Source organism: Equus caballus, chromosome 25, assembly GCF_041296265.1.
Source record: "Equus caballus isolate H_3958 breed thoroughbred chromosome 25, TB-T2T, whole genome shotgun sequence".
Taxonomy (NCBI): Eukaryota; Metazoa; Chordata; class Mammalia; order Perissodactyla; family Equidae; genus Equus; species Equus caballus.
In genome coordinates, this window is record NC_091708.1 from 185926 (window position 1) to 325724 (window position 139799).

Below are 139799 nucleotides of genomic sequence, written 5' to 3' on the forward strand. Positions count from 1 at the left end.
CAGGCCCCACAGCGTGGGGCTTCCACCTCTTTGGGCCGCTAAGAAACAACTTGCTCTGCACTTGTGTTTTACAGCCTACAGGGAACGAGTCTTACAAAGGCCTGTGAAACGCAGTTTCTTCTCAGCCCTGATCTGGCTGAAGTAGAACTTCTGCTCTGCCGGGTCCTACATGGCGCTAGAGCTGCAAGGCGCAGAGTTCTGCCTTGATTCCACAAGGGTAGACAAGCCCCTCAGGAAAAACATCCAGCTCTTTCGGCAGCTAAGAAACAACTCGCTCTGCATAGGGCTCTTACAGCCTACCGGGAACATGTCTTACAAAGGACTGTGAAACGCAGTTTCTTCCCAGCCCTGATCTGGCTGAAGTAGAACTTCTGCTCTGGGTGTGCCACATTGACCTAGAGCTCAAAGGCACAACGTGCAGGCTTCTTAAAAAAGGGCGAGGTGGGACCCAGAGCATCTTGCTTCCAGCTCTTTGGGAAGCTAAGAAACAACTCGCTCTGCACAGCGCTCTTACAGCCTACCGGGAACATCTCTTACGAGGCCTGTGAAACGCAGTTTCTTTGCAGGCCTGATCTGGCTGAAGTGGAACTTCTGCTCTGGGTGTGCTACATTGCCCTAGAGCTGAAAGGCACAACGTGCAGGCTTCTTTCCAAAGGGCGAGTTGGGCCCCACAGCATCTTGCTTCCAGCTCTTTGGGAAGCTAAGAAACAACTCGCTCTGCACAGTGCTCTTACAGCCTACCGGGAACATCTCTTCCAAAGGCCTGTGAAACGCAGTTTCTTTGCAGGCCTGATCTTACTGAAGTAGAATTTCTGCTCTGGGTGTGCTACATTGGCATAGAGCTGCCATGCCCAAAGTGCTGGCTTCCTTGCAAAGGGGTAGAGAGGCCCCAAAGCATCTTGCTTCCAGCTCTTTGGGTGGCTAAGAAACTACTGGCTCTGCCCAGTGTTCTTACAACCTACCTGGAACATCTGTTACCAAGGCCTGTGAAATGCAGTTTCTTGGCAGGCCTGATCTGGCTGAAGCAGACCTTCTGCTCTGGGTGTGCTACATTGGCATAGAGCTGCCAGGCTCAAAGGGTTGCCTTGTTTCCAAAGGGGGAGAGAGGCCCCATACATCTTGCTTCCAGCTCTTTGGGAAGCTAAGAAACAACTGGCACTGAAAAATGCTACCACAGCCTACCGGGAACATCACTTCCAAAGGCCTGTGAAACGCAGTTTCTTGGCAGGCCTGATCTTACTGAAGTAGAATTTCTGCTCTGGGTGTGCTACATTTGCCTACAGCAGCCAGACCAGAAGGGCTGCCTTGTTTGCAAAGGGGCAGAGAGGCCCCAAAGCATCTTGCTTCCAGCTCTTTGGGAAGCTAAGAAACAACTCGCTCTACACACGTCTCTTAGAGCCTACCGGGAACATCTCTTACAAAGGCCTCTGAAACGCAGTTTCTTTGCAGGCCTTATCTCGCTGAGGTAGAACTGCTGCTGTGCTGTGTCCTACATCGGCCTAGATTTGCAAGGCTCAAAGTCCTGCCTTGACTCCTCAAGGGCAGACAGGCCCCACAGCGTGGGGCTTCCAGCTCTTTGGGCAGCTAAGAAACAACTTGCTCTGCACTGGTGTTTTACAACCTACAGGGAACGAGTCTTACAAAGGCCTGTGAAACGCAGTTTCTTCCCAGCCCTGATCTGGCTGAAGTAGAACTTCTGCTCTGCCGGGTCCTACATGGCGCTAGAGCTGCAAGGCACAAAGTCCTGCCTTGTTTCCACAAGGGTAGACAAGTCCCTCAGGTCCAGCTTCCAGCTCTTTCGGCAGTTAAGAAACAACTCGCTCTGCATAGGGCTCTTACAGCCTACCGGGAACATGTCTTGCAAAGGACTGTGAAACGCAGTTTCTTCCCAGCCCTGATATGGCTGAAGTAGTACTTCTGCTCTGCCGTGTCCTACATGGGCCTAGAGCTGCAAGGCACAAAGTCCAGCCTTGTTTCCCCAAGGGGAGACAGGCCCCACAGCGTGGGGCTTCCAGCTCTTTGGGCAGCTAAGAAACAACTTGCTCTGCACTGGTGTTTTACAGCCTACAGGGAAAGAGTCTTACAAAGGCCTGTGAAACGCAGTTTCTTCCCAGGCCTGATCTTGCTGAAGTAGAACTTCTGCTCTGCCGTGTCCTACATGGGCCTAGAGCTGCAAGGCACAAATTCCTGCCTTGTGTCCTCAAGGGCAGACAGGCCCCACAGCATGGGGCTTCCAGCTCTTTGGGCAGCTGAGAAACAACTTGCTCTGCACTGCTGTTTTACAGCCTACAGGGATCGAGTCTTACAAAGGCCTGCGAAATGCAGTTTCTTCCCAGGACTTATCTTGCTGAAGTAGAACTTCTGCTCTGCCGTGTCCTACATGGGCCTAGAGCTGCAAGGCACAAAGTCCTGCCTTGCTTCCCCAAGGGGAGACTAGACCCTCAGCATCCAGCTACCAGCTCTTTGCGCAGCTAGGCAACAACTCGCTCTGAATTGGTGTTTTACAGCCTACCGGGAAGATATCTTACAAAGGCCTGTGAAACGCAGTTTCTTGGTAGGCCTGATCTGACTGAAGCAGAACTTCTGCAATGGGTGTGCTGCATTGGCATAGAGCTGCCATGCCCAAAGTGCTGGCTTCCTTGCAAAGGGGTAGAGAGGCCCCAAAGCATCTTGCTTCCAGCTCTTTGGGGGGCTAAGAAACTACTGGCTCTGCCCAGTGTTCTTACAACCTACCTGGAACATCTGTTACCAAGGCCTGTGAAATGCAGTTTCTTGGCAGGCCTGATCTGGCTGAAGCAGACCTTCTGCTCTGGGTGTGCTACATTGCCCTAGAGCTGAAAGGCACAACGTGCAGGCTTCTTTCCAAAGGGCGAGTTGGGCCCCACAGCCTCTTGCTTCCAGCTCTTTGGGAAGCTAAGAAACAACTCGCTCTGCACAGTGCTCTTACAGCCTACCGGGAACATCTCTTCCAAAGGCCTGTGAAACGCAGTTTCTTTGCAGGCCTGATCTGGCTGAAGTAGCATTTCTGCTCTGGGTGTGCTACTTTGCCCTAGAGCTGAAAGGCACAACGTGCAGGCTTCTTTCCAAAGGGCGAGTTGGGCCCCACAGCATCTTGCTTCCAGCTCTTTGGGAAGCTAAGAAACAACTCGCTCTGCACAGTGCTCTTACAGCCTAGTGGGAACATCTCTTCCAAAGGCCTGTGAAACGCAGTTTCTTTGCAGGCCTGATCTGGTTGAAGTAGGACTTCTGCTCTGGGTGTGCTACTTTGCCCTAGAGCTGAAAGGCACAACGTGCAGGCTTCTTTCCAGAGGGCGAGTTGGGCCCCACAGCATCTTGCTTCCAGCTCTTTGGGAAGCTAAGAAACAACTCGCTCTGCACAGTGCTCTTACAGCCTACCGGGAACATCTCTTCCAAAGGCCTGTGAAACGCAGTTTCTTTGCAGGCCTGATCTGGCTGAAGTAGGACTTCTGCTCTGGGTGTGCTACTTTGCCCTAGAGCTGAAAGGCACAACGTGCAGGCTTCTTTCCAAAGGGCTAGTTGGGCCCCACAGCATCTTGCTTCCAGCTCGTTGGGAAGCTAAGAAACAACTCGCTCTGCACAGTGCTCTTACAGCCTACCGGGAGCATCTCTTCCAAAGGCCTGTGAAACGCAGTTTCTTTGCAGGCCTGATCTGGCTGAAGTAGGACTTCTGCTCTGGGTGTGCTACTTTGCCCTAGAGCTGAAAGGCACAACGTGCAGGCTTCTTTCCAAAGGGCGAGTTGGGCCCCACAGCATCCTGCTTCCAGCTCTTTGGAAAGCTAAGAAACAACTCGCTCTGCACAGTGCTCTTACAGCCAACCGGGAGCATCTCTTGCAAAGGCCTGAGAAATGCAGTTTCTTTGCAGGCCTTATCTCGCTGAGGTAGAACTGCTGCTATGCCATATCCTACTTCGGCCTAGAGTTGCAAGTCTCAAAGTCCTGCCTTGATTCCTCAAGGGCAGACAGGCCCCACAGCGTGGGGCTTCCACCTCTTTGGGCCGCTAAGAAACAACTTGCTCTGCACTTGTGTTTTACAGCCTACAGGGAACGAGTCTTACAAAGGCCTGTGAAACGCAGTTTCTTCCCAGCCCTGATCTGGCTGAAGTAGAACTTCTGCTCTGCCGGGTCCTACATGGCGCTAGAGCTGCAAGGCGCAAAGTTCTGCCTTGATTCCACAAGGGTAGACAAGCCCCTCAGGTAAAACATCCAGCTCTTTCGGCAGCTAAGAAACAACTCGCTCTGCATAGGGCTCTTACAGCCTACCGGGAACATGTCTTACAAAGGACTGTGAAACGCAGTTTCTTCCCAGCCCTGATCTGGCTGAAGTAGAACTTCTGCTCTGGGTGTGCCACATTGACCTAGAGCTCAAAGGCACAACGTGCAGGCTTCTTAAAAAAGGGCGAGGTGGGACCCAGAGCATCTTGCTTCCAGCTCTTTGGGAAGCTAAGAAACAACTCGCTCTGCACAGCGCTCTTACAGCCTACCGGGAACATCTCTTACGAGGCCTGTGAAACGCAGTTTCTTTGCAGGCCTGATCTGGCTGAAGTGGAACTTCTGCTCTGGGTGTGCCACATTGCCCTAGAGCTGAAAGGCACAACGTGCAGGCTTCTTTCCAAAAGGAGAGTTGGGCCGCAGAGCATCTTGCTTCCAGCTCTTTGGAAAGCTAAGAAACAACTCGCTCTGCACAGTGCTCTTACAGCCTACCGGGAACATCTCTTACAAAGGCCTGTGAAATGCAGTTTCTTTGCAAGCCTGATCTGGCTGAAGTAGGACTTCTGCTCTGGGTGTGCTACATTGCCCTAGAGCTGAAAGGCACAACGTGCAGGCTTCTTTCCAAAGGGCGAGTTGGGCCCCACAGCATCTTGCTTCCAGCTCTTTGGGAACCTAAGAAACAACTCGCTCTGCACAGTGCTCTTACAGCCTACCGGGAACATCTCTTGCAAAGGCCTGTGAAACGCAGTTTCTTTGCAGGCCTGATCTTACTGAAGTAGAATTTCTGCTCTGGGTGTGCTACATTGGCATAGAGCTGCCATGCCCAAAGTGCTGGCTTCCTTGCAAAGGGGTAGAGAGGCCCCAAAGCATCTTGCTTCCAGCTCTTTGGGTGGCTAAGAAACTACTGGCTCTGCCCAGTGTTCTTACAACCTACCTGGAACATCTGTTACCAAGGCCTGTGAAATGCAGTTTCTTGGCAGGCCTGATCTGGCTGAAGCAGACCTTCTGCTCTGGGTGTGCTACATTGGCATAGAGCTGCCAGGCTCAAAGGGTTGCCTTGTTTCCAAAGGGGGAGAGAGGCCCCATACATCTTGCTTCCAGCTCTTTGGGAAGCTAAGAAACAACTGGCACTGAAAAATGCTACCACAGCCTACCGGGAACATCACTTCCAAAGGCCTGTGAAACGCAGTTTCTTGGCAGGCCTGATCTTACTGAAGTAGAATTTCTGCTCTGGGTGTGCTACATTTGCCTACAGCAGCCAGACCAGAAGGGCTGCCTTGTTTGCAAAGGGGCAGAGAGGCCCCAAAGCATCTTGCTTCCAGCTCTTTGGGAAGCTAAGAAACAACTGGCTCTGCCCAGTGCTCTTACAGCCTATGTGGAACATCTGTTCCCAAGGCCTGTGAACGCAGTTTCTTGGCAGGCCCGATCTGGCTGAAGTAGAACTTCTGCTCTGGGTGTGCTACATTGCCCTAGAGCTGAAAGGCACAACGTGCCGTCTCCTTTCCAAAGGGCGAGTTGGGCCCCAAAGCATCTTGCTTCCAGCTCTTTGGAAGCTGAGAAACAACTCGCTCTACACACGTCTCTTAGAGCCTACCGGGAACATCTCTTACAAAGGCCTCTGAAACGCAGTTTCTTTGCAGGCCTTATCTCGCTGAGGTAGAACTGCTGCTGTGCTGTGTCCTACATCGGCCTAGAGTTGCAAGGCTCAAAGTCCTGCCTTGACTCCTCAAGGGCAGACAGGCCCCACAGCGTGGGGCTTCCAGCTCTTTGGGCAGCTAAGAAACAACTTGCTCTGCACTGGTGTTTTACAACCTACAGGGAACGAGTCTTACAAAGGCCTGTGAAACGCAGTTTCTTCCCAGCCCTGATCTGGCTGAAGTAGAACTTCTGCTCTGCCGGGTCCTACATGGCGCTAGAGCTGCAAGGCACAAAGTCCTGCCTTGTTTCCACAAGGGTAGACAAGTCCCTCAGGTCCAGCTTCCAGCTCTTTCGGCAGTTAAGAAACAACTCGCTCTGCATAGGGCTCTTACAGCCTACCGGGAACATGTCTTGCAAAGGACTGTGAAACGCAGTTTCTTCCCAGCCCTGATATGGCTGAAGTAGTACTTCTGCGCTGCCGTGTCCTACATGGGCCTAGAGCTGCAAGGCACAAAGTCCAGCCTTGTTTCCCCAAGGGGAGACAGGCCCCACAGCGTGGGGCTTCCAGCTCTTTGGGCAGCTAAGAAACAACTTGCTCTGCACTGGTGTTTTACAGCCTACAGGGAAGGAGTCTTACAAAGGCCTGTGAAACGCAGTTTCTTCCCAGGCCTGATCTTGCTGATGTAGAACTTCTGCTCTGCCATGTCCTACATGGGCCTAGAGCTGCAAGGCACCAATTCCTGCCTTGTGTCCTCAAGGGCAGACAGGCCCCACAGCATGGGGCTTCCAGCTCTTTGGGCAGCTGAGAAACAGCTTGCTCTGCACTGATGTTTTACAGCCTACAGGGATCGAGTCTTACAAAGGCCTGCGAAATGCAGTTTCTTCCCAGGACTTATCTTGCTGAAGTAGAACTTCTGCTCTGCCGTGTCCTACATGGGCCTAGAGCTGCAAGGCGCAAATTCCTGCCTTGTGTCCTCAAGGGCAGACAGGCCCCACAGCATGGGGCTTCCAGCTCTTTGGGCAGCTGAGAAACAACTTGCTCGGCCCTGGTGTTTTACAGCCTACAGGGATCGAGTCTTACAAAGGCCTGCGAAATGCAGTTTCTTCCCAGGACTTATCTTGCTGAAGTAGAACTTCTGCTCTGCCGTGTCCTACATGGGCCTAGAGCTGCAAGGCACAAAGTCCTGCCTTGCTTCCCCAAGGGGAGACTAGACCCTCAGCATCCAGCTACCAGCTCTTTGCGCAGCTAGGCAACAACTCGCTCTGCATTGGTGTTTTACAGCCTACCGGGAAGATATCTTACAAAGGCCTGTGAAACGCAGTTTCTTGGTAGGCCTGATCTGAATGAAGCAGAACTTCTGCACTGGGTGTGCTGCATTGGCATAGAGCTGCCATGCCCAAAGTGCTGGCTTCCTTGCAAAGGGGTAGAGAGGCCCCAAAGCATCTTGCTTCCAGCTCTTTGGGAACCTAAGAAACAACTCGCTCTGCACAGTGCTCTTACAGCCTACCGGGAACATCTCTTCCAAAGGCCTGTGAAACGCAGTTTCTTTGCAGGCCTGATCTGGCTGAAGCAGGACTTCTGCTCTGGGTGTGCTACTTTGCCCTAGAGCTGAAAGGCACAACGTGCAGGCTTCTTTCCAAAGGGCGAGTTGGGCCCCACTGCATCTTGCTTCCAGCTCTTTGGGAAGCTAAGAAACCACTCGCTCTGCACAGTGCGCTTACAGCCTACCGGGAACATCTCTTCCAAAGGCCTGTGAAACGCAGTTTCTTTGCAGGCCTGATCTGGCTAAAGTAGGACTTCTGCTCTGGGTGAGCTACTTTGCCCTAGAGCTGAAAGGCACAACGTGCAGGCTTCTTTCCAAAGGGCGAGTTGGGCCCCACAGCATCCTGCTTCCAGCTCTTTGGGAAGCTAAGAAACAACTCGCTCTGCACAGTGCTCTTACAGCCTACCGGGAACATCTCTTCCAAAAGCCTGTGAAACGCAGTTTCTTTGCAGGCCTGATCTGGCTGAAGTAGGTCTTCTGGTCTGGGTGTGCTACTTTGCCCTAGAGCTGAAAGGCACAACGTGCAGGCTTCTTTCCAAAGGGCGAGTTGGGCCCCACAGCATCCTGCTTCCAGCTCTTTGGAAAGCTAAGAAACAACTCGCTCTGCACAGTGCTCTTACAGCCAACCGGGAGCATCTCTTGCAAAGGCCTGAGAAATGCAGTTTCTTTGCAGGCCTTATCTCGCTGAGGTAGAACTGCTGCTATGCCATATCCTACTTCGGCCTAGAGTTGCAAGTCTCAAAGTCCTGCCTTGATTCCTCAAGGGCAGACAGGCCCCACAGCGTGGGGCTTCCACCTCTTTGGGCCGCTAAGAAACAACTTGCTCTGCACTTGTGTTTAACAGCCTACAGGGAACGAGTCTTACAAAGGCCTGTGAAACGCAGTTTCTTCCCAGCCCTGATCTGGCTGAAGTAGAACTTCTGCTCTGCCGGGTCCTACATGGCGCTAGAGCTGCAAGGCGCAAAGTTCTGCCTTGATTCCACAAGGGTAGACAAGCCCCTCAGGTAAAACATCCAGCTCTTTCGGCAGCTAAGAAACAACTCGCTCTGCATAGGGCTCTTACAGCCTACCGGGAACATGTCTTACAAAGGACTGTGAAACGCAGTTTCTTCCCAGCCCTGATGTGGCTGAAGTAGAACTTCTGCTCTGCCGTGTCCTACATGGGCCTAGATCTGCAAGGCACAAATTCCTGCCTTGTGTCCTCAAGGGCAGACAGGCCCCACAGCATGGGGCTTCCAGCTCTTTGGGCAGCTGAGAAACAACTTGCTCTGCACTGCTGTTTTACAGCCTACAGGGATCGAGTCTTACAAAGGCCTGCGAAATGCAGTTTCTTCCCAGGACTTATCTTGCTGAAGTAGAACTTCTGCTCTGCCGTGTCCTACATGGGCCTAGAGCTGCAAGGCACAAAGTCCTGCCTTGCTTCCCCAAGGGGAGACTAGACCCTCAGCATCCAGCTACCAGCTCTTTGCGCAGCTAGGCAACAACTCGCTCTGAATTGGTGTTTTACAGCCTACCGGGAAGATATCTTACAAAGGCCTGTGAAACGCAGTTTCTTGGTAGGCCTGATCTGACTGAAGCAGAACTTCTGCACTGGGTGTGCTGCATTGGCATAGAGCTGCCATGCCCAAAGTGCTGGCTTCCTTGCAAAGGGGTAGAGAGGCCCCAAAGCATCTTGCTTCCAGCTCTTTGGGTAGCTAAGAAACTACTGGCTCTGCCCAGTGTTCTTACAACCTACCTGGAACATCTGTTACCAAGGCCTGTGAAATGCAGTTTCTTGGCAGGCCTGATCTGGCTGAAGCAGACCTTCTGGTCTGGGTGTGCTACATTGCCCTAGAGCTGAAAGGCACAACGTGCAGGCTTCTTTCCAAAGGGCGAGTTGGGCCCCACAGCATCTTGCTTCCAGCTCTTTGGGAAGCTAAGAAACAACTCGCTCTGCACAGTGCTCTTACAGCCTACCGGGAACATCTCTTCCAAAGGCCTGTGAAACGCAGTTTCTTTGCAGGCCTGATCTGGTTGAAGTAAGACTTCTGCTCTGGGTGTGCTACTTTGCCCTAGACCTGAAAGGCACAACGTGCAGGCTTCTTTCCAAAGGGAGAGTTGGGCCGCAGAGCATCTTGCTTCCAGATCTTTGGGAAGCTAAGAAACAACTCGCTCTGCACAGCGCTCTTACAGCCTACCGGACACATCTCTTACGAGGCCTGTGAAACGCAGTTTCTTTGCAGGCCTGATCTGGCTGAAGTGGAACTTCTGCTCTGGGTGTGCCACATTGCCCTATAGCTGAAAGGCACAACGTGCAGGCTTCTTTCCAAAGGGAGAGTTGGGCCGCAGAGCATCTTGCTTCCAGATCTTTGGGAAGCTAAGAAACAACTCGCTCTGCACAGTGCTCTTACAGGCTACCGGGAACATCTCTTACAAAGGCCTGTGAAATGCAGTTTCTTTGCAAGCCTGATCTGGCTGAAGTAGGACTTTTGCTCTGGGTGTGCTACATTGCCCTAGAGCTGAAAGGCACAACGTGCAGGCTTCTTTCCAAAGGGCGAGTTGGGCCCCACAGCATCTTGCTTCCAGCTCTTTGGGAACCTAAGAAACTCTCGCTCTACACACGTCTCTTAGAGCCTCCCGGGAACATCTCTTACAAAGGCCTCTGAAACGCAGTTTCTTTGCAGGCCTTATCTCGCTGAGGTAGAACTGCTGCTGTGCTGTGTCCTACATCGGCCTAGAGTTGCAAGGCTCAAAGTCCTGCCTTGACTCCTCAAGGGCAGACAGGCCCCACAGCGTGGGGCTTCCAGCTCTTTGGGCAGCTAAGAAACAACTTGCTCTGCACTGGTGTTTTACAACCTACAGGGAACGAGTCTTACAAAGGCCTGTGAAACGCAGTTTCTTCCCAGCCCTGATCTGGCTGAAGTAGAACTTCTGCTCTGCCGGGTCCTACATGGCGCTAGAGCTGCAAGGCACAAAGTCCTGCCTTGTTTCCACAAGGGTAGACAAGTCCCTCAGGTCCAGCTTCCAGCTCTTTCGGCAGTTAAGAAACAACTCGCTCTGCATAGGGCTCTTACAGCCTACCGGGAACATGTCTTGCAAAGGACTGTGAAACGCAGTTTCTTCCCAGCCCTGATATGGCTGAAGTAGTACTTCTGCTCTGCCGTGTCCTACATGGGCCTAGAGCTGCAAGGCACAAAGTCCAGCCTTGTTTCCCCAAGGGGAGACAGGCCCCACAGCGTGGGGCTTCCAGCTCTTTGGGCAGCTAAGAAACAACTTGCTCTGCACTGGTGTTTTACAGCCTACAGGGAAAGAGTCTTACAAAGGCCTGTGAAACGCAGTTTCTTCCCAGGCCTGATCTTGCCGAAGTAGAACTTCTGCTCTGCCGTGTCCTACATGGGCCTAGAGCTGCAAGGCACAAATTCCTGCCTTGTGTCCACAAGGGCAGACAGGCCCCACAGCATGGGGCTTCCAGCTCTTTGGGCAGCTGAGAAACAACTTGCTCTGCACTGGTGTTTTACAGCCTACAGGGATCGAGTCTTACAAAGGCCTGCGAAATGCAGTTTCTTGGTAGGCCTGATCTGACTGAAGCAGAACTTCTGCACTGGGTGTGCTGCATTGGCATAGAGCTGCCATGCCCAAAGTGCTGGCTTCCTTGCAAAGGGGTAGAGAGGCCCCAAAGCATCTTGCTTCCAGCTCTTTGGGTAGCTAAGAAACTACTGGCTCTGCCCAGTGTTCTTACAACCTACCTGGAACATCTGTTACCAAGGCCTGTGAAATGCAGTTTCTTGGCAGGCCTGATCTGGCTGAAGCAGACCTTCTGCTCTGGGTGTGCCACATTGACCTAGAGCTCAAAGGCACAACGTGCAGGCTTCTTAAAAAGGGGCGAGGTGGGACCCAGAGCATCTTGCTTCCAGCTCTTTGGGAAGCTAAGAAACAACTCGCTCTGCACAGCGCTCTTACAGCCTACCGGGAACATCTCTTACGAGGCCTGTGAAACGCAGTTTCTTTGCAGGCCTGATCTGGCTGAAGTGGAACTTCTGCTCTGGGTGTGCCACATTGCCCTAGAGCTGAAAGGCACAACGTGCAGGCTTCTTTCCAAAGGGAGAGTTGGGCCGCAGAGCATCTTGCTTCCAGCTCTTTGGGAAGCTAAGAAAATACTCGCTCTGCACAGTGCTCTTACAGCCTACCGGGAACATCTCTTACAAAGGCCTGTGAAATGCAGTTTCTTTGCAAGCCTGATCTGGCTGAAGTAGGACTTCTGCTCTGGGTGTGCTACATTGCCCTAGAGCTGAAAGGCACAACGTGCAGGCTTCTTTCCAAAGGGCGAGTTGGGCCCCACAGCATCTTGCTTCCAGCTCTTTGGGAACCTAAGAAACAACTCGCTCTGCACAGTGCTCTTACAGCCTACTGGGAACATCTCTTGCAAAGGCCTGTGAAACGCAGTTTCTTTGCAGGCCTGATCTTACTGAAGTAGAATTTCTGCTCTGGGTGTGCTACATTGGCATAGAGCTGCCATGCCCAAAGTGCTGGCTTCCTTGCAAAGGGGTAGAGAGGCCCCAAAGCATCTTGCTTCCAGCTCTTTGGGTGGCTAAGAAACTACTGGCTCTGCCCAGTGTTCTTACAACCTACCTGGAACATCTGTTACCAAGGCCTGTGAAATGCAGTTTCTTGGCAGGCCTGATCTGGCTGAAGCAGACCTTCTGCTCTGGGTGTGCTACATTGGCATAGAGCTGCCAGGCTCAAAGGGTTGCCTTGTTTCCAAAGGGGGAGAGAGGCCCCATACATCTTGCTTCCAGCTCTTTGGGAAGCTAAGAAACAACTGGCACTGAAAAATGCTACCACAGCCTACCGGGAACATCACTTCCAAAGGCCTGTGAAACGCAGTTTCTTGGCAGGCCTGATCTTACTGAAGTAGAATTTCTGCTCTGGGTGTGCTACATTTGCCTACAGCAGCCAGACCAGAAGGGCTGCCTTGTTTGCAAAGGGGCAGAGAGGCCCCAAAGCATCTTGCTTCCAGCTCTTTGGGAAGCTAAGAAACAACTCGCTCTACACACGTCTCTTAGAGCCTACCGGGAACATCTCTTACAAAGGCCTCTGAAACGCAGTTTCTTTGCAGGCCTTATCTCGCTGAGGTAGAACTGCTGCTGTGCTGTGTCCTACATCGGCCTAGATTTGCAAGGCTCAAAGTCCTGCCTTGACTCCTCAAGGGCAGACAGGCCCCACAGCGTGGGGCTTCCAGCTCTTTGGGCAGCTAAGAAACAACTTGCTCTGCACTGGTGTTTTACAACCTACAGGGAACGAGTCTTACAAAGGCCTGTGAAACGCAGTTTCTTCCCAGCCCTGATCTGGCTGAAGTAGAACTTCTGCTCTGCCGGGTCCTACATGGCGCTAGAGCTGCAAGGCACAAAGTCCTGCCTTGTTTCCACAAGGGTAGACAAGTCCCTCAGGTCCAGCTTCCAGCTCTTTCGGCAGTTAAGAAACAACTCGCTCTGCATAGGGCTCTTACAGCCTACCGGGAACATGTCTTGCAAAGGACTGTGAAACGCAGTTTCTTCCCAGCCCTGATATGGCTGAAGTAGTACTTCTGCTCTGCCGTGTCCTACATGGGCCTAGAGCTGCAAGGCACAAAGTCCAGCCTTGTTTCCCCAAGGGGAGACAGGCCCCACAGCGTGGGGCTTCCAGCTCTTTGGGCAGCTAAGAAACAACTTGCTCTGCACTGGTGTTTTACAGCCTACAGGGAAAGAGTCTTACAAAGGCCTGTGAAACGCAGTTTCTTCCCAGGCCTGATCTTGCTGAAGTAGAACTTCTGCTCTGCCGTGTCCTACATGGGCCTAGAGCTGCAAGGCACAAATTCCTGCCTTGTGTCCTCAAGGGCAGACAGGCCCCACAGCATGGGGCTTCCAGCTCTTTGGGCAGCTGAGAAACAACTTGCTCTGCACTGCTGTTTTACAGCCTACAGGGATCGAGTCTTACAAAGGCCTGCGAAATGCAGTTTCTTCCCAGGACTTATCTTGCTGAAGTAGAACTTCTGCTCTGCCGTGTCCTACATGGGCCTAGAGCTGCAAGGCACAAAGTCCTGCCTTGCTTCCCCAAGGGGAGACTAGACCCTCAGCATCCAGCTACCAGCTCTTTGCGCAGCTAGGCAACAACTCGCTCTGAATTGGTGTTTTACAGCCTACCGGGAAGATATCTTACAAAGGCCTGTGAAACGCAGTTTCTTGGTAGGCCTGATCTGACTGAAGCAGAACTTCTGCACTGGGTGTGCTGCATTGGCATAGAGCTGCCATGCCCAAAGTGCTGGCTTCCTTGCAAAGGGGTAGAGAGGCCCCAAAGCATCTTGCTTCCAGCTCTTTGGGGGGCTAAGAAACTACTGGCTCTGCCCAGTGTTCTTACAACCTACCTGGAACATCTGTTACCAAGGCCTGTGAAATGCAGTTTCTTGGCAGGCCTGATCTGGCTGAAGCAGACCTTCTGCTCTGGGTGTGCTACATTGCCCTAGAGCTGAAAGGCACAACGTGCAGGCTTCTTTCCAAAGGGCGAGTTGGGCCCCACAGCCTCTTGCTTCCAGCTCTTTGGGAAGCTAAGAAACAACTCGCTCTGCACAGTGCTCTTACAGCCTACCGGGAACATCTCTTACAAAGGCCTGTGAAACGCAGTTTCTTTGCAGGCCTGATCTGGCTGAAGTAGCATTTCTGCACTGGGTGTGCTACTTTGCCCTAGAGCTGAAAGGCACAACGTGCAGGCTTCTTTCCAAAGGGCGAGTTGGGCCCCACAGCATCTTGCTTCCAGCTCTTTGGGAAGCTAAGAAACAACTCGCTCTGCACAGTGCTCTTACAGCCTAGTGGGAACATCTCTTCCAAAGGAATGTGAAACGCAGTTTCTTTGCAGGCCTGATCTGGTTGAAGTAGGACTTCTGCTCTGGGTGTGCTACTTTGCCCTAGAGCTGAAAGGCACAACGTGCAGGCTTCTTTCCAGAGGGCGAGTTGGGCCCCACAGCATCTTGCTTCCAGCTCTTTGGGAAGCTAAGAAACAACTCGCTCTGCACAGTGCTCTTACAGCCTACCGGGAACATCTCTTCCAAAGGCCTGTGAAACGCAGTTTCTTTGCAGGCCTGATCTGGCTGAAGTAGGACTTCTGCTCTGGGTGTGCTACTTTGCCCTAGAGCTGAAAGGCACAACGTGCAGGCTTCTTTCCAAAGGGCGAGTTGGGCCCCACAGCATCTTGCTTCCAGCTCGTTGGGAAGCTAAGAAACAACTCGCTCTGCACAGTGCTCTTACAGCCTACCGGGAACATCTCTTCCAAAGGCCTGTGAAACGCAGTTTCTTTGCAGGCCTGATCTGGCTGAAGTAGGACTTCTGCTCTGGGTGTGCTACTTTGCCCTAGAGCTGAAAGGCACAACGTGCAGGCTTCTTTCCAAAGGGCGAGTTGGGCCCCACAGCATCCTGCTTCCAGCTCTTTGGAAAGCTAAGAAACAACTCGCTCTGCACAGTGCTCTTACAGCCAACCGGGAGCATCTCTTGCAAAGGCCTGAGAAATGCAGTTTCTTTGCAGGCCTTATCTCGCTGAGGTAGAACTGCTGCTATGCCATATCCTACTTCGGCCTAGAGTTGCAAGTCTCAAAGTCCTGCCTTGATTCCTCAAGGGCAGACAGGCCCCACAGCGTGGGGCTTCCACCTCTTTGGGCCGCTAAGAAACAACTTGCTCTGCACTTGTGTTTTACAGCCTACAGGGAACGAGTCTTACAAAGGCCTGTGAAACGCAGTTTCTTCCCAGCCCTGATCTGGCTGAAGTAGAACTTCTGCTCTGCCGGGTCCTACATGGCGCTAGAGCTGCAAGGCGCAAAGTTCTGCCTTGATTCCACAAGGGTAGACAAGCCCCTCAGGTAAAACATCCAGCTCTTTCGGCAGCTAAGAAACAACTCGCTCTGCATAGGGCTCTTACAGCCTACCGGGAACATGTCTTACAAAGGACTGTGAAACGCAGTTTCTTCCCAGCCCTGATCTGGCTGAAGTAGAACTTCTGCTCTGGGTCTGCCACATTGACCTAGAGCTCAAAGGCACAACGTGCAGGCTTCTTAAAAAAGGGCGAGGTGGGACCCAGAGCATCTTGCTTCCAGCTCTTTGGGAAGCTAAGAAACAACTCGCTCTGCACAGCGCTCTTACAGCCTACCGGGAACATCTCTTACGAGGCCTGTGAAACGCAGTTTCTTTGCAGGCCTGATCTGGCTGAAGTGGAACTTCTGCTCTGGGTGTGCCACATTGCCCTATAGCTGAAAGGCACAACGTGCAGGCTTCTTTCCAAAGGGAGAGTTGGGCCGCAGAGCATCTTGCTTCCAGCTCTTTGGAAAGCTAAGAAACAACTCGCTCTGCACAGTGCTCTTACAGCCTACCGGGAACATCTCTTACAAAGGCCTGTGAAATGCAGTTTCTTTGCAAGCCTGATCTGGCTGAAGTAGGACTTCTGCTCTGGGTGTGCTACATTGCCCTAGAGCTGAAAGGCACAACGTGCAGGCTTCTTTCCAAAGGGCGAGTTGGGCCCCACAGCATCTTGCTTCCAGCTCTTTGGGAACCTAAGAAACAACTCGCTCTGCACAGTGCTCTTACAGCCTACCGGGAACATCTCTTGCAAAGGCCTGTGAAACGCAGTTTCTTTGCAGGCCTGATCTTACTGAAGTAGAATTTCTGCTCTGGGTGTGCTACATTGGCATAGAGCTGCCATGCCCAAAGTGCTGGCTTCCTTGCAAAGGGGTAGAGAGGCCCCAAAGCATCTTGCTTCCAGCTCTTTGGGTGGCTAAGAAACTACTGGCTCTGCCCAGTGTTCTTACAACCTACCTGGAACATCTGTTACCAAGGCCTGTGAAATGCAGTTTCTTGGCAGGCCTGATCTGGCTGAAGCAGACCTTCTGCTCTGGGTGTGCTACATTGGCATAGAGCTGCCAGGCTCAAAGGGTTGCCTTGTTTCCAAAGGGGGAGAGAGGCCCCATACATCTTGCTTCCAGCTCTTTGGGAAGCTAAGAAACAACTGGCACTGAAAAATGCTACCACAGCCTACCGGGAACATCACTTCCAAAGGCCTGTGAAACGCAGTTTCTTGGCAGGCCTGATCTTACTGAAGTAGAATTTCTGCTCTGGGTGTGCTACATTTGCCTACAGCAGCCAGACCAGAAGGGCTGCCTTGTTTGCAAAGGGGCAGAGAGGCCCCAAAGCATCTTGCTTCCAGCTCTTTGGGAAGCTAAGAAACAACTGGCTCTGCCCAGTGCTCTTACAGCCTATGTGGAACATCTGTTCCCAAGGCCTGTGAACGCAGTTTCTTGGCAGGCCCGATCTGGCTGAAGTAGAACTTCTGCTCTGGGTGTGCTACATTGCCCTAGAGCTGAAAGGCACAACGTGCCGTCTCCTTTCCAAAGGGCGAGTTGGGCCCCAAAGCATCTTGCTTCCAGCTCTTTGGAAGCTGAGAAACAACTCGCTCTACACACGTCTCTTAGAGCCTACCGGGAACATCTCTTACAAAGGCCTCTGAAACGCAGTTTCTTTGCAGGCCTTATCTCGCTGAGGTAGAACTGCTGCTGTGCTGTGTCCTACATCGGCCTAGAGTTGCAAGGCTCAAAGTCCTGCCTTGACTCCTCAAGGGCAGACAGGCCCCACAGCGTGGGGCTTCCAGCTCTTTGGGCAGCTAAGAAACAACTTGCTCTGCACTGGTGTTTTACAACCTACAGGGAACGAGTCTTACAAAGGCCTGTGAAACGCAGTTTCTTCCCAGCCCTGATCTGGCTGAAGTAGAACTTCTGCTCTGCCGGGTCCTACATGGCGCTAGAGCTGCAAGGCACAAAGTCCTGCCTTGTTTCCACAAGGGTAGACAAGTCCCTCAGGTCCAGCTTCCAGCTCTTTCGGCAGTTAAGAAACAACTCGCTCTGCATAGGGCTCTTACAGCCTACCGGGAACATGTCTTGCAAAGGACTGTGAAACGCAGTTTCTTCCCAGCCCTGATATGGCTGAAGTAGTACTTCTGCGCTGCCGTGTCCTACATGGGCCTAGAGCTGCAAGGCACAAAGTCCAGCCTTGTTTCCCCAAGGGGAGACAGGCCCCACAGCGTGGGGCTTCCAGCTCTTTGGGCAGCTAAGAAACAACTTGCTCTGCACTGGTGTTTTACAGCCTACAGGGAACGAGTCTTACAAAGGCCTGTGAAACGCAGTTTCTTCCCAGCCCTGATCTGGCTGAAGTAGAACTTCTGCTCTGCCATGTCCTACATGGGCCTAGAGCTGCAAGGCACAAATTCCTGCCTTGTGTCCTCAAGGGCAGACAGGCCCCACAGCATGGGGCTTCCAGCTCTTTGGGCAGCTGAGAAACAGCTTGCTCTGCACTGATGTTTTACAGCCTACAGGGATCGAGTCTTACAAAGGCCTGCGAAATGCAGTTTCTTCCCAGGACTTATCTTGCTGAAGTAGAACTTCTGCTCTGCCGTGTCCTACATGGGCCTAGAGCTGCAAGGCACAAATTCCTGCCTTGTGTCCTCAAGGGCAGACAGGCCCCACAGCATGGGGCTTCCAGCTCTTTGGGCAGCTGAGAAACAACTTGCTCTGCACTGCTGTTTTACAGCCTACAGGGATCGAGTCTTACAAAGGCCTGCGAAATGCAGTTTCTTCCCAGGACTTATCTTGCTGAAGTAGAACTTCTGCTCTGCCGTGTCCTACATGGGCCTAGAGCTGCAAGGCACAAAGTCCTGCCTTGCTTCCCCAAGGGGAGACTAGACCCTCAGCATCCAGCTACCAGCTCTTTGCGCAGCTAGGCAACAACTCGCTCTGCATTGGTGTTTTACAGCCTACCGGGAAGATATCTTACAAAGGCCTGTGAAACGCAGTTTCTTGGTAGGCCTGATCTGACTGAAGCAGAACTTCTGCACTGGGTGTGCTGCATTGGCATAGAGCTGCCATGCCCAAAGTGCTGGCTTCCTTGCAAAGGGGTAGAGAGGCCCCAAAGCATCTTGCTTCCAGCTCTTTGGGAACCTAAGAAACAACTCGCTCTGCACAGTGCTCTTACAGCCTACCGGGAACATCTCTTCCAAAGGCATGTGAAACGCAGTTTCTTTGCAGGCCTGATCTGGCTGAAGCAGGACTTCTGCTCTGGGTGTGCTACTTTGCCCTAGAGCTGAAAGGCACAACGTGCAGGCTTCTTTCCAAAGGGCGAGTTGGGCCCCACTGCATCTTGCTTCCAGCTCTTTGGGAAGCTAAGAAACCACTCGCTCTGCACAGTGCGCTTACAGCCTACCGGGAACATCTCTTCCAAAGGCCTGTGAAACGCAGTTTCTTTGCAGGCCTGATCTGGCTGAAGTAGGACTTCTGCTCTGGGTGAGCTACTTTGCCCTAGAGCTGAAAGGCACAACGTGCAGGCTTCTTTCCAAAGGGCGAGTTGGGCCCCACAGCATCCTGCTTCCAGCTCTTTGGGAAGCTAAGAAACAACTCGCTCTGCACAGTGCTCTTACAGCCTACCGGGAACATCTCTTCCAAAAGCCTGTGAAACGCAGTTTCTTTGCAGGCCTGATCTGGCTGAAGTAGGTCTTCTGGTCTGGGTGTGCTACTTTGCCCTAGAGCTGAAAGGCACAACGTGCAGGCTTCTTTCCAGAGGGCGAGTTGGGCCCCACAGCATCCTGCTTCCAGCTCTTTGGGAAGCTAAGAAACAACTCGCTCTGCACAGTGCTCTTACAGCCTACCGGGAACATCTCTTCCAAAAGCCTGTGAAACGCAGTTTCTTTGCAGGCCTGATCTGGCTGAAGTAGGTCTTCTGGTCTGGGTGTGCTACTTTGCCCTAGAGCTGAAAGGCACAACGTGCAGGCTTCTTTCCAAAGGGCGAGTTGGGCCCCACAGCATCCTGCTTCCAGCTCTTTGGAAAGCTAAGAAACAACTCGCTCTGCACAGTGCTCTTACAGCCAACCGGGAGCATCTCTTGCAAAGGCCTGAGAAATGCAGTTTCTTTGCAGGCCTTATCTCGCTGAGGTAGAACTGCTGCTATGCCATATCCTACTTCGGCCTAGAGTTGCAAGTCTCAAAGTCCTGCCTTGATTCCTCAAGGGCAGACAGGCCCCACAGCGTGGGGCTTCCACCTCTTTGGGCCGCTAAGAAACAACTTGCTCTGCACTTGTGTTTTACAGCCTACAGGGAACGAGTCTTACAAAGGCCTGTGAAACGCAGTTTCTTCCCAGCCCTGATCTGGCTGAAGTAGAACTTCTGCTCTGCCGGGTCCTACATGGCGCTAGAGCTGCAAGGCGCAAAGTTCTGCCTTGATTCCACAAGGGTAGACAAGCCCCTCAGGTAAAACATCCAGCTCTTTCGGCAGCTAAGAAACAACTCGCTCTGCATAGGGCTCTTACAGCCTACCGGGAACATGTCTTACAAAGGACTGTGAAACGCAGTTTCTTCCCAGCCCTGATCTGGCTGAAGTAGAACTTCTGCTCTGCCGTGTCCTACATGGGCCTAGAGCTGCAAGGCACAAATTCCTGCCTTGTGTCCTCAAGGGCAGACAGGCCCCACAGCATGGGGCTTCCAGCTCTTTGGGCAGCTGAGAAACAACTTGCTCTGCACTGCTGTTTTACAGCCTACAGGGATCGAGTCTTACAAAGGCCTGCGAAATGCAGTTTCTTCCCAGGACTTATCTTGCTGAAGTAGAACTTCTGCTCTGCCGTGTCCTACATGGGCCTAGAGCTGCAAGGCACAAAGTCCTGCCTTGCTTCCCCAAGGGGAGACTAGACCCTCAGCATCCAGCTACCAGCTCTTTGCGCAGCTAGGCAACAACTCGCTCTGAATTGGTGTTTTACAGCCTACCGGGAAGATATCTTACAAAGGCCTGTGAAACGCAGTTTCTTGGTAGGCCTGATCTGACTGAAGCAAAACTTCTGCACTGGGTGTGCTGCATTGGCATAGAGCTGCCATGCCCAAAGTGCTGGCTTCCTTGCAAAGGGGTAGAGAGGCCCCAAAGCATCTTGCTTCCAGCTCTTTGGGTAGCTAAGAAACTACTGGCTCTGCCCAGTGTTCTTACAACCTACCTGGAACATCTGTTACCAAGGCCTGTGAAATGCAGTTTCTTGGCAGGCCTGATCTGGCTGAAGCAGACCTTCTGGTCTGGGTGTGCTACATTGCCCTAGAGCTGAAAGGCACAAGGTGCAGGCTTCTTTCCAAAGGGCGAGTTGGGCCCCACAGCATCTTGCTTCCAGCTCTTTGGGAAGCTAAGAAACAACTCGCTCTGCACAGTGCTCTTACAGCCTACCGGGAACATCTCTTCCAAAGGCCTGTGAAACGCAGTTTCTTTGCAGGCCTGATCTGGTTGAAGTAAGACTTCTGCTCTGGGTGTGCTACTTTGCCCTAGACCTGAAAGGCACAACGTGCAGGCTTCTTTCCAAAGGGAGAGTTGGGCCGCAGAGCATCTTGCTTCCAGATCTTTGGGAAGCTAAGAAACAACTCGCTCTGCACAGCGCTCTTACAGCCTACCGGACACATCTCTTACGAGGCCTGTGAAACGCAGTTTCTTTGCAGGCCTGATCTGGCTGAAGTGGAACTTCTGCTCTGGGTGTGCCACATTGCCCTATAGCTGAAAGGCACAACGTGCAGGCTTCTTTCCAAAGGGAGAGTTGGGCCGCAGAGCATCTTGCTTCCAGATCTTTGGGAAGCTAAGAAACAACTCGCTCTGCACAGTGCTCTTACAGGCTACCGGGAACATCTCTTACAAAGGCCTGTGAAATGCAGTTTCTTTGCAAGCCTGATCTGGCTGAAGTAGGACTTCTGCTCTGGGTGTGCTACATTGCCCTAGAGCTGAAAGGCACAACTTGCAGGCTTCTTTCCAAAGGGCGAGTTGGGCCCCACAGCATCTTGCTTCCAGCTCTTTGGGAACCTAAGAAACAACTCGCTCTACACACGTCTCTTAGAGCCTCCCGGGAACATCTCTTACAAAGGCCTCTGAAACGCAGTTTCTTTGCAGGCCTTATCTCGCTGAGGTAGAACTGCTGCTGTGCTGTGTCCTACATCGGCCTAGAGTTGCAAGGCTCAAAGTCCTGCCTTGACTCCTCAAGGGCAGACAGGCCCCACAGCGTGGGGCTTCCAGCTCTTTGGGCAGCTAAGAAACAACTTGCTCTGCACTGGTGTTTTACAACCTACAGGGAACGAGTCTTACAAAGGCCTGTGAAACGCAGTTTCTTCCCAGCCCTGATCTGGCTGAAGTAGAACTTCTGCTCTGCCGGGTCCTACATGGCGCTAGAGCTGCAAGGCACAAAGTCCTGCCTTGTTTCCACAAGGGTAGACAAGTCCCTCAGGTCCAGCTTCCAGCTCTTTCGGCAGTTAAGAAACAACTCGCTCTGCATAGGGCTCTTACAGCCTACCGGGAACATGTCTTGCAAAGGACTGTGAAACGCAGTTTCTTCCCAGCCCTGATATGGCTGAAGTAGTACTTCTGCTCTGCCGTGTCCTACATGGGCCTAGAGCTGCAAGGCACAAAGTCCAGCCTTGTTTCCCCAAGGGGAGACAGGCCCCACAGCGTGGGGCTTCCAGCTCTTTGGGCAGCTAAGAAACAACTTGCTCTGCACTGGTGTTTTACAGCCTACAGGGAAAGAGTCTTACAAAGGCCTGTGAAACGCAGTTTCTTCCCAGGCCTGATCTTGCTGAAGTAGAACTTCTGCTCTGCCGTGTCCTACATGGGCCTAGAGCTGCAAGGCACAAATTCCTGCCTTGTGTCCTCAAGGGCAGACAGGCCCCACAGCATGGGGCTTCCAGCTCTTTGGGCAGCTGAGAAACAACTTGCTCTGCACTGGTGTTTTACAGCCTACAGGGATCGAGTCTTACAAAGGCCTGCGAAATGCAGTTTCTTGGTAGGCCTGATCTGACTGAAGCAGAACTTCTGCACTGGGTGTGCTGCATTGGCATAGAGCTGCCATGCCCAAAGTGCTGGCTTCCTTGCAAAGGGGTAGAGAGGCCCCAAAGCATCTTGCTTCCAGCTCTTTGGGTAGCTAAGAAACTACTGGCTCTGCCCAGTGTTCTTACAACCTACCTGGAACATCTGTTACCAAGGCCTGTGAAATGCAGTTTCTTGGCAGGCCTGATCTGGCTGAAGCAGACCTTCTGCTCTGGGTGTGCCACATTGACCTAGAGCTCAAAGGCACAACGTGCAGGCTTCTTAAAAAGGGGCGAGGTGGGACCCAGAGCATCTTGCTTCCAGCTCTTTGGGAAGCTAAGAAACAACTCGCTCTGCACAGCGCTCTTACAGCCTACCGGGAACATCTCTTACGAGGCCTGTGAAACGCAGTTTCTTTGCAGGCCTGATCTGGCTGAAGTGGAACTTCTGCTCTGGGTGTGCCACATTGCCCTAGAGCTGAAAGGCACAACGTGCAGGCTTCTTTCCAAAGGGAGAGTTGGGCCGCAGAGCATCTTGCTTCCAGCTCTTTGGGAAGCTAAGAAACAACTCGCTCTGCACAGTGCTCTTACAGCCTACCGGGAACATCTCTTACAAAGGCCTGTGAAATGCAGTTTCTTTGCAAGCCTGATCTGGCTGAAGTAGGACTTCTGCTCTGGGTGTGCTACATTGCCCTAGAGCTGAAAGGCACAACGTGCAGGCTTCTTTCCAAAGGGCGAGTTGGGCCCCACAGCATCTTGCTTCCAGCTCTTTGGGAAGCTAAGAAACAACTCGCTCTGCACAGTGCTCTTACAGCCTACTGGGAACATCTCTTGCAAAGGCCTGTGAAACGCAGTTTCTTTGCAGGCCTGATCTTACTGAAGTAGAATTTCTGCTCTGGGTGTGCTACATTGGCATAGAGCTGCCATGCCCAAAGTGCTGGCTTCCTTGCAAAGGGGTAGAGAGGCCCCAAAGCATCTTGCTTCCAGCTCTTTGGGTGGCTAAGAAACTACTGGCTCTGCCCAGTGTTCTTACAACCTACCTGGAACATCTGTTACCAAGGCCTGTGAAATGCAGTTTCTTGGCAGGCCTGATCTGGCTGAAGCAGACCTTCTGCTCTGGGTGTGCTACATTGGCATAGAGCTGCCAGGCTCAAAGGGTTGCCTTGTTTCCAAAGGGGGAGAGAGGCCCCATACATCTTGCTTCCAGCTCTGTGGGAAGCTAAGAAACAACTGGCACTGAAAAATGCTACCACAGCCTACCGGGAACATCACTTCCAAAGGCCTGTGAAACGCAGTTTCTTGGCAGGCCTGATCTTACTGAAGTAGAATTTCTGCTCTGGGTGTGCTACATTTGCCTACAGCAGCCAGACCAGAAGGGCTGCCTTGTTTGCAAAGGGGCAGAGAGGCCCCAAAGCATCTTGCTTCCAGCTCTTTGGGAAGCTAAGAAACAACTGGCTCTGCCCAGTGCTCTTACAGCCTATGTGGAACATCTGTTCCCAAGGCCTGTGAACGCAGTTTCTTGGCAGGCCCGATCTGGCTGAAGTAGAACTTCTGCTCTGGGTGTGCTACATTGCCCTAGAGCTGAAAGGCACAACGTGCCGTCTCCTTTCCAAAGGGCGAGTTGGGCCCCAAAGCATCTTGCTTCCAGCTCTTTGGAAGCTGAGAAACAACTCGCTCTACACACGTCTCTTAGAGCCTACCGGGAACATCTCTTACAAAGGCCTCTGAAACGCAGTTTCTTTGCAGGCCTTATCTCGCTGAGGTAGAACTGCTGCTGTGCTGTGTCCTACATCGGCCTAGAGTTGCAAGGCTCAAAGTCCTGCCTTGACTCCTCAAGGGCAGACAGGCCCCACAGCGTGGGGCTTCCAGCTCTTTGGGCAGCTAAGAAACAACTTGCTCTGCACTGGTGTTTTACAACCTACAGGGAACGAGTCTTACAAAGGCCTGTGAAACGCAGTTTCTTCCCAGCCCTGATCTGGCTGAAGTAGAACTTCTGCTCTGCCGGGTCCTACATGGCGCTAGAGCTGCAAGGCACAAAGTCCTGCCTTGTTTCCACAAGGGTAGACAAGTCCCTCAGGTCCAGCTTCCAGCTCTTTCGGCAGTTAAGAAACAACTCGCTCTGCATAGGGCTCTTACAGCCTACCGGGAACATGTCTTGCAAAGGACTGTGAAACGCAGTTTCTTCCCAGCCCTGATATGGCTGAAGTAGTACTTCTGCGCTGCCGTGTCCTACATGGGCCTAGAGCTGCAAGGCACAAAGTCCAGCCTTGTTTCCCCAAGGGGAGACAGGCCCCACAGCGTGGGGCTTCCAGCTCTTTGGGCAGCTAAGAAACAACTTGCTCTGCACTGGTGTTTTACAGCCTACAGGGAAGGAGTCTTACAAAGGCCTGTGAAACGCAGTTTCTTCCCAGCCCTGATCTGGCTGAAGTAGAACTTCTGCTCTGCCATGTCCTACATGGGCCTAGAGCTGCAAGGCACAAATTCCTGCCTTGTGTCCTCAAGGGCAGACAGGCCCCACAGCATGGGGCTTCCAGCTCTTTGGGCAGCTGAGAAACAGCTTGCTCTGCACTGATGTTTTACAGCCTACAGGGATCGAGTCTTACAAAGGCCTGCGAAATGCAGTTTCTTCCCAGGACTTATCTTGCTGAAGTAGAACTTCTGCTCTGCCGTGTCCTACATGGGCCTAGAGCTGCAAGGCACAAATTCCTGCCTTGTGTCCTCAAGGGCAGACAGGCCCCACAGCATGGGGCTTCCAGCTCTTTGGGCAGCTGAGAAACAACTTGCTCTGCACTGCTGTTTTACAGCCTACAGGGATCGAGTCTTACAAAGGCCTGCGAAATGCAGTTTCTTCCCAGGACTTATCTTGCTGAAGTAGAACTTCTGCTCTGCCGTGTCCTACATGGGCCTAGAGCTGCAAGGCACAAAGTCCTGCCTTGCTTCCCCAAGGGGAGACTAGACCCTCAGCATCCAGCTACCAGCTCTTTGCGCAGCTAGGCAACAACTCGCTCTGCATTGGTGTTTTACAGCCTAGCGGGAAGATATCTTACAAAGGCCTGTGAAACGCAGTTTCTTGGTAGGCCTGATCTGACTGAAGCAGAACTTCTGCACTGGGTGTGCTGCATTGGCATAGAGCTGCCATGCCCAAAGTGCTGGCTTCCTTGCAAAGGGGTAGAGAGGCCCCAAAGCATCTTGCTTCCAGATCTTTGGGAACCTAAGAAACAACTCGCTCTGCACAGTGCTCTTACAGCCTACCGGGAACATCTCTTCCAAAGGCCTGTGAAACGCAGTTTCTTTGCAGGCCTGATCTGGCTGAAGCAGGACTTCTGCTCTGGGTGTGCTACTTTGCCCTAGAGCTGAAAGGCACAACGTGCAGGCTTCTTTCCAAAGGGCGAGTTGGGCCCCACTGCATCTTGCTTCCAGCTCTTTGGGAAGCTAAGAAACCACTCGCTCTGCACAGTGCGCTTACAGCCTACCGGGAACATCTCTTCCAAAGGCCTGTGAAACGCAGTTTCTTTGCAGGCCTGATCTGGCTGAAGTAGGACTTCTGCTCTGGGTGAGCTACTTTGCCCTAGAGCTGAAAGGCACAACGTGCAGGCTTCTTTCCAAAGGGCGAGTTGGGCCCCACAGCATCCTGCTTCCAGCTCTTTGGGAAGCTAAGAAACAACTCGCTCTGCACAGTGCTCTTACAGCCTACCGGGAACATCTCTTCCAAAAGCCTGTGAAACGCAGTTTCTTTGCAGGCCTGATCTGGCTGAAGTAGGTCTTCTGGTCTGGGTGTGCTAATTTGCCCTAGAGCTGAAAGGCACAACGTGCAGGCTTCTTTCCAAAGGGCGAGTTGGGCCCCACAGCATCCTGCTTCCAGCTCTTTGGGAAGCTAAGAAACAACTCGCTCTGCACAGTGCTCTTACAGCCTACCGGGAACATCTCTTCCAAAAGCCTGTGAAACGCAGTTTCTTTGCAGGCCTGATCTGGCTGAAGTAGGTCTTCTGCTCTGGGTGTGCTACTTTGCCCTAGAGCTGAAAGGCACAACGTGCAGGCTTCTTTCCAAAGGGCGAGTTGGGCCCCACAGCATCCTGCTTCCAGCTCTTTGGAAAGCTAAGAAACAACTCGCTCTGCACAGTGCTCTTACAGCCAACCGGGAGCATCTCTTGCAAAGGCCTGAGAAATGCAGTTTCTTTGCAGGCCTTATCTCGCTGAGGTAGAACTGCTGCTATGCCATATCCTACTTCGGCCTAGAGTTGCAAGTCTCAAAGTCCTGCCTTGATTCCTCAAGGGCAGACAGGCCCCACAGCGTGGGGCTTCCACCTCTTTGGGCCGCTAAGAAACAACTTGCTCTGCACTTGTGTTTAACAGCCTACAGGGAACGAGTCTTACAAAGGCCTGTGAAACGCAGTTTCTTCCCAGCCCTGATCTGGCTGAAGTAGAACTTCTGCTCTGCCGGGTCCTACATGGCGCTAGAGCTGCAAGGCGCAAAGTTCTGCCTTGATTCCACAATGGTAGACAAGCCCCTCAGGTAAAACATCCAGCTCTTTCGGCAGCTAAGAAACAACTCGCTCTGCATAGGGCTCTTACAGCCTACCGGGAACATGTCTTACAAAGGACTGTGAAACGCAGTTTCTTCCCAGCCCTGATCTGGCTGAAGTAGAACTTCTGCTCTGCCGTGTCCTACATGGGCCTAGAGCTGCAAGGCACAAATTCCTGCCTTGTGTCCTCAAGGGCAGACAGGCCCCACAGCATGGGGCTTCCAGCTCTTTGGGCAGCTGAGAAACAACTTGCTCTGCACTGCTGTTTTACAGCCTACAGGGATCGAGTCTTACAAAGGCCTGCGAAATGCAGTTTCTTCCCAGGACTTATCTTGCTGAAGTAGAACTTCTGCTCTGCCGTGTCCTACATGGGCCTAGAGCTGCAAGGCACAAAGTCCTGCCTTGCTTCCCCAAGGGGAGACTAGACCCTCAGCATCCAGCTACCAGCTCTTTGCGCAGCTAGGCAACAACTCGCTCTGAATTGGTGTTTTACAGCCTACCGGGAAGATATCTTACAAAGGCCTGTGAAACGCAGTTTCTTGGTAGGCCTGATCTGACTGAAGCAGAACTTCTGCACTGGGTGTGCTGCATTGGCATAGAGCTGCCATGCCCAAAGTGCTGGCTTCCTTGCAAAGGGGTAGAGAGGCCCCAAAGCGTCTTGCTTCCAGCTCTTTGGGTAGCTAAGAAACTACTGGCTCTGCCCAGTGTTCTTACAACCTACCTGGAACATCTGTTACCAAGGCCTGTGAAATGCAGTTTCTTGGCAGGCCTGATCTGGCTGAAGCAGACCTTCTGGTCTGGGTGTGCTACATTGCCCTAGAGCTGAAAGGCACAACGTGCAGGCTTCTTTCCAAAGGGCGAGTTGGGCCCCACAGCATCTTGCTTCCAGCTCTTTGGGAAGCTAAGAAACAACTCGCTCTGCACAGTGCTCTTACAGCCTACCGGGAACATCTCTTACAAAGGCCTGTGAAACGCAGTTTCTTTGCAGGCCTGATCTGGTTGAAGTAAGACTTCTGCTCTGGGTGTGCTACTTTGCCCTAGACCTGAAAGGCACAACGTGCAGGCTTCTTTCCAAAGGGAGAGTTGGGCCGCAGAGCATCTTGCTTCCAGATCTTTGGGAAGCTAAGAAACAACTCGCTCTGCACAGCGCTCTTACAGCCTACCGGACACATCTCTTACGAGGCCTGTGAAACGCAGTTTCTTTGCAGGCCTGATCTGGCTGAAGTGGAACTTCTGCTCTGGGTGTGCCACATTGCCCTATAGCTGAAAGGCACAACGTGCAGGCTTCTTTCCAAAGGGAGAGTTGGGCCGCAGAGCATCTTGCTTCCAGATCTTTGGGAAGCTAAGAAACAACTCGCTCTGCACAGTGCTCTTACAGGCTACCGGGAACATCTCTTACAAAGGCCTGTGAAATGCAGTTTCTTTGCAAGCCTGATCTGGCTGAAGTAGGACTTCTGCTCTGGGTGTGCTACATTGCCCTAGAGCTGAAAGGCACAACGTGCAGGCTTCTTTCCAAAGGGCGAGTTGGGCCCCACAGCATCTTGCTTCCAGCTCTTTGGGAACCTAAGAAACAACTCGCTCTGCACAGTGCTCTTACAGCCTACCGGGAACATCTCTTGCAAAGGCCTGTGAAACGCAGTTTCTTTGCAGGCCTGATCTTACTGAAGTAGAATTTCTGCTCTGGGTGTGCTACATTGCCCTAGAGCTGAAAGGCGCAACGTGCCGTCTCCTTTCCAAAGGGCGAGTTGGGCCCCAAAGCATCTTGCTTCCAGCTCTTTGGAAGCTGAGAAACAACTCGCTCTACACACGTCTCTTAGAGCCTACCGGGAACATCTCTTACAAAGGCCTCTGAAACGCAGTTTCTTTGCAGGCCTTATCTCGCTGAGGTAGAACTGCTGCTATGCCATATCCTACTTCGGCCTAGAGTTGCAAGTCTCAAAGTCCTGCCTTGATTCCTCAAGGGCAGACAGGCCCCACAGCGTGGGGCTTCCACCTCTTTGGGCCGCTAAGAAACAACTTGCTCTGCACTTGTGTTTTACAGCCTACAGGGAACGAGTCTTACAAAGGCCTGTGAAACGCAGTTTCTTCCCAGCCCTGATCTGGCTGAAGTAGAACTTCTGCTCTGCCGGGTCCTACATGGCGCTAGAGCTGCAAGGCGCAAAGTTCTGCCTTGATTCCACAAGGGTAGACAAGCCCCTCAGGTAAAACATCCAGCTCTTTCGGCAGCTAAGAAACAACTCGCTCTGCATAGGGCTCTTACAGCCTACCGGGAACATGTCTTACAAAGGACTGTGAAACGCAGTTTCTTCCCAGCCCTGATCTGGCTGAAGTAGAACTTCTGCTCTGGGTGTGCCACATTGACCTAGAGCTCAAAGGCACAACGTGCAGGCTTCTTAAAAAAGGGCGAGGTGGGACCCAGAGCATCTTGCTTCCAGCTCTTTGGGAAGCTAAGAAACAACTCGCTCTGCACAGCGCTCTTACAGCCTACCGGGAACATCTCTTACGAGGCCTGTGAAACGCAGTTTCTTTGCAGGCCTGATCTGGCTGAAGTGGAACTTCTGCTCTGGGTGTGCTACATTGCCCTAGAGCTGAAAGGCACAACGTGCAGGCTTCTTTCCAAAGGGCGAGTTGGGCCGCAGAGCATCTTGCTTCCAGCTCTTTGGGAAGCTAAGAAACAACTCGCTCTGCACAGTGCTCTTACAGCCTACCGGGAACATCTCTTCCAAAGGCCTGTGAAACGCAGTTTCTTTGCAGGCCTGATCTTACCGAAGTAGAATTTCTGCTCTGGGTGTGCTACATTGGCATAGAGCTGCCATGCCCAAAGTGCTGGCTTCCTTGCAAAGGGGTAGAGAGGCCCCAAAGCATCTTGCTTCCAGCTCTTGGGTGGCTAAGAAACTACTGGCTCTGCCCAGTGTTCTTACAACCTACCTGGAACATCTGTTACCAAGGCCTGTGAAATGCAGTTTCTTGGCAGGCCTGATCTGGCTGAAGCAGACCTTCTGCTCTGGGTGTGCTACATTGGCATAGAGCTGCCAGGCTCAAAGGGTTGCCTTGTTTCCAAAGGGGGAGAGAGGCCCCATACATCTTGCTTCCAGCTCTTTGGGAAGCTAAGAAACAACTGGCACTGAAAAATGCTACCACAGCCTACCGGGAACATCACTTCCAAAGGCCTGTGAAACGCAGTTTCTTGGCAGGCCTGATCTTACTGAAGTAGAATTTCTGCTCTGGGTGTGCTACATTTGCCTACAGCAGCCAGACCAGAAGGGCTGCCTTGTTTGCAAAGGGGCAGAGAGGCCCCAAAGCATCTTGCTTCCAGCTCTTTGGGAAGCTAAGAAACAACTCGCTCTACACACGTCTCTTAGAGCCTCCCGGGAACATCTCTTACAAAGGCCTCTGAAACGCAGTTTCTTTGCAGGCCTTATCTCGCTGAGGTAGAACTGCTGCTGTGCTGTGTCCTACATCGGCCTAGAGTTGCAAGGCTCAAAGTCCTGCCTTGACTCCTCAAGGGCAGACAGGCCCCACAGCGTGGGGCTTCCAGCTCTTTGGGCAGCTAAGAAACAACTTGCTCTGCACTGGTGTTTTACAACCTACAGGGAACGAGTCTTACAAAGGCCTGTGAAACGCAGTTTCTTCCCAGCCCTGATCTGGCTGAAGTAGAACTTCTGCTCTGCCGGGTCCTACATGGCGCTAGAGCTGCAAGGCACAAAGTCCTGCCTTGTTTCCACAAGGGTAGACAAGTCCCTCAGGTCCAGCTTCCAGCTCTTTCGGCAGTTAAGAAACAACTCGCTCTGCATAGGGCTCTTACATCCTACCGGGAACATGTCTTGCAAAGGACTGTGAAACGCAGTTTCTTCCCAGCCCTGATATGGCTGAAGTAGTACTTCTGCTCTGCCGTGTCCTACATGGGCCTAGAGCTGCAAGGCACAAAGTCCAGCCTTGTTTCCCCAAGGGGAGACAGGCCCCACAGCGTGGGGCTTCCAGCTCTTTGGGCAGCTAAGAAACAACTTGCTCTGCACTGGTGTTTTACAGCCTACAGGGAACGAGTCTTACAAAGGCCTGTGAAACGCAGTTTCTTCCCAGGCCTGATCTTGCTGAAGTAGAACTTCTGCTCTGCCGTGTCCTACATGGGCCTAGAGCTGCAAGGCACAAATTCCTGCCTTGTGTCCTCAAGGGCAGACAGGCCCCACAGCATGGGGCTTCCAGCTCTTTGGGCAGCTGAGAAACAACTTGCTCTGCACTGGTGTTTTACAGCCTACAGGGATCGAGTCTTACAAAGGCCTGCGAAATGCAGTTTCTTGGTAGGCCTGATCTGACTGAAGCAGAACTTCTGCACGGGGTGTGCTGCATTGGCATAGAGCTGCCATGCCCAAAGTGCTGGCTTCCTTGCAAAGGGGTAGAGAGGCCCCAAAGCATCTTGCTTCCAGCTCTTTGGGTAGCTAAGAAACTACTGGCTCTGCCCAGTGTTCTTACAACCTACCTGGAACATCTGTTACCAAGGCCTGTGAAATGCAGTTTCTTGGCAGGCCTGATCTGGCTGAAGCAGACCTTCTGGTCTGGGTGTGCCACATTGACCTAGAGCTCAAAGGCACAACGTGCAGGCTTCTTAAAAAGGGGCGAGGTGGGACCCAGAGCATCTTGCTTCCAGCTCTTTGGGAAGCTAAGAAACAACTCGCTCTGCACAGCGCTCTTACAGCCTACCGGGAACATCTCTTACGAGGCCTGTGAAACGCAGTTTCTTTGCAGGCCTGATCTGGCTGAAGTGGAACTTCTGCTCTGGGTGTGCCACATTGCCCTATAGCTGAAAGGCACAACGTGCAGGCTTCTTTCCAAAGGGAGAGTTGGGCCGCAGAGCATCTTGCTTCCAGCTCTTTGGGAAGCTAAGAAACAACTCGCTCTGCACAGTGCTCTTACAGCCTACCGGGAACATCTCTTACAAAGGCCTGTGAAATGCAGTTTCTTTGCAAGCCTGATCTGGCTGAAGTAGGACTTCTGCTCTGGGTGTGCTACATTGCCCTAGAGCTGAAAGGCACAACGTGCAGGCTTCTTTCCAAAGGGCGAGTTGGGCCCCACAGCATCTTGCTTCCAGCTCTTTGGGAAGCTAAGAAACAACTCGCTCTGCACAGTGCTCTTACAGCCTACTGGGAACATCTCTTGCAAAGGCCTGAGAAACGCAGTTTCTTTGCAGGCCTGATCTTACTGAAGTAGAATTTCTGCTCTGGGTGTGCTACATTGGCATAGAGCTGCCATGCCCAAAGTGCTGGCTTCCTTGCAAAGGGGTAGAGAGGCCCCAAAGCATCTTGCTTCCAGCTCTTTGGGTGGCTAAGAAACTACTGGCTCTGCCCAGTGTTCTTACAACCTACCTGGAACATCTGTTACCAAGGCCTGTGAAATGCAGTTTCTTGGCAGGCCTGATCTGGCTGAAGCAGACCTTCTGCTCTGGGTGTGCTACATTGGCATAGAGCTGCCAGGCTCAAAGGGTTGCCTTGTTTCCAAAGGGGGAGAGAGGCCCCATACATCTTGCTTCCAGCTCTTTGGGAAGCTAAGAAACAACTGGCACTGAAAAATGCTACCACAGCCTACCGGGAACATCACTTCCAAAGGCCTGTGAAACGCAGTTTCTTGGCAGGCCTGATCTTACTGAAGTAGAATTTCTGCTCTGGGTGTGCTACATTTGCCTACAGCAGCCAGACCAGAAGGGCTGCCTTGTTTGCAAAGGGGCAGAGAGGCCCCAAAGCATCTTGCTTCCAGCTCTTTGGGAAGCTAAGAAACAACTGGCTCTGCCCAGTGCTCTTACAGCCTATGTGGAACATCTGTTCCCAAGGCCTGTGAACGCAGTTTCTTGGCAGGCCTGATCTGGCTGAAGTAGAACTTCTGCTCTGGGTGTGCTACTTTGCCCTAGAGCTGAAAGGCACAACGTGCCGTCTCCTTTCCAAAGGGCGAGTTGGGCCCCAAAGCATCTTGCTTCCAGCTCCTTGGAAACTGAGAAACAACTCGCTCTACACACGTCTCTTAGAGCCTACCGGGAACATCTCTTACAAAGGCCTCTGAAACGCAGTTTCTTTGCAGGCCTTATCTCGCTGAGGTAGAACTGCTGCTGTGCTGTGTCCTACATCGGCCTAGAGTTGCAAGGCTCAAAGTCCTGCCTTGACTCCTCAAGGGCAGACAGGCCCCACAGCGTGGGGCTTCCAGCTCTTTGGGCAGCTAAGAAACAACTTGCTCTGCACTGGTGTTTTACAACCTACAGGGAACGAGTCTTACAAAGGCCTGTGAAACGCAGTTTCTTCCCAGCCCTGATCTGGCTGAAGTAGAACTTCTGCTCTGCCGGGTCCTACATGGCGCTAGAGCTGCAAGGCACAAAGTCCTGCCTTGTTTCCACAAGGGTAGACAAGTCCCTCAGGTCCAGCTTCCAGCTCTTTCGGCAGTTAAGAAACAACTCGCTCTGCATAGGGCTCTTACATCCTACCGGGAACATGTCTTGCAAAGGACTGTGAAACGCAGTTTCTTCCCAGCCCTGATATGGCTGAAGTAGTACTTCTGCTCTGCCGTGTCCTACATGGGCCTAGAGCTGCAAGGCACAAAGTCCAGCCTTGTTTCCCCAAGGGGAGACAGGCCCCACAGCGTGGGGCTTCCAGCTCTTTGGGCAGCTAAGAAACAACTTGCTCTGCACTGGTGTTTTACAGCCTACAGGGAACGAGTCTTACAAAGGCCTGTGAAACGCAGTTTCTTCCCAGGCCTGATCTTGCTGAAGTAGAACTTCTGCTCTGCCGTGTCCTACATGGGCCTAGAGCTGCAAGGCACAAATTCCTGCCTTGTGTCCTCAAGGGCAGACAGGCCCCACAGCATGGGGCTTCCAGCTCTTTGGGCAGCTGAGAAACAACTTGCTCTGCACTGGTGTTTTACAGCCTACAGGGATCGAGTCTTACAAAGGCCTGCGAAATGCAGTTTCTTGGTAGGCCTGATCTGACTGAAGCAGAACTTCTGCACTGGGTGTGCTGCATTGGCATAGAGCTGCCATGCCCAAAGGGCTGGCTTCCTTGCAAAGGGGTAGAGAGGCCCCAAAGCATCTTGCTTCCAGCTCTTTGGGAAGCTAAGAAACAACTCGCTCTGCACAGTACTCTTACAGCCTACCGGGAACATCTCTTCCAAAGGCCTGTGAAACGCAGTTTCTTTGCAGGCCTGATCTGGCTGAAGTAGGACTTCTGCTCTGGGTGTGCTACTTTGCCCTAGAGCTGAAAGGCACAACGTGCAGGCTTCTTTCCAAAGGGCGAGTTGGGCCCCACAGCATCTTGCTTCCAGCTCTTTGGGAAGCTAAGAAACAACTCGCTCTGCACAGTGCTCTTACAGCCTACCGGGAACATCTCTTCCAAAGGTCTGTGAAACGCAGTTTCTTTGCAGGCCTGATCTGGCTGAAGTAGGACTTCTGCTCTGGGTGTGCTACTTTGCCCTAGAGCTGAAAGGCACAACGTGCAGGCTTCTTTCCAAAGGGCGAGTTGGGCCCCACTGCATCTTGCTTCCAGCTCTTTGGGAAGCTAAGAAACCACTCGCTCTGCACAGTGCGCTTACAGCCTACCGGGAACATCTCTTCCAAAGGCCTGTGAAACGCAGTTTCTTTGCAGGCCTGATCTGGCTGAAGTAGGACTTCTGGTCTGGGTGTGCTACTTTGCCCTAGAGCTGAAAGGCACAACGTGCAGGCTTCTTTCCAAAGGGCGAGTTGGGCCCCACAGCATCCTGCTTCCAGCTCTTTGGGAAGCTAAGAAACAACTCGCTCTGCACAGTGCTCTTACAGCCTACCGGGAACATCTCTTCCAAAAGCCTGTGAAACGCAGTTTCTTTGCAGGCCTGATCTGGCTGAAGTAGGTCTTCTGGTCTGGGTGTGCTACTTTGCCCTAGAGCTGAAAGGCACAACGTGCAGGCTTCTTTCCAAAGGGCGAGTTGGGCCCCACAGCATCCTGCTTCCAGCTCTTTGGAAAGCTAAGAAACAACTCGCTCTGCACAGTGCTCTTACAGCCAACCGGGAGCATCTCTTGCAAAGGCCTGAGAAATGCAGTTTCTTTGCAGGCCTTATCTCGCTGAGGTAGAACTGCTGCTATGCCATATCCTACTTCGGCCTAGAGTTGCAAGTCTCAAAGTCCTGCCTTGATTCCTCAAGGGCAGACAGGCCCCACAGCGTGGGGCTTCCACCTCTTTGGGCCGCTAAGAAACAACTTGCTCTGCACTTGTGTTTTACAGCCTACAGGGAACGAGTCTTACAAAGGCCTGTGAAACGCAGTTTCTTCCCAGCCCTGATCTGGCTGAAGTAGAACTTCTGCTCTGCCGGGTCCTACATGGCGCTAGAGCTGCAAGGCGCAAAGTTCTGCCTTGATTCCACAAGGGTAGACAAGCCCCTCAGGTAAAACATCCAGCTCTTTCGGCAGCTAAGAAACAACTCGCTCTGCATAGGGCTCTTACAGCCTACCGGGAACATGTCTTACAAAGGACTGTGAAACGCAGTTTCTTCCCAGCCCTGATCTGGCTGAAGTAGAACTTCTGCTCTGGGTGTGCCACATTGACCTAGAGCTCAAAGGCACAACGTGCAGGCTTCTTAAAAAAGGGCGAGGTGGGACCCAGAGCATCTTGCTTCCAGCTCTTTGGGAAGCTAAGAAACAACTCGCTCTGCACAGCGCTGTTACAGCCTACCGGCAACATCTCTTACGAGGCCTGTGAAACGCAGTTTCTTTGCAGGCCTGATCTGGCTGAAGTGGAACTTCTGCTCTGGGTGTGCCACATTGCCCTAGAGCTGAAAGGCACAACGTGCAGGCTTCTTTCCAAAGGGCGAGTTGGGCCCCACAGCATCTTGCTTCCAGCTCTTTGGGAAGCTAAGAAACAACTCGCTCTGCACAGTGCTCTTACAGCCTACCGGGAACATCTCTTCCAAAGGCCTGTGAAACGCAGTTTCTTTGCAGGCCTGATCTTACTGAAGTAGAATTTCTGCTCTGGGTGTGCTACATTGGCATAGAGCTGCCATGCCCAAAGTGCTGGCTTCCTTGCAAAGGGGTAGAGAGGCCCCAAAGCATCTTGCTTCCAGCTCTTTGGGTGGCTAAGAAACTACTGGCTCTGCCCAGTGTTCTTACAACCTACCTGGAACATCTGTTACCAAGGCCTGTGAAATGCAGTTTCTTGGCAGGCCTGATCTGGCTGAAGCAGACCTTCTGCTCTGGGTGTGCTACATTGGCATAGAGCTGCCAGGCTCAAAGGGTTGCCTTGTTTCCAAAGGGGGAGAGAGGCCCCATACATCTTGCTTCCAGCTCTTTGGGAAGCTAAGAAACAACTGGCACTGAAAAATGCTACCACAGCCTACCGGGAACATCACTTCCAAAGGCCTGTGAAACGCAGTTTCTTGGCAGGCCTGATCTTACTGAAGTAGAATTTCTGCTCTGGGTGTGCTACATTTGCCTACAGCAGCCAGACCAGAAGGGCTGCCTTGTTTGCAAAGGGGCAGAGAGGCCCCAAAGCATCTTGCTTCCAGCTCTTTGGGAAGCTAAGAAACAACTGGCTCTGCCCAGTGCTCTTACAGCCTATGTGGAACATCTGTTCCCAAGGCCTGTGAACGCAGTTTCTTGGCAGGCCTGATCTGGCTGAAGTAGAACTTCTGCTCTGGGTGTGCTACATTGCCCTAGAGCTGAAAGGCACAACGTGCCGTCTCCTTTCCAAAGGGCGAGTTGGACCCCAAAGCATCTTGCTTCCAGCTCTTTGGAAGCTGAGAAACAACTCGCTCTACACACGTCTCTTAGAGCCTACCGGGAACATCTCTTACAAAGGCCTCTGAAACGCAGTTTCTTTGCAGGCCTTATCTCGCTGAGGTAGAACTGCTGCTGTGCTGTGTCCTACATCGGCCTAGAGTTGCAAGGCTCAAAGTCCTGCCTTGACTCCTCAAGGGCAGACAGGCCCCACAGCGTGGGGCTTCCAGCTCTTTGGGCAGCTAAGAAACAACTTGCTCTGCACTGGTGTTTTACAACCTACAGGGAACGAGTCTTACAAAGGCCTGTGAAACGCAGTTTCTTCCCAGCCCTGATCTGGCTGAAGTAGAACTTCTGCTCTGCCGGGTCCTACATGGCGCTAGAGCTGCAAGGCACAAAGTCCTGCCTTGTTTCCACAAGGGTAGACAAGTCCCTCAGGTCCAGCTTCCAGCTCTTTCGGCAGTTAAGAAACAACTCGCTCTGCATAGGGCTCTTACAGCCTACCGGGAACATGTCTTGCAAAGGACTGTGAAACGCAGTTTCTTCCCAGCCCTGATATGGCTGAAGTAGTACTTCTGCTCTGCCGTGTCCTACATGGGCCTAGAGCTGCAAGGCACAAAGTCCAGCCTTGTTTCCCCAAGGGGAGACAGGCCCCACAGCGTGGGGCTTCCAGCTCTTTGGGCAGCTAAGAAACAACTTGCTCTGCACTGGTGTTTTACAGCCTACAGGGAACGAGTCTTACAAAGGCCTGTGAAACGCAGTTTCTTCCCAGGCCTGATCTTGCTGAAGTAGAACTTCTGCTCTGCCGTGTCCTACATGGGCCTAGAGCTGCAAGGCACAAATTCCTGCCTTGTGTCCTCAAGGGCAGACAGGCCCCACAGCATGGGGCTTCCAGCTCTTTGGGCAGCTGAGAAACAACTTGCTCTGCACTGCTGTTTTACAGCCTACAGGGATCGAGTCTTACAAAGGCCTGCGAAATGCAGTTTCTTCCCAGGACTTATCTTGCTGAAGTAGAACTTCTGCTCTGCCGTGTCCTACATGGGCCTAGAGCTGCAAGGCACAAAGTCCTGCCTTGCTTCCCCAAGGGGAGACTAGACCCTCAGCATCCAGCTACCAGCTCTTTGCGCAGCTAGGCAACAACTCGCTCTGCATTGGTGTTTTACAGCCTACCGGGAAGATATCTTACAAAGGCCTGTGAAACGCAGTTTCTTGGTAGGCCTGATCTGACTGAAGCAGAACTTCTGCACTGGGTGTGCTGCATTGGCATAGAGCTGCCATGCCCAAAGTGCTGGCTTCCTTGCAAAGGGGTAGAGAGGCCCCAAAGCGTCTTGCTTCCAGCTCTTTGGGTAGCTAAGAAACTACTGGCTCTGCCCAGTGTTCTTACAACCTACCTGGAACATCTGTTACCAAGGCCTGTGAAATGCAGTTTCTTGGCAGGCCTGATCTGGCTGAAGCAGACCTTCTGCTCTGGGTGTGCTACATTGCCCTAGAGCTGAAAGGCACAACGTGCAGGCTTCTTTCCAGAGGGCGAGTTGGGCCCCACAGCCTCTTGCTTCCAGCTCTTTGGGAAGTTAAGGAACAACTCGCTCTGCACAGTGCTCTTACAGCCTACCGGGAACATCTCTTCCAAAGGCCTGTGAAACGCAGTTTCTTTGCAGGCCTGATCTGGCTGAAGTAGGACTTCTGCTCTGGGTGTGCTACTTTGCCCTAGAGCTGAAAGGCACAACGTGCAGGCTTCTTTCCAAAGGGCGAGTTGGGGCCCACAGCATCTTGCTTCCAGCTCTTTGGGAACCTAAGAAACAACTCGCTCTGCACAGTGCTCTTACAGCCTACCGGGAACATCTCTTCCAAAGGCCTGTGAAACGCAGTTTCTTTGCAGGCCTGATCTGGCTGAAGTAGGACTTCTGCTCTGGGTGTGCTAGTTTGCCCTAGAGCTGAAAGGCACAACGTGCAGGCTTCTTTCCAAAGGGCGAGTTGGGCCCCACAGCATCTTGCTTCCAGCTCTTTGGGAAGCTAAGAAACCACTCGCTCTGCACAGTGCGCTTACAGCCTACCGGGAACATCTCTTCCAAAGGCCTGTGAAACGCAGTTTCTTTGCAGGCCTGATCTGGCTGAAGTAGGACTTCTGCTCTGGGTGTGCTACTTTGCCCTAGAGCTGAAAGGCACAACGTGCAGGCTTCTTTCCAAAGGGCGAGTTGGGCCCCACAGCATCCTGCTTCCAGCTCTTTGGGAAGCTAAGAAACAACTCGCTCTGCACAGTGCTCTTACAGCCTACCGGGAACATCTCTTCCAAAAGCCTGTGAAACGCAGTTTCTTTGCAGGCCTGATCTGGCTGAAGTAGGTCTTCTGGTCTGGGTGTGCTACTTTGCCCTAGAGCTGAAAGGCACAACGTGCAGGCTTCTTTCCAAAGGGCGAGTTGGGCCCCACAGCATCCTGCTTCCAGCTCTTTGGAAAGCTAAGAAACAACTCGCTCTGCACAGTGCTCTTACAGCCAACCGGGAGCATCTCTTGCAAAGGCCTGAGAAATGCAGTTTCTTTGCAGGCCTTATCTCGCTGAGGTAGAACTGCTGCTATGCCATATCCTACTTCGGCCTAGAGTTGCAAGTCTCAAAGTCCTGCCTTGATTCCTCAAGGGCAGACAGGCCCCACAGCGTGGGGCTTCCACCTCTTTGGGCCGCTAAGAAACAACTTGCTCTGCACTTGTGTTTTACAGCCTACAGGGAACGAGTCTTACAAAGGCCTGTGAAACGCAGTTTCTTCCCAGCCCTGATCTGGCTGAAGTAGAACTTCTGCTCTGCCGGGTCCTACATGGCGCTAGAGCTGCAAGGCGCAAAGTTCTGCCTTGATTCCACAAGGGTAGACAAGCCCCTCAGGTAAAACATCCAGCTCTTTCGGCAGCTAAGAAACAACTCGCTCTGCATAGGGCTCTTACAGCCTACCGGGAACATGTCTTACAAAGGACTGTGAAACGCAGTTTCTTCCCAGCCCTGATCTGGCTGAAGTAGAACTTCTGCTCTGGGTGTGCCACATTGACCTAGAGCTCAAAGGCACAACGTGCAGGCTTCTTAAAAAAGGGCGAGGTGGGACCCAGAGCATCTTGCTTCCAGCTCTTTGGGAAGCTAAGAAACAACTCGCTCTGCACAGCGCTCTTACAGCCTACCGGCAACATCTCTTACGAGGCCTGTGAAACGCAGTTTCTTTGCAGGCCTGATCTGGCTGAAGTGGAACTTCTGCTCTGGGTGTGCCACATTGCCCTAGAGCTGAAAGGCACAACGTGCAGGCTTCTTTCCAAAGGGCGAGTTGGGCCCCACAGCATCTTGCTTCCAGCTCTTTGGGAAGCTAAGAAACAACTCGCTCTGCACAGTGCTCTTACAGCCTACTGGGAACATCTCTTCCAAAGGCCTGTGAAACGCAGTTTCTTTGCAGGCCTGATCTTACTGAAGTAGAATTTCTGCTCTGGGTGTGCTACATTGGCATAGAGCTGCCATGCCCAAAGTGCTGGCTTCCTTGCAAAGGGGTAGAGAGGCCCCAAAGCATCTTGCTTCCAGCTCTTTGGGTGGCTAAGAAACTACTGGCTCTGCCCAGTGTTCTTACAACCTACCTGGAACATCTGTTACCAAGGCCTGTGAAATGCAGTTTCTTGGCAGGCCTGATCTGGCTGAAGCAGACCTTCTGCTCTGGGTGTGCTACATTGGCATAGAGCTGCCAGGCTTAAAGGGTTGCCTTGTTTCCAAAGGGGGAGAGAGGCCCCATACATCTTGCTTCCAGCTCTTTGGGAAGCTAAGAAACAACTGGCACTGAAAAATGCTACCACAGCCTACCGGGAACATCACTTCCAAAGGCCTGTGAAACGCAGTTTCTTGGCAGGCCTGATCTTACTGAAGTAGAATTTCTGCTCTGGGTGTGCTACATTTGCCTACAGCAGCCAGACCAGAAGGGCTGCCTTGTTTGCAAAGGGGCAGAGAGGCCCCAAAGCATCTTGCTTCCAGCTCTTTGGGAAGCTAAGAAACAACTGGCTCTGCCCAGTGCTCTTACAGCCTATGTGGAACATCTGTTCCCAAGGCCTGTGAACGCAGTTTCTTGGCAGGCCTGATCTGGCTGAAGTAGAACTTCTGCTCTGGGTGTGCTACATTGCCCTAGAGCTGAAAGGCACAACGTGCCGTCTCCTTTCCAAAGGGCGAGTTGGACCCCAAAGCATCTTGCTTCCAGCTCTTTGGAAGCTGAGAAACAACTCGCTCTACACACGTCTCTTAGAGCCTACCGGGAACATCTCTTACAAAGGCCTCTGAAACGCAGTTTCTTTGCAGGCCTTATCTCGCTGAGGTAGAACTGCTGCTGTGCTGTGTCCTACATCGGCCTAGAGTTGCAAGGCTCAAAGTCCTGCCTTGACTCCTCAAGGGCAGACAGGCCCCACAGCGTGGGGCTTCCAGCTCTTTGGGCAGCTAAGAAACAACTTGCTCTGCACTGGTGTTTTACAACCTACAGGGAACGAGTCTTACAAAGGCCTGTGAAACGCAGTTTCTTCCCAGCCCTGATCTGGCTGAAGTAGAACTTCTGCTCTGCCGGGTCCTACATGGCGCTAGAGCTGCAAGGCACAAAGTCCTGCCTTGTTTCCACAAGGGTAGACAAGTCCCTCAGGTCCAGCTTCCAGCTCTTTCGGCAGTTAAGAAACAACTCGCTCTGCATAGGGCTCTTACAGCCTACCGGGAACATGTCTTGCAAAGGACTGTGAAACGCAGTTTCTTCCCAGCCCTGATATGGCTGAAGTAGTACTTCTGCTCTGCCGTGTCCTACATGGGCCTAGAGCTGCAAGGCACAAAGTCCAGCCTTGTTTCCCCAAGGGGAGACAGGCCCCACAGCGTGGGGCTTCCAGCTCTTTGGGCAGCTAAGAAACAACTTGCTCTGCACTGGTGTTTTACAGCCTACAGGGAACGAGTCTTACAAAGGCCTGTGAAACGCAGTTTCTTCCCAGGCCTGATCTTGCTGAAGTAGAACTTCTGCTCTGCCGTGTCCTACATGGGCCTAGAGCTGCAAGGCACAAATTCCTGCCTTGTGTCCTCAAGGGCAGACAGGCCCCACAGCATGGGGCTTCCAGCTCTTTGGGCAGCTGAGAAACAACTTGCTCTGCACTGCTGTTTTACAGCCTACAGGGATCGAGTCTTACAAAGGCCTGCGAAATGCAGTTTCTTCCCAGGACTTACCTTGCTGAAGTAGAACTTCTGCTCTGCCGTGTCCTACATGGGCCTAGAGCTGCAAGGCACAAAGTCCTGCCTTGCTTCCCCAAGGGGAGACTAGACCCTCAGCATCCAGCTACCAGCTCTTTGCGCAGCTAGGCAACAACTCGCTCTGCATTGGTGTTTTACAGCCTACCGGGAAGATATCTTACAAAGGCCTGTGAAACGCAGTTTCTTGGTAGGCCTGATCTGACTGAAGCAGAACTTCTGCACTGGGTGTGCTGCATTGGCATAGAGCTGCCATGCCCAAAGTGCTGGCTTCCTTGCAAAGGGGTAGAGAGGCCCCAAAGCGTCTTGCTTCCAGCTCTTTGGGTAGCTAAGAAACTACTGGCTCTGCCCAGTGTTCTTACAACCTACCTGGAACATCTGTTACCAAGGCCTGTGAAATGCAGTTTCTTGGCAGGCCTGATCTGGCTGAAGCAGACCTTCTGCTCTGGGTGTGCTACATTGCCCTAGAGCTGAAAGGCACAACGTGCAGGCTTCTTTCCAGAGGGCGAGTTGGGCCCCACAGCCTCTTGCTTCCAGCTCTTTGGGAAGTTAAGGAACAACTCGCTCTGCACAGTGCTCTTACAGCCTACCGGGAACATCTCTTCCAAAGGCCTGTGAAACGCAGTTTCTTTGCAGGCCTGATCTGGCTGAAGTAGGACTTCTGCTCTGGGTGTGCTACTTTGCCCTAGAGCTGAAAGGCACAACGTGCAGGCTTCTTTCCAAAGGGCGAGTTGGGGCCCACAGCATCTTGCTTCCAGCTCTTTGGGAACCTAAGAAACAACTCGCTCTGCACAGTGCTCTTACAGCCTACCGGGAACATCTCTTCCAAAGGCCTGTGAAACGCAGTTTCTTTGCAGGCCTGATCTGGCTGAAGTAGGACTTCTGCTCTGGGTGTGCTACTTTGCCCTAGAGCTGAAAGGCACAACGTGCAGGCTTCTTTCCAAAGGGCGAGTTGGGCCCCACAGCATCTTGCTTCCAGCTCTTTGGGAAGCTAAGAAACCACTCGCTCTGCACAGTGCGCTTACAGCCTACCGGGAACATCTCTTCCAAAGGCCTGTGAAACGCAGTTTCTTTGCAGGCCTGATCTGGCTGAAGTAGGACTTCTGCTCTGGGTGTGCTACTTTGCCCTAGAGCTGAAAGGCACAACGTGCAGGCTTCTTTCCAAAGGGCGAGTTGGGCCCCACAGCATCCTGCTTCCAGCTCTTTGGAAAGCTAAGAAACAACTCGCTCTGCACAGTGCTCTTACAGCCAACCGGGAGCATCTCTTGCAAAGGCCTGAGAAATGCAGTTTCTTTGCAGGCCTTATCTCGCTGAGGTAGAACTGCTGCTATGCCATATCCTACTTCGGCCTAGAGTTGCAAGTCTCAAAGTCCTGCCTTGATTCCTCAAGGGCAGACAGGCCCCACAGCGTGGGGCTTCCACCTCTTTGGGCCGCTAAGAAACAACTTGCTCTGCACTTGTGTTTTACAGCCTACAGGGAACGAGTCTTACAAAGGCCTGTGAAACGCAGTTTCTTCCCAGCCCTGATCTGGCTGAAGTAGAACTTCTGCTCTGCCGGGTCCTACATGGCGCTAGAGCTGCAAGGCGCAAAGTTCTGCCTTGATTCCACAAGGGTAGACAAGCCCCTCAGGTAAAACATCCAGCTCTTTCGGCAGCTAAGAAACAACTCGCTCTGCATAGGGCTCTTACAGCCTACCGGGAACATGTCTTACAAAGGACTGTGAAACGCAGTTTCTTCCCAGCCCTGATCTGGCTGAAGTAGAACTTCTGCTCTGGGTGTGCCACATTGACCTAGAGCTCAAAGGCACAACGTGCAGGCTTCTTAAAAAAGGGCGAGGTGGGACCCAGAGCATCTTGCTTCCAGCTCTTTGGGAAGCTAAGAAACAACTCGCTCTGCACAGCGCTCTTACAGCCTACCGGGAACATGTCTTACGAGGCCTGTGAAACGCAGTTTCTTTGCAGGCCTGATCTGGCTGAAGTGGAACTTCTGCTCTGGGTGTGCCACATTGCCCTAGAGCTGAAAGGCACAACGTGCAGGCTTCTTTCCAAAGGGCGAGTTGGGCCCCACAGCATCTTGATCCAGCTCTTTGGGAACCTAAGAAACAACTCGCTCTGCACAGTGCTCTTACAGCCTACCGGGAACATCTCTTCCAAAGGCCTGTGAAACGCAGTTTCTTTGCAGGCCTGATCTTACTGAAGTAGAATTTCTGCTCTGGGTGTGCTACATTGGCATAGAGCTGCCATGCCCAAAGTGCTGGCTTCCTTGCAAAGGGGTAGAGAGGCCCCAAAGCATCTTGCTTCCAGCTCTTTGGGTGGCTAAGAAACTACTGGCTCTGCCCAGTGTTCTTACAACCTACCTGGAACATCTGTTACCAAGGCCTGTGAAATGCAGTTTCTTGGCAGGCCTGATCTGGCTGAAGCAGACCTTCTGCTCTGGGTGTGCTACATTGGCATAGAGCTGCCAGGCTCAAAGGGTTGCCTTGTTTCCAAAGGGGGAGAGAGGCCCCATACATCTTGCTTCCAGCTCTGTGGGAAGCTAAGAAACAACTGGCACTGAAAAATGCTACCACAGCCTACCGGGAACATCACTTCCAAAGGCCTGTGAAACGCAGTTTCTTGGCAGGCCTGATCTTACTGAAGTAGAATTTCTGCTCTGGGTGTGCTACATTTGCCTACAGCAGCCAGACCAGAAGGGCTGCCTTGTTTGCAAAGGGGCAGAGAGGCCCCAAAGCATCTTGCTTCCAGCTCTTTGGGAAGCTAAGAAACAACTGGCTCTGCCCAGTGCTCTTACAGCCTATGTGGAACATCTGTTCCCAAGGCCTGTGAACGCAGTTTCTTGGCAGGCCTGATCTGGCTGAAGTAGAACTTCTGCTCTGGGTGTGCTACATTGCCCTAGAGCTGAAAGGCACAACGTGCCGTCTCCTTTCCAAAGGGCGAGTTGGGCCCCAAAGCATCTTGCTTCCAGCTCTTTGGAAGCTGAGAAACAACTCGCTCTACACACGTCTCTTAGAGCCTACCGGGAACATCTCTTACAAAGGCCTCTGAAACGCAGTTTCTTTGCAGGCCTTATCTCGCTGACGTAGAACTGCTGCTGTGCTGTGTCCTACATCGGCCTAGAGTTGCAAGGCTCAAAGTCCTGCCTTGACTCCTCAAGGGCAGACAGGCCCCACAGCGTGGGGCTTCCAGCTCTTTGGGCAGCTAAGAAACAACTTGCTCTGCACTGGTGTTTTACAACCTACAGGGAACGAGTCTTACAAAGGCCTGTGAAACGCAGTTTCTTCCCAGCCCTGATCTGGCTGAAGTAGAACTTCTGCTCTGCCGGGTCCTACATGGCGCTAGAGCTGCAAGGCACAAAGTCCTGCCTTGTTTCCACAAGGGTAGACAAGTCCCTCAGGTCCAGCTTCCAGCTCTTTCGGCAGTTAAGAAACAACTCGCTCTGCATAGGGCTCTTACAGCCTACCGGGAACATGTCTTGCAAAGGACTGTGAAACGCAGTTTCTTCCCAGCCCTGATATGGCTGAAGTAGTACTTCTGCTCTGCCGTGTCCTACATGGGCCTAGAGCTGCAAGGCACAAAGTCCAGCCTTGTTTCCCCAAGGGGAGACAGGCCCCACAGCGTGGGGCTTCCAGCTCTTTGGGCAGCTAAGAAACAACTTGCTCTGCACTGGTGTTTTACAGCCTACAGGGAACGAGTCTTACAAAGGCCTGTGAAACGCAGTTTCTTCCCAGGCCTGATCTTGCTGAAGTAGAACTTCTGCTCTGCCGTGTCCTACATGGGCCTAGAGCTGCAAGGCACAAATTCCTGCCTTGTGTCCTCAAGGGCAGACAGGCCCCACAGCATGGGGCTTCCAGCTCTTTGGGCAGCTGAGAAACAACTTGCTCTGCACTGCTGTTTTACAGCCTACAGGGATCGAGTCTTACAAAGGCCTGCGAAATGCAGTTTCTTCCCAGGACTTATCTTGCTGAAGTAGAACTTCTGCTCTGCCGTGTCCTACATGGGCCTAGAGCTGCAAGGCACAAAGTCCTGCCTTGCTTCCCCAAGGGGAGACTAGACCCTCAGCATCCAGCTACCAGCTCTTTGCGCAGCTAGGCAACAACTCGCTCTGCATTGGTGTTTTACAGCCTACCGGGAAGATATCTTACAAAGGCCTGTGAAACGCAGTTTCTTGGTAGGCCTGATCTGACTGAAGCAGAACTTCTGCACTGGGTGTGCTGCATTGGCATAGAGCTGCCATGCCCAAAGTGCTGGCTTCCTTGCAAAGGGGTAGAGAGGCCCCAAAGCGTCTTGCTTCCAGCTCTTTGGGTAGCTAAGAAACTACTGGCTCTGCCCAGTGTTCTTACAACCTACCTGGAACATCTGTTACCAAGGCCTGTGAAATGCAGTTTCTTGGCAGGCCTGATCTGGCTGAAGCAGACCTTCTGCTCTGGGTGTGCTACATTGCCCTAGAGCTGAAAGGCACAACGTGCAGGCTTCTTTCCAGAGGGCGAGTTGGGCCCCACAGCCTCTTGCTTCCAGCTCTTTGGGAAGTTAAGGAACAACTCGCTCTGCACAGTGCTCTTACAGCCTACCGGGAACATCTCTTCCAAAGGCCTGTGAAACGCAGTTTCTTTGCAGGCCTGATCTGGCTGAAGTAGGACTTCTGCTCTGGGTGTGCTACTTTGCCCTAGAGCTGAAAGGCACAACGTGCAGGCTTCTTTCCAAAGGGCGAGTTGGGGCCCACAGCATCTTGCTTCCAGCTCTTTGGGAACCTAAGAAACAACTCGCTCTGCACAGTGCTCTTACAGCCTACCGGGAACATCTCTTCCAAAGGCCTGTGAAACGCAGTTTCTTTGCAGGCCTGATCTGGCTGAAGTAGGACTTCTGCTCTGGGTGTGCTACTTTGCCCTAGAGCTGAAAGGCACAACGTGCAGGCTTCTTTCCAAAGGGCGAGTTGGGCCCCACAGCATCTTGCTTCCAGCTCTTTGGGAAGCTAAGAAACCACTCGCTCTGCACAGTGCGCTTACAGCCTACCGGGAACATCTCTTCCAAAGGCCTGTGAAACGCAGTTTCTTTGCAGGCCTGATCTGGCTGAAGTAGGACTTCTGCTCTGGGTGTGCTACTTTGCCCTAGAGCTGAAAGGCACAACGTGCAGGCTTCTTTCCAAAGGGCGAGTTGGGCCCCACAGCATCCTGCTTCCAGCTCTTTGGGAAGCTAAGAAACAACTCGCTCTGCACAGTGCTCTTACAGCCTACCGGGAACATCTCTTCCAAAAGCCTGTGAAACGCAGTTTCTTTGCAGGCCTGATCTGGCTGAAGTAGGTCTTCTGGTCTGGGTGTGCTACTTTGCCCTAGAGCTGAAAGGCACAACGTGCAGGCTTCTTTCCAAAGGGCGAGTTGGGCCCCACAGCATCCTGCTTCCAGCTCTTTGGAAAGCTAAGAAACAACTCGCTCTGCACAGTGCTCTTACAGCCAACCGGGAGCATCTCTTGCAAAGGCCTGAGAAATGCAGTTTCTTTGCAGGCCTTATCTCGCTGAGGTAGAACTGCTGCTATGCCATATCCTACTTCGGCCTAGAGTTGCAAGTCTCAAAGTCCTGCCTTGATTCCTCAAGGGCAGACAGGCCCCACAGTGTGGGGCTTCCACCTCTTTGGGCCGCTAAGAAACAACTTGCTCTGCACTTGTGTTTTACAGCCTACAGGGAACGAGTCTTACAAAGGCCTGTGAAACGCAGTTTCTTCCCAGCCCTGATCTGGCTGAAGTAGAACTTCTGCTCTGCCGGGTCCTACATGGCGCTAGAGCTGCAAGGCGCAAAGTTCTGCCTTGATTCCACAAGGGTAGACAAGCCCCTCAGGTAAAACATCCAGCTCTTTCGGCAGCTAAGAAACAACTCGCTCTGCATAGGGCTCTTACAGCCTACCGGGAACATGTCTTACAAAGGACTGTGAAACGCAGTTTCTTCCCAGCCCTGATCTGGCTGAAGTAGAACTTCTGCTCTGGGTGTGCCACATTGACCTAGAGCTCAAAGGCACAACGTGCAGGCTTCTTAAAAAAGGGCGAGGTGGGACCCAGAGCATCTTGCTTCCAGCTCTTTGGGAAGCTAAGAAACAACTCGTTCTGCACAGCGCTCTTACAGCCTACCGGGAACATGTCTTACGAGGCCTGTGAAACGCAGTTTCTTTGCAGGCCTGATCTGGCTGAAGTGGAACTTCTGCTCTGGGTGTGCCACATTGCCCTAGAGCTGAAAGGCACAACGTGCAGGCTTCTTTCCAAAGGGCGAGTTGGGCCCCACAGCATCTTGCTTCCAGCTCTTTGGGAACCTAAGAAACAACTCGCTCTGCACAGTGCTCTTACAGCCTACCGGGAACATCTCTTCCAAAGGCCTGTGAAACGCAGTTTCTTTGCAGGCCTGATCTTACTGAAGTAGAATTTCTGCTCTGGGTGTGCTACATTGGCATAGAGCTGCCATGCCCAAAGTGCTGGCTTCCTTGCAAAGGGGTAGAGAGGCCCCAAAGCATCTTGCTTCCAGCTCTTTGGGTGGCTAAGAAACTACTGGCTCTGCCCAGTGTTCTTACAACCTACCTGGAACATCTGTTACCAAGGCCTGTGAAATGCAGTTTCTTGGCAGGCCTGATCTGGCTGAAGCAGACCTTCTGCTCTGGGTGTGCTACATTGGCATAGAGCTGCCAGGCTCAAAGGGTTGCCTTGTTTCCAAAGGGGGAGAGAGGCCCCATACATCTTGCTTCCAGCTCTGTGGGAAGCTAAGAAACAACTGGCACTGAAAAATGCTACCACAGCCTACCGGGAACATCACTTCCAAAGGCCTGTGAAACGCAGTTTCTTGGCAGGCCTGATCTTACTGAAGTAGAATTTCTGCTCTGGGTGTGCTACATTTGCCTACAGCAGCCAGACCAGAAGGGCTGCCTTGTTTGCAAAGGGGCAGAGAGGCCCCAAAGCATCTTGCTTCCAGCTCTTTGGGAAGCTAAGAAACAACTGGCTCTGCCCAGTGCTCTTACAGCCTATGTGGAACATCTGTTCCCAAGGCCTGTGAACGCAGTTTCTTGGCAGGCCTGATCTGGCTGAAGTAGAACTTCTGCTCTGGGTGTGCTACATTGCCCTAGAGCTGAAAGGCACAACGTGCCGTCTCCTTTCCAAAGGGCGAGTTGGGCCCCAAAGCATCTTGCTTCCAGCTCTTTGGAAGCTGAGAAACAACTCGCTCTACACACGTCTCTTAGAGCCTACCGGGAACATCTCTTACAAAGGCCTCTGAAACGCAGTTTCTTTGCAGGCCTTATCTCGCTGACGTAGAACTGCTGCTGTGCTGTGTCCTACATCGGCCTAGAGTTGCAAGGCTCAAAGTCCTGCCTTGACTCCTCAAGGGCAGACAGGCCCCACAGCGTGGGGCTTCCAGCTCTTTGGGCAGCTAAGAAACAACTTGCTCTGCACTGGTGTTTTACAACCTACAGGGAACGAGTCTTACAAAGGCCTGTGAAACGCAGTTTCTTCCCAGCCCTGATCTGGCTGAAGTAGAACTTCTGCTCTGCCGGGTCCTACATGGCGCTAGAGCTGCAAGGCACAAAGTCCTGCCTTGTTTCCACAAGGGTAGACAAGTCCCTCAGGTCCAGCTTCCAGCTCTTTCGGCAGTTAAGAAACAACTCGCTCTGCATAGGGCTCTTACAGCCTACCGGGAACATGTCTTGCAAAGGACTGTGAAACGCAGTTTCTTCCCAGCCCTGATATGGCTGAAGTAGTACTTCTGCTCTGCCGTGTCCTACATGGGCCTAGAGCTGCAAGGCACAAAGTCCAGCCTTGTTTCCCCAAGGGGAGACAGGCCCCACAGCGTGGGGCTTCCAGCTCTTTGGGCAGCTAAGAAACAACTTGCTCTGCACTGGTGTTTTACAGCCTACAGGGAACGAGTCTTACAAAGGCCTGTGAAACGCAGTTTCTTCCCAGGCCTGATCTTGCTGAAGTAGAACTTCTGCTCTGCCGTGTCCTACATGGGCCTAGAGCTGCAAGGCACAAATTCCTGCCTTGTGTCCTCAAGGGCAGACAGGCCCCACAGCATGGGGCTTCCAGCTCTTTGGGCAGCTGAGAAACAACTTGCTCTGCACTGGTGTTTTACAGCCTACAGGGATCGAGTCTTACAAAGGCCTGCGAAATGCAGTTTCTTCCCAGGACTTATCTTGCTGAAGTAGAACTTCTGCTCTGCCGTGTCCTACATGGGCCTAGAGCTGCAAGGCACAAAGTCCTGCCTTGCTTCCCCAAGGGGAGACTAGACCCTCAGCATCCAGCTACCAGCTCTTTGCGCAGCTAGGCAACAACTCGCTCTGCATTGGTGTTTTACAGCCTACCGGGAAGATATCTTACAAAGGCCTGTGAAACGCAGTTTCTTGGTAGGCCTGATCTGACTGAAGCAGAACTTCTGCACTGGGTGTGCTGCATTGGCATAGAGCTGCCATGCCCAAAGTGCTGGCTTCCTTGCAAAGGGGTAGAGAGGCCCCAAAGCGTCTTGCTTCCAGCTCTTTGGGTAGCTAAGAAACTACTGGCTCTGCCCAGTGTTCTTACAACCTACCTGGAACATCTGTTACCAAGGCCTGTGAAATGCAGTTTCTTGGCAGGCCTGATCTGGCTGAAGCAGACCTTCTGCTCTGGGTGTGCTACATTGCCCTAGAGCTGAAAGGCACAACGTGCAGGCTTCTTTCCAGAGGGCGAGTTGGGCCCCAAAGCCTCTTGCTTCCAGCTCTTTGGGAAGTTAAGGAACAACTCGCTCTGCACAGTGCTCTTACAGCCTACCGGGAACATCTCTTCCAAAGGCCTGAGAAACGCAGTTTCTTTGCAGGCCTGATCTGGCAGAAGTAGGACTTCTGCTCTGGGTGTGCTACTTTGCCCTAGAGCTGAAAGGCACAACGTGCAGGCTTCTTTCCAAAGGGCGAGTTGGGCCCCACAGCATCTTGCTTCCAGCTCTTTGGGAAGCTAAGAAACCACTCGCTCTGCACAGTGCGCTTACAGCCTACCGGGAGCATCTCTTGCAAAGGCCTGAGAAATGCAGTTTCTTTGCAGGCCTTATCTCGCTGAGGTAGAACTGCTGCTATGCCATATCCTACTTCGGCCTAGAGTTGCAAATCTCAAAGTCCTGCCTTGATTCCTCAAGGGCAGACAGGCCCCACAGCGTGGGGCTTCCACCTCTTTGGGCCGCTAAGAAACAACTTGCTCTGCACTTGTGTTTTACAGCCTACAGGGAACGAGTCTTACAAAGGCCTGTGAAACGCAGTTTCTTCCCAGCCCTGATCTGGCTGAAGTAGAACTTCTGCTCTGCCGGGTCCTACATGGCGCTAGAGCTGCAAGGCGCAAAGTTCTGCCTTGATTCCACAAGGGTAGACAAGCCCCTCAGGTAAAACATCCAGCTCTTTCGGCAGCTAAGAAACAACTCGCTCTGCATAGGGCTCTTACAGCCTACCGGGAACATGTCTTACAAAGGACTGTGAAACGCAGTTTCTTCCCAGCCCTGATCTGGCTGAAGTAGAACTTCTGCTCTGGGTGTGCCACATTGACCTAGAGCTCAAAGGCACAACGTGCAGGCTTCTTAAAAAAGGGCGAGGTGGGACCCAGAGCATCTTGCTTCCAGCTCTTTGGGAAGCTAAGAAACAACTCGCTCTGCACAGCGCTCTTACAGCCTACCGGGAACATGTCTTACGAGGCCTGTGAAACGCAGTTTCTTTGCAGGCCTGATCTGGCTGAAGTGGAACTTCTGCTCTGGGTGTGCCACATTGCCCTATAGCTGAAAGGCACAACGTGCACGCTTCTTTCCAAAGGGAGAGTTGGGCCGCAGAGCATCTTGCTTCCAGCTCTTTGGGAAGCTAAGAAACAACTCGCTCTGCACAGTGCTCTTACAGCCTACCGGGAACATCTCTTACAAAGGCCTGTGAAATGCAGTTTCTTTGCAAGCCTGATCTGGCTGAAGTAGGACTTCTGCTCTGGGTGTGCTACATTGCCCTAGAGCTGAAAGGCACAACGTGCAGGCTTCTTTCCAAAGGGCGAGTTGGGCCCCACAGCATCTTGCTTCCAGCTCTTTGGGAACCTAAGAAACAACTCGCTCTGCACAGTGCTCTTACAGCCTACCGGGAACATCTCTTCCAAAGGCCTGTGAAACGCAGTTTCTTTGCAGGCCTGATCTTACTGAAGTAGAATTTCTGCTCTGGGTGTGCTACATTGGCATAGAGCTGCCATGCCCAAAGTGCTGGCTTCCTTGCAAAGGGGTAGAGAGGCCCCAAAGCATCTTGCTTCCAGCTCTTTGGGTGGCTAAGAAACTACTGGCTCTGCCCAGTGTTCTTACAACCTACCTGGAACATCTGTTACCAAGGCCTGTGAAATGCAGTTTCTTGGCAGGCCTGATCTGGCTGAAGCAGACCTTCTGCTCTGGGTGTGCTACATTGGCATAGAGCTGCCAGGCTCAAAGGGTTGCCTTGTTTCCAAAGGGGGAGAGAGGCCCCATACATCTTGCTTCCAGCTCTGTGGGAAGCTAAGAAACAACTGGCACTGAAAAATGCTACCACAGCCTACCGGGAACATCACTTCCAAAGGCCTGTGAAACGCAGTTTCTTGGCAGGCCTGATCTTACTGAAGTAGAATTTCTGCTCTGGGTGTGCTACATTTGCCTACAGCAGCCAGACCAGAAGGGCTGCCTTGTTTGCAAAGGGGCAGAGAGGCCCCAAAGCATCTTGCTTCCAGCTCTTTGGGAAGCTAAGAAACAACTCGCTCTACACACGTCTCTTAGAGCCTACCGGGAACATCTCTTACAAAGGCCTCTGAAACGCAGTTTCTTTGCAGGCCTTATCTCGCTGAGGTAGAACTGCTGCTGTGCTGTGTCCTACATCGGCCTAGAGTTGCAAGGCTCAAAGTCCTGCCTTGACTCCTCAAGGGCAGACAGGCCCCACAGCGTGGGGCTTCCAGCTCTTTGGGCAGCTAAGAAACAACTTGCTCTGCACTGGTGTTTTACAACCTACAGGGAACGAGTCTTACAAAGGCCTGTGAAACGCAGTTTCTTCCCAGCCCTGATCTGGCTGAAGTAGAACTTCTGCTCTGCCGGGTCCTACATGGCGCTAGAGCTGCAAGGCACAAAGTCCTGCCTTGTTTCCACAAGGGTAGACAAGTCCCTCAGGTCCAGCTTCCAGCTCTTTCGGCAGTTAAGAAACAACTCGCTCTGCATAGGGCTCTTACAGCCTACCGGGAACATGTCTTGCAAAGGACTGTGAAACGCAGTTTCTTCCCAGCCCTGATATGGCTGAAGTAGTACTTCTGCTCTGCCGTGTCCTACATGGGCCTAGAGCTGCAAGGCACAAAGTCCAGCCTTGTTTCCCCAAGGGGAGACAGGCCCCACAGCGTGGGGCTTCCAGCTCTTTGGGCAGCTAAGAAACAACTTGCTCTGCACTGGTGTTTTACAGCCTACAGGGAACGAGTCTTACAAAGGCCTGTGAAACGCAGTTTCTTCCCAGGCCTGATCTTGCTGAAGTAGAACTTCTGCTCTGCCGTGTCCTACATGGGCCTAGAGCTGCAAGGCACAAATTCCTGCCTTGTGTCCTCAAGGGCAGACAGGCCCCACAGCATGGGGCTTCCAGCTCTTTGGGCAGCTGAGAAACAACTTGCTCTGCACTGGTGTTTTACAGCCTACAGGGATCGAGTCTTACAAAGGCCTGCGAAATGCAGTTTCTTCCCAGGACTTATCTTGCTGAAGTAGAACTTCTGCTCTGCCGTGTCCTACATGGGCCTAGAGCTGCAAGGCACAAAGTCCTGCCTTGCTTCCCCAAGGGGAGACTAGACCCTCAGCATCCAGCTACCAGCTCTTTGCGCAGCTAGGCAACAACTCGCTCTGCATTGGTGTTTTACAGCCTACCGGGAAGATATCTTACAAAGGCCTGTGAAACGCAGTTTCTTGGTAGGCCTGATCTGACTGAAGCAGAACTTCTGCACTGGGTGTGCTGCATTGGCATAGAGCTGCCATGCCCAAAGTGCTGGCTTCCTTGCAAAGGGGTAGAGAGGCCCCAAAGCGTCTTGCTTCCAGCTCTTTGGGTAGCTAAGAAACTACTGGCTCTGCCCAGTGTTCTTACAACCTACCTGGAACATCTGTTACCAAGGCCTGTGAAATGCAGTTTCTTGGCAGGCCTGATCTGGCTGAAGCAGACCTTCTGCTCTGGGTGTGCTACATTGCCCTAGAGCTGAAAGGCACAACGTGCAGGCTTCTTTCCAAAGGGCGAGTTGGGCCCCACAGCCTCTTGCTTCCAGCTCTTTGGGAAGTTAAGGAACAACTCGCTCTGCACAGTGCTCTTACAGCCTACCGGGAACATCTCTTCCAAAGGCCTGTGAAACGCAGTTTCTTTGCAGGCCTGATCTGGCTGAAGTAGGACTTCTGCTCTGGGTGTGCTACTTTGCCCTGGAGCTGAAAGGCACAACGTGCAGGCTTCTTTCCAAAGGGCGAGTTGGGCCCCACAGCATCTTGCTTCCAGCTCTTTGGGAACCTAAGAAACAACTCGCTCTGCACAGTGCTCTTACAGCCTACCGGGAACATCTCTTCCAAAGGCCTGAGAAACGCAGTTTCTTTGCAGGCCTGATCTGGCAGAAGTAGGACTTCTGCTCTGGGTGTGCTACTTTGCCCTAGAGCTGAAAGGCACAACGTGCAGGCTTCTTTCCAAAGGGCGAGTTGGGCCCCACAGCATCTTGCTTCCAGCTCTTTGGGAAGCTAAGAAACCACTCGCTCTGCACAGTGCGCTTACAGCCTACCGGGAGCATCTCTTGCAAAGGCCTGAGAAATGCAGTTTCTTTGCAGGCCTTATCTCGCTGAGGTAGAACTGCTGCTATGCCATATCCTACTTCGGCCTAGAGTTGCAAATCTCAAAGTCCTGCCTTGATTCCTCAAGGGCAGACAGGCCCCACAGCGTGGGGCTTCCACCTCTTTGGGCCGCTAAGAAACAACTTGCTCTGCACTTGTGTTTTACAGCCTACAGGGAACGAGTCTTACAAAGGCCTGTGAAACGCAGTTTCTTCCCAGCCCTGATCTGGCTGAAGTAGAACTTCTGCTCTGCCGGGTCCTACATGGCGCTAGAGCTGCAAGGCGCAAAGTTCTGCCTTGATTCCACAAGGGTAGACAAGCCCCCCAGGTAAAACATCCAGCTCTTTCGGCAGCTAAGAAACAACTCGCTCTGCATAGGGCTCTTACAGCCTACCGGGAACATGTCTTACAAAGGACTGTGAAACGCAGTTTCTTCCCAGCCCTGATCTGGCTGAAGTAGAACTTCTGCTCTGGGTGTGCCACATTGACCTAGAGCTCAAAGGCACAACGTGCAGGCTTCTTAAAAAAGGGCGAGGTGGGACCCAGAGCATCTTGCTTCCAGCTCTTTGGGAAGCTAAGAAACAACTCGCTCTGCACAGCGCTCTTACAGCCTACCGGGAACATGTCTTACGAGGCCTGTGAAACGCAGTTTCTTTGCAGGCCTGATCTGGCTGAAGTGGAACTTCTGCTCTGGGTGTGCCACATTGCCCTATAGCTGAAAGGCACAACGTGCACGCTTCTTTCCAAAGGGAGAGTTGGGCCGCAGAGCATCTTGCTTCCAGCTCTTTGGGAAGCTAAGAAACAACTCGCTCTGCACAGTGCTCTTACAGCCTACCGGGAACATCTCTTACAAAGGCCTGTGAAATGCAGTTTCTTTGCAAGCCTGATCTGGCTGAAGTAGGACTTCTGCTCTGGGTGTGCTACATTGCCCTAGAGCTGAAAGGCACAACGTGCAGGCTTCTTTCCAAAGGGCGAGTTGGGCCCCACAGCATCTTGCTTCCAGCTCTTTGGGAACCTAAGAAACAACTCGCTCTGCACAGTGCTCTTACAGCCTACCGGGAACATCTCTTGCAAAGGCCTGTGAAACGCAGTTTCTTTGCAGGCCTGATCTTACTGAAGTAGAATTTCTGCTCTGGGTGTGCTACATTGGCATAGAGCTGCCATGCCCAAAGTGCTGGCTTCCTTGCAAAGGGGTAGAGAGGCCCCAAAGCATCTTGCTTCCAGCTCTTTGGGTGGCTAAGAAACTACTGGCTCTGCCCAGTGTTCTTACAACCTACCTGGAACATCTGTTACCAAGGCCTGTGAAATGCAGTTTCTTGGCAGGCCTGATCTGGCTGAAGCAGACCTTCTGCTCTGGGTGTGCTACATTGGCATAGAGCTGCCAGGCTCAAAGGGTTGCCTTGTTTCCAAAGGGGGAGAGAGGCCCCATACATCTTGCTTCCAGCTCTGTGGGAAGCTAAGAAACAACTGGCACTGAAAAATGCTACCACAGCCTACCGGGAACATCACTTCCAAAGGCCTGTGAAACGCAGTTTCTTGGCAGGCCTGATCTTACTGAAGTAGAATTTCTGCTCTGGGTGTGCCACATTTGCCTACAGCAGCCAGACCAGAAGGGCTGCCCTGTTTGCAAAGGGGCAGAGAGGCCCCAAAGCATCTTGCTTCCAGCTCTTTGGGAAGCTAAGAAACAACTCGCTCTACACACGTCTCTTAGAGCCTACCGGGAACATCTCTTACAAAGGCCTCTGAAACGCAGTTTCTTTGCAGGCCTTATCTCACTGAGGTAGAACTGCTGCTGTGCTGTGTCCTACATCGGCCTAGAGTTGCAAGGCTCAAAGTCCTGCCTTGACTCCTCAAGGGCAGACAGGCCCCACAGCGTGGGGCTTCCAGCTCTTTGGGCAGCTAAGAAACAACTTGCTCTGCACTGGTGTTTTACAACCTACAGGGAACGAGTCTTACAAAGGCCTGTGAAACGCAGTTTCTTCCCAGCCCTGATCTGGCTGAAGTAGAACTTCTGCTCTGCCGGGTCCTACATGGCGCTAGAGCTGCAAGGCACAAAGTCCTGCCTTGTTTCCACAAGGGTAGACAAGTCCCTCAGGTCCAGCTTCCAGCTCTTTCGGCAGTTAAGAAACAACTCGCTCTGCATAGGGCTCTTACAGCCTACCGGGAACATGTCTTGCAAAGGACTGTGAAACGCAGTTTCTTCCCAGCCCTGATATGGCTGAAGTAGTACTTCTGCTCTGCCGTGTCCTACATGGGCCTAGAGCTGCAAGGCACAAAGTCCAGCCTTGTTTCCCCAAGGGGAGACAGGCCCCACAGCGTGGGGCTTCCAGCTCTTTGGGCAGCTAAGAAACAACTTGCTCTGCACTGGTGTTTTACAGCCTACAGGGAACGAGTCTTACAAAGGCCTGTGAAACGCAGTTTCTTCCCAGGCCTGATCTTGCTGAAGTAGAACTTCTGCTCTGCCGTGTCCTACATGGGCCTAGAGCTGCAAGGCACAAATTCCTGCCTTGTGTCCTCAAGGGCAGACAGGCCCCACAGCATGGGGCTTCCAGCTCTTTGGGCAGCTGAGAAACAACTTGCTCTGCACTGGTGTTTTACAGCCTACAGGGATCGAGTCTTACAAAGGCCTGCGAAATGCAGTTTCTTCCCAGGACTTATCTTGCTGAAGTAGAACTTCTGCTCTGCCGTGTCCTACATGGGCCTAGAGCTGCAAGGCACAAAGTCCTGCCTTGCTTCCCCAAGGGGAGACTAGACCCTCAGCATCCAGCTACCAGCTCTTTGCGCAGCTAGGCAACAACTCGCTCTGCATTGGTGTTTTACAGCCTACCGGGAAGATATCTTACAAAGGCCTGTGAAACGCAGTTTCTTGGTAGGCCTGATCTGACTGAAGCAGAACTTCTGCACTGGGTGTGCTGCATTGGCATAGAGCTGCCATGCCCAAAGTGCTGGCTTCCTTGCAAAGGGGTAGAGAGGCCCCAAAGCGTCTTGCTTCCAGCTCTTTGGGTAGCTAAGAAACTACTGGCTCTGCCCAGTGTTCTTACAACCTACCTGGAACATCTGTTACCAAGGCCTGTGAAATGCAGTTTCTTGGCAGGCCTGATCTGGCTGAAGCAGACCTTCTGCTCTGGGTGTGCTACATTGCCCTAGAGCTGAAAGGCACAACGTGCAGGCTTCTTTCCAAAGGGCGAGTTGGGCCCCACAGCCTCTTGCTTCCAGCTCTTTGGGAAGTTAAGGAACAACTCGCTCTGCACAGTGCTCTTACAGCCTACCGGGAACATCTCTTCCAAAGGCCTGTGAAACGCAGTTTCTTTGCAGGCCTGATCTGGCTGAAGTAGGACTTCTGCTCTGGGTGTGCTACTTTGCCCTAGAGCTGAAAGGCACAACGTGCAGGCTTCTTTCCAAAGGGCGAGTTGGGCCCCACAGCATCTTGCTTCCAGCTCTTTGGGAAGCTAAGAAACAACTCGCTCTGCACAGTGCTCTTACAGCCTAGTGGGAACATCTCTTCCAAAGGCCTGTGAAACGCAGTTTCTTTGCAGGCCTGATCTGGCTGAAGTAGGACTTCTGCTCTGGGTGTGCTACTTTGCCCTAGACCTGAAAGGCACAACGTGCAGGCTTCTTTCCAAAGGGCGAGTTGGGCCCCACAGCATCTTGCTTCCAGCTCTTTGGGAAGCTAAGAAACCACTCGCTCTGCACAGTGCTCTTACAGCCTACCGGGAACATCTCTTCCAAAGGCCTGTGAAACGCAGTTTCTTTGCAGGCCTGATCTGGCTGAAGTAGGACTTCTGCTCTGGGTGTGCTACTTTGCCCTAGAGCTGAAAGGCACAACGTGCAGGCTTCTTTCCAAAGGGCGAGTTGGGCCCCACAGCCTCTTGCTTCCAGCTCTTTGGGAAGCTAAGAAACAACTCGCTATGCACAGTGCTCTTACAGCCTACCGGGAACATCTCTTCCAAAGGCCTGTGAAACGCAGTTTCTTTGCAGGCCTGATCTGGCTGAAGTAGGACTTCTGCTCTGGGTGTGCTACTTTGCCCTCTAGCTGAAAGGCACAACATGCAGGCTTCTTTCCAAAGGGCGAGTTGGGCCCCACAGCATCTTGCTTCTAGCTCTTTGGGAAGCTAAGAAACAACTCGCTCTGCACAGTGCTCTTACAGCCTACCGGGAACATCTCTTCCAAAGGCCTGTGAAACGCAGTTTCTTTGCAGGCCTGATCTGGCTGAAGTAGGACTTCTGCTCTTGGTGTGCTACTTTGCCCTAGAGCTGAAAGGCACAACGTGCAGGCTTCTTTCCAGAGGGCGAGTTGGGCCCCACAGCATCTTGCTTCCAGCTCTTTGGGAAGATAAGAAACAACTCGCTCGGCACAGTGCTCTTACAGCCTAGTGGGAACATCTCTTCCAAAGGCCTGTGAAACGCAGTATCTTTGTAGGCCTGATCTGGCTGAAGTAGGTCTTCTGGTCTGGGTGTGCTACTTTGCCCTAGAGCTGAAAGGCACAACGTGCAGGCTTCTTTCCAAAGGGCGAGTTGGGCCCCACAGCATCCTGCTTCCAGCTCTTTGGAAAGCTAAGAAACAACTCGCTCTGCACAGTGCTCTTACAGCCAACCGGGAGCATCTCTTGCAAAGGCCTGAGAAATGCAGTTTCTTTGCAGGCCTTATCTCGCTGAGGTAGAACTGCTGCTATGCCATATCCTACTTCGGCCTAGAGTTGCAAGTCTCAAAGTCCTGCCTTGATTCCTCAAGGGCAGACAGGCCCCACAGCGTGGGGCTTCCACCTCTTTGGGCCGCTAAGAAACAACTTGCTCTGCACTTGTGTTTTACAGCCTACAGGGAACGAGTCTTACAAAGGCCTGTGAAACGGAGTTTATTCCCAGCCCTGATCTGGCTGAAGTAGAACTTCTGCTCTGCCGGGTCCTACATGGCGCTAGAGCTGCAGGGCGCAAAGTTCTGCCTTGATTCCACAAGGGTAGACAAGCCCCTCAGGTAAAACATCCAGCTCTTTCGGCAGCTAAGAAACAACTCGCTCTGCATAGGGCTCTTACAGCCTACCGGGAACATGTCTTACAAAGGACTGTAAAACGCAGTTTCTTCCCAGCCCTGATCTGGCTGAAGTAGAACTTCTGCTCTGGGTGTGCCACATTGACCTAGAGCTCAAAGGCACAACGTGCAGGCTTCTTAAAAAAGGGCGAGGTGGGACCCAGAGCATCTTGCTTCCAGCTCTTTGGGAAGCTAAGAAACAACTCGCTCTGCACAGCGCTCTTACAGCCTACCGGGAACATCTCTTACGAGGCCTGTGAAACGCAGTTTCTTTGCAGGCCTGATCTGGCTGAAGTGGAACTTCTGCTCTGGGTGTGCCACATTGCCCTAGAGCTGAAAGGCACAACGTGCAGGCTTCTTTCCAAAGGGAGAGTTGGGCCGCAGAGCATCTTGCTTCCAGCTCTTTGGGAAGCTAAGAAACAACTCGCTCTGCACAGTGCTCTTACAGCCTACCGGGAACATCTCTTACAAAGGCCTGTGAAATGCAGTTTCTTTGCAAGCCTGATCTGGCTGAAGTAGGACTTCTGCTCTGGGTGTGCTACATTGCCCTAGAGCTGAAAGGCACAACGTGCAGGCTTCTTTCCAAAGGGCGAGTTGGGCCCCACAGCATCTTGCTTCCAGCTCTTTGGGAACCTAAGAAACAACTCGCTCTGCACAGTGCTCTTACAGCCTACCGGGAACATCTCTTCCAAAGGCCTGTGAAACGCAGTTTCTTTGCAGGCCTGATCTTACTGAAGTAGAATTTCTGCTCTGGGTGTGCTACATTGGCATAGAGCTGCCATGCCCAAAGTGCTGGCTTCCTTGCAAAGGGGTAGAGAGGCCCCAAAGCATCTTGCTTCCAGCTCTTTGGGTGGCTAAGAAACTACTGGCTCTGCCCAGTGTTCTTACAACCTACCTGGAACATCTGTTACCAAGGCCTGTGAAATGCAGTTTCTTGGCAGGCCTGATCTGGCTGAAGCAGACCTTCTGCTCTGGGTGTGCTACATTGGCATAGAGCTGCCAGGCTCAAAGGGTTGCCTTGTTTCCAAAGGGGGAGAGAGGCCCCATACATCTTGCTTCCATCTCTTTGGGAAGCTAAGAAACAACTGGCACTGAAAAATGCTACCACAGCCTACCGGGAACATCACTTCCAAAGGCCTGTGAAACGCAGTTTCTTGGCAGGCCTGATCTTACTGAAGTAGAATTTCTGCTCTGGGTGTGCTACATTTGCCTACAGCAGCCAGACCAGAAGGGCTGCCTTGTTTGCAAAGGGGCAGAGAGGCCCCAAAGCATCTTGCTTCCAGCTCTTTGGGAAGCTAAGAAACAACTCGCTCTACACACGTCTCTTAGAGCCTACCGGGAACATCTCTTACAAAGGCCTCTGAAACGCAGTTTCTTTGCAGGCCTTATCTCGCTGAGGTAGAACTGCTGCTGTGCTGTGTCCTACATCGGCCTAGAGTTGCAAGGCTCAAAGTCCTGCCTTGACTCCTCAAGGGCAGACAGGCCCCACAGCATGGGGCTTCCAGCTCTTTGGGCAGCTAAGAAACAACTTGCTCTGCACTGGTGTTTTACAACCTACAGGGAACGAGTCTTACAAAGGCCTGTGAAACGCAGTTTCTTCCCAGCCCTGATCTGGCTGAAGTAGAACTTCTGCTCTGCCGGGTCCTACATGGCGCTAGAGCTGCAAGGCACAAAGTCCTGCCTTGTTTCCACAAGGGTAGACAAGTCCCTCAGGTCCAGCTTCCAGCTCTTTCGGCAGTTAAGAAACAACTCGCTCTGCATAGGGCTCTTACAGCCTACCGGGAACATGTCTTGCAAAGGACTGTGAAACGCAGTTTCTTCCCAGCCCTGATATGGCTGAAGTAGTACTTCTGCTCTGCCGTGTCCTACATGGGCCTAGAGCTGCAAGGCACAAAGTCCAGCCTTGTTTCCCCAAGGGGAGACAGGCCCCACAGCGTGGGGCTTCCAGCTCTTTGGGCAGCTAAGAAACAACTTGCTCTGCACTGGTGTTTTACAGCCTACAGGGAACGAGTCTTACAAAGGCCTGTGAAACGCAGTTTCTTCCCAGGCCTGATCTTGCTGAAGTAGAACTTCTGCTCTGCCGTGTCCTACATGGGCCTAGAGCTGCAAGGCACAAATTCCTGCCTTGTGTCCTCAAGGGCAGACAGGCCCCACAGCATGGGGCTTCCAGCTCTTTGGGCAGCTGAGAAACAACTTGCTCTGCACTGGTGTTTTACAGCCTACAGGGATCGAGTCTTACAAAGGCCTGCGAAATGCAGTTTCTTCCCAGGACTTATCTTGCTGAAGTAGAACTTCTGCTCTGCCGTGTCCTACATGGGCCTAGAGCTGCAAGGCACAAAGTCCTGCCTTGCTTCCCCAAGGGGAGACTAGACCCTCAGCATCCAGCTACCAGCTCTTTGCGCAGCTAGGCAACAACTCGCTCTGCATTGGTGTTTTACAGCCTACCGGGAAGATATCTTACAAAGGCCTGTGAAACGCAGTTTCTTGGTAGGCCTGATCTGACTGAAGCAGAACTTCTGCACTGGGTGTGCTGCATTGGCATAGAGCTGCCATGCCCAAAGTGCTGGCTTCCTTGCAAAGGGGTAGAGAGGCCCCAAAGCGTCTTGCTTCCAGCTCTTTGGGTAGCTAAGAAACTACTGGCTCTGCCCAGTGTTCTTACAACCTACCTGGAACATCTGTTACCAAGGCCTGTGAAATGCAGTTTCTTGGCAGGCCTGATCTGGCTGAAGCAGACCTTCTGCTCTGGGTGTGCTACATTGCCCTAGAGCTGAAAGGCACAACGTGCAGGCTTCTTTCCAGAGGGCGAGTTGGGCCCCACAGCCTCTTGCTTCCAGCTCTTTGGGAAGTTAAGGAACAACTCGCTCTGCACAGTGCTCTTACAGCCTACCGGGAACATCTCTTCCAAAGGCCTGTGAAACGCAGTTTCTTTGCAGGCCTGATCTGGCTGAAGTAGGACTTCTGCTCTGGGTGTGCTACTTTGCCCTGGAGCTGAAAGGCACAACGTGCAGGCTTCTTTCCAAAGGGCGAGTTGGGCCCCACAGCATCTTGCTTCCAGCTCTTTGGGAACCTAAGAAACAACTCGCTCTGCACAGTGCTCTTACAGCCTACCGGGAACATCTCTTCCAAAGGCCTGAGAAACGCAGTTTCTTTGCAGGCCTGATCTGGCAGAAGTAGGACTTCTGCTCTGGGTGTGCTACTTTGACCTAGAGCTGAAAGGCACAACGTGCAGGCTTCTTTCCAAAGGGCGAGTTGGGCCCCACAGCATCTTGCTTCCAGCTCTTTGGGAAGCTAAGAAACCACTCGCTCTGCACAGTGCGCTTACAGCCTACCGGGAGCATCTCTTGCAAAGGCCTGAGAAATGCAGTTTCTTTGCAGGCCTTATCTCGCTGAGGTAGAACTGCTGCTATGCCATATCCTACTTCGGCCTAGAGTTGCAAATCTCAAAGTCCTGCCCTGATTCCTCAAGGGCAGACAGGCCCCACAGCGTGGGGCTTCCACCTCTTTGGGCCGCTAAGAAACAACTTGCTCTGCACTTGTGTTTTACAGCCTACAGGGAACGAGTCTTACAAAGGCCTGTGAAACGCAGTTTCTTCCCAGCCCTGATCTGGCTGAAGTAGAACTTCTGCTCTGCCGGGTCCTACATGGCGCTAGAGCTGCAAGGCGCAAAGTTCTGCCTTGATTCCACAAGGGTAGACAAGCCCCTCAGGTAAAACATCCAGCTCTTTCGGCAGCTAAGAAACAACTCGCTCTGCATAGGGCTCTTACAGCCTACCGGGAACATGTCTTACAAAGGACTGTGAAACGCAGTTTCTTCCCAGCCCTGATCTGGCTGAAGTAGAACTTCTGCTCTGGGTGTGCCACATTGACCTAGAGCTCAAAGGCACAACGTGCAGGCTTCTTAAAAAAGGGCGAGGTGGGACCCAGAGCATCTTGCTTCCAGCTCTTTGGGAAGCTAAGAAACAACTCGCTCTGCACAGCGCTCTTACAGCCTACCGGGAACATGTCTTACGAGGCCTGTGAAACGCAGTTTCTTTGCAGGCCTGATCTGGCTGAAGTGGAACTTCTGCTCTGGGTGTGCCACATTGCCCTATAGCTGAAAGGCACAACGTGCAGGCTTCTTTCCAAAGGGAGAGTTGGGCCGCAGAGCATCTTGCTTCCAGCTCTTTGGGAAGCTAAGAAACAACTCGCTCTGCACAGTGCTCTTACAGCCTACCGGGAACATCTCTTACAAAGGCCTGTGAAATGCAGTTTCTTTGCAAGCCTGATCTGGCTGAAGTAGGACTTCTGCTCTGGGTGTGCTACATTGCCCTAGAGCTGAAAGGCACAACGTGCAGGCTTCTTTCCAAAGGGCGAGTTGGGCCCCACAGCATCTTGCTTCCAGCTCTTTGGGAACCTAAGAAACAACTCGCTCTGCACAGTGCTCTTACAGCCTACCGGGAACATCTCTTCCAAAGGCCTGTGAAACGCAGTTTCTTTGCAGGCCTGATCTTACTGAAGTAGAATTTCTGCTCTGGGTGTGCTACATTGGCATAGAGCTGCCATGCCCAAAGTGCTGGCTTCCTTGCAAAGGGGTAGAGAGGCCCCAAAGCATCTTGCTTCCAGCTCTTTGGGTGGCTAAGAAACTACTGGCTCTGCCCAGTGTTCTTACAACCTACCTGGAACATCTGTTACCAAGGCCTGTGAAATGCAGTTTCTTGGCAGGCCTGATCTGGCTGAAGCAGACCTTCTGCTCTGGGTGTGCTACATTGGCATAGAGCTGCCAGGCTCAAAGGGTTGCCTTGTTTCCAAAGGGGGAGAGAGGCCCCATACATCTTGCTTCCAGCTCTGTGGGAAGCTAAGAAACAACTGGCACTGAAAAATGCTACCACAGCCTACCGGGAACATCACTTCCAAAGGCCTGTGAAACGCAGTTTCTTGGCAGGCCTGATCTTACTGAAGTAGAATTTCTGCTCTGGGTGTGCTACATTTGCCTACAGCAGCCAGACCAGAAGGGCTGCCTTGTTTGCAAAGGGGCAGAGAGGCCCCAAAGCATCTTGCTTCCAGCTCTTTGGGAAGCTAAGAAACAACTCGCTCTACACACGTCTCTTAGAGCCTACCGGGAACATCTCTTACAAAGGCCTCTGAAACGCAGTTTCTTTGCAGGCCTTATCTCGCTGAGGTAGAACTGCTGCTGTGCTGTGTCCTACATCGGCCTAGAGTTGCAAGGCTCAAAGTCCTGCCTTGACTCCTCAAGGGCAGACAGGCCCCACAGCGTGGGGCTTCCAGCTCTTTGGGCAGCTAAGAAACAACTTGCTCTGCACTGGTGTTTTACAACCTACAGGGAACGAGTCTTACAAAGGCCTGTGAAACGCAGTTTCTTCCCAGCCCTGATCTGGCTGAAGTAGAACTTCTGCTCTGCCGGGTCCTACATGGCGCTAGAGCTGCAAGGCACAAAGTCCTGCCTTGTTTCCACAAGGGTAGACAAGTCCCTCAGGTCCAGCTTCCAGCTCTTTCGGCAGTTAAGAAACAACTCGCTCTGCATAGGGCTCTTACAGCCTACCGGGAACATGTCTTGCAAAGGACTGTGAAACGCAGTTTCTTCCCAGCCCTGATATGGCTGAAGTAGTACTTCTGCTCTGCCGTGTCCTACATGGGCCTAGAGCTGCAAGGCACAAATTCCTGCCTTGTGTCCTCAAGGGCAGACAGGCCCCACAGCATGGGGCTTCCAGCTCTTTGGGCAGCTGAGAAACAACTTGCTCTGCACTGGTGTTTTACAGCCTACAGGGATCGAGTCTTACAAAGGCCTGCGAAATGCAGTTTCTTCCCAGGACTTATCTTGCTGAAGTAGAACTTCTGCTCTGCCATGTCCTACATGGGCCTAGAGCTGCAAGGCACAAAGTCCTGCCTTGCTTCCCCAAGGGGAGACTAGACCCTCAGCATCCAGCTACCAGCTCTTTGCGCAGCTAGGCAACAACTCGCTCTGCATTGGTGTTTTACAGCCTACCGGGAAGATATCTTACAAAGGCCTGTGAAACGCAGTTTCTTGGTAGGCCTGATCTGACTGAAGCAGAACTTCTGCACTGGGTGTGCTGCATTGGCATAGAGCTGCCATGCCCAAAGTGCTGGCTTCCTTGCAAAGGGGTAGAGAGGCCCCAAAGCGTCTTGCTTCCAGCTCTTTGGGTAGCTAAGAAACTACTGGCTCTGCCCAGTGTTCTTACAACCTACCTGGAACATCTGTTACCAAGGCCTGTGAAATGCAGTTTCTTGGCAGGCCTGATCTGGCTGAAGCAGACCTTCTGCTCTGGGTGTGCTACATTGCCCTAGAGCTGAAAGGCACAACGTGCAGGCTTCTTTCCAGAGGGCGAGTTGGGCCCCACAGCCTCTTGCTTCCAGCTCTTTGGGAAGTTAAGGAACAACTCGCTCTGCACAGTGCTCTTACAGCCTACCGGGAACATCTCTTCCAAAGGCCTGTGAAACGCAGTTTCTTTGCAGGCCTCATCTGGCTGAAGTAGGACTTCTGCTCTGGGTGTGCTACTTTGCCCTGGAGCTGAAAGGCACAACGTGCAGGCTTCTTTCCAAAGGGCGAGTTGGGCCCCACAGCATCTTGCTTCCAGCTCTTTGGGAACCTAAGAAACAACTCGCTCTGCACAGTGCTCTTACAGCCTACCGGGAACATCTCTTCCAAAGGCCTGAGAAACGCAGTTTCTTTGCAGGCCTGATCTGGCAGAAGTAGGACTTCTGCTCTGGGTGTGCTACTTTGCCCTAGAGCTGAAAGGCACAACGTGCAGGCTTCTTTCCAAAGGGCGAGTTGGGCCCCACAGCATCTTGCTTCCAGCTCTTTGGGAAGCTAAGAAACCACTCGCTCTGCACAGTGCGCTTACAGCCTACCGGGAGCATCTCTTGCAAAGGCCTGAGAAATGCAGTTTCTTTGCAGGCCTTATCTCGCTGAGGTAGAACTGCTGCTATGCCATATCCTACTTCGGCCTAGAGTTGCAAATCTCAAAGTCCTGCCTTGATTCCTCAAGGGCAGACAGGCCCCACAGCGTGGGGCTTCCACCTCTTTGGGCCGCTAAGAAACAACTTGCTCTGCACTTGTGTTTTACAGCCTACAGGGAACGAGTCTTACAAAGGCCTGTGAAACGCAGTTTCTTCCCAGCCCTGATCTGGCTGAAGTAGAACTTCTGCTCTGCCGGGTCCTACATGGCGCTAGAGCTGCAAGGCGCAAAGTTCTGCCTTGATTCCACAAGGGTAGACAAGCCCCTCAGGTAAAACATCCAGCTCTTTCGGCAGCTAAGAAACAACTCGCTCTGCATAGGGCTCTTACAGCCTACCGGGAACATGTCTTACAAAGGACTGTGAAACGCAGTTTCTTCCCAGCCCTGATCTGGCTGAAGTAGAACTTCTGCTCTGGGTGTGCCACATTGACCTAGAGCTCAAAGGCACAACGTGCAGGCTTCTTAAAAAAGGGCGAGGTGGGACCCAGAGCATCTTGCTTCCAGCTCTTTGGGAAGCTAAGAAACAACTCGCTCTGCACAGCGCTCTTACAGCCTACCGGGAAGATGTCTTACGAGGCCTGTGAAACGCAGTTTCTTTGCAGGCCTGATCTGGCTGAAGCAGACCTTCTGCTCTGGGTGTGCTACATTGGCATAGAGCTGCCAGGCTCAAAGGGTTGCCTTGTTTCCAAAGGGGGAGAGAGGCCCCATACATCTTGCTTCCAGCTCTGTGGGAAGCTAAGAAACAACTGGCACTGAAAAATGCTACCACAGCCTACCGGGAACATCACTTCCAAAGGCCTGTGAAACGCAGTTTCTTGGCAGGCCTGATCTTACTGAAGTAGAATTTCTGCTCTGGGTGTGCCACATTTGCCTACAGCAGCCAGACCAGAAGGGCTGCCTTGTTTGCAAAGGGGCAGAGAGGCCCCAAAGCATCTTGCTTCCAGCTCTTTGGGAAGCTAAGAAACAACTCGCTCTACACACGTCTCTTAGAGCCTACCGGGAACATCTCTTACAAAGGCCTCTGAAACGCAGTTTCTTTGCAGGCCTTATCTCGCTGAGGTAGAACTGCTGCTGTGCTGTGTCCTACATCGGCCTAGAGTTGCAAGGCTCAAAGTCCTGCCTTGACTCCTCAAGGGCAGACAGGCCCCACAGCGTGGGGCTTCCAGCTCTTTGGGCAGCTAAGAAACAACTTGCTCTGCACTGGTGTTTTACAACCTACAGGGAACGAGTCTTACAAAGGCCTGTGAAACGCAGTTTCTTCCCAGCCCTGATCTGGCTGAAGTAGAACTTCTGCTCTGCCGGGTCCTACATGGCGCTAGAGCTGCAAGGCACAAAGTCCTGCCTTGTTTCCACAAGGGTAGACAAGTCCCTCAGGTCCAGCTTCCAGCTCTTTCGGCAGTTAAGAAACAACTCGCTCTGCATAGGGCTCTTACAGCCTACCGGGAACATGTCTTGCAAAGGACTGTGAAACGCAGTTTCTTCCCAGCCCTGATATGGCTGAAGTAGTACTTCTGCTCTGCCGTGTCCTACATGGGCCTAGAGCTGCAAGGCACAAAGTCCAGCCTTGTTTCCCCAAGGGGAGACAGGCCCCACAGCGTGGGGCTTCCAGCTCTTTGGGCAGCTAAGAAACAACTTGCTCTGCACTGGTGTTTTACAGCCTACAGGGAACGAGTCTTACAAAGGCCTGTGAAACGCAGTTTCTTCCCAGGCCTGATCTTGCTGAAGTAGAACTTCTGCTCTGCCGTGTCCTACATGGGCCTAGAGCTGCAAGGCACAAATTCCTGCCTTGTGTCCTCAAGGGCAGACAGGCCCCACAGCATGGGGCTTCCAGCTCTTTGGGCAGCTGAGAAACAACTTGCTCTGCACTGGTGTTTTACAGCCTACAGGGATCGAGTCTTACAAAGGCCTGCGAAATGCAGTTTCTTCCCAGGACTTATCTTGCTGAAGTAGAACTTCTGCTCTGCCGTGTCCTACATGGGCCTAGAGCTGCAAGGCACAAAGTCCTGCCTTGCTTCCCCAAGGGGAGACTAGACCCTCAGCATCCAGCTACCAGCTCTTTGCGCAGCTAGGCAACAACTCGCTCTGCATTGGTGTTTTACAGCCTACCGGGAAGATATCTTACAAAGGCCTGTGAAACGCAGTTTCTTGGTAGGCCTGATCTGACTGAAGCAGAACTTCTGCACTGGGTGTGCTGCATTGGCATAGAGCTGCCATGCCCAAAGTGCTGGCTTCCTTGCAAAGGGGTAGAGAGGCCCCAAAGCGTCTTGCTTCCAGCTCTTTGGGTAGCTAAGAAACTACTGGCTCTGCCCAGTGTTCTTACAACCTACCTGGAACATCTGTTACCAAGGCCTGTGAAATGCAGTTTCTTGGCAGGCCTGATCTGGCTGAAGCAGACCTTCTGCTCTGGGTGTGCTACATTGCCCTAGAGCTGAAAGGCACAACGTGCAGGCTTCTTTCCAGAGGGCGAGTTGGGCCCCACAGCCTCTTGCTTCCAGCTCTTTGGGAAGTTAAGGAACAACTCGCTCTGCACAGTGCTCTTACAGCCTACCGGGAACATCTCTTCCAAAGGCCTGTGAAACGCAGTTTCTTTGCAGGCCTCATCTGGCTGAAGTAGGACTTCTGCTCTGGGTGTGCTACTTTGCCCTGGAGCTGAAAGGCACAACGTGCAGGCTTCTTTCCAAAGGGCGAGTTGGGCCCCACAGCATCTTGCTTCCAGCTCTTTGGGAACCTAAGAAACAACTCGCTCTGCACAGTGCTCTTACAGCCTACCGGGAACATCTCTTCCAAAGGCCTGAGAAACGCAGTTTCTTTGCAGGCCTGATCTGGCAGAAGTAGGACTTCTGCTCTGGGTGTGCTACTTTGCCCTAGAGCTGAAAGGCACAACGTGCAGGCTTCTTTCCAAAGGGCGAGTTGGGCCCCACAGCATCTTGCTTCCAGCTCTTTGGGAAGCTAAGAAACCACTCGCTCTGCACAGTGCGCTTACAGCCTACCGGGAGCATCTCTTGCAAAGGCCTGAGAAATGCAGTTTCTTTGCAGGCCTTATCTCGCTGAGGTAGAACTGCTGCTATGCCATATCCTACTTCGGCCTAGCGTTGCAAATCTCAAAGTCCTGCCTTGATTCCTCAAGGGCAGACAGGCCCCACAGCGTGGGGCTTCCACCTCTTTGGGCCGCTAAGAAACAACTTGCTCTGCACTTGTGCTTTACAGCCTACAGGGAACGAGTCTTACAAAGGCCTGTGAAACGCAGTTTCTTCCCAGCCCTGATCTGGCTGAAGTAGAACTTCTGCTCTGCCGGGTCCTACATGGCGCTAGAGCTGCAAGGCGCAAAGTTCTGCCTTGATTCCACAAGGGTAGACAAGCCCCTCAGGTAAAACATCCAGCTCTTTCGGCAGCTAAGAAACAACTCGCTCTGCATAGGGCTCTTACAGCCTACCGGGAACATGTCTTACAAAGGACTGTGAAACGCAGTTTCTTCCCAGCCCTGATCTGGCTGAAGTAGAACTTCTGCTCTGGGTGTGCCACATTGACCTAGAGCTCAAAGGCACAACGTGCAGGCTTCTTAAAAAAGGGCGAGGTGGGACCCAGAGCATCTTGCTTCCAGCTCTTTGGGAAGCTAAGAAACAACTCGCTCTGCACAGCGCTCTTACAGCCTACCGGGAACATGTCTTACGAGGCCTGTGAAACGCAGTTTCTTTGCAGGCCTGATCTGGCTGAAGTGGAACTTCTGCTCTGGGTGTGCCACATTGCCCTATAGCTGAAAGGCACAACGTGCAGGCTTCTTTCCAAAGGGCGAGTTGGGCCGCAGAGCATCTTGCTTCCAGCTCTTTGGGAAGCTAAGAAACAACTCGCTCTGCACAGTGCTCTTACAGCCTACCGGGAACATCTCTTACAAAGGCCTGTGAAATGCAGTTTCTTTGCAAGCCTGATCTGGCTGAAGTAGGACTTCTGCTCTGGGTGTGCTACATTGCCCTAGAGCTGAAAGGCACAACGTGCAGGCTTCTTTCCAAAGGGCGAGTTGGGCCCCACAGCATCTTGCTTCCAGCTCTTTGGGAACCTAAGAAACAACTCGCTCTGCACAGTGCTCTTACAGCCTACCGGGAACATCTCTTCCAAAGGCCTGTGAAACGCAGTTTCTTTGCAGGCCTGATCTTACTGAAGTAGAATTTCTGCTCTGGGTGTGCTACATTGGCATAGAGCTGCCATGCCCAAAGTGCTGGCTTCCTTGCAAAGGGGTAGAGAGGCCCCAAAGCATCTTGCTTCCAGCTCTTTGGGTGGCTAAGAAACTACTGGCTCTGCCCAGTGTTCTTACAACCTACCTGGAACATCTGTTACCAAGGCCTGTGAAATGCAGTTTCTTGGCAGGCCTGATCTGGCTGAAGCAGACCTTCTGCTCTGGGTGTGCTACATTGGCATAGAGCTGCCAGGCTCAAAGGGTTGCCTTGTTTCCAAAGGGGGAGAGAGGCCCCATACATCTTGCTTCCAGCTCTGTGGGAAGCTAAGAAACAACTGGCACTGAAAAATGCTACCACAGCCTACCGGGAACATCACTTCCAAAGGCCTGTGAAACGCAGTTTCTTGGCAGGCCTGATCTTACTGAGGTAGAATTTCTGCTCTGGGGGTGCTACATTTGCCTACAGCAGCCAGACCAGAAGGGCTGCCTTGTTTGCAAAGGGGCAGAGAGGCCCCAAAGCATCTTGCTTCCAGGTCTTTGGGAAGCTAAGAAACAACTCGCTCTACACACGTCTCTTAGAGCCTACCGGAAACATCTCTTACAAAGGCCTCTGAAACGCAGTTTCTTTGCAGGCCTTATCTCGCTGAGGTAGAACTGCTGCTGTGCTGTGTCCTACATCGGCCTAGAGTTGCAAGGCTCAAAGTCCTGCCTTGACTCCTCAAGGGCAGACAGGCCCCACAGCGTGGGGCTTCCAGCTCTTTGGGCAGCTAAGAAACAACTTGCTCTGCACTGGTGTTTTACAACCTACAGGGAACGAGTCTTACAAAGGCCTGTGAAACGCAGTTTCTTCCCAGCCCTGATCTGGCTGAAGTAGAACTTCTGCTCTGCCGGGTCCTACATGGCGCTAGAGCTGCAAGGCACAAAGTCCTGCCTTGTTTCCACAAGGGTAGACAAGTCCCTCAGGTCCAGCTTCCAGCTCTTTCGGCAGTTAAGAAACAACTCGCTCTGCATAGGGCTCTTACAGCCTACCGGGAACATGTCTTGCAAAGGACTGTGAAACGCAGTTTCTTCCCAGCCCTGATATGGCTGAAGTAGTACTTCTGCTCTGCCGTGTCCTACATGGGCCTAGAGCTGCAAGGCACAAATTCCTGCCTTGTGTCCTCAAGGGCAGACAGGCCCCACAGCATGGGGCTTCCAGCTCTTTGGGCAGCTGAGAAACAACTTGCTCTGCACTGGTGTTTTACAGCCTACAGGGATCGAGTCTTACAAAGGCCTGCGAAATGCAGTTTCTTCCCAGGACTTATCTTGCTGAAGTAGAACTTCTGCTCTGCCATGTCCTACATGGGCCTAGAGCTGCAAGGCACAAAGTCCTGCCTTGCTTCCCCAAGGGGAGACTAGACCCTCAGCATCCAGCTACCAGCTCTTTGCGCAGCTAGGCAACAACTCGCTCTGCATTGGTGTTTTACAGCCTACCGGGAAGATATCTTACAAAGGCCTGTGAAACGCAGTTTCTTGGTAGGCCTGATCTGACTGAAGCAGAACTTCTGCACTGGGTGTGCTGCATTGGCATAGAGCTGCCATGCCCAAAGTGCTGGCTTCCTTGCAAAGGGGTAGAGAGGCCCCAAAGCGTCTTGCTTCCAGCTCTTTGGGTAGCTAAGAAACTACTGGCTCTGCCCAGTGTTCTTACAACCTACCTGGAACATCTGTTACCAAGGCCTGTGAAATGCAGTTTCTTGGCAGGCCTGATCTGGCTGAAGCAGACCTTCTGCTCTGGGTGTGCTACATTGCCCTAGAGCTGAAAGGCACAACGTGCAGGCTTCTTTCCAGAGGGCGAGTTGGGCCCCACAGCCTCTTGCTTCCAGCTCTTTGGGAAGTTAAGGAACAACTCGCTCTGCACAGTGCTCTTACAGCCTACCGGGAACATCTCTTCCAAAGGCCTGTGAAACGCAGTTTCTTTGCAGGCCTCATCTGGCTGAAGTAGGACTTCTGCTCTGGGTGTGCTACTTTGCCCTGGAGCTGAAAGGCACAACGTGCAGGCTTCTTTCCAAAGGGCGAGTTGGGCCCCACAGCATCTTGCTTCCAGCTCTTTGGGAACCTAAGAAACAACTCGCTCTGCACAGTGCTCTTACAGCCTACCGGGAACATCTCTTCCAAAGGCCTGAGAAACGCAGTTTCTTTGCAGGCCTGATCTGGCAGAAGTAGGACTTCTGCTCTGGGTGTGCTACTTTGCCCTAGAGCTGAAAGGCACAACGTGCAGGCTTCTTTCCAAAGGGCGAGTTGGGCCCCACAGCATCTTGCTTCCAGCTCTTTGGGAAGCTAAGAAACCACTCGCTCTGCACAGTGCGCTTACAGCCTACCGGGAGCATCTCTTGCAAAGGCCTGAGAAATGCAGTTTCTTTGCAGGCCTTATCTCGCTGAGGTAGAACTGCTGCTATGCCATATCCTACTTCGGCCTAGAGTTGCAAATCTCAAAGTCCTGCCTTGATTCCTCAAGGGCAGACAGGCCCCACAGCGTGGGGCTTCCACCTCTTTGGGCCGCTAAGAAACAACTTGCTCTGCACTTGTGTTTTACAGCCTACAGGGAACGAGTCTTACAAAGGCCTGTGAAACGCAGTTTCTTCCCAGCCCTGATCTGGCTGAAGTAGAACTTCTGCTCTGCCGGGTCCTACATGGCGCTAGAGCTGCAAGGCGCAAAGTTCTGCCTTGATTCCACAAGGGTAGACAAGCCCCTCAGGTAAAACATCCAGCTCTTTCGGCAGCTAAGAAACAACTCGCTCTGCATAGGGCTCTTACAGCCTACCGGGAACATGTCTTACAAAGGACTGTGAAACGCAGTTTCTTCCCAGCCCTGATCTGGCTGAAGTAGAACTTCTGCTCTGGGTGTGCCACATTGACCTAGAGCTCAAAGGCACAACGTGCAGGCTTCTTAAAAAAGGGCGAGGTGGGACCCAGAGCATCTTGCTTCCAGCTCTTTGGGAAGCTAAGAAACAACTCGCTCTGCACAGCGCTCTTACAGCCTACCGGGAAGATGTCTTACGAGGCCTGTGAAACGCAGTTTCTTTGCAGGCCTGATCTGGCTGAAGCAGACCTTCTGCTCTGGGTGTGCTACATTGGCATAGAGCTGCCAGGCTCAAAGGGTTGCCTTGTTTCCAAAGGGGGAGAGAGGCCCCATACATCTTGCTTCCAGCTCTGTGGGAAGCTAAGAAACAACTGGCACTGAAAAATGCTACCACAGCCTACCGGGAACATCACTTCCAAAGGCCTGTGAAACGCAGTTTCTTGGCAGGCCTGATCTTACTGAAGTAGAATTTCTGCTCTGGGTGTGCCACATTTGCCTACAGCAGCCAGACCAGAAGGGCTGCCTTGTTTGCAAAGGGGCAGAGAGGCCCCAAAGCATCTTGCTTCCAGCTCTTTGGGAAGCTAAGAAACAACTCGCTCTACACACGTCTCTTAGAGCCTACCGGGAACATCTCTTACAAAGGCCTCTGAAACGCAGTTTCTTTGCAGGCCTTATCTCGCTGAGGTAGAACTGCTGCTGTGCTGTGTCCTACATCGGCCTAGAGTTGCAAGGCTCAAAGTCCTGCCTTGACTCCTCAAGGGCAGACAGGCCCCACAGCGTGGGGCTTCCAGCTCTTTGGGCAGCTAAGAAACAACTTGCTCTGCACTGGTGTTTTACAACCTACAGGGAACGAGTCTTACAAAGGCCTGTGAAACGCAGTTTCTTCCCAGCCCTGATCTGGCTGAAGTAGAACTTCTGCTCTGCCGGGTCCTACATGGCGCTAGAGCTGCAAGGCACAAAGTCCTGCCTTGTTTCCACAAGGGTAGACAAGTCCCTCAGGTCCAGCTTCCAGCTCTTTCGGCAGTTAAGAAACAACTCGCTCTGCATAGGGCTCTTACAGCCTACCGGGAACATGTCTTGCAAAGGACTGTGAAACGCAGTTTCTTCCCAGCCCTGATATGGCTGAAGTAGTACTTCTGCTCTGCCGTGTCCTACATGGGCCTAGAGCTGCAAGGCACAAAGTCCAGCCTTGTTTCCCCAAGGGGAGACAGGCCCCACAGCGTGGGGCTTCCAGCTCTTTGGGCAGCTAAGAAACAACTTGCTCTGCACTGGTGTTTTACAGCCTACAGGGAACGAGTCTTACAAAGGCCTGTGAAACGCAGTTTCTTCCCAGGCCTGATCTTGCTGAAGTAGAACTTCTGCTCTGCCGTGTCCTACATGGGCCTAGAGCTGCAAGGCACAAATTCCTGCCTTGTGTCCTCAAGGGCAGACAGGCCCCACAGCATGGGGCTTCCAGCTCTTTGGGCAGCTGAGAAACAACTTGCTCTGCACTGGTGTTTTACAGCCTACAGGGATCGAGTCTTACAAAGGCCTGCGAAATGCAGTTTCTTCCCAGGACTTATCTTGCTGAAGTAGAACTTCTGCTCTGCCGTGTCCTACATGGGCCTAGAGCTGCAAGGCACAAAGTCCTGCCTTGCTTCCCCAAGGGGAGACTAGACCCTCAGCATCCAGCTACCAGCTCTTTGCGCAGCTAGGCAACAACTCGCTCTGCATTGGTGTTTTACAGCCTACCGGGAAGATATCTTACAAAGGCCTGTGAAACGCAGTTTCTTGGTAGGCCTGATCTGACTGAAGCAGAACTTCTGCACTGGGTGTGCTGCATTGGCATAGAGCTGCCATGCCCAAAGTGCTGGCTTCCTTGCAAAGGGGTAGAGAGGCCCCAAAGCGTCTTGCTTCCAGCTCTTTGGGTAGCTAAGAAACTACTGGCTCTGCCCAGTGTTCTTACAACCTACCTGGAACATCTGTTACCAAGGCCTGTGAAATGCAGTTTCTTGGCAGGCCTGATCTGGCTGAAGCAGACCTTCTGCTCTGGGTGTGCTACATTGCCCTAGAGCTGAAAGGCACAACGTGCAGGCTTCTTTCCAGAGGGCGAGTTGGGCCCCACAGCCTCTTGCTTCCAGCTCTTTGGGAAGTTAAGGAACAACTCGCTCTGCACAGTGCTCTTACAGCCTACCGGGAACATCTCTTCCAAAGGCCTGTGAAACGCAGTTTCTTTGCAGGCCTCATCTGGCTGAAGTAGGACTTCTGCTCTGGGTGTGCTACTTTGCCCTGGAGCTGAAAGGCACAACGTGCAGGCTTCTTTCCAAAGGGCGAGTTGGGCCCCACAGCATCTTGCTTCCAGCTCTTTGGGAACCTAAGAAACAACTCGCTCTGCACAGTGCTCTTACAGCCTACCGGGAACATCTCTTCCAAAGGCCTGAGAAACGCAGTTTCTTTGCAGGCCTGATCTGGCAGAAGTAGGACTTCTGCTCTGGGTGTGCTACTTTGCCCTAGAGCTGAAAGGCACAACGTGCAGGCTTCTTTCCAAAGGGCGAGTTGGGCCCCACAGCATCTTGCTTCCAGCTCTTTGGGAAGCTAAGAAACCACTCGCTCTGCACAGTGCGCTTACAGCCTACCGGGAGCATCTCTTGCAAAGGCCTGAGAAATGCAGTTTCTTTGCAGGCCTTATCTCGCTGAGGTAGAACTGCTGCTATGCCATATCCTACTTCGGCCTAGCGTTGCAAATCTCAAAGTCCTGCCTTGATTCCTCAAGGGCAGACAGGCCCCACAGCGTGGGGCTTCCACCTCTTTGGGCCGCTAAGAAACAACTTGCTCTGCACTTGTGCTTTACAGCCTACAGGGAACGAGTCTTACAAAGGCCTGTGAAACGCAGTTTCTTCCCAGCCCTGATCTGGCTGAAGTAGAACTTCTGCTCTGCCGGGTCCTACATGGCGCTAGAGCTGCAAGGCGCAAAGTTCTGCCTTGATTCCACAAGGGTAGACAAGCCCCTCAGGTAAAACATCCAGCTCTTTCGGCAGCTAAGAAACAACTCGCTCTGCATAGGGCTCTTACAGCCTACCGGGAACATGTCTTACAAAGGACTGTGAAACGCAGTTTCTTCCCAGCCCTGATCTGGCTGAAGTAGAACTTCTGCTCTGGGTGTGCCACATTGACCTAGAGCTCAAAGGCACAACGTGCAGGCTTCTTAAAAAAGGGCGAGGTGGGACCCAGAGCATCTTGCTTCCAGCTCTTTGGGAAGCTAAGAAACAACTCGCTCTGCACAGCGCTCTTACAGCCTACCGGGAACATGTCTTACGAGGCCTGTGAAACGCAGTTTCTTTGCAGGCCTGATCTGGCTGAAGTGGAACTTCTGCTCTGGGTGTGCCACATTGCCCTATAGCTGAAAGGCACAACGTGCAGGCTTCTTTCCAAAGGGCGAGTTGGGCCGCAGAGCATCTTGCTTCCAGCTCTTTGGGAAGCTAAGAAACAACTCGCTCTGCACAGTGCTCTTACAGCCTACCGGGAACATCTCTTACAAAGGCCTGTGAAATGCAGTTTCTTTGCAAGCCTGATCTGGCTGAAGTAGGACTTCTGCTCTGGGTGTGCTACATTGCCCTAGAGCTGAAAGGCACAACGTGCAGGCTTCTTTCCAAAGGGCGAGTTGGGCCCCACAGCATCTTGCTTCCAGCTCTTTGGGAACCTAAGAAACAACTCGCTCTGCACAGTGCTCTTACAGCCTACCGGGAACATCTCTTCCAAAGGCCTGTGAAACGCAGTTTCTTTGCAGGCCTGATCTTACTGAAGTAGAATTTCTGCTCTGGGTGTGCTACATTGGCATAGAGCTGCCATGCCCAAAGTGCTGGCTTCCTTGCAAAGGGGTAGAGAGGCCCCAAAGCATCTTGCTTCCAGCTCTTTGGGTGGCTAAGAAACTACTGGCTCTGCCCAGTGTTCTTACAACCTACCTGGAACATCTGTTACCAAGGCCTGTGAAATGCAGTTTCTTGGCAGGCCTGATCTGGCTGAAGCAGACCTTCTGCTCTGGGTGTGCTACATTGGCATAGAGCTGCCAGGCTCAAAGGGTTGCCTTGTTTCCAAAGGGGGAGAGAGGCCCCATACATCTTGCTTCCAGCTCTGTGGGAAGCTAAGAAACAACTGGCACTGAAAAATGCTACCACAGCCTACCGGGAACATCACTTCCAAAGGCCTGTGAAACGCAGTTTCTTGGCAGGCCTGATCTTACTGAGGTAGAATTTCTGCTCTGGGGGTGCTACATTTGCCTACAGCAGCCAGACCAGAAGGGCTGCCTTGTTTGCAAAGGGGCAGAGAGGCCCCAAAGCATCTTGCTTCCAGGTCTTTGGGAAGCTAAGAAACAACTCGCTCTACACACGTCTCTTAGAGCCTACCGGAAACATCTCTTACAAAGGCCTCTGAAACGCAGTTTCTTTGCAGGCCTTATCTCGCTGAGGTAGAACTGCTGCTGTGCTGTGTCCTACATCGGCCTAGAGTTGCAAGGCTCAAAGTCCTGCCTTGACTCCTCAAGGGCAGACAGGCCCCACAGCGTGGGGCTTCCAGCTCTTTGGGCAGCTAAGAAACAACTTGCTCTGCACTGGTGTTTTACAACCTACAGGGAACGAGTCTTACAAAGGCCTGTGAAACGCAGTTTCTTCCCAGCCCTGATCTGGCTGAAGTAGAACTTCTGCTCTGCCGGGTCCTACATGGCGCTAGAGCTGCAAGGCACAAAGTCCTGCCTTGTTTCCACAAGGGTAGACAAGTCCCTCAGGTCCAGCTTCCAGCTCTTTCGGCAGTTAAGAAACAACTCGCTCTGCATAGGGCTCTTACAGCCTACCGGGAACATGTCTTGCAAAGGACTGTGAAACGCAGTTTCTTCCCAGCCCTGATATGGCTGAAGTAGTACTTCTGCTCTGCCGTGTCCTACATGGGCCTAGAGCTGCAAGGCACAAAGTCCAGCCTTGTTTCCCCAAGGGGAGACAGGCCCCACAGCGTGGGGCTTCCAGCTCTTTGGGCAGCTAAGAAACAACTTGCTCTGCACTGGTGTTTTACAGCCTACAGGGAACGAGTCTTACAAAGGCCTGTGAAACGCAGTTTCTTCCCAGCCCTGATCTTGCTGAAGTAGAACTTCTGCTCTGCCGTGTCCTACATGGGCCTAGAGCTGCAAGGCACAAATTCCTGCCTTGTGTCCTCAAGGGCAGACAGGCCCCACAGCATGGGGCTTCCAGCTCTTTGGGCAGCTGAGAAACAACTTGCTCTGCACTGGTGTTTTACAGCCTACAGGGATCGAGTCTTACAAAGGCCTGCGAAATGCAGTTTCTTCCCAGGACTTATCTTGCTGAAGTAGAACTTCTGCTCTGCCGTGTCCTACATGGGCCTAGAGCTGCAAGGCACAAAGTCCTGCCTTGCTTCCCCAAGGGGAGACTAGACCCTCAGCATCCAGCTACCAGCTCTTTGCGCAGCTAGGCAACAACTCGCTCTGCATTGGTGTTTTACAGCCTACCGGGAAGATATCTTACAAAGGCCTGTGAAACGCAGTTTCTTGGTAGGCCTGATCTGACTGAAGCAGAACTTCTGCACTGGGTGTGCTGCATTGGCATAGAGCTGCCATGCCCAAAGTGCTGGCTTCCTTGCAAAGGGGTAGAGAGGCCCCAAAGCGTCTTGCTTCCAGCTCTTTGGGTAGCTAAGAAACTACTGGCTCTGCCCAGTGTTCTTACAACCTACCTGGAACATCTGTTACCAAGGCCTGTGAAATGCAGTTTCTTGGCAGGCCTGATCTGGCTGAAGCAGACCTTCTGCTCTGGGTGTGCTACATTGCCCTAGAGCTGAAAGGCACAACGTGCAGGCTTCTTTCCAAAGGGCGAGTTGGGCCCCACAGCCTCTTGCTTCCAGCTCTTTGGGAAGTTAAGAAACAACTCGCTCTGCACAGTGCTCTTACAGCCTACCGGAAACATCTCTTCCAAAGGCCTGTGAAACGCAGTTTCTTTGCAGGCCTGATCTGGCTGAAGTAGGACTTCTGCTCTGGGTGTGCTACTTTGCCCTAGAGCTGAAAGGCACAACGTGCAGGCTTCTTTCCAAAGGGCGAGTTGGGCCCCACAGCATCTTGCTTCCAGCTCTTTGGGAAGCTAAGAAACCACTCGCTCTGCACAGTGCGCTTACAGCCTACCGGGAACATCTCTTCCAAAGGCCTGTGAAACGCAGTTTCTTTGCAGGCCTGATCTGGCTGAAGTAGGACTTCTGCTCTGGGTGTGCTACTTTGCCCTAGAGCTGAAAGGCACAACGTGCAGGCTTCTTTCCAAAGGGCGAGTTGGGCCCCACAGCATCTTGCTTCCAGCTCTTTGGGAAGCTAAGAAACCACTCGCTCTGCACAGTGCGCTTACAGCCTACCGGGAGCATCTCTTGCAAAGGCCTGAGAAATGCAGTTTCTTTGCAGGCCTTATCTCGCTGAGGTAGAACTGCTGCTATGCCATATCCTACTTCGGCCTAGAGTTGCAAATCTCAAAGTCCTGCCTTGATTCCTCAAGGGCAGACAGGCCCCACAGCGTGGGGCTTCCACCTCTTTGGGCCGCTAAGAAACAACTTGCTCTGCACTTGTGTTTTACAGCCTACAGGGAACGAGTCTTACAAAGGCCTGTGAAACGCAGTTTCTTCCCAGCCCTGATCTGGCTGAAGTAGAACTTCTGCTCTGCCGGGTCCTACATGGCGCTAGAGCTGCAAGGCGCAAAGTTCTGCCTTGATTCCACAAGGGTAGACAAGCCCCTCAGGTAAAACATCCAGCTCTTTCGGCAGCTAAGAAACAACTCGCTCTGCATAGGGCTCTTACAGCCTACCGGGAACATGTCTTACAAAGGACTGTGAAACGCAGTTTCTTCCCAGCCCTGATCTGGCTGAAGTAGAACTTCTGCTCTGGGTGTGCCACATTGACCTAGAGCTCAAAGGCACAACGTGCAGGCTTCTTAAAAAAGGGCGAGGTGGGACCCAGAGCATCTTGCTTCCAGCTCTTTGGGAAGCTAAGAAACAACTCGCTCTGCACAGCGCTCTTACAGCCTACCGGGAACATGTCTTACGAGGCCTGTGAAACGCAGTTTCTTTGCAGGCCTGATCTGGCTGAAGTGGAACTTCTGCTCTGGGTGTGCCACATTGCCCTATAGCTGAAAGGCACAACGTGCACGCTTCTTTCCAAAGGGAGAGTTGGGCCGCAGAGCATCTTGCTTCCAGCTCTTTGGGAAGCTAAGAAACAACTCGCTCTGCACAGCGCTCTTACAGCCTACCGGGAACATCTCTTACAAAGGCCTGTGAAATGCAGTTTCTTTGCAAGCCTGATCTGGCTGAAGTAGGACTTCTGCTCTGGGTGTGCTACATTGCCCTAGAGCTGAAAGGCACAACGTGCAGGCTTCTTTCCAAAGGGCGAGTTGGGCCCCACAGCATCTTGCTTCCAGCTCTTTGGGAACCTAAGAAACAACTCGCTCTGCACAGTGCTCTTACAGCCTACCGGGAACATCTCTTCCAAAGGCCTGTGAAACGCAGTTTCTTTGCAGGCCTGATCTTACTGAAGTAGAATTTCTGCTCTGGGTGTGCTACATTGGCATAGAGCTGCCATGCCCAAAGTGCTGGCTTCCTTGCAAAGGGGTAGAGAGGCCCCAAAGCATCTTGCTTCCAGCTCTTTGGGTGGCTAAGAAACTACTGGCTCTGCCCAGTGTTCTTACAACCTACCTGGAACATCTGTTACCAAGGCCTGTGAAATGCAGTTTCTTGGCAGGCCTGATCTGGCTGAAGCAGACCTTCTGCTCTGGGTGTGCTACATTGGCATAGAGCTGCCAGGCTCAAAGGGTTGCCTTGTTTCCAAAGGGGGAGAGAGGCCCCATACATCTTGCTTCCAGCTCTGTGGGAAGCTAAGAAACAACTGGCACTGAAAAATGCTACCACAGCCTACCGGGAACATCACTTCCAAAGGCCTGTGAAACGCAGTTTCTTGGCAGGCCTGATCTTACTGAAGTAGAATTTCTGCTCTGGGGGTGCTACATTTGCCTACAGCAGCCAGACCAGAAGGGCTGCCTTGTTTGCAAAGGGGCAGAGAGGCCCCAAAGCATCTTGCTTCCAGGTCTTTGGGAAGCTAAGAAACAACTCGCTCTACACACGTCTCTTAGAGCCTACCGGAAACATCTCTTACAAAGGCCTCTGAAACGCAGTTTCTTTGCAGGCCTTATCTCGCTGAGGTAGAACTGCTGCTGTGCTGTGTCCTACATCGGCCTAGAGTTGCAAGGCTCAAAGTCCTGCCTTGACTCCTCAAGGGCAGACAGGCCCCACAGCGTGGGGCTTCCAGCTCTTTGGGCATCTAAGAAACAACTTGCTCTGCACTGGTGTTTTACAACCTACAGGGAACGAGTCTTACAAAGGCCTGTGAAACGCAGTTTCTTCCCAGCCCTGATCTGGCTGAAGTAGAACTTCTGCTCTGCCGGGTCCTACATGGCGCTAGAGCTGCAAGGCACAAAGTCCTGCCTTGTTTCCACAAGGGTAGACAAGTCCCTCAGGTCCAGCTTCCAGCTCTTTCGGCAGTTAAGAAACAACTCGCTCTGCATAGGGCTCTTACAGCCTACCGGGAACATGTCTTGCAAAGGACTGTGAAACGCAGTTTCTTCCCAGCCCTGATATGGCTGAAGTAGTACTTCTGCTCTGCCGTGTCCTACATGGGCCTAGAGCTGCAAGGCACAAAGTCCAGCCTTGTTTCCCCAAGGGGAGACAGGCCCCACAGCGTGGGGCTTCCAGCTCTTTGGGCAGCTAAGAAACAACTTGCTCTGCACTGGTGTTTTACAGCCTACAGGGAACGAGTCTTACAAAGGCCTGTGAAACGCAGTTTCTTCCCAGGCCTGATCTTGCTGAAGTAGAACTTCTGCTCTGCCGTGTCCTACATGGGCCTAGAGCTGCAAGGCACAAATTCCTGCCTTGTGTCCTCAAGGGCAGACAGGCCCCACAGCATGGGGCTTCCAGCTCTTTGGGCAGCTGAGAAACAACTTGCTCTGCACTGGTGTTTTACAGCCTACAGGGATCGAGTCTTACAAAGGCCTGCGAAATGCAGTTTCTTCCCAGGACTTATCTTGCTGAAGTAGAACTTCTGCTCTGCCGTGTCCTACATGGGCCTAGAGCTGCAAGGCACAAAGTCCTGCCTTGCTTCCCCAAGGGGAGACTAGACCCTCAGCATCCAGCTACCAGCTCTTTGCGCAGCTAGGCAACAACTCGCTCTGCATTGGTGTTTTACAGCCTACCGGGAAGATATCTTACAAAGGCCTGTGAAACGCAGTTTCTTGGTAGGCCTGATCTGACTGAAGCAGAACTTCTGCACTGGGTGTGCTGCATTGGCATAGAGCTGCCATGCCCAAAGTGCTGGCTTCCTTGCAAAGGGGTAGAGAGGCCCCAAAGCGTCTTGCTTCCAGCTCTTTGGGTAGCTAAGAAACTACTGGCTCTGCCCAGTGTTCTTACAACCTACCTGGAACATCTGTTACCAAGGCCTGTGAAATGCAGTTTCTTGGCAGGCCTGATCTGGCTGAAGCAGACCTTCTGCTCTGGGTGTGCTACATTGCCCTAGAGCTGAAAGGCACAACGTGCAGGCTTCTTTCCAAAGGGCGAGTTGGGCCCCACAGCCTCTTGCTTCCAGCTCTTTGGGAAGTTAAGAAACAACTCGCTCTGCACAGTGCTCTTACAGCCTACCGGGAACATCTCTTCCAAAGGCCTGTGAAACGCAGTTTCTTTGCAGGCCTGATCTGGCTGAAGTAGGACTTCTGCTCTGGGTGTGCTACTTTGCCCTAGAGCTGAAAGGCACAACGTGCAGGCTTCTTTCCAAAGGGCGAGTTGGGCCCCACAGCATCTTGCTTCCAGCTCTTTGGGAAGCTAAGAAACAACTCGCTCTGCACAGTGCTCTTACAGCCTAGTGGGAACATCTCTTCCAAAGGCCTGTGAAACGCAGTTTCTTTGCAGGCCTGATCTGGCTGAAGTAGGACTTCTGCTCTGGGTGTGCTACTTTGCCCTAGACCTGAAAGGCACAACGTGCAGGCTTCTTTCCAAAGGGCGAGTTGGGCCCCACAGCATCTTGCTTCCAGCTCTTTGGGAAGCTAAGAAACCACTCGCTCTGCACAGTGCTCTTACAGCCTACCGGGAACATCTCTTCCAAAGGCCTGTGAAACGCAGTTTCTTTGCAGGCCTGATCTGGCTGAAGTAGGACTTCTGCTCTGGGTGTGCTACTTTGCCCTAGAGCTGAAAGGCACAACGTGCAGGCTTCTTTCCAAAGGGCGAGTTGGGCCCCACAGCATCTTGCTTCCAGCTCTTTGGGAAGCTAAGAAACAACTCGCTATGCACAGTGCTCTTACAGCCTACCGGGAACATCTCTTCCAAAGGCCTGTGAAACGCAGTTTCTTTGCAGGCCTGATCTGGCTGAAGTAGGACTTCTGCTCTGGGTGTGCTACTTTGCCCTCTAGCTGAAAGGCACAACATGCAGGCTTCTTTCCAAAGGGCGAGTTGGGCCCCACAGCATCTTGCTTCTAGCTCTTTGGGAAGCTAAGAAACCACTCGCTCTGCACAGTGCTCTTACAGCCTACCGGGAACATCTCTTCCAAAGGCCTGTGAAACGCAGTTTCTTTGCAGGCCTGATCTGGCTGAAGTAGGACTTCTGCTCTAGGTGTGCTACTTTGCCCTAGAGCTGAAAGGCACAACGTGCAGGCTTCTTTCCAAAGGGTGAGTTGGGCCCCACAGCATCTTGCTTCCAGCTCTTTGGGAAGCTAAGAAACAACTCGGTCGGCACAGTGCTCTTACAGCCTAGTGGGAACATCTCTTCCAAAGGCCTGTGAAACGCAGTATCTTTGTAGGCCTGATCTGGCTGAAGTAGGTCTTCTGGTCTGGGTGTGCTCCTTTGCCCTAGAGCTGAAAGGCACAACGTGCAGGCTTCTTTCCAAAGGGCGAGTTGGGCCCCACAGCATCCTGCTTCCAGCTCTTTGGAAAGCTAAGAAACAACTCGCTCTGCACAGTGCTCTTACAGCCAACCGGGAGCATCTCTTGCAAAGGCCTGAGAAATGCAGTTTCTTTGCAGGCCTTATCTCGCTGAGGTAGAACTGCTGCTATGCCATATCCTACTTCGGCCTAGAGTTGCAAGTCTCAAAGTCCTGCCTTGATTCCTCAAGGGCAGACAGGCCCCACAGCGTGGGGCTTCCACCTCTTTGGGCCGCTAAGAAACAACTTGCTCTGCACTTGTGTTTTACAGCCTACAGGGAACGAGTCTTACAAAGGCCTGTGAAACGCAGTTTCTTCCCAGCCCTGATCTGGCTGAAGTAGAACTTCTGCTCTGCCGGGTCCTACATGGCGCTAGAGCTGCAAGGCGCAAAGTTCTGCCTTGATTCCACAAGGGTAGACAAGCCCCTCAGGTAAAACATCCAGCTCTTTCGGCAGCTAAGAAACAACTCGCTCTGCATAGGGCTCTTACAGCCTACCGGGAACATGTCTTACAAAGGACTGTGAAACGCAGTTTCTTCCCAGCCCTGATCTGGCTGAAGTAGAACTTCTGCTCTGGGTGTGCCACATTGACCTAGAGCTCAAAGGCACAACGTGCAGGCTTCTTAAAAAAGGGCGAGGTGGGACCCAGAGCATCTTGCTTCCAGCTCTTTGGGAAGCTAAGAAACAACTCGCTCTGCACAGCGCTCTTACAGCCTACCGGGAACAACTCTTACGAGGCCTGTGAAACGCAGTTTCTTTGCAGGCCTGATCTGGCTGAAGTGGAACTTCTGCTCTGGGTGTGCTACATTGCCCTAGAGCTGAAAGGCACAACGTGCAGGCTTCTTTCCAAAGGGCGAGTTGGGCCCCACAGCATCTTGCTTCCAGCTCTTTGGGAAGCTAAGAAACAACTCGCTCTGCACAGTGCTCTTACAGCCTACCGGGAACATCTCTTGCAAAGGCCTGTGAAACGCAGTTTCTTTGCAGGCCTGATCTTACTGAAGTAGAATTTCTGCTCTGGGTGTGCTACATTGGCATAGAGCTGCCATGCCCAAAGTGCTGGCTTACTTGCAAAGGGGTAGAGAGGCCCCAAAGCATCTTGCTTCCAGCTCTTTGGGTGGCTAAGAAACTACTGGCTCTGCCCAGTGTTCTTACAACCTACCTGGAACATCTGTTACCAAGGCCTGTGAAATGCAGTTTCTTGGCAGGCCTGATCTGGCTGAAGCAGACCTTCTGCTCTGGGTGTGCTACATTGGCATAGAGCTGCCAGGCTCAAAGGGTTGCCTTGTTTCCAAAGGGGGAGAGAGGCCCCATACATCTTGCTTCCAGCTCTTTGGGAAGCTAAGAAACAACTGGCACTGAAAAATGCTACCACAGCCTACCGGGAACATCACTTCCAAAGGCCTGTGAAACGCAGTTTCTTGGCAGGCCTGATCTTACTGAAGTAGAATTTCTGCTCTGGGTGTGCTACATTTGCCTACAGCAGCCAGACCAGAAGGGCTGCCTTGTTTGCAAAGGGTCAGAGAGGCCCCAAAGCATCTTGCTTCCAGCTCTTTGGGAAGCTAAGAAACAACTCGCTCTACACACGTCTCTTAGAGCCTACCGGAAACATCTCTTACAAAGGCCTCTGAAACGCAGTTTCTTTGCAGGCCTTATCTCGCTGAGGTAGAACTGCTGCTGTGCTGTGTCCTACATCGGCCTAGAGTTGCAAGGCTCAAAGTCCTGCCTTGACTCCTCAAGGGCAGACAGGCCCCACAGCGTGGGGCTTCCAGCTCTTTGGGCAGCTAAGAAACAACTTGCTCTGCACTGGTGTTTTACAACCTACAGGGAACGAGTCTTACAAAGGCCTGTGAAACGCAGTTTCTTCCCAGCCCTGATCTGGCTGAAGTAGAACTTCTGCTCTGCCGGGTCCTACATGGCGCTAGAGCTGCAAGGCACAAAGTCCTGCCTTGTTTCCACAAGGGTAGACAAGTCCCTCAGGTCCAGCTTCCAGCTCTTTCGGCAGTTAAGAAACAACTCGCTCTGCATAGGGCTCTTACAGCCTACCGGGAACATGTCTTGCAAAGGACTGTGAAACGCAGTTTCTTCCCAGCCCTGATATGGCTGAAGTAGTACTTGTGCTCTGCCGTGTCCTACATGGGCCTAGAGCTGCAAGGCACAAAGTCCAGCCTTGTTTCCCCAAGGGGAGACAGGCCCCACAGCGTGGGGCTTCCAGCTCTTTGGGCAGCTAAGAAACAACTTGCTCTGCACTGGTGTTTTACAGCCTACAGGGAAAGAGTCTTACAAAGGCCTGTGAAACACAGTTTCTTCCCAGGCCTGATCTTGCTGAAGTAGAACTTCTGCTCTGCCGTGTCCTACATGGGCCTAGAGCTGCAAGGCACAAATTCCTGCCTTGTGTCCTCAAGGGCAGACAGGCCCCACAGCATGGGGCTTCCAGCTCTTTGGGCAGCTGAGAAACAACTTGCTCTGCACTGGTGTTTTACAGCCTACAGGGATCGAGTCTTACAAAGGCCTGCGAAATGCAGTTTCTTCCCAGGACTTATCTTGCTGAAGTAGAACTTCTGCTCTGCCGTGTCCTACATGGGCCTAGAGCTGCAAGGCACAAAGTCCTGCCTTGCTTCCCCAAGGGGAGACTAGACCCTCAGCATCCAGCTACCAGCTCTTTGCGCAGCTAGGCAACAACTCGCTCTGCATTGGTGTTTTACAGCCTACCGGGAAGATATCTTACAAAGGCCTGTGAAACGCAGTTTCTTGGTAGGCCTGATCTGACTGAAGCAGAACTTCTGCACTGGGTGTGCTGCATTGGCATAGAGCTGCCATGCCCAAAGTGCTGGCTTCCTTGCAAAGGGGTAGAGAGGCCCCAAAGCATCTTGCTTCCAGCTCTTTGGGTAGCTAAGAAACTACTGGCTCTGCCCAGTGTTCTTACAACCTACCTGGAACATCTGTTACCAAGGCCTGTGAAATGCAGTTTCTTGGCAGGCCTGATCTGGCTGAAGTAGGACTTCTGCTCTGGGTGTGCTACTTTGCCCTAGAGCTGAAAGGCACAACGTGCAGGCTTCTTTCCAAAGGGCGAGTTGGGCCCCACAGCATCTTGCTTCCAGCTCTTTGGGAACCTAAGAAACAACTCGCTCTGCACAGTGCTCTTACAGCCTACCGGGAACATGTCTTCCAAAGGCCTGTGAAACGCAGTTTCTTTGCAGGCCTGATCTGGCTGAAGTAGGACTTCTGCTCTGGGTGTGCTACTTTGCCCTAGAGCTGAAAGGCACAACGTGCAGGCTTCTTTCCAAAGGGCGAGTTGGGCCCCACAGCATCTTGCTTCCAGCTCGTTGGGAAGCTAAGAAACAACTCGCTCTGCACAGTGCTCTTACAGCCTACCGGGAACATCTCTTCCAAAGGCCTGTGAAACGCAGTTTCTTTGCAGGCCTGATCTGGCTGAAGTAGGACTTCTGCTCTGGGTGTGCTACTTTGCCCTAGAGCTGAAAGGCACAACGTGCAGGCTTCTTTCCAAAGGGCGAGTTGGGCCCCACAGCATCTTGCTTCTAGCTCTTTGGGAAGCTAAGAAACCACTCGCTCTGCACAGTGCTCTTACAGCCTACCGGGAAAATCTCTTCCAAAGTCCTGTGAAACGCAGTTTCTTTGCAGGCCTGATCTGGCTGAAGTAGGACTTCTGCTCTGGGTGTGCTACTTTGCCCTAGAGCTGAAAGGCACAACGTGCAGGCTTCTTTCCAAAGGGCGAGTTGGGCCCCACAGCATCCTGCTTCCAGCTCTTTGGAAAGCTAAGAAACAACTCGCTCTGCACAGTGCTCTTACAGCCAACCGGGAGCATCTCTTGCAAAGGCCTGAGAAATGCAGTTTCTTTGCAGGCCTTATCTCGCTGAGGTAGAACTGCTGCTATGCCATATCCTACTTCGGCCTAGAGTTGCAAGTCTCAAAGTCCTGCCTTGATTCCTCAAGGGCAGACAGGCCCCACAGCATGGGGCTTCCACCTCTTTGGGCCGCTAAGAAACAACTTGCTCTGCACTTGTGTTTTACAGCCTACAGGGAACGAGTCTTACAAAGGCCTGTGAAACGCAGTTTCTTCCCAGCCCTGATCTGGCTGAAGTAGAACTTCTGCTCTGCCGGGTCCTACATGGCGCTAGAGCTGCAAGGCGCAAAGTTCTGCCTTGATTCCACAAGGGTAGACAAGCCCCTCAGGTAAAACATCCAGCTCTTTCGGCAGCTAAGAAACAACTCGCTCTGCATAGGGCTCTTACAGCCTACCGGGAACATGCCTTACAAAGGACTGTGAAACGCAGTTTCTTCCCAGCCCTGATCTGGCTGAAGTAGAACTTCTGCTCTGGGTGTGCCACATTGACCTAGAGCTCAAAGGCACAACGTGCAGGCTTCTTAAAAAAGGGCGAGGTGGGACCCAGAGCATCTTGCTTCCAGCTCTTTGGGAAGCTAAGAAACAACTCGCTCTGCACAGCGCTCTTACAGCCTACCGGGAACATCTCTTACGAGGCCTGTGAAACGCAGTTTCTTTGCAGGCCTGATCTGGCTGAAGTGGAACTTCTGCTCTGGGTGTGCCACATTGCCCTAGAGCTGAAAGGCACAACGTGCAGGCTTCTTTCCAAAGGGAGAGTTGGGCCGCAGAGCATCTTGCTTCCAGCTCTTTGGGAAACTAAGAAACAACTCGCTCTGCACAGTGCTCTTACAGCCTACCGGGAACATCTCTTACAAAGGCCTGTGAAATGCAGTTTCTTTGCAAGCCTGATCTGGCTGAAGTAGGACTTCTGCTCTGGGTGTGCTACATTGCCCTAGAGCTGAAAGGCACAACGTGCAGGCTTCTTTCCAAAGGGCGAGTTGGGCCCCACAGCATCTTGCTTCCAGCTCTTTGGGAACCTAAGAAACAACTCGCTCTGCACAGTGCTCTTACAGCCTACCGGGAACATCTCTTGCAAAGGCCTGTGAAACGCAGTTTCTTCCCAGGCCTGATCTTGCTGAAGTAGAACTTCTGCTCTGCCATGTCCTACATGGGCCTAGAGCTGCAAGGCACAAATTCCTGCCTTGTGTCCTCATGGGCAGACAGGCCCCACAGCATGGGGCTTCCAGCTCTTTGGGCAGCTGAGAAACAGCTTGCTCTGCACTGGTGTTTTACAGCCTACAGGGATCGAGTCTTACAAAGGCCTGCGAAATGCAGTTTCTTCCCCGGACTTATCTTGCTGAAGTAGAACTTCTGCTCTGCCGTGTCCTACATGGGCCTAGAGCTGCAAGGCACAAATTCCTGCCTTGTGTCCTCAAGGCCAGACAGGCCCCACAGCATGGGGCTTCCAGCTCTTTGGGCAGCTGAGAAACAACTTGCTCTGCACTGGTGTTTTACAGCCTACAGGGATCGAGTCTTACAAAGGCCTGCGAAATGCAGTTTCTTCCCAGGACTTATCTTGCTGAAGTAGAACTTCTGCTCTGCCGTGTCCTACATGGGCCTAGAGCTGCAAGGCACAAAGTCCTGCCTTGCTTCCCCAAGGGGAGACTAGACCCTCAGCATCCAGCTACCAGCTCTTTGCGCAGCTAGGCAACAACTCGCTCTGCATTGGTGTTTTACAGCCTACCGGGAAGATATCTTACAAAGGCCTGTGAAACGCAGTTTCTTGGTAGGCCTGATCTGACTGAAGCAGAACTTCTGCACTGGGTGTGCTGCATTGGCATAGAGCTGCCATGCCCAAAGTGCTGGCTTCCTTGCAAAGGGGTAGAGAGGCCCCAAAGCATCTTGCTTCCAGCTCTTTGGGAAGCTAAGAAACCACTCGCTCTGCACAGTGCGCTTACAGCCTACCGGGAACATCTCTTCCAAAGGCCTGTGAAACGCAGTTTCTTTGCAGGCCTGATCTGGCTGAAGTAGGACTTCTGCTCTGGGTGTGCTACTTTGCCCTAGAGCTGAAAGGCACAACGTGCAGGCTTCTTTCCAAAGGGCGAGTTGGGCCCCACAGCATCCTGCTTCCAGCTCTTTGGGAAGCTAAGAAACAACTCGCTCTGCACAGTGCGCTTACAGCCTACCGGGAACATCTCTTCCAAAAGCCTGTGAAACGCAGTTTCTTTGCAGGCCTGATCTGGCTGAAGTAGGTCTTCTGGTCTGGGTGTGCTACTTTGCCCTAGAGCTGAAAGGCACAACGTGCAGGCTTCTTTCCAAAGGGCGAGTTGGGCCCCACAGCATCCTGCTTCCAGCTCTTTGGAAAGCTAAGAAACAACTCGCTCTGCACAGTGCTCTTACAGCCAACCGGGAGCATCTCTTGCAAAGGCCTGAGAAATGCAGTTTCTTTGCAGGCCTTATCTCGCTGAGGTAGAACTGCTGCTATGCCATATCCTACTTCGGCCTAGAGTTGCAAGTCTCAAAGTCCTGCCTTGATTCCTCAAGGGCAGACAGGCCCCACAGCGTGGGGCTTCCACCTCTTTGGGCCGCTAAGAAACAACTTGCTCTGCACTTGTGTTTTACAGCCTACAGGGAACGAGTCTTACAAAGGCCTGTGAAACGCAGTTTCTTCCCAGCCCTGATCTGGCTGAAGTAGAACCTCTGCTCTGCCGGGTCCTACATGGCGCTAGAGCTGCAAGGCGCAAAGTTCTGCCTTGATTCCACAAGGGTAGACAAGCCCCTCAGGTAAAACATCCAGCTCTTTCGGCAGCTAAGAAACAACTCGCTCTGCATAGGGCTCTTACAGCCTACCGGGAACATGTCTTACAAAGGACTGTGAAACGCAGTTTCTTCCCAGCCCTGATCTGGCTGAAGTAGAACTTCTGCTCTGGGTGTGCCACATTGAGCTAGAGCTCAAAGGCACAACGTGCAGGCTTCTTAAAAAAGGGCGAGGTGGGACCCAGAGCATCTTGCTTCCAGCTCTTTGGGAAGCTAAGAAACAACTCGCTCTGCACAGCGCTCTTACAGCCTACCGGGAACATCTCTTACGAGGCCTGTGAAACGCAGTTTCTTTGCAGGCCTGATCTGGCTGAAGTGGAACTTCTGCTCTGGGTGTGCCACATTGCCCTAGAGCTGAAAGGCACAACGTGCAGGCTTCTTTCCAAAGGGCGAGTTGGGCCCCACAGCATCTTGCTTCCAGCTCTTTGGGAAGCTAAGAAACAACTCGCTCTGCACAGTGCTCTTACAGCCTACCGGGAACATCTCTTCCAAAGGCCTGTGAAACGCAGTTTCTTTGCAGGCCTGATCTTACTGAAGTAGAATTTCTGCTCTGGGTATGCTACATTGGCATAGAGCTGCCATGCCCAAAGTGCTGGCTTCCTTGCAAAGGGGTAGAGAGGCCCCAAAGCATCTTGCTTCCAGCTCTTTGGGTGGCTAAGAAACTACTGGCTCTGCCCAGTGTTCTTACAACCTACCTGGAACATCTGTTACCAAGGCCTGTGAAATGCAGTTTCTTGGCAGGCCTGATCTGGCTGAAGCAGACCTTCTGCTCTGGGTGTGCTACATTGACATAGAGCTGCCAGGCTCAAAGGGTTGCCTTGTTTCCAAAGGGGGAGAGAGGCCCCATACATCTTGCTTCCAGCTCTTTGGGAAGCTAAGAAACAACTGGCACTGAAAAATGCTACCACAGCCTACCGGGAACATCACTTCCAAAGGCCTGTGAAACGCAGTTTCTTGGCAGGCCTGATCTTACTGAAGTAGAATTTCTGCTCTGGGTGTGCTACATTTGCCTACAGCAGCCAGACCAGAAGGGCTGCCTTGTTTGCAAAGGGTCAGAGAGGCCCCAAAGCATCTTGCTTCCAGCTCTTTGGGAAGCTAAGAAACAACTGGCTCTGCCCAGTGCTCTTACAGCCTATGTGGAACATCTGTTCCGAAGGCCTGTGAACGCAGTTTCTTGGCAGGCCTGATCTGGCTGAAGTAGAACTTCTGCTCTGGGTGTGCTACATTGCCCTAGAGCTGAAAGGCACAACGTGCCATCTCCTTTCCAAAGGGCGAGTTGGGCCCCAAAGCATCTTGCTTCCAGCTCTTTGGAAGCTGAGAAACAACTCGCTCTACACACGTCTCTTAGAGCCTACCGGGAACATCTCTTACAAAGGCCTCTGAAACGCAGTTTCTTTGCAGGCCTTATCTCGCTGAGGTAGAACTGCTGCTGTGCTGTGTCCTACATCGGCCTAGAGTTGCAAGGCTCAAAGTCCTGCCTTGACTCCTCAAGGGCAGACAGGCCCCACAGCGTGGGGCTTCCAGCTCTTTGGGCAGCTAAGAAACAACTTGCTCTGCACTGGTGTTTTACAACCTACAGGGAACGAGTCTTACAAAGGCCTGTGAAACGCAGTTTCTTCCCAGCCCTGATCTGGCTGAAGTAGAACTTCTGCTCTGCCGGGTCCTACATGGCGCTAGAGCTGCAAGGCACAAAGTCCTGCCTTGTTTCCACAAGGGTAGACAAGTCCCTCAGGTCCAGCTTCCAGCTCTTTCGGCAGTTAAGAAACAACTCGCTCTGCATAGGGCTCTTACAGCCTACCGGGAACATGTCTTGCAAAGGACTGTGAAACGCAGTTTCTTCCCAGCCCTGATCTTGCTGAAGTAGAACTTCTGCTCTGCCATGTCCTACATGGGCCTAGAGCTGCAAGGCACAAATTCCTGCCTTGTGTCCTCAAGGGCAGACAGGCCCCACAGCATGTGGCTTCCAGCTCTTTGGGCAGCTGGGAAACAGCTTGCTCTGCACTGGTGTTTTACAGCCTACAGGGATCGAGTCTTACAAAGGCCTGCGAAATGCAGCTTCTTCCCAGGACTTATCTTGCTGAAGTAGAACTTCTGCTCTGCCGTGTCCTACATGGGCCTAGAGCTGCAAGGCACAAATTCCTGCCTTGTGTCCTCAAGGGCAGACAGGCCCCACAGCATGGGGCTTCCAGCTCTTTGGGCAGCTGAGAAACAACTTGCTCTGCACTGGTGTTTTACAGCCTACAGGGATCGAGTCTTACAAAGGCCTGCGAAATGCAGTTTCTTCCCAGGACTTATCTTGCTGAAGTAGAACTTCTGCTCTGCCGTGTCCTACATGGGCCTAGAGCTGCAAGGCACAAAGTCCTGCCTTGCTTCCCCAAGGGGGGACTAGACCCTCAGCATCCAGCTACCAGCTCTTTGCGCAGCTAGGCAACAACTCGCTCTGCATTGGTGTTTTACAGCCTACCGGGAAGATATCTTACAAAGGCCTGTGAAACGCAGTTTCTTGGTAGGCCTGATCTGACTGAAGCAGAACTTCTGCACTGGGTGTGCTGCATTGGCATAGAGCTGCCATGCCCAAAGTGCTGGCTTCCTTGCAAAGGGGTAGAGAGGCCCCAAAGCATCTTGCTTCCAGCTCTTTGGGAACCTAAGAAACAACTCGCTCTGCTCAGTGCTCTTACAGCCTACCGGGAACATCTCTTCCAAAGGCCTGTGAAACGCAGTTTCTTTGCAGGCCTGATCTGGCTGAAGTAGGACTTCTGCTCTGGGTGTGCTACTTTGCCCTAGAGCTGAAAGGCACAACGTGCAGGCTTCTTTCCAAAGGGCGAGTTGGGCCCCACAGCATCTTGCTTCCAGCTCTTTGGGAAGCTAAGAAACAACTCGCTCTGCACAGTGCTCTTACAGCCTACCGGGAACATCTCTTCCAAAGGCCTGTGAAACGCAGTTTCTTTGCAGGCCTGATCTGGCTGAAGTAGGACTTCTGCTCTGGGTGTGCTACTTTGCCCTAGAGCTGAAAGGCACAACGTGCAGGCTTCTTTCCAAAGGGCGAGTTGGGCCCCACAGCATCTTGCTTCCAGCTCTTTGGGAAGCTAAGAAACCACTCGCTCTGCACAGTGCGCTTACAGCCTACCGGGAACATCTCTTCCAAAGGCCTGTGAAACGCAGTTTCTTTGCAGGCCTGATCTGGCTGAAGTAGGACTTCTGCTCTGGGTGTGCTACTTTGCCCTAGAGCTGAAAGGCACAACGTGCAGGCTTCTTTCCAAAGGGCGAGTTGGGCCCCACAGCATCCTGCTTCCAGCTCTTTGGGAAGCTAAGAAACAACTCGCTCTGCACAGTGCTCTTACAGCCTACCGGGAACATCTCTTCCAAAAGCCTGTGAAACGCAGTTTCTTTGCAGGCCTGATCTGGCTGAAGTAGGTCTTCTGGTCTGGGTGTCCTACTTTGCCCTAGAGCTGAAAGGCACAACGTGCAGGCTTCTTTCCAAAGGGCGAGTTGGGCCCCACAGCATCCTGCTTCCAGCTCTTTGGAAAGCTAAGAAACAACTCGCTCTGCACAGTGCTCTTACAGCCAACCGGGAGCATCTCTTGCAAAGGCCTGAGAAATGCAGTTTCTTTGCAGGCCTTATCTCGCTGAGGTAGAACTGCTGCTATGCCATATCCTACTTCGGCCTAGAGTTGCAAGTCTCAAAGTCCTGCCTTGATTCCTCAAGGGCAGACAGGCCCCACAGCGTGGGGCTTCCACCTCTTTGGGCCGCTAAGAAACAACTTGCTCTGCACTTGTGTTTTACAGCCTACAGGGAACGAGTCTTACAAAGGCCTGTGAAACGCAGTTTCTTCCCAGCCCTGATCTGGCTGAAGTAGAACTTCTGCTCTGCCGGGTCCTACATGGCGCTAGAGCTGCAAGGCGCAAAGTTCTGCCTTGATTCCACAAGGGTAGACAAGCCCCTCAGGTAAAACATCCAGCTCTTTCGGCAGCTAAGAAACAACTCGCTCTGCATAGGGCTCTTACAGCCTACCGGGAACATGTCTTACAAAGGACTGTGAAACGCAGTTTCTTCCCAGCCCTGATCTGGCTGAAGTAGAACTTCTGCTCTGGGTGTGCCACATTGACCTAGAGCTCAAAGGCACAACGTGCAGGCTTCTTAAAAAAGGGCGAGGTGGGACCCAGAGCATCTTGCTTCCAGCTCTTTGGGAAGCTAAGAAACAACTCGCTCTGCACAGCGCTCTTACAGCCTACCGGGAACATCTCTTACGAGGCCTGTGAAACGCAGTTTCTTTGCAGGCCTGATCTGGCTGAAGTGGAACTTCTGCTCTGGGTGTGCCACATTGCCCTAGAGCTGAAAGGCACAACGTGCAGGCTTCTTTCCAAAGGGCGAGTTGGGCCCCACAGCATCTTGCTTCCAGCTCTTTGGGAAGCTAAGAAACAACTCGCTCTGCACAGTGCTCTTACAGCCTACCGGGAACATCTCTTCCAAAGGCCTGTGAAACGCAGTTTCTTTGCAGGCCTGATCTTACTGAAGTAGAATTTCTGCTCTGGGTGTGCTACATTGGCATAGAGCTGCCATGCCCAAAGTGCTGGCTTCCTTGCAAAGGGGTAGAGAGGCCCCAAAGCATCTTGCTTCCAGCTCTTTGGGTGGCTAAGAAACTACTGGCTCTGCCCAGTGTTCTTACAACCTACCTGGAACATCTGTTACCAAGGCCTGTGAAATGCAGTTTCTTGGCAGGCCTGATCTGGCTGAAGCAGACCTTCTGCTCTGGGTGTGCTACATTGGCATAGAGCTGCCAGGCTCAAAGGGTTGCCTTGTTTCCAAAGGGGGAGAGAGGCCCCATACATCTTGCTTCCAGCTCTTTGGGAAGCTAAGAAACAACTGGCACTGAAAAATGCTACCACAGCCTACCGGGAACATCACTTCCAAAGGCCTGTGAAACGCAGTTTCTTGGCAGGCCTGATCTTACTGAAGTAGAATTTCTGCTCTGGGTGTGCTACATTTGCCTACAGCAGCCAGACCAGAAGGGCTGCCTTGTTTGCAAAGGGGCAGAGAGGCCCCAAAGCATCTTGCTTCCAGCTCTTTGGGAAGCTAAGAAACAACTGGCTCTGCCCAGTGCTCTTACAGCCTATGTGGAACATCTGTTCCCAAGGCCTGTGAACGCAGTTTCTTGGCAGGCCTGATCTGGCTGAAGTAGAACTTCTGCTCTGGGTGTGCTACATTGCCCTAGAGCTGAAAGGCACAACGTGCCGTCTCCTTTCCAAAGGGCGAGTTGGGCCCCAAAGCATCCTGCTTCCAGCTCTTTGGAAGCTGAGAAACAACTCGCTCTACACACGTCTCTTAGAGCCTACCGGGAACATCTCTTACAAAGGCCTCTGAAACGCAGTTTCTTTGCAGGCCTTATCTCGCTGAGGTAGAACTGCTGCTGTGCTGTGTCCTACATCGGCCTAGAGTTGCAAGGCTCAAAGTCCTGCCTTGACTCCTCAAGGGCAGACAGGCCCCACAGCGTGGGGCTTCCAGCTCTTTGGGCAGCTAAGAAACAACTTGCTCTGCACTGGTGTTTTACAACCTACAGGGAACGAGTCTTACAAAGGCCTGTGAAACGCAGTTTCTTCCCAGCCCTGATCTGGATGAAGTAGAACTTCTGCTCTGCCGGGTCCTACATGGCGCTAGAGCTGCAAGGCACAAAGTCCTGCCTTGTTTCCACAAGGGTAGACAAGTCCCTCAGGTCCAGCTTCCAGCTCTTTCGGCAGTTAAGAAACAACTCGCTCTGCATAGGGCTCTTACAGCCTACCGGGAACATGTCTTGCAAAGGACTGTGAAACGCAGTTTCTTCCCAGCCCTGATATGGCTGAAGTAGTACTTGTGCTCTGCCGTGTCCTACATGGGCCTAGAGCTGCAAGGCACAAAGTCCAGCCTTGTTTCCACAAGGGGAGACAGGCCCCACAGCGTGGGGCTTCCAGCTCTTTCGGCAGCTAAGAAACAACTTGCTCTGCACTGGTGTTTTACAGCCTACAGGGAACGAGTCTTACAAAGGCCTGTGAAACGCAGTTTCTTCCCAGCCCTGATATGGCTGAAGTAGAACTTCTGCTCTGCCATGTCCTACATGGGCCTAGAGCTGCAAGGCACAAATTCCTGCCTTGTGTCCTCAAGGGCAGACAGGCCCCACAGCATGGGGCTTCCAGCTCTTTGGGCAGCTGAGAAACAGCTTGCTCTGCACTGGTGTTTTACAGCCTACAGGGATCGAGTCTAACAAAGGCCTGTGAAATGCAGTTTCTTCCCAGGACTTATCTTGCTGAAGTAGAACTTCTGCTCTGCCGTGTCCTACATGGGCCTAGAGCTGCAAGGCACAAATTCCTGCCTTGTGTCCTCAAGGGCAGACAGGCCCCACAGCATGGGGCTTCCAGCTCTTTGGGCAGCTGAGAAACAACTTGCTCTGCACTGGTGTTTTACAGCCTACAGGGATCGAGTCTTACAAAGGCCTGCGAAATGCAGTTTCTTCCCAGGACTTATCTTGCTGAAGTAGAACTTCTGCTCTGCCGTGTCCTACATGGGCCTAGAGCTGCAAGGCACAAAGTCCTGCCTTGCTTCCCCAAGGGGGGACTAGACCCTCAGCATCCAGCTACCAGCTCTTTGTGCAGCTAGGCAACAACTCGCTCTGCATTGGTGTTTTACAGCCTACCGGGAAGATATCTTACAAAGGCCTGTGAAACGCAGTTTCTTGGTAGGCCTGATCTGACTGAAGCAGAACTTCTGCACTGGGTGTGCTGCATTGGCATAGAGCTGCCATGCCCAAAGTGCTGGCTTCCTTGCAAAGGGGTAGAGAGGCCCCAAAGCATCTTGCTTCCAGCTCTTTGGGAACCTAAGAAACAACTCGCTCTGCACAGTGCTCTTACAGCCTACCGGGAACATCTCTTCCAAAGGCCTGTGAAACGCAGTTTCTTTGCAGGCCTGATCTGGCTGAAGTAGGACTTCTGCTCTGGGTGTGCTACTTTGCCCTAGAGCTGAAAGGCACAACGTGCAGGCTTCTTTCCAAAGGGCGAGTTGGGCCCCACAGCATCTTGCTTCCAGCTCTTTGGGAAGCTAAGAAACAACTCGCTCTGCACAGTGCTCTTACAGCCTACCGGGAACATCTCTTCCAAAGGCCTGTGAAACGCAGTTTCTTTGCAGGCCTGATCTGGCTGAAGTAGGACTTCTGCTCTGGGTGTGCTACTTTGCCCTAGAGCTGAAAGGCACAACGTGCAGGCTTCTTTCCAAAGGGCGAGTTGGGAACCACTGCATCTTGCTTCCAGCTCTTTGGGAAGCTAAGAAACCACTCGCTCTGCACAGTGCGCTTACAGCCTACCGGGAACATCTCTTCCAAAGGCCTGTGAAACGCAGTTTCTTTGCAGGCCTGATCTGGCTGAAGTAGGACTTCTGCTCTGGGTGTGCTACTTTGCCCTAGAGCTGAAAGGCACAACGTGCAGGCTTCTTTCCAAAGGGCGAGTTGGGCCCCACAGCATCCTGCTTCCAGCTCTTTGGAAAGCTAAGAAACAACTCGCTCTGCACAGTGCTCTTACAGCCAACCGGGAGCATCTCTTGCAAAGGCCTGAGAAATGCAGTTTCTTTGCAGGCCTTATCTCGCTGAGGTAGAACTGCTGCTATGCCATATCCTACTTCGGCCTAGAGTTGCAAGTCTCAAAGTCCTGCCTTGATTCCTCAAGGGCAGACAGGCCCCACAGCGTGGGGCTTCCACCTCTTTGGGCCGCTAAGAAACAACTTGCTCTGCACTTGTGTTTTACAGCCTACAGGGAACGAGTCTTACAAAGGCCTGTGAAACGCAGTTTCTTCCCAGCCCTGATCTGGCTGAAGTAGAACTTCTGCTCTGCCGGGTCCTACATGGCGCTAGAGCTGCAAGGCGCAAAGTTCTGCCTTGATTCCACAAGGGTAGACAAGCCCCTCAGGTAAAACATCCAGCTCTTTCGGCAGCTAAGAAACAACTCGCTCTGCATAGGGCTCTTACAGCCTACCGGGAACATGTCTTACAAAGGACTGTGAAACGCAGTTTCTTCCCAGCCCTGATCTGGCTGAAGTAGAACTTCTGCTCTGGGTGTGCCACATTGACCTAGAGCTCAAAGGCACAACGTGCAGGCTTCTTAAAAAAGGGCGAGGTGGGACCCAGAGCATCTTGCTTCCAGCTCTTTGGGAAGCTAAGAAACAACTCGCTCTGCACAGCGCTCTTACAGCCTACCGGGAACATCTCTTACGAGGCCTGTGAAACGCAGTTTCTTTGCAGGCCTGATCTGGCTGAAGTGGAACTTCTGCTCTGGGTGTGCCACATTGCCCTAGAGCTGAAAGGCACAACGTGCAGGCTTCTTTCCAAAGGGCGAGTTGGGCCCCACAGCATCTTGCTTCCAGCTCTTTGGGAAGCTAAGAAACAACTCGCTCTGCACAGTGCTCTTACAGCCTACCGGGAACATCTCTTCCAAAGGCCTGTGAAACGCAGTTTCTTTGCAGGCCTGATCTTACTGAAGTAGAATTTCTGCTCTGGGTATGCTACATTGGCATAGAGCTGCCATGCCCAAAGTGCTGGCTTCCTTGCAAAGGGGTAGAGAGGCCCCAAAGCATCTTGCTTCCAGCTCTTTGGGTGGCTAAGAAACTACTGGCTCTGCCCAGTGTTCTTACAACCTACCTGGAACATCTGTTACCAAGGCCTGTGAAATGCAGTTTCTTGGCAGGCCTGATCTGGCTGAAGCAGACCTTCTGCTCTGGGTGTGCTACATTGACATAGAGCTGCCAGGCTCAAAGGGTTGCCTTGTTTCCAAAGGGGGAGAGAGGCCCCATACATCTTGCTTCCAGCTCTTTGGGAAGCTAAGAAACAACTGGCACTGAAAAATGCTACCACAGCCTACCGGGAACATCACTTCCAAAGGCCTGTGAAACGCAGTTTCTTGGCAGGCCTGATCTTACTGAAGTAGAATTTCTGCTCTGGGTGTGCTACATTTGCCTACAGCAGCCAGACCAGAAGGGCTGCCTTGTTTGCAAAGGGTCAGAGAGGCCCCAAAGCATCTTGCTTCCAGCTCTTTGGGAAGCTAAGAAACAACTGGCTCTGCCCAGTGCTCTTACAGCCTATGTGGAACATCTGTTCCGAAGGCCTGTGAACGCAGTTTCTTGGCAGGCCTGATCTGGCTGAAGTAGAACTTCTGCTCTGGGTGTGCTACATTGCCCTAGAGCTGAAAGGCACAACGTGCCATCTCCTTTCCAAAGGGCGAGTTGGGCCCCAAAGCATCTTGCTTCCAGCTCTTTGGAAGCTGAGAAACAACTCGCTCTACACACGTCTCTTAGAGCCTACCGGGAACATCTCTTACAAAGGCCTCTGAAACGCAGTTTCTTTGCAGGCCTTATCTCGCTGAGGTAGAACTGCTGCTGTGCTGTGTCCTACATCGGCCTAGAGTTGCAAGGCTCAAAGTCCTGCCTTGACTCCTCAAGGGCAGACAGGCCCCACAGCGTGGGGCTTCCAGCTCTTTGGGCAGCTAAGAAACAACTTGCTCTGCACTGGTGTTTTACAACCTACAGGGAACGAGTCTTACAAAGGCCTGTGAAACGCAGTTTCTTCCCAGCCCTGATCTGGCTGAAGTAGAACTTCTGCTCTGCCGGGTCCTACATGGCGCTAGAGCTGCAAGGCACAAAGTCCTGCCTTGTTTCCACAAGGGTAGACAAGTCCCTCAGGTCCAGCTTCCAGCTCTTTCGGCAGTTAAGAAACAACTCGCTCTGCATAGGGCTCTTACAGCCTACCGGGAACATGTCTTGCAAAGGACTGTGAAACGCAGTTTCTTCCCAGCCCTGATCTTGCTGAAGTAGAACTTCTGCTCTGCCATGTCCTACATGGGCCTAGAGCTGCAAGGCACAAATTCCTGCCTTGTGTCCTCAAGGGCAGACAGGCCCCACAGCATGGGGCTTCCAGCTCTTTGGGCAGCTGAGAAACAGCTTGCTCTGCACTGGTGTTTTACAGCCTACAGGGATCGAGTCTTACAAAGGCCTGCGAAATGCAGCTTCTTCCCAGGACTTATCTTGCTGAAGTAGAACTTCTGCTCTGCCGTGTCCTACATGGGCCTAGAGCTGCAAGGCACAAATTCCTGCCTTGTGTCCTCAAGGGCAGACAGGCCCCACAGCATGGGGCTTCCAGCTCTTTGGGCAGCTGAGAAACAACTTGCTCTGCACTGGTGTTTTACAGCCTACAGGGATCGAGTCTTACAAAGGCCTGCGAAATGCAGTTTCTTCCCAGGACTTATCTTGCTGAAGTAGAACTTCTGCTCTGCCGTGTCCTACATGGGCCTAGAGCTGCAAGGCACAAAGTCCTGCCTTGCTTCCCCAAGGGGGGACTAGACCCTCAGCATCCAGCTACCAGCTCTTTGCGCAGCTAGGCAACAACTCGCTCTGCATTGGTGTTTTACAGCCTACCGGGAAGATATCTTACAAAGGCCTGTGAAACGCAGTTTCTTGGTAGGCCTGATCTGACTGAAGCAGAACTTCTGCACTGGGTGTGCTGCATTGGCATAGAGCTGCCATGCCCAAAGTGCTGGCTTCCTTGCAAAGGGGTAGAGAGGCCCCAAAGCATCTTGCTTCCAGCTCTTTGGGAACCTAAGAAACAACTCGCTCTGCACAGTGCTCTTACAGCCTACCGGGAACATCTCTTCCAAAGGCCTGTGAAACGCAGTTTCTTTGCAGGCCTGATCTGGCTGAAGTAGGACTTCTGCTCTGGGTGTGCTACTTTGCCCTAGAGCTGAAAGGCACAACGTGCAGGCTTCTTTCCAAAGGGCGAGTTGGGCCCCACAGCATCTTGCTTCCAGCTCTTTGGGAAGCTAAGAAACAACTCGCTCTGCACAGTGCTCTTACAGCCTACCGGGAACATCTCTTCCAAAGGCCTGTGAAACGCAGTTTCTTTGCAGGCCTGATCTGGCTGAAGTAGGACTTCTGCTCTGGGTGTGCTACTTTGCCCTAGAGCTGAAAGGCACAACGTGCAGGCTTCTTTCCAAAGGGCGAGTTGGGCCCCACAGCATCTTGCTTCCAGCTCTTTGGGAAGCTAAGAAACCACTCGCTCTGCACAGTGCGCTTACAGCCTACCGGGAACATCTCTTCCAAAGGCCTGTGAAACGCAGTTTCTTTGCAGGCCTGATCTGGCTGAAGTAGGACTTCTGCTCTGGGTGTGCTACTTTGCCCTAGAGCTGAAAGGCACAACGTGCAGGCTTCTTTCCAAAGGGCGAGTTGGGCCCCACAGCATCCTGCTTCCAGCTCTTTGGGAAGCTAAGAAACAACTCGCTCTGCACAGTGCTCTTACAGCCTACCGGGAACATCTCTTCCAAAAGCCTGTGAAACGCAGTTTCTTTGCAGGCCTGATCTGGCTGAAGTAGGTCTTCTGGTCTGGGTGTGCTACTTTGCCCTAGAGCTGAAAGGCACAACGTGCAGGCTTCTTTCCAAAGGGCGAGTTGGGCCCCACAGCATCCTGCTTCCAGCTCTTTGGAAAGCTAAGAAACAACTCGCTCTGCACAGTGCTCTTACAGCCAACCGGGAGCATCTCTTGCAAAGGCCTGAGAAATGCAGTTTCTTTGCAGGCCTTATCTCGCTGAGGTAGAACTGCTGCTATGCCATATCCTACTTCGGCCTAGAGTTGCAAGTCTCAAAGTCCTGCCTTGATTCCTCAAGGGCAGACAGGCCCCACAGCGTGGGGCTTCCACCTCTTTGGGCCGCTAAGAAACAACTTGCTCTGCACTTGTGTTTTACAGCCTACAGGGAACGAGTCTTACAAAGGCCTGTGAAACGCAGTTTCTTCCCAGCCCTGATCTGGCTGAAGTAGAACTTCTGCTCTGCCGGGTCCTACATGGCGCTAGAGCTGCAAGGCGCAAAGTTCTGCCTTGATTCCACAAGGGTAGACAAGCCCCTCAGGTAAAACATCCAGCTCTTTCGGCAGCTAAGAAACAACTCGCTCTGCATAGGGCTCTTACAGCCTACCGGGAACATGTCTTACAAAGGACTGTGAAACGCAGTTTCTTCCCAGCCCTGATCTGGCTGAAGTAGAACTTCTGCTCTGGGTGTGCCACATTGACCTAGAGCTCAAAGGCACAACGTGCAGGCTTCTTAAAAAAGGGCGAGGTGGGACCCAGAGCATCTTGCTTCCAGCTCTTTGGGAAGCTAAGAAACAACTCGCTCTGCACAGCGCTCTTACAGCCTACCGGGAACATGTCTTACGAGGCCTGTGAAACGCAGTTTCTTTGCAGGCCTGATCTGGCTGAAGTGGAACTTCTGCTCTGGGTGTGCCACATTGCCCTAGAGCTGAAAGGCACAACGTGCACGCTTCTTTCCAAAGGGAGAGTTGGGCCGCAGAGCATCTTGCTTCCAGCTCTTTGGGAAGCTAAGAAACAACTCGCTCTGCACAGTGCTCTTACAGCCTACCGGGAACATCTCTTACAAAGGCCTGTGAAATGCAGTTTCTTTGCAAGCCTGATCTGGCTGAAGTAGGACTTCTGCTCTGGGTGTGCTACATTGCCCTAGAGCTGAAAGGCACAAGGTGCAGGCTTCTTTCCAAAGGGCGAGTTGGGCCCCACAGCATCTTGCTTCCAGCTCTTTGGGAAGCTAAGAAACAACTCGCTCTGCACAGTGCTCTTACAGCCTACCGGGAACATCTCTTGCAAAGGCCTGTGAAACGCAGTTTCTTTGCAGGCCTGATCTTACTGAAGTAGAATTTCTGCTCTGGGTGTGCTACATTGGCATAGAGCTGCCATGCCCAAAGTGCTGGCTTCCTTGCAAAGGGGTAGAGAGGCCCCAAAGCATCTTGCTTCCAGCTCTTTGGGTGGCTAAGAAACTACTGGCTCTGCCCAGTGTTCTTACAACCTACCTGGAACATCTGTTACCAAGGCCTGTGAAATGCAGTTTCTTGGCAGGCCTGATCTGGCTGAAGCAGACCTTCTGCTCTGGGTGTGCTACATTGGCATAGAGCTGCCAGGCTCAAAGGGTTGCCTTGTTTCCAAAGGGGGAGAGAGGCCCCATACATCTTGCTTCCAGCTCTTTGGGAAGCTAAGAAACAACTGGCACTGAAAAATGCTACCACAGCCTACCGGGAACATCACTTCCAAAGGCCTGTGAAACGCAGTTTCTTGGCAGGCCTGATCTTACTGAAGTAGAATTTCTGCTCTGGGTGTGCTACATTTGCCTACAGCAGCCAGACCAGAAGGGCTGCCTTGTTTGCAAAGGGGCAGAGAGGCCCCAAAGCATCTTGCTTCCAGCTCTTTGGGAAGCTAAGAAACAACTGGCTCTGCCCAGTGCTCTTACAGCCTATGTGGAACATCTGTTCCCAAGGCCTGTGAACGCAGTTTCTTGGCAGGCCTGATCTGGCTGAAGTAGAACTTCTGCTCTGGGTGTGCTACATTGCCCTAGAGCTGAAAGGCACAACGTGCCGTCTCCTTTCCAAAGGGCGAGTTGGGCCCCAAAGCATCCTGCTTCCAGCTCTTTGGAAGCTGAGAAACAACTCGCTCTACACACGTCTCTTAGAGCCTACCGGGAACATCTCTTACAAAGGCCTCTGAAACGCAGTTTCTTTGCAGGCCTTATCTCGCTGAGGTAGAACTGCTGCTGTGCTGTGTCCTACATCGGCCTAGAGTTGCAAGGCTCAAAGTCCTGCCTTGACTCCTCAAGGGCAGACAGGCCCCACAGCGTGGGGCTTCCAGCTCTTTGGGCAGCTAAGAAACAACTTGCTCTGCACTGGTGTTTTACAACCTACAGGGAACGAGTCTTACAAAGGCCTGTGAAACGCAGTTTCTTCCCAGCCCTGATCTGGATGAAGTAGAACTTCTGCTCTGCCGGGTCCTACATGGCGCTAGAGCTGCAAGGCACAAAGTCCTGCCTTGTTTCCACAAGGGTAGACAAGTCCCTCAGGTCCAGCTTCCAGCTCTTTCGGCAGTTAAGAAACAACTCGCTCTGCATAGGGCTCTTACAGCCTACCGGGAACATGTCTTGCAAAGGACTGTGAAACGCAGTTTCTTCCCAGCCCTGATATGGCTGAAGTAGTACTTCTGCTCTGCCGTGTCCTACATGGGCCTAGAGCTGCAAGGCACAAAGTCCAGCCTTGTTTCCCCAAGGGGAGACAGGCCCCACAGCGTGGGGCTTCCAGCTCTTTGGGCAGCTGAGAAACAGCTTGCTCTGCACTGGTGTTTTACAGCCTACAGGGATCGAGTCTTACAAAGGCCTGCGAAATGCAGCTTCTTCCCAGGACTTATCTTGCTGAAGTAGAACTTCTGCTCTGCCGTGTCCTACATGGGCCTAGAGCTGCAAGGCACAAATTCCTGCCTTGTGTCCTCAAGGGCAGACAGGCCCCACAGCATGGGGCTTCCAGCTCTTTGGGCAGCTGAGAAACAACTTGCTCTGCACTGGTGTTTTACAGCCTACAGGGATCGAGTCTTACAAAGGCCTGCGAAATGCAGTTTCTTCCCAGGACTTATCTTGCTGAAGTAGAACTTCTGCTCTGCCGTGTCCTACATGGGCCTAGAGCTGCAAGGCACAAAGTCCTGCCTTGCTTCCCCAAGGGGGGACTAGACCCTCAGCATCCAGCTACCAGCTCTTTGCGCAGCTAGGCAACAACTCGCTCTGCATTGGTGTTTTACAGCCTACCGGGAAGATATCTTACAAAGGCCTGTGAAACGCAGTTTCTTGGTAGGCCTGATCTGACTGAAGCAGAACTTCTGCACTGGGTGTGCTGCATTGGCATAGAGCTGCCATGCCCAAAGTGCTGGCTTCCTTGCAAAGGGGTAGAGAGGCCCCAAAGCATCTTGCTTCCAGCTCTTTGGGAACCTAAGAAACAACTCGCTCTGCTCAGTGCTCTTACAGCCTACCGGGAACATCTCTTCCAAAGGCCTGTGAAACGCAGTTTCTTTGCAGGCCTGATCTGGCTGAAGTAGGACTTCTGCTCTGGGTGTGCTACTTTGCCCTAGAGCTGAAAGGCACAACGTGCAGGCTTCTTTCCAAAGGGCGAGTTGGGCCCCACAGCATCTTGCTTCCAGCTCTTTGGGAAGCTAAGAAACAACTCGCTCTGCACAGTGCTCTTACAGCCTACCGGGAACATCTCTTCCAAAGGCCTGTGAAACGCAGTTTCTTTGCAGGCCTGATCTGGCTGAAGTAGGACTTCTGCTCTGGGTGTGCTACTTTGCCCTAGACCTGAAAGGCACAACGTGCAGGCTTCTTTCCAAAGGGCGAGTTGGGCCCCACAGCATCTTGCTTCCAGCTCTTTGGGAAGCTAAGAAACCACTCGCTCTGCACAGTGCGCTTACAGCCTACCGGGAACATCTCTTCCAAAGGCCTGTGAAACGCAGTTTCTTTGCAGGCCTGATCTGGCTGAAGTAGGACTTCTGCTCTGGGTGTGCTACTTTGCCCTAGAGCTGAAAGGCACAACGTGCAGGCTTCTTTCCAAAGGGCGAGTTGGGCCCCACAGCATCCTGCTTCCAGCTCTTTGGGAAGCTAAGAAACAACTCGCTCTGCACAGTGCTCTTACAGCCTACCGGGAACATCTCTTCCAAAAGCCTGTGAAACGCAGTTTCTTTGCAGGCCTGATCTGGCTGAAGTAGGTCTTCTGGTCTGGGTGTGCTACTTTGCCCTAGAGCTGAAAGGCACAACGTGCAGGCTTCTTTCCAAAGGGCGAGTTGGGCCCCACAGCATCCTGCTTCCAGCTCTTTGGAAAGCTAAGAAACAACTCGCTCTGCACAGTGCTCTTACAGCCAACCGGGAGCATCTCTTGCAAAGGCCTGAGAAATGCAGTTTCTTTGCAGGCCTTATCTCGCTGAGGTAGAACTGCTGCTATGCCATATCCTACTTCGGCCTAGAGTTGCAAGTCTCAAAGTCCTGCCTTGATTCCTCAAGGGCAGACAGGCCCCACAGCGTGGGGCTTCCACCTCTTTGGGCCGCTAAGAAACAACTTGCTCTGCACTTGTGTTTTACAGCCTACAGGGAACGAGTCTTACAAAGGCCTGTGAAACGCAGTTTCTTCCCAGCCCTGATCTGGCTGAAGTAGAACTTCTGCTCTGCCGGGTCCTACATGGCGCTAGAGCTGCAAGGCGCAAAGTTCTGCCTTGATTCCACAAGGGTAGACAAGCCCCTCAGGTAAAACATCCAGCTCTTTCGGCAGCTAAGAAACAACTCGCTCTGCATAGGGCTCTTACAGCCTACCGGGAACATGTCTTACAAAGGACTGTGAAACGCAGTTTCTTCCCAGCCCTGATCTGGCTGAAGTAGAACTTCTGCTCTGGGTGTGCCACATTGACCTAGAGCTCAAAGGCACAACGTGCAGGCTTCTTAAAAAAGGGCGAGGTGGGACCCAGAGCATCTTGCTTCCAGCTCTTTGGGAAGCTAAGAAACAACTCGCTCTGCACAGCGCTCTTACAGCCTACCGGGAACATGTCTTACGAGGCCTGTGAAACGCAGTTTCTTTGCAGGCCTGATCTGGCTGAAGTGGAACTTCTGCTCTGGGTGTGCCACATTGCCCTAGAGCTGAAAGGCACAACGTGCACGCTTCTTTCCAAAGGGAGAGTTGGGCCGCAGAGCATCTTGCTTCCAGCTCTTTGGGAAGCTAAGAAACAACTCGCTCTGCACAGTGCTCTTACAGCCTACCGGGAACATCTCTTACAAAGGCCTGTGAAATGCAGTTTCTTTGCAAGCCTGATCTGGCTGAAGTAGGACTTCTGCTCTGGGTGTGCTACATTGCCCTAGAGCTGAAAGGCACAAGGTGCAGGCTTCTTTCCAAAGGGCGAGTTGGGCCCCACAGCATCTTGCTTCCAGCTCTTTGGGAAGCTAAGAAACAACTCGCTCTGCACAGTGCTCTTACAGCCTACCGGGAACATCTCTTGCAAAGGCCTGTGAAACGCAGTTTCTTTGCAGGCCTGATCTTACTGAAGTAGAATTTCTGCTCTGGGTGTGCTACATTGGCATAGAGCTGCCATGCCCAAAGTGCTGGCTTCCTTGCAAAGGGGTAGAGAGGCCCCAAAGCATCTTGCTTCCAGCTCTTTGGGTGGCTAAGAAACTACTGGCTCTGCCCAGTGTTCTTACAACCTACCTGGAACATCTGTTACCAAGGCCTGTGAAATGCAGTTTCTTGGCAGGCCTGATCTGGCTGAAGCAGACCTTCTGCTCTGGGTGTGCTACATTGGCATAGAGCTGCCAGGCTCAAAGGGTTGCCTTGTTTCCAAAGGGGGAGAGAGGCCCCATACATCTTGCTTCCAGCTCTTTGGGAAGCTAAGAAACAACTGGCACTGAAAAATGCTACCACAGCCTACCGGGAACATCACTTCCAAAGGCCTGTGAAACGCAGTTTCTTGGCAGGCCTGATCTTACTGAAGTAGAATTTCTGCTCTGGGTGTGCTACATTTGCCTACAGCAGCCAGACCAGAAGGGCTGCCTTGTTTGCAAAGGGGCAGAGAGGCCCCAAAGCATCTTGCTTCCAGCTCTTTGGGAAGCTAAGAAACAACTGGCTCTGCCCAGTGCTCTTACAGCCTATGTGGAACATCTGTTCCGAAGGCCTGTGAACGCAGTTTCTTGGCAGGCCTGATCTGGCTGAAGTAGAACTTCTGCTCTGGGTGTGCTACATTGCCCTAGAGCTGAAAGGCACAACGTGCCGTCTCCTTTCCAAAGGGCGAGTTGGGCCCCAAAGCATCTTGCTTCCAGCTCTTTGGAAGCTGAGAAACAACTCGCTCTACACACGTCTCTTAGAGCCTACCGGAAACATCTCTTACAAAGGCCTCTGAAACGCAGTTTCTTTGCAGGCCTTATCTCGCTGAGGTAGAACTGCTGCTGTGCTGTGTCCTACATCGGCCTAGAGTTGCAAGGCTCAAAGTCCTGCCTTGACTCCTCAAGGGCAGACAGGCCCCACAGCGTGGGGCTTCCAGCTCTTTGGGCAGCTAAGAAACAACTTGCTCTGCACTGGTGTTTTACAACCTACAGGGAACGAGTCTTACAAAGGCCTGTGAAACGCAGTTTCTTCCCAGCCCTGATCTGGCTGAAGTAGAACTTCTGCTCTGCCGGGTCCTACATGGCGCTAGAGCTGCAAGGCACAAAGTCCTGCCTTGTTTCCACAAGGGTAGACAAGTCCCTCAGGTCCAGCTTCCAGCTCTTTCGGCAGTTAAGAAACAACTCGCTCTGCATAGGGCTCTTACAGCCTACCGGGAACATGTCTTGCAAAGGACTGTGAAACGCAGTTTCTTCCCAGCCCTGATATGGCTGAAGTAGTACTTCTGCTCTGCCGTGTCCTACATGGGCCTAGAGCTGCAAGGCACAAAGTCCAGCCTTGTTTCCCCAAGGGGAGACAGGCCCCACAGCGTGGGGCTTCCAGCTCTTTGGGCAGCTAAGAAACAACTTGCTCTGCACTGGTGTTTTACAGCCTACAGGGAACGAGTCTTACAAAGGCCTGTGAAACGCAGTTTCTTCCCAGGCCTGATCTTGCTGAAGTAGAACTTCTGCTCTGCCGTGTCCTACATGGGCCTAGAGCTGCAAGGCACAAATTCCTGCCTTGTGTCCTCAAGGGCAGACAGGCCCCACAGCATGGGGCTTCCAGCTCTTTGGGCAGCTGAGAAACAACTTGCTCTGCACTGGTGTTTTACAGCCTACAGGGATCGAGTCTTACAAAGGCCTGCGAAATGCAGTTTCTTCCCAGGACTTATCTTGCTGAAGTAGAACTTCTGCTCTGCCGTGTCCTACATGGGCCTAGAGCTGCAAGGCACAAAGTCCTGCCTTGCTTCCCCAAGGGGAGACTAGACCCTCAGCATCCAGCTACCAGCTCTTTGCGCAGCTAGGCAACAACTCGCTCTGCATTGGTGTTTTACAGCCTACCGGGAAGATATCTTACAAAGGCCTGTGAAACGCAGTTTCTTGGTAGGCCTGATCTGACTGAAGCAGAACTTCTGCACTGGGTGTGCTGCATTGGCATAGAGCTGCCATGCCCAAAGTGCTGGCTTCCTTGCAAAGGGGTAGAGAGGCCCCAAAGCGTCTTGCTTCCAGCTCTTTGGGTAGCTAAGAAACTACTGGCTCTGCCCAGTGTTCTTACAACCTACCTGGAACATCTGTTACCAAGGCCTGTGAAATGCAGTTTCTTGGCAGGCCTGATCTGGCTGAAGCAGACCTTCTGCTCTGGGTGTGCTACATTGCCCTAGAGCTGAAAGGCACAACGTGCAGGCTTCTTTCCAAAGGGCGAGTTGGGCCCCACAGCCTCTTGCTTCCAGCTCTTTGGGAAGTTAAGGAACAACTCGCTCTGCACAGTGCTCTTACAGCCTACCGGGAACATCTCTTCCAAAGGCCTGTGAAACGCAGTTTCTTTGCAGGCCTGATCTGGCTGAAGTAGGACTTCTGCTCTGGGTGTGCTACTTTGCCCTAGAGCTGAAAGGCACAACGTGCAGGCTTCTTTCCAAAGGGCGAGTTGGGCCCCACAGCATCCTGCTTCCAGCTCTTTGGGAAGCTAAGAAACAACTCCCTCTGCACAGTGCTCTTACAGCCTACCGGGAACATCTCTTCCAAAAGCCTGTGAAACGCAGTTTCTTTGCAGGCCTGATCTGGCTGAAGTAGGTCTTCTGGTCTGGGTGTGCTACTTTGCCCTAGAGCTGAAAGGCACAACGTGCAGGCTTCTTTCCAAAGGGCGAGTTGGGCCCCACAGCATCCTGCTTCCAGCTCTTTGGGAAGCTAAGAAACAACTCGCTCTGCACAGTGCTCTTACAGCCAACCGGGAGCATCTCTTGCAAAGGCCTGAGAAATGCAGTTTCTTTGCAGGCCTTATCTCGCTGAGGTAGAACTGCTGCTATGCCATATCCTACTTCGGCCTAGAGTTGCAAGTCTCAAAGTCCTGCCTTGATTCCTCAAGGGCAGACAGGCCCCACAGCGTGGGGCTTCCACCTCTTTGGGCCGCTAAGAAACAACTTGCTCTGCACTTGTGTTTTACAGCCTACAGGGAACGAGTCTTACAAAGGCCTGTGAAACGCAGTTTCTTCCCAGCCCTGATCTGGCTGAAGTAGAACTTCTGCTCTGCCGGGTCCTACATGGCGCTAGAGCTGCAAGGTGCAAAGTTCTGCCTTGATTCCACAAGGGTAGACAAGCCCCTCAGGTAAAACATCCAGCTCTTTCGGCAGCTAAGAAACAACTCGCTCTGCATAGGGCTCTTACAGCCTACCGGGAACATGTCTTACAAAGGACTGTGAAACGCAGTTTCTTCCCAGCCCTGATCTGGCTGAAGTAGAACTTCTGCTCTGGGTGTGCCACATTGACCTAGAGCTCAAAGGCACAACGTGCAGGCTTCTTAAAAAAGGGCGAGGTGGGACCCAGAGCATCTTGCTTCCAGCTCTTTGGGAAGCTAAGAAACAACTCGCTCTGCACAGCGCTCTTACAGCCTACCGGGAACATGTCTTACGAGGCCTGTGAAACGCAGTTTCTTTGCAGGCCTGATCTGGCTGAAGTGGAACTTCTGCTCTGGGTGTGCCACATTGCCCTATAGCTGAAAGGCACAACGTGCACGCTTCTTTCCAAAGGGCGAGTTGGGCCCCACAGCATCTTGCTTCCAGCTCTTTGGGAACCTAAGAAACAACTCGCTCTGCACAGTGCTCTTACAGCCTACCGGGAACATCTCTTCCAAAGGCCTGTGAAACGCAGTTTCTTTGCAGGCCTGATCTTACTGAAGTAGAATTTCTGCTCTGGGTGTGCTACATTGGCATAGAGCTGCCATGCCCAAAGTGCTGGCTTCCTCGCAAAGGGGTAGAGAGGCCCCAAAGCATCTTGCTTCCAGCTCTTTGGGTGGCTAAGAAACTACTGGCTCTGCCCAGTGTTCTTACAACCTACCTGGAACATCTGTTACCAAGGCCTGTGAAATGCAGTTTCTTGGCAGGCCTGATCTGGCTAAAGCAGACCTTCTGCTCTGGGTGTGCTACATTGGCATAGAGCTGCCAGGCTCAAAGGGTTGCCTTGTTTCCAAAGGGGGAGAGAGGCCCCATACATCTTGCTTCCAGCTCTGTGGGAAGCTAAGAAACAACTGGCACTGAAAAATGCTACCACAGCCTACCGGGAACATCACTTCCAAAGGCCTGTGAAACGCAGTTTCTTGGCAGGCCTGATCTTACTGAAGTAGAATTTCTGCTCTGGGTGTGCTACATTTGCCTACAGCAGCCAGACCAGAAGGGCTGCCTTGTTTGCAAAGGGGCAGAGAGGCCCCAAAGCATCTTGCTTCCAGCTCTTTGGGAAGCTAAGAAACAACTCGCTCTACACACGTCTCTTAGAGCCTACCGGGAACATCTCTTACAAAGGCCTCTGAAACGCAGTTTCTTTGCAGGCCTTATCTCGCTGAGGTAGAACTGCTGCTGTGCTGTGTCCTACATCGGCCTAGAGTTGCAAGGCTCAAAGTCCTGCCTTGACTCCTCAAGGGCAGACAGGCCCCACAGCGTGGGGCTTCCAGCTCTTTGGGCAGCTAAGAAACAACTTGCTCTGCACTGGTGTTTTACAACCTACAGGGAACGAGTCTTACAAAGGCCTGTGAAACGCAGTTTCTTCCCAGCCCTGATCTGGCTGAAGTAGAACTTCTGCTCTGCCGGGTCCTACATGGCGCTAGAGCTGCAAGGCACAAAGTCCTGCCTTGTTTCCACAAGGGTAGACAAGTCCCTCAGGTCCAGCTTCCAGCTCTTTCGGCAGTTAAGAAACAACTCGCTCTGCATAGGGCTCTTACAGCCTACCGGGAACATGTCTTGCAAAGGACTGTGAAACGCAGTTTCTTCCCAGCCCTGATATGGCTGAAGTAGTACTTCTGCTCTGCCGTGTCCTACATGGGCCTAGAGCTGCAAGGCACAAAGTCCAGCCTTGTTTCCCCAAGGGGAGACAGGCCCCACAGCGTGGGGCTTCCAGCTCTTTGGGCAGCTAAGAAACAACTTGCTCTGCACTGGTGTTTTACAGCCTACAGGGAACGAGTCTTACAAAGGCCTGTGAAACGCAGTTTCTTCCCAGGCCTGATCTTGCTGAAGTAGAACTTCTGCTCTGCCGTGTCCTACATGGGCCTAGAGCTGCAAGGCACAAATTCCTGCCTTGTGTCCTCAAGGGCAGACAGGCCCCACAGCATGGGGCTTCCAGCTCTTTGGGCAGCTGAGAAACAACTTGCTCTGCACTGGTGTTTTACAGCCTACAGGGATCGAGTCTTACAAAGGCCTGCGAAATGCAGTTTCTTCCCAGGACTTATCTTGCTGAAGTAGAACTTCTGCTCTGCCGTGTCCTACGTGGGCCTAGAGCTGCAAGGCACAAAGTCCTGCCTTGCTTCCCCAAGGGGAGACTAGACCCTCAGCATCCAGCTACCAGCTCTTTGCGCAGCTAGGCAACAACTCGCTCTGCATTGGTGTTTTACAGCCTACCGGGAAGATATCTTACAAAGGCCTGTGAAACGCAGTTTCTTGGTAGGCCTGATCTGACTGAAGCAGAACTTCTGCACTGGGTGTGCTGCATTGGCATAGAGCTGCCATGCCCAAAGTGCTGGCTTCCTTGCAAAGGGGTAGAGAGGCCCCAAAGCGTCTTGCTTCCAGCTCTTTGGGTAGCTAAGAAACTACTGGCTCTGCCCAGTGTTCTTACAACCTACCTGGAACATCTGTTACCAAGGCCTGTGAAATGCAGTTTCTTGGCAGGCCTGATCTGGCTGAAGCAGACCTTCTGCTCTGGGTGTGCTACATTGCCCTAGAGCTGAAAGGCACAACGTGCAGGCTTCTTTCCAGAGGGCGAGTTGGGCCCCACAGCCTCTTGCTTCCAGCTCTTTGGGAAGTTAAGGAACAACTCGCTCTGCACAGTGCTCTTACAGCCTACCGGGAACATCTCTTCCAAAGGCCTGTGAAACGCAGTTTCTTTGCAGGCCTGATCTGGCTGAAGTAGGACTTCTGCTCTGGGTGTGCTACTTTGCCCTGGAGCTGAAAGGCACAACGTGCAGGCTTCTTTCCAAAGGGCGAGTTGGGCCCCACAGCATCTTGCTTCCAGCTCTTTGGGAACCTAAGAAACAACTCGCTCTGCACAGTGCTCTTACAGCCTACCGGGAACATCTCTTCCAAAGGCCTGAGAAACGCAGTTTCTTTGCAGGCCTGATCTGGCAGAAGTAGGACTTCTGCTCTGGGTGTGCTACTTTGCCCTAGAGCTGAAAGGCACAACGTGCAGGCTTCTTTCCAAAGGGCGAGTTGGGCCCCACAGCATCTTGCTTCCAGCTCTTTGGGAAGCTAAGAAACCACTCGCTCTGCACAGTGCGCTTACAGCCTACCGGGAGCATCTCTTGCAAAGGCCTGAGAAATGCAGTTTCTTTGCAGGCCTTATCTCGCTGAGGTAGAACTGCTGCTATGCCATATCCTACTTCGGCCTAGAGTTGCAAATCTCAAAGTCCTGCCTTGATTCCTCAAGGGCAGACAGGCCCCACAGCGTGGGGCTTCCACCTCTTTGGGCCGCTAAGAAACAACTTGCTCTGCACTTGTGTTTTACAGCCTACAGGGAACGAGTCTTACAAAGGCCTGTGAAACGCAGTTTCTTCCCAGCCCTGATCTGGCTGAAGTAGAACTTCTGCTCTGCCGGGTCCTACATGGCGCTAGAGCTGCAAGGTGCAAAGTTCTGCCTTGATTCCACAAGGGTAGACAAGCCCCTCAGGTAAAACATCCAGCTCTTTCGGCAGCTAAGAAACAACTCGCTCTGCATAGGGCTCTTACAGCCTACCGGGAACATGTCTTACAAAGGACTGTGAAACGCAGTTTCTTCCCAGCCCTGATCTGGCTGAAGTAGAACTTCTGCTCTGGGTGTGCCACATTGACCTAGAGCTCAAAGGCACAACGTGCAGGCTTCTTAAAAAAGGGCGAGGTGGGACCCAGAGCATCTTGCTTCCAGCTCTTTGGGAAGCTAAGAAACAACTCGCTCTGCACAGCGCTCTTACAGCCTACCGGGAACATGTCTTACGAGGCCTGTGAAACGCAGTTTCTTTGCAGGCCTGATCTGGCTGAAGTGGAACTTCTGCTCTGGGTGTGCCACATTGCCCTATAGCTGAAAGGCACAACGTGCAGGCTTCTTTCCAAAGGGAGAGTTGGGCCGCAGAGCATCTTGCTTCCAGCTCTTTGGGAAGCTAAGAAACAACTCGCTCTGCACAGTGCTCTTACAGCCTACCGGGAACATCTCTTACAAAGGCCTGTGAAATGCAGTTTCTTTGCAAGCCTGATCTGGCTGAAGTAGGACTTCTGCTCTGGGTGTGCTACATTGCCCTAGAGCTGAAAGGCACAACGTGCAGGCTTCTTTCCAAAGGGCGAGTTGGGCCCCACAGCATCTTGCTTCCAGCTCTTTGGGAACCTAAGAAACAACTCGCTCTGCACAGTGCTCTTACAGCCTACCGGGAACATCTCTTCCAAAGGCCTGTGAAACGCAGTTTCTTTGCAGGCCTGATCTTACTGAAGTAGAATTTCTGCTCTGGGTGTGCTACATTGGCATAGAGCTGCCATGCCCAAAGTGCTGGCTTCCTTGCAAAGGGGTAGAGAGGCCCCAAAGCATCTTGCTTCCAGCTCTTTGGGTGGCTAAGAAACTACTGGCTCTGCCCAGTGTTCTTACAACCTACCTGGAACATCTGTTACCAAGGCCTGTGAAATGCAGTTTCTTGGCAGGCCTGATCTGGCTGAAGCAGACCTTCTGCTCTGGGTGTGCTACATTGGCATAGAGCTGCCAGGCTCAAAGGGTTGCCTTGTTTCCAAAGGGGGAGAGAGGCCCCATACATGTTGCTTCCAGCTCTGTGGGAAGCTAAGAAACAACTGGCACTGAAAAATGCTACCACAGCCTACCGGGAACATCACTTCCAAAGGCCTGTGAAACGCAGTTTCTTGGCAGGCCTGATCTTACTGAAGTAGAATTTCTGCTCTGGGTGTGCCACATTTGCCTACAGCAGCCAGACCAGAAGGGCTGCCTTGTTTGCAAAGGGGCAGAGAGGCCCCAAAGCATCTTGCTTCCAGCTCTTTGGGAAGCTAAGAAACAACTCGCTCTACACACGTCTCTTAGAGCCTACCGGGAACATCTCTTACAAAGGCCTCTGAAACGCAGTTTCTTTGCAGGCCTTATCTCGCTGAGGTAGAACTGCTGCTGTGCTGTGTCCTACATCGGCCTAGAGTTGCAAGGCTCAAAGTCCTGCCTTGACTCCTCAAGGGCAGACAGGCCCCACAGCGTGGGGCTTCCAGCTCTTTGGGCAGCTAAGAAACAACTTGCTCTGCACTGGTGTTTTACAACCTACAGGGAACGAGTCTTACAAAGGCCTGTGAAACGCAGTTTCTTCCCAGCCCTGATCTGGCTGAAGTAGAACTTCTGCTCTGCCGGGTCCTACATGGCGCTAGAGCTGCAAGGCACAAAGTCCTGCCTTGTTTCCACAAGGGTAGACAAGTCCCTCAGGTCCAGCTTCCAGCTCTTTCGGCAGTTAAGAAACAACTCGCTCTGCATAGGGCTCTTACAGCCTACCGGGAACATGTCTTGCAAAGGACTGTGAAACGCAGTTTCTTCCCAGCCCTGATATGGCTGAAGTAGTACTTCTGCTCTGCCGTGTCCTACATGGGCCTAGAGCTGCAAGGCACAAAGTCCAGCCTTGTTTCCCCAAGGGGAGACAGGCCCCACAGCGTGGGGCTTCCAGCTCTTTGGGCAGCTAAGAAACAACTTGCTCTGCACTGGTGTTTTACAGCCTACAGGGAACGAGTCTTACAAAGGCCTGTGAAACGCAGTTTCTTCCCAGGCCTGATCTTGCTGAAGTAGAACTTCTGCTCTGCCGTGTCCTACATGGGCCTAGAGCTGCAAGGCACAAATTCCTGCCTTGTGTCCTCAAGGGCAGACAGGCCCCACAGCATGGGGCTTCCAGCTCTTTGGGCAGCTGAGAAACAACTTGCTCTGCACTGGTGTTTTACAGCCTACAGGGATCGAGTCTTACAAAGGCCTGCGAAATGCAGTTTCTTCCCAGGACTTATCTTGCTGAAGTAGAACTTCTGCTCTGCCGTGTCCTACATGGGCCTAGAGCTGCAAGGCACAAAGTCCTGCCTTGCTTCCCCAAGGGGAGACTAGACCCTCAGCATCCAGCTACCAGCTCTTTGCGCAGCTAGGCAACAACTCGCTCTGCATTGGTGTTTTACAGCCTACCGGGAAGATATCTTACAAAGGCCTGTGAAACGCAGTTTCTTGGTAGGCCTGATCTGACTGAAGCAGAACTTCTGCACTGGGTGTGCTGCATTGGCATAGAGCTGCCATGCCCAAAGTGCTGGCTTCCTTGCAAAGGGGTAGAGAGGCCCCAAAGCGTCTTGCTTCCAGCTCTTTGGGTAGCTAAGAAACTACTGGCTCTGCCCAGTGTTCTTACAACCTACCTGGAACATCTGTTACCAAGGCCTGTGAAATGCAGTTTCTTGGCAGGCCTGATCTGGCTGAAGCAGACCTTCTGCTCTGGGTGTGCTACATTGCCCTAGAGCTGAAAGGCACAACGTGCAGGCTTCTTTCCAGAGGGCGAGTTGGGCCCCACAGCCTCTTGCTTCCAGCTCTTTGGGAAGTTAAGGAACAACTCGCTCTGCACAGTGCTCTTACAGCCTACCGGGAACATCTCTTCCAAAGGCCTGTGAAACGCAGTTTCTTTGCAGGCCTGATCTGGCTGAAGTAGGACTTCTGCTCTGGGTGTGCTACTTTGCCCTAGAGCTGAAAGGCACAACGTGCAGGCTTCTTTCCAAAGGGCGAGTTGGGCCCCACAGCATCTTGCTTCCAGCTCTTTGGGAAGCTAAGAAACAACTCGCTCTGCACAGTGCTCTTACAGCCTAGTGGGAACATCTCTTCCAAAGGCCTGTGAAACGCAGTTTCTTTGCAGGCCTGATCTGGCTGAAGTAGGACTTCTGCTCTGGGTGTGCTACTTTGCCCTAGACCTGAAAGGCACAACGTGCAGGCTTCTTTCCAAAGGGCGAGTTGGGCCCCACAGCATCTTGCTTCCAGCTCTTTGGGAAGCTAAGAAACCACTCGCTCTGCACAGTGCTCTTACAGCCTACCGGGAACATCTCTTCCAAAGGCCTGTGAAACGCAGTTTCTTTGCAGGCCTGATCTGGCTGAAGTAGGACTTCTGCTCTGGGTGTGCTACTTTGCCCTAGAGCTGAAAGGCACAACGTGCAGGTTTCTTTCCAAAGGGCGAGTTGGGCCCCACAGCATCTTGCTTCCAGCTCTTTGGGAAGCTAAGAAACAACTCGCTATGCACAGTGCTCTTACAGCCTACCGGGAACATCTCTTCCAAAGGCCTGTGAAACGCAGTTTCTTTGCAGGCCTGATCTGGCAGAAGTAGGACTTCTGCTCTGGGTGTGCTACTTTGCCCTCTAGCTGAAAGGCACAACATGCAGGCTTCTTTCCAAAGGGCGAGTTGGGCCCCACAGCATCTTGCTTCTAGCTCTTTGGGAAGCTAAGAAACAACTCGCTCTGCACAGTGCTCTTACAGCCTATGTGGAACATCTGTTCCCAAGGCCTGTGAACGCAGTTTCTTGGCAGGCCTGATCTGGCTGAAGTAGAACTTCTGCTCTGGGTGTGCTACATTGCCCTAGAGCTGAAAGGCACAACGTGCCGTCTCCTTTCCAAAGGGCGAGTTGGGCCCCAAAGCATCCTGCTTCCAGCTCTTTGGAAGCTGAGAAACAACTCGCTCTACACACGTCTCTTAGAGCCTACCGGGAACATCTCTTACAAAGGCCTCTGAAACGCAGTTTCTTTGCAGGCCTTATCTCGCTGAGGTAGAACTGCTGCTGTGCTGTGTCCTACATCGGCCTAGAGTTGCAAGGCTCAAAGTCCTGCCTTGACTCCTCAAGGGCAGACAGGCCCCACAGCGTGGGGCTTCCAGCTCTTTGGGCAGCTAAGAAACAACTTGCTCTGCACTGGTGTTTTACAACCTACAGGGAACGAGTCTTACAAAGGCCTGTGAAACGCAGTTTCTTCCCAGCCCTGATCTGGATGAAGTAGAACTTCTGCTCTGCCGGGTCCTACATGGCGCTAGAGCTGCAAGGCACAAAGTCCTGCCTTGTTTCCACAAGGGTAGACAAGTCCCTCAGGTCCAGCTTCCAGCTCTTTCGGCAGTTAAGAAACAACTCGCTCTGCATAGGGCTCTTACAGCCTACCGGGAACATGTCTTGCAAAGGACTGTGAAACGCAGTTTCTTCCCAGCCCTGATATGGCTGAAGTAGTACTTGTGCTCTGCCGTGTCCTACATGGGCCTAGAGCTGCAAGGCACAAAGTCCAGCCTTGTTTCCACAAGGGGAGACAGGCCCCACAGCGTGGGGCTTCCAGCTCTTTCGGCAGCTAAGAAACAACTTGCTCTGCACTGGTGTTTTACAGCCTACAGGGAACGAGTCTTACAAAGGCCTGTGAAACGCAGTTTCTTCCCAGGCCTGATCTTGCTGAAGTAGAACTTCTGCTCTGCCATGTCCTACATGGGCCTAGAGCTGCAAGGCACAAATTCCTGCCTTGTGTCCTCAAGGGCAGACAGGCCCCACAGCATGGGGCTTCCAGCTCTTTGGGCAGCTGAGAAACAGCTTGCTCTGCACTGGTGTTTTACAGCCTACAGGGATCGAGTCTAACAAAGGCCTGTGAAATGCAGTTTCTTCCCAGGACTTATCTTGCTGAAGTAGAACTTCTGCTCTGCCGTGTCCTACATGGGCCTAGAGCTGCAAGGCACAAATTCCTGCCTTGTGTCCTCAAGGGCAGACAGGCCCCACAGCATGGGGCTTCCAGCTCTTTGGGCAGCTGAGAAACAACTTGCTCTGCACTGGTGTTTTACAGCCTACAGGGATCGAGTCTTACAAAGGCCTGCGAAATGCAGTTTCTTCCCAGGACTTATCTTGCTGAAGTAGAACTTCTGCTCTGCCGTGTCCTACATGGGCCTAGAGCTGCAAGGCACAAAGTCCTGCCTTGCTTCCCCAAGGGGGGACTAGACCCTCAGCATCCAGCTACCAGCTCTTTGTGCAGCTAGGCAACAACTCGCTCTGCATTGGTGTTTTACAGCCTACCGGGAAGATATCTTACAAAGGCCTGTGAAACGCAGTTTCTTGGTAGGCCTGATCTGACTGAAGCAGAACTTCTGCACTGGGTGTGCTGCATTGGCATAGAGCTGCCATGCCCAAAGTGCTGGCTTCCTTGCAAAGGGGTAGAGAGGCCCCAAAGCATCTTGCTTCCAGCTCTTTGGGAACCTAAGAAACAACTCGCTCTGCACAGTGCTCTTACAGCCTACCGGGAACATCTCTTCCAAAGGCCTGTGAAACGCAGTTTCTTTGCAGGCCTGATCTGGCTGAAGTAGGACTTCTGCTCTGGGTGTGCTACTTTGCCCTAGAGCTGAAAGGCACAACGTGCAGGCTTCTTTCCAAAGGGCGAGTTGGGCCCCACAGCATCTTGCTTCCAGCTCTTTGGGAAGCTAAGAAACAACTCGCTCTGCACAGTGCTCTTACAGCCTACCGGGAACATCTCTTCCAAAGGCCTGTGAAACGCAGTTTCTTTGCAGGCCTGATCTGGCTGAAGTAGGACTTCTGCTCTGGGTGTGCTACTTTGCCCTAGAGCTGAAAGGCACAACGTGCAGGCTTCTTTCCAAAGGGCGAGTTGGGAACCACTGCATCTTGCTTCCAGCTCTTTGGGAAGCTAAGAAACCACTCGCTCTGCACAGTGCGCTTACAGCCTACCGGGAACATCTCTTCCAAAGGCCTGTGAAACGCAGTTTCTTTGCAGGCCTGATCTGGCTGAAGTAGGACTTCTGCTCTGGGTGTGCTACTTTGCCCTAGAGCTGAAAGGCACAACGTGCAGGCTTCTTTCCAAAGGGCGAGTTGGGCCCCACAGCATCCTGCTTCCAGCTCTTTGGAAAGCTAAGAAACAACTCGCTCTGCACAGTGCTCTTACAGCCAACCGGGAGCATCTCTTGCAAAGGCCTGAGAAATGCAGTTTCTTTGCAGGCCTTATCTCGCTGAGGTAGAACTGCTGCTATGCCATATCCTACTTCGGCCTAGAGTTGCAAGTCTCAAAGTCCTGCCTTGATTCCTCAAGGGCAGACAGGCCCCACAGCGTGGGGCTTCCACCTCTTTGGGCCGCTAAGAAACAACTTGCTCTGCACTTGTGTTTTACAGCCTACAGGGAACGAGTCTTACAAAGGCCTGTGAAACGCAGTTTCTTCCCAGCCCTGATCTGGCTGAAGTAGAACTTCTGCTCTGCCGGGTCCTACATGGCGCTAGAGCTGCAAGGCGCAAAGCTCTGCCTTGATTCCACAAGGGTAGACAAGTCCCTCAGGTAAAACATCCAGCTCTTTCGGCAGCTAAGAAACAACTCGCTCTGCATAGGGCTCTTACAGCCTACCGGGAACATGTCTTACAAAGGACTGTGAAACGCAGTTTCTTCCCAGCCCTGATCTGGCTGAAGTAGAACTTCTGCTCTGGGTGTGCCACATTGACCTAGAGGTCAAAGGCACAACGTGCAGGCTTCTTAAAAAAGGGCGAGGTGAGACCCAGAGCATCTTGCTTCCAGCTCTTTGGGAAGCTAAGAAACAACTCGCTCTGCACAGCGCTCTTACAGCCTACCGGGAACATCTCTTACGAAGGCCTGTGAAACGCAGTTTCTTTGCAGGCCTGATCTGGCTGAAGTGGAACTTCTGCTCTGGGTGTGCCACATGGCCCTATAGCTGAAAGGCACAACGTGCAGGCTTCTTTCCAAAGGGCGAGTTGGGCCCCACAGCATCTTGCTTCCAGCTCTTTGGGAAGCTAAGAAACAACTCGCTCTGCACAGTGCTCTTACAGCCTACCGGGAGCATCTCTTCCAAAGGCCTGTGAAACGCAGTTTCTTTGCAGGCCTGATCTTACTGAAGTAGAATTTCTGCTCTGGGTATGCTACATTGGCATAGAGCTGCCATGCCCAAAGTGCTGGCTTCCTTGCAAAGGGGTAGAGAGGCCCCAAAGCATCTTGCTTCCAGCTCTTTGGGTGGCTAAGAAACTACTGGCTCTGCCCAGTGTTCTTACAACCTACCTGGAACATCTGTTACCAAGGCCTGTGAAATGCAGTTTCTTGGCAGGCCTGATCTGGCTGAAGCAGACCTTCTGCTCTGGGTGTGCTACATTGACATAGAGCTGCCAGGCTCAAAGGGTTGCCTTGTTTCCAAAGGGGGAGAGAGGCCCCATACATCTTGCTTCCAGCTCTTTGGGAAGCTAAGAAACAACTGGCACTGAAAAATGCTACCACAGCCTACCGGGAACATCACTTCCAAAGGCCTGTGAAACGCAGTTTCTTGGCAGGCCTGATCTTACTGAAGTAGAATTTCTGCTCTGGGTGTGCTACATTTGCCTACAGCAGCCAGACCAGAAGGGCTGCCTTGTTTGCAAAGGGTCAGAGAGGCCCCAAAGCATCTTGCTTCCAGCTCTTTGGGAAGCTAAGAAACAACTGGCTCTGCCCAGTGCTCTTACAGCCTATGTGGAACATCTGTTCCGAAGGCCTGTGAACGCAGTTTCTTGGCAGGCCTGATCTGGCTGAAGTAGAACTTCTGCTCTGGGTGTGCTACATTGCCCTAGAGCTGAAAGGCACAACGTGCCATCTCCTTTCCAAAGGGCGAGTTGGGCCCCAAAGCATCTTGCTTCCAGCTCTTTGGAAGCTGAGAAACAACTCGCTCTACACACGTCTCTTAGAGCCTACCGGGAACATCTCTTACAAAGGCCTCTGAAACGCAGTTTCTTTGCAGGCCTTATCTCGCTGAGGTAGAACTGCTGCTGTGCTGTGTCCTACATCGGCCTAGATTTGCAAGGCTCAAAGTCCTGCCTTGACTCCTCAAGGGCAGACAGGCCCCACAGCGTGGGGCTTCCAGCTCTTTGGGCAGCTAAGAAACAACTTGCTCTGCACTGGTGTTTTACAACCTACAGGGAACGAGTCTTACAAAGGCCTGTGAAACGCAGTTTCTTCCCAGCCCTGATCTGGCTGAAGTAGAACTTCTGCTCTGCCGGGTCCTACATGGCGCTAGAGCTGCAAGGCACAAAGTCCTGCCTTGTTTCCACAAGGGTAGACAAGTCCCTCAGGTCCAGCTTCCAGCTCTTTCGGCAGTTAAGAAACAACTCGCTCTGCATAGGGCTCTTACAGCCTACCGGGAACATGTCTTGCAAAGGACTGTGAAACGCAGTTTCTTCCCAGCCCTGATCTTGCTGAAGTAGAACTTCTGCTCTGCCATGTCCAACATGGGCCTAGAGCTGCAAGGCACAAATTCCTGCCTTGTGTCCTCAAGGGCAGACAGGCCCCACAGCATGGGGCTTCCAGCTCTTTGGGCAGCTGAGAAACAGCTTGCTCTGCACTGGTGTTTTACAGCCTACAGGGATCGAGTCTTACAAAGGCCTGCGAAATGCAGCTTCTTCCCAGGACTTATCTTGCTGAAGTAGAACTTCTGCTCTGCCGTGTCCTACATGGGCCTAGAGCTGCAAGGCACAAATTCCTGCCTTGTGTCCTCAAGGGCAGACAGGCCCCACAGCATGGGGCTTCCAGCTCTTTGGGCAGCTGAGAAACAACTTGCTCTGCACTGGTGTTTTACAGCCTACAGGGATCGAGTCTTACAAAGGCCTGCGAAATGCAGTTTCTTCCCAGGACTTATCTTGCTGAAGTAGAACTTCTGCTCTGCCGTGTCCTACATGGGCCTAGAGCTGCAAGGCACAAAGTCCTGCCTTGCTTCCCCAAGGGGGGACTAGACCCTCAGCATCCAGCTACCAGCTCTTTGCGCAGCTAGGCAACAACTCGCTCTGCATTGGTGTTTTACAGCCTACCGGGAAGATATCTTACAAAGGCCTGTGAAACGCAGTTTCTTGGTAGGCCTGATCTGACTGAAGCAGAACTTCTGCACTGGGTGTGCTGCATTGGCATAGAGCTGCCATGCCCAAAGTGCTGGCTTCCTTGCAAAGGGGTAGAGAGGCCCCAAAGCATCTTGCTTCCAGCTCTTTGGGAACCTAAGAAACAACTCGCTCTGCTCAGTGCTCTTACAGCCTACCGGGAACATCTCTTCCAAAGGCCTGTGAAACGCAGTTTCTTTGCAGGCCTGATCTGGCTGAAGTAGGACTTCTGCTCTGGGTGTGCTACTTTGCCCTAGAGCTGAAAGGCACAACGTGCAGGCTTCTTTCCAAAGGGCGAGTTGGGCCCCACAGCATCTTGCTTCCAGCTCTTTGGGAAGCTAAGAAACAACTCGCTCTGCACAGTGCTCTTACAGCCTACCGGGAACATCTCTTCCAAAGGCCTGTGAAACGCAGTTTCTTTGCAGGCCTGATCTGGCTGAAGTAGGACTTCTGCTCTGGGTGTGCTACTTTGCCCTAGAGCTGAAAGGCACAACGTGCAGGCTTCTTTCCAAAGGGCGAGTTGGGCCCCACAGCATCTTGCTTCCAGCTCTTTGGGAAGCTAAGAAACCACTCGCTCTGCACAGTGCGCTTACAGCCTACCGGGAACATCTCTTCCAAAGGCCTGTGAAACGCAGTTTCTTTGCAGGCCTGATCTGGCTGAAGTAGGACTTCTGCTCTGGGTGTGCTACTTTGCCCTAGAGCTGAAAGGCACAACGTGCAGGCTTCTTTCCAAAGGGCGAGTTGGGCCCCACAGCATCCTGCTTCCAGCTCTTTGGGAAGCTAAGAAACAACTCGCTCTGCACAGTGCTCTTACAGCCTACCGGGAACATCTCTTCCAAAAGCCTGTGAAACGCAGTTTCTTTGCAGGCCTGATCTGGCTGAAGTAGGTCTTCTGGTCTGGGTGTGCTACTTTGCCCTAGAGCTGAAAGGCACAACGTGCAGGCTTCTTTCCAAAGGGCGAGTTGGGCCCCACAGCATCCTGCTTCCAGCTCTTTGGAAAGCTAAGAAACAACTCGCTCTGCACAGTGCTCTTACAGCCAACCGGGAGCATCTCTTGCAAAGGCCTGAGAAATGCAGTTTCTTTGCAGGCCTTATCTCGCTGAGGTAGAACTGCTGCTATGCCATATCCTACTTCGGCCTAGAGTTGCAAGTCTCAAAGTCCTGCCTTGATTCCTCAAGGGCAGACAGGCCCCACAGCGTGGGGCTTCCACCTCTTTGGGCCGCTAAGAAACAACTTGCTCTGCACTTGTGTTTTACAGCCTACAGGGAACGAGTCTTACAAAGGCCTGTGAAACGCAGTTTCTTCCCAGCCCTGATCTGGCTGAAGTAGAACTTCTGCTCTGCCGGGTCCTACATGGCGCTAGAGCTGCAAGGCGCAAAGTTCTGCCTTGATTCCACAAGGGTAGACAAGCCCCTCAGGTAAAACATCCAGCTCTTTCGGCAGCTAAGAAACAACTCGCTCTGCATAGGGCTCTTACAGCCTACCGGGAACATGTCTTACAAAGGACTGTGAAACGCAGTTTCTTCCCAGCCCTGATCTGGCTGAAGTAGAACTTCTGCTCTGGGTGTGCCACATTGACCTAGAGCTCAAAGGCACAACGTGCAGGCTTCTTAAAAAAGGGCGAGGTGGGACCCAGAGCATCTTGCTTCCAGCTCTTTGGGAAGCTAAGAAACAACTCGCTCTGCACAGCGCTCTTACAGCCTACCGGGAACATGTCTTACGAGGCCTGTGAAACGCAGTTTCTTTGCAGGCCTGATCTGGCTGAAGTGGAACTTCTGCTCTGGGTGTGCCACATTGCCCTAGAGCTGAAAGGCACAACGTGCACGCTTCTTTCCAAAGGGAGAGTTGGGCCGCAGAGCATCTTGCTTCCAGCTCTTTGGGAAGCTAAGAAACAACTCGCTCTGCACAGTGCTCTTACAGCCTACCGGGAACATCTCTTACAAAGGCCTGTGAAATGCAGTTTCTTTGCAAGCCTGATCTGGCTGAAGTAGGACTTCTGCTCTGGGTGTGCTACATTGCCCTAGAGCTGAAAGGCACAAGGTGCAGGCTTCTTTCCAAAGGGCGAGTTGGGCCCCACAGCATCTTGCTTCCAGCTCTTTGGGAAGCTAAGAAACAACTCGCTCTGCACAGTGCTCTTACAGCCTACCGGGAACATCTCTTGCAAAGGCCTGTGAAACGCAGTTTCTTTGCAGGCCTGATCTTACTGAAGTAGAATTTCTGCTCTGGGTGTGCTACATTGGCATAGAGCTGCCATGCCCAAAGTGCTGGCTTCCTTGCAAAGGGGTAGAGAGGCCCCAAAGCATCTTGCTTCCAGCTCTTTGGGTGGCTAAGAAACTACTGGCTCTGCCCAGTGTTCTTACAACCTACCTGGAACATCTGTTACCAAGGCCTGTGAAATGCAGTTTCTTGGCAGGCCTGATCTGGCTGAAGCAGACCTTCTGCTCTGGGTGTGCTACATTGGCATAGAGCTGCCAGGCTCAAAGGGTTGCCTTGTTTCCAAAGGGGGAGAGAGGCCCCATACATCTTGCTTCCAGCTCTTTGGGAAGCTAAGAAACAACTGGCACTGAAAAATGCTACCACAGCCTACCGGGAACATCACTTCCAAAGGCCTGTGAAACGCAGTTTCTTGGCAGGCCTGATCTTACTGAAGTAGAATTTCTGCTCTGGGTGTGCTACATTTGCCTACAGCAGCCAGACCAGAAGGGCTGCCTTGTTTGCAAAGGGGCAGAGAGGCCCCAAAGCATCTTGCTTCCAGCTCTTTGGGAAGCTAAGAAACAACTGGCTCTGCCCAGTGCTCTTACAGCCTATGTGGAACATCTGTTCCCAAGGCCTGTGAACGCAGTTTCTTGGCAGGCCTGATCTGGCTGAAGTAGAACTTCTGCTCTGGGTGTGCTACATTGCCCTAGAGCTGAAAGGCACAACGTGCCGTCTCCTTTCCAAAGGGCGAGTTGGGCCCCAAAGCATCCTGCTTCCAGCTCTTTGGAAGCTGAGAAACAACTCGCTCTACACACGTCTCTTAGAGCCTACCGGGAGCATCTCTTACAAAGGCCTCTGAAACGCAGTTTCTTTGCAGGCCTTATCTCGCTGAGGTAGAACTGCTGCTGTGCTGTGTCCTACATCGGCCTAGAGTTGCAAGGCTCAAAGTCCTGCCTTGACTCCTCAAGGGCAGACAGGCCCCACAGCGTGGGGCTTCCAGCTCTTTGGGCAGCTAAGAAACAACTTGCTCTGCACTGGTGTTTTACAACCTACAGGGAACGAGTCTTACAAAGGCCTGTGAAACGCAGTTTCTTCCCAGCCCTGATCTGGATGAAGTAGAACTTCTGCTCTGCCGGGTCCTACATGGCGCTAGAGCTGCAAGGCACAAAGTCCTGCCTTGTTTCCACAAGGGTAGACAAGTCCCTCAGGTCCAGCTTCCAGCTCTTTCGGCAGTTAAGAAACAACTCGCTCTGCATAGGGCTCTTACAGCCTACCGGGAACATGTCTTGCAAAGGACTGTGAAACGCAGTTTCTTCCCAGCCCTGATATGGCTGAAGTAGTACTTCTGCTCTGCCGTGTCCTACATGGGCCTAGAGCTGCAAGGCACAAAGTCCAGCCTTGTTTCCCCAAGGGGAGACAGGCCCCACAGCGTGGGGCTTCCAGCTCTTTGGGCAGCTGAGAAACAGCTTGCTCTGCACTGGTGTTTTACAGCCTACAGGGATCGAGTCTTACAAAGGCCTGCGAAATGCAGCTTCTTCCCAGGACTTATCTTGCTGAAGTAGAACTTCTGCTCTGCCGTGTCCTACATGGGCCTAGAGCTGCAAGGCACAAATTCCTGCCTTGTGTCCTCAAGGGCAGACAGGCCCCACAGCATGGGGCTTCCAGCTCTTTGGGCAGCTGAGAAACAACTTGCTCTGCACTGGTGTTTTACAGCCTACAGGGATCGAGTCTTACAAAGGCCTGCGAAATGCAGTTTCTTCCCAGGACTTATCTTGCTGAAGTAGAACTTCTGCTCTGCCGTGTCCTACATGGGCCTAGAGCTGCAAGGCACAAAGTCCTGCCTTGCTTCCCCAAGGGGGGACTAGACCCTCAGCATCCAGCTACCAGCTCTTTGCGCAGCTAGGCAACAACTCGCTCTGCATTGGTGTTTTACAGCCTACCGGGAAGATATCTTACAAAGGCCTGTGAAACGCAGTTTCTTGGTAGGCCTGATCTGACTGAAGCAGAACTTCTGCACTGGGTGTGCTGCATTGGCATAGAGCTGCCATGCCCAAAGTGCTGGCTTCCTTGCAAAGGGGTAGAGAGGCCCCAAAGCATCTTGCTTCCAGCTCTTTGGGAACCTAAGAAACAACTCGCTCTGCTCAGTGCTCTTACAGCCTACCGGGAACATCTCTTCCAAAGGCCTGTGAAACGCAGTTTCTTTGCAGGCCTGATCTGGCTGAAGTAGGACTTCTGCTCTGGGTGTGCTACTTTGCCCTAGAGCTGAAAGGCACAACGTGCAGGCTTCTTTCCAAAGGGCGAGTTGGGCCCCACAGCATCTTGCTTCCAGCTCTTTGGGAAGCTAAGAAACAACTCGCTCTGCACAGTGCTCTTACAGCCTACCGGGAACATCTCTTCCAAAGGCCTGTGAAACGCAGTTTCTTTGCAGGCCTGATCTGGCTGAAGTAGGACTTCTGCTCTGGGTGTGCTACTTTGCCCTAGAGCTGAAAGGCACAACGTGCAGGCTTCTTTCCAAAGGGCGAGTTGGGCCCCACAGCATCTTGCTTCCAGCTCTTTGGGAAGCTAAGAAACCACTCGCTCTGCACAGTGCGCTTACAGCCTACCGGGAACATCTCTTCCAAAGGCCTGTGAAACGCAGTTTCTTTGCAGGCCTGATCTGGCTGAAGTAGGACTTCTGCTCTGGGTGTGCTACTTTGCCCTAGAGCTGAAAGGCACAACGTGCAGGCTTCTTTCCAAAGGGCGAGTTGGGCCCCACAGCATCCTGCTTCCAGCTCTTTGGGAAGCTAAGAAACAACTCGCTCTGCACAGTGCTCTTACAGCCTACCGGGAACATCTCTTCCAAAAGCCTGTGAAACGCAGTTTCTTTGCAGGCCTGATCTGGCTGAAGTAGGTCTTCTGGTCTGGGTGTGCTACTTTGCCCTAGAGCTGAAAGGCACAACGTGCAGGCTTCTTTCCAAAGGGCGAGTTGGGCCCCACAGCATCCTGCTTCCAGCTCTTTGGAAAGCTAAGAAACAACTCGCTCTGCACAGTGCTCTTACAGCCAACCGGGAGCATCTCTTGCAAAGGCCTGAGAAATGCAGTTTCTTTGCAGGCCTTATCTCGCTGAGGTAGAACTGCTGCTATGCCATATCCTACTTCGGCCTAGAGTTGCAAGTCTCAAAGTCCTGCCTTGATTCCTCAAGGGCAGACAGGCCCCACAGCGTGGGGCTTCCACCTCTTTGGGCCGCTAAGAAACAACTTGCTCTGCACTTGTGTTTTACAGCCTACAGGGAACGAGTCTTACAAAGGCCTGTGAAACGCAGTTTCTTCCCAGCCCTGATCTGGCTGAAGTAGAACTTCTGCTCTGGGTGTGCCACATTGACCTAGAGCTCAAAGGCACAACGTGCAGGCTTCTTAAAAAAGGGCGAGGTGGGACCCAGAGCATCTTGCTTCCAGCTCTTTGGGAAGCTAAGAAACAACTCGCTCTGCACAGCGCTCTTACAGCCTACCGGGAACATCTCTTACGAGGCCTGTGAAACGCAGTTTCTTTGCAGGCCTGATCTGGCTGAAGTGGAACTTCTGCTCTGGGTGTGCCACATTGCCCTAGAGCTGAAAGGCACAACGTGCACGCTTCTTTCCAAAGGGAGAGTTGGGCCGCAGAGCATCTTGCTTCCAGCTCTTTGGGAAGCTAAGAAACAACTCGCTCTGCACAGTGCTCTTACAGCCTACCGGGAACATCTCTTACAAAGGCCTGTGAAATGCAGTTTCTTTGCAAGCCTGATCTGGCTGAAGTAGGACTTCTGCTCTGGGTGTGCTACATTGCCCTAGAGCTGAAAGGCACAAGGTGCAGGCTTCTTTCCAAAGGGCGAGTTGGGCCCCACAGCATCTTGCTTCCAGCTCTTTGGGAAGCTAAGAAACAACTCGCTCTGCACAGTGCTCTTACAGCCTACCGGGAACATCTCTTGCAAAGGCCTGTGAAACGCAGTTTCTTTGCAGGCCTGATCTTACTGAAGTAGAATTTCTGCTCTGGGTGTGCTACATTGGCATAGAGCTGCCATGCCCAAAGTGCTGGCTTCCTTGCAAAGGGGTAGAGAGGCCCCAAAGCATCTTGCTTCCAGCTCTTTGGGTGGCTAAGAAACTACTGGCTCTGCCCAGTGTTCTTACAACCTACCTGGAACATCTGTTACCAAGGCCTGTGAAATGCAGTTTCTTGGCAGGCCTGATCTGGCTGAAGCAGACCTTCTGCTCTGGGTGTGCTACATTGGCATAGAGCTGCCAGGCTCAAAGGGTTGCCTTGTTTCCAAAGGGGGAGAGAGGCCCCATACATCTTGCTTCCAGCTCTTTGGGAAGCTAAGAAACAACTGGCACTGAAAAATGCTACCACAGCCTACCGGGAACATCACTTCCAAAGGCCTGTGAAACGCAGTTTCTTGGCAGGCCTGATCTTACTGAAGTAGAATTTCTGCTCTGGGTGTGCTACATTTGCCTACAGCAGCCAGACCAGAAGGGCTGCCTTGTTTGCAAAGGGGCAGAGAGGCCCCAAAGCATCTTGCTTCCAGCTCTTTGGGAAGCTAAGAAACAACTGGCTCTGCCCAGTGCTCTTACAGCCTATGTGGAACATCTGTTCCGAAGGCCTGTGAACGCAGTTTCTTGGCAGGCCTGATCTGGCTGAAGTAGAACTTCTGCTCTGGGTGTGCTACATTGCCCTAGAGCTGAAAGGCACAACGTGCCGTCTCCTTTCCAAAGGGCGAGTTGGGCCCCAAAGCATCTTGCTTCCAGCTCTTTGGAAGCTGAGAAACAACTCGCTCTACACACGTCTCTTAGAGCCTACCGGAAACATCTCTTACAAAGGCCTCTGAAACGCAGTTTCTTTGCAGGCCTTATCTCGCTGAGGTAGAACTGCTGCTGTGCTGTGTCCTACATCGGCCTAGAGTTGCAAGGCTCAAAGTCCTGCCTTGACTCCTCAAGGGCAGACAGGCCCCACAGCGTGGGGCTTCCAGCTCTTTGGGCAGCTAAGAAACAACTTGCTCTGCACTGGTGTTTTACAACCTACAGGGAACGAGTCTTACAAAGGCCTGTGAAACGCAGTTTCTTCCCAGCCCTGATCTGGCTGAAGTAGAACTTCTGCTCTGCCGGGTCCTACATGGCGCTAGAGCTGCAAGGCACAAAGTCCTGCCTTGTTTCCACAAGGGTAGACAAGTCCCTCAGGTCCAGCTTCCAGCTCTTTCGGCAGTTAAGAAACAACTCGCTCTGCATAGGGCTCTTACAGCCTACCGGGAACATGTCTTGCAAAGGACTGTGAAACGCAGTTTCTTCCCAGCCCTGATATGGCTGAAGTAGTACTTCTGCTCTGCCGTGTCCTACATGGGCCTAGAGCTGCAAGGCACAAAGTCCAGCCTTGTTTCCCCAAGGGGAGACAGGCCCCACAGCGTGGGGCTTCCAGCTCTTTGGGCAGCTAAGAAACAACTTGCTCTGCACTGGTGTTTTACAGCCTACAGGGAACGAGTCTTACAAAGGCCTGTGAAACGCAGTTTCTTCCCAGGCCTGATCTTGCTGAAGTAGAACTTCTGCTCTGCCGTGTCCTACATGGGCCTAGAGCTGCAAGGCACAAATTCCTGCCTTGTGTCCTCAAGGGCAGACAGGCCCCACAGCATGGGGCTTCCAGCTCTTTGGGCAGCTGAGAAACAACTTGCTCTGCACTGGTGTTTTACAGCCTACAGGGATCGAGTCTTACAAAGGCCTGCGAAATGCAGTTTCTTCCCAGGACTTATCTTGCTGAAGTAGAACTTCTGCTCTGCCGTGTCCTACATGGGCCTAGAGCTGCAAGGCACAAAGTCCTGCCTTGCTTCCCCAAGGGGAGACTAGACCCTCAGCATCCAGCTACCAGCTCTTTGCGCAGCTAGGCAACAACTCGCTCTGCATTGGTGTTTTACAGCCTACCGGGAAGATATCTTACAAAGGCCTGTGAAACGCAGTTTCTTGGTAGGCCTGATCTGACTGAAGCAGAACTTCTGCACTGGGTGTGCTGCATTGGCATAGAGCTGCCATGCCCAAAGTGCTGGCTTCCTTGCAAAGGGGTAGAGAGGCCCCAAAGCGTCTTGCTTCCAGCTCTTTGGGTAGCTAAGAAACTACTGGCTCTGCCCAGTGTTCTTACAACCTACCTGGAACATCTGTTACCAAGGCCTGTGAAATGCAGTTTCTTGGCAGGCCTGATCTGGCTGAAGCAGACCTTCTGCTCTGGGTGTGCTACATTGCCCTAGAGCTGAAAGGCACAACGTGCAGGCTTCTTTCCAAAGGGCGAGTTGGGCCCCACAGCCTCTTGCTTCCAGCTCTTTGGGAAGTTAAGGAACAACTCGCTCTGCACAGTGCTCTTACAGCCTACCGGGAACATCTCTTCCAAAGGCCTGTGAAACGCAGTTTCTTTGCAGGCCTGATCTGGCTGAAGTAGGACTTCTGCTCTGGGTGTGCTACTTTGCCCTAGAGCTGAAAGGCACAACGTGCAGGCTTCTTTCCAAAGGGCGAGTTGGGCCCCACAGCATCCTGCTTCCAGCTCTTTGGGAAGCTAAGAAACAACTCCCTCTGCACAGTGCTCTTACAGCCTACCGGGAACATCTCTTCCAAAAGCCTGTGAAACGCAGTTTCTTTGCAGGCCTGATCTGGCTGAAGTAGGTCTTCTGGTCTGGGTGTGCTACTTTGCCCTAGACCTGAAAGGCACAACGTGCAGGCTTCTTTCCAAAGGGCGAGTTGGGCCCCACAGCATCCTGCTTCCAGCTCTTTGGGAAGCTAAGAAACAACTCGCTCTGCACAGTGCTCTTACAGCCAACCGGGAGCATCTCTTGCAAAGGCCTGAGAAATGCAGTTTCTTTGCAGGCCTTATCTCGCTGAGGTAGAACTGCTGCTATGCCATATCCTACTTCGGCCTAGAGTTGCAAGTCTCAAAGTCCTGCCTTGATTCCTCAAGGGCAGACAGGCCCCACAGCGTGGGGCTTCCACCTCTTTGGGCCGCTAAGAAACAACTTGCTCTGCACTTGTGTTTTACAGCCTACAGGGAACGAGTCTTACAAAGGCCTGTGAAACGCAGTTTCTTCCCAGCCCTGATCTGGCTGAAGTAGAACTTCTGCTCTGCCGGGTCCTACATGGCGCTAGAGCTGCAAGGTGCAAAGTTCTGCCTTGATTCCACAAGGGTAGACAAGCCCCTCAGGTAAAACATCCAGCTCTTTCGGCAGCTAAGAAACAACTCGCTCTGCATAGGGCTCTTACAGCCTACCGGGAACATGTCTTACAAAGGACTGTGAAACGCAGTTTCTTCCCAGCCCTGATCTGGCTGAAGTAGAACTTCTGCTCTGGGTGTGCCACATTGACCTAGAGCTCAAAGGCACAACGTGCAGGCTTCTTAAAAAAGGGCGAGGTGGGACCCAGAGCATCTTGCTTCCAGCTCTTTGGGAAGCTAAGAAACAACTCGCTCTGCACAGCGCTCTTACAGCCTACCGGGAACATGTCTTACGAGGCCTGTGAAACGCAGTTTCTTTGCAGGCCTGATCTGGCTGAAGTGGAACTTCTGCTCTGGGTGTGCCACATTGCCCTATAGCTGAAAGGCACAACGTGCACGCTTCTTTCCAAAGGGCGAGTTGGGCCCCACAGCATCTTGCTTCCAGCTCTTTGGGAACCTAAGAAACAACTCGCTCTGCACAGTGCTCTTACAGCCTACCGGGAACATCTCTTCCAAAGGCCTGTGAAACGCAGTTTCTTTGCAGGCCTGATCTTACTGAAGTAGAATTTCTGCTCTGGGTGTGCTACATTGGCATAGAGCTGCCATGCCCAAAGTGCTGGCTTCCTTGCAAAGGGGTAGAGAGGCCCCAAAGCATCTTGCTTCCAGCTCTTTGGGTGGCTAAGAAACTACTGGCTCTGCCCAGTGTTCTTACAACCTACCTGGAACATCTGTTACCAAGGCCTGTGAAATGCAGTTTCTTGGCAGGCCTGATCTGGCTGAAGCAGACCTTCTGCTCTGGGTGTGCTACATTGGCATAGAGCTGCCAGGCTCAAAGGGTTGCCTTGTTTCCAAAGGGGGAGAGAGGCCCCATACATCTTGCTTCCAGCTCTGTGGGAAGCTAAGAAACAACTGGCACTGAAAAATGCTACCACAGCCTACCGGGAACATCACTTCCAAAGGCCTGTGAAACGCAGTTTCTTGGCAGGCCTGATCTTACTGAAGTAGAATTTCTGCTCTGGGTGTGCTACATTTGCCTACAGCAGCCAGACCAGAAGGGCTGCCTTGTTTGCAAAGGGGCAGAGAGGCCCCAAAGCATCTTGCTTCCAGCTCTTTGGGAAGCTAAGAAACAACTCGCTCTACACACGTCTCTTAGAGCCTACCGGGAACATCTCTTACAAAGGCCTCTGAAACGCAGTTTCTTTGCAGGCCTTATCTCGCTGAGGTAGAACTGCTGCTGTGCTGTGTCCTACATCGGCCTAGAGTTGCAAGGCTCAAAGTCCTGCCTTGACTCCTCAAGGGCAGACAGGCCCCACAGCGTGGGGCTTCCAGCTCTTTGGGCAGCTAAGAAACAACTTGCTCTGCACTGGTGTTTTACAACCTACAGGGAACGAGTCTTACAAAGGCCTGTGAAACGCAGTTTCTTCCCAGCCCTGATCTGGCTGAAGTAGAACTTCTGCTCTGCCGGGTCCTACATGGCGCTAGAGCTGCAAGGCACAAAGTCCTGCCTTGTTTCCACAAGGGTAGACAAGTCCCTCAGGTCCAGCTTCCAGCTCTTTCGGCAGTTAAGAAACAACTCGCTCTGCATAGGGCTCTTACAGCCTACCGGGAACATGTCTTGCAAAGGACTGTGAAACGCAGTTTCTTCCCAGCCCTGATATGGCTGAAGTAGTACTTCTGCTCTGCCGTGTCCTACATGGGCCTAGAGCTGCAAGGCACAAAGTCCAGCCTTGTTTCCCCAAGGGGAGACAGGCCCCACAGCGTGGGGCTTCCAGCTCTTTGGGCAGCTAAGAAACAACTTGCTCTGCACTGGTGTTTTACAGCCTACAGGGAACGAGTCTTACAAAGGCCTGTGAAACGCAGTTTCTTCCCAGGCCTGATCTTGCTGAAGTAGAACTTCTGCTCTGCCGTGTCCTACATGGGCCTAGAGCTGCAAGGCACAAATTCCTGCCTTGTGTCCTCAAGGGCAGACAGGCCCCACAGCATGGGGCTTCCAGCTCTTTGGGCAGCTGAGAAACAACTTGCTCTGCACTGGTGTTTTACAGCCTACAGGGATCGAGTCTTACAAAGGCCTGCGAAATGCAGTTTCTTCCCAGGACTTATCTTGCTGAAGTAGAACTTCTGCTCTGCCGTGTCCTACGTGGGCCTAGAGCTGCAAGGCACAAAGTCCTGCCTTGCTTCCCCAAGGGGAGACTAGACCCTCAGCATCCAGCTACCAGCTCTTTGCGCAGCTAGGCAACAACTCGCTCTGCATTGGTGTTTTACAGCCTACCGGGAAGATATCTTACAAAGGCCTGTGAAACGCAGTTTCTTGGTAGGCCTGATCTGACTGAAGCAGAACTTCTGCACTGGGTGTGCTGCATTGGCATAGAGCTGCCATGCCCAAAGTGCTGGCTTCCTTGCAAAGGGGTAGAGAGGCCCCAAAGCGTCTTGCTTCCAGCTCTTTGGGTAGCTAAGAAACTACTGGCTCTGCCCAGTGTTCTTACAACCTACCTGGAACATCTGTTACCAAGGCCTGTGAAATGCAGTTTCTTGGCAGGCCTGATCTGGCTGAAGCAGACCTTCTGCTCTGGGTGTGCTACATTGCCCTAGAGCTGAAAGGCACAACGTGCAGGCTTCTTTCCAGAGGGCGAGTTGGGCCCCACAGCCTCTTGCTTCCAGCTCTTTGGGAAGTTAAGGAACAACTCGCTCTGCACAGTGCTCTTACAGCCTACCGGGAACATCTCTTCCAAAGGCCTGTGAAACGCAGTTTCTTTGCAGGCCTGATCTGGCTGAAGTAGGACTTCTGCTCTGGGTGTGCTACTTTGCCCTGGAGCTGAAAGGCACAACGTGCAGGCTTCTTTCCAAAGGGCGAGTTGGGCCCCACAGCATCTTGCTTCCAGCTCTTTGGGAACCTAAGAAACAACTCGCTCTGCACAGTGCTCTTACAGCCTACCGGGAACATCTCTTCCAAAGGCCTGAGAAACGCAGTTTCTTTGCAGGCCTGATCTGGCAGAAGTAGGACTTCTGCTCTGGGTGTGCTACTTTGCCCTAGAGCTGAAAGGCACAACGTGCAGGCTTCTTTCCAAAGGGCGAGTTGGGCCCCACAGCATCTTGCTTCCAGCTCTTTGGGAAGCTAAGAAACCACTCGCTCTGCACAGTGCGCTTACAGCCTACCGGGAGCATCTCTTGCAAAGGCCTGAGAAATGCAGTTTCTTTGCAGGCCTTATCTCGCTGAGGTAGAACTGCTGCTATGCCATATCCTACTTCGGCCTAGAGTTGCAAATCTCAAAGTCCTGCCTTGATTCCTCAAGGGCAGACAGGCCCCACAGCGTGGGGCTTCCACCTCTTTGGGCCGCTAAGAAACAACTTGCTCTGCACTTGTGTTTTACAGCCTACAGGGAACGAGTCTTACAAAGGCCTGTGAAACGCAGTTTCTTCCCAGCCCTGATCTGGCTGAAGTAGAACTTCTGCTCTGCCGGGTCCTACATGGCGCTAGAGCTGCAAGGCGCAAAGTTCTGCCTTGATTCCACAAGGGTAGACAAGCCCCTCAGGTAAAACATCCAGCTCTTTCGGCAGCTAAGAAACAACTCGCTCTGCATAGGGCTCTTACAGCCTACCGGGAACATGTCTTACAAAGGACTGTGAAACGCAGTTTCTTCCCAGCCCTGATCTGGCTGAAGTAGAACTTCTGCTCTGGGTGTGCCACATTGACCTAGAGCTCAAAGGCACAACGTGCAGGCTTCTTAAAAAAGGGCGAGGTGGGACCCAGAGCATCTTGCTTCCAGCTCTTTGGGAAGCTAAGAAACAACTCGCTCTGCACAGCGCTCTTACAGCCTACCGGGAACATGTCTTACGAGGCCTGTGAAACGCAGTTTCTTTGCAGGCCTGATCTGGCTGAAGTGGAACTTCTGCTCTGGGTGTGCCACATTGCCCTATAGCTGAAAGGCACAACGTGCAGGCTTCTTTCCAAAGGGAGAGTTGGGCCGCAGAGCATCTTGCTTCCAGCTCTTTGGGAAGCTAAGAAACAACTCGCTCTGCACAGTGCTCTTACAGCCTACCGGGAACATCTCTTACAAAGGCCTGTGAAATGCAGTTTCTTTGCAAGCCTGATCTGGCTGAAGTAGGACTTCTGCTCTGGGTGTGCTACATTGCCCTAGAGCTGAAAGGCACAACGTGCAGGCTTCTTTCCAAAGGGCGAGTTGGGCCCCACAGCATCTTGCTTCCAGCTCTTTGGGAACCTAAGAAACAACTCGCTCTGCACAGTGCTCTTACAGCCTACCGGGAACATCTCTTCCAAAGGCCTGTGAAACGCAGTTTCTTTGCAGGCCTGATCTTACTGAAGTAGAATTTCTGCTCTGGGTGTGCTACATTGGCATAGAGCTGCCATGCCCAAAGTGCTGGCTTCCTTGCAAAGGGGTAGAGAGGCCCCAAAGCATCTTGCTTCCAGCTCTTTGGGTGGCTAAGAAACTACTGGCTCTGCCCAGTGTTCTTACAACCTACCTGGAACATCTGTTACCAAGGCCTGTGAAATGCAGTTTCTTGGCAGGCCTGATCTGGCTGAAGCAGACCTTCTGCTCTGGGTGTGCTACATTGGCATAGAGCTGCCAGGCTCAAAGGGTTGCCTTGTTTCCAAAGGGGGAGAGAGGCCCCATACATGTTGCTTCCAGCTCTGTGGGAAGCTAAGAAACAACTGGCACTGAAAAATGCTACCACAGCCTACCGGGAACATCACTTCCAAAGGCCTGTGAAACGCAGTTTCTTGGCAGGCCTGATCTTACTGAAGTAGAATTTCTGCTCTGGGTGTGCCACATTTGCCTACAGCAGCCAGACCAGAAGGGCTGCCTTGTTTGCAAAGGGGCAGAGAGGCCCCAAAGCATCTTGCTTCCAGCTCTTTGGGAAGCTAAGAAACAACTCGCTCTACACACGTCTCTTAGAGCCTACCGGGAACATCTCTTACAAAGGCCTCTGAAACGCAGTTTCTTTGCAGGCCTTATCTCGCTGAGGTAGAACTGCTGCTGTGCTGTGTCCTACATCGGCCTAGAGTTGCAAGGCTCAAAGTCCTGCCTTGACTCCTCAAGGGCAGACAGGCCCCACAGCGTGGGGCTTCCAGCTCTTTGGGCAGCTAAGAAACAACTTGCTCTGCACTGGTGTTTTACAACCTACAGGGAACGAGTCTTACAAAGGCCTGTGAAACGCAGTTTCTTCCCAGCCCTGATCTGGCTGAAGTAGAACTTCTGCTCTGCCGGGTCCTACATGGCGCTAGAGCTGCAAGGCACAAAGTCCTGCCTTGTTTCCACAAGGGTAGACAAGTCCCTCAGGTCCAGCTTCCAGCTCTTTCGGCAGTTAAGAAACAACTCGCTCTGCATAGGGCTCTTACAGCCTACCGGGAACATGTCTTGCAAAGGACTGTGAAACGCAGTTTCTTCCCAGCCCTGATATGGCTGAAGTAGTACTTCTGCTCTGCCGTGTCCTACATGGGCCTAGAGCTGCAAGGCACAAAGTCCAGCCTTGTTTCCCCAAGGGGAGACAGGCCCCACAGCGTGGGGCTTCCAGCTCTTTGGGCAGCTAAGAAACAACTTGCTCTGCACTGGTGTTTTACAGCCTACAGGGAACGAGTCTTACAAAGGCCTGTGAAACGCAGTTTCTTCCCAGGCCTGATCTTGCTGAAGTAGAACTTCTGCTCTGCCGTGTCCTACATGGGCCTAGAGCTGCAAGGCACAAATTCCTGCCTTGTGTCCTCAAGGGCAGACAGGCCCCACAGCATGGGGCTTCCAGCTCTTTGGGCAGCTGAGAAACAACTTGCTCTGCACTGGTGTTTTACAGCCTACAGGGATCGAGTCTTACAAAGGCCTGCGAAATGCAGTTTCTTCCCAGGACTTATCTTGCTGAAGTAGAACTTCTGCTCTGCCGTGTCCTACATGGGCCTAGAGCTGCAAGGCACAAAGTCCTGCCTTGCTTCCCCAAGGGGAGACTAGACCCTCAGCATCCAGCTACCAGCTCTTTGCGCAGCTAGGCAACAACTCGCTCTGCATTGGTGTTTTACAGCCTACCGGGAAGATATCTTACAAAGGCCTGTGAAACGCAGTTTCTTGGTAGGCCTGATCTGACTGAAGCAGAACTTCTGCACTGGGTGTGCTGCATTGGCATAGAGCTGCCATGCCCAAAGTGCTGGCTTCCTTGCAAAGGGGTAGAGAGGCCCCAAAGCGTCTTGCTTCCAGCTCTTTGGGTAGCTAAGAAACTACTGGCTCTGCCCAGTGTTCTTACAACCTACCTGGAACATCTGTTACCAAGGCCTGTGAAATGCAGTTTCTTGGCAGGCCTGATCTGGCTGAAGCAGACCTTCTGCTCTGGGTGTGCTACATTGCCCTAGAGCTGAAAGGCACAACGTGCAGGCTTCTTTCCAGAGGGCGAGTTGGGCCCCACAGCCTCTTGCTTCCAGCTCTTTGGGAAGTTAAGGAACAA